General features: G+C 32.2%; 6 protein-coding genes across 8 annotated transcripts; all 6 read left to right on the forward strand.

The window, feature by feature from the left end:
• Positions 1 to 3540: 3540 nt before the first annotated feature.
• On the forward strand, positions 3541 to 90534 carry LOC135140435 (uncharacterized). Of its 3 annotated transcripts, none has more exons than XM_064070978.1 (6): positions 3541 to 3656; positions 45820 to 45958; positions 51912 to 52040; positions 67838 to 68076; positions 85106 to 85328; positions 89941 to 90534. In XM_064070978.1, exons 3-6 carry the CDS (start codon positions 51947 to 51949, stop codon positions 90447 to 90449), a joined length of 1065 nt encoding a protein of 354 aa, XP_063927048.1. In that variant the 5' UTR covers positions 3541 to 3656; positions 45820 to 45958; positions 51912 to 51946; the 3' UTR covers positions 90450 to 90534. The 3 variants fall into 3 exon arrangements, with proteins under 3 accessions (XP_063927048.1, XP_063927057.1, XP_063927064.1); XM_064070987.1 differs by having other exon boundaries at positions 85106 to 85316; XM_064070994.1 differs by having other exon boundaries at positions 67838 to 68037.
• Positions 90535 to 105778: 15244 nt separating this feature from the next.
• LOC135135781 (uncharacterized) lies at positions 105779 to 111268 on the forward strand. Its single transcript, XM_064064904.1, has 14 exons — positions 105779 to 105977; positions 106189 to 106624; positions 107285 to 107500; positions 107576 to 107867; positions 107913 to 108115; positions 108163 to 108236; positions 108288 to 108545; positions 109118 to 109134; positions 109399 to 109817; positions 109886 to 110101; positions 110149 to 110443; positions 110489 to 110691; positions 110743 to 110816; positions 110867 to 111268. The coding sequence occupies exons 2-14, from the start codon at positions 106199 to 106201 to the stop codon at positions 111135 to 111137; spliced, it is 2964 nt and encodes a 987-aa protein (XP_063920974.1). The 5' UTR covers positions 105779 to 105977; positions 106189 to 106198; the 3' UTR covers positions 111138 to 111268.
• A 581-nt stretch (positions 111269 to 111849) lies between these two features.
• Positions 111850 to 113734, forward strand: LOC135134880 (protein peste-like). The gene is made up of 5 exons (XM_064063759.1): positions 111850 to 112301; positions 112378 to 112593; positions 112645 to 112939; positions 112987 to 113189; positions 113241 to 113734. The coding sequence occupies exons 1-5, from the start codon at positions 111900 to 111902 to the stop codon at positions 113583 to 113585; spliced, it is 1461 nt and encodes a 486-aa protein (XP_063919829.1). The 5' UTR covers positions 111850 to 111899; the 3' UTR covers positions 113586 to 113734.
• A 4377-nt stretch (positions 113735 to 118111) lies between these two features.
• LOC135135788 (protein peste-like) lies at positions 118112 to 120018 on the forward strand. The gene is made up of 6 exons (XM_064064908.1): positions 118112 to 118543; positions 118600 to 118815; positions 118863 to 119157; positions 119205 to 119407; positions 119463 to 119536; positions 119591 to 120018. Exons 1-6 carry the CDS (start codon positions 118112 to 118114, stop codon positions 119859 to 119861), a joined length of 1491 nt encoding a protein of 496 aa, XP_063920978.1. The 3' UTR covers positions 119862 to 120018.
• Positions 120019 to 125153: 5135 nt separating this feature from the next.
• On the forward strand, positions 125154 to 128928 carry LOC135135790 (protein peste-like; the record flags this gene model as incomplete). The annotated part of the gene is made up of 5 exons (XM_064064910.1): positions 125154 to 125396; positions 125457 to 125672; positions 125721 to 125914; positions 128147 to 128292; positions 128723 to 128928. Coding segments are annotated over exons 1-5 (1005 nt in total), but the record flags the coding sequence as incomplete, so codon positions are not given.
• Positions 128929 to 130500: 1572 nt separating this feature from the next.
• On the forward strand, positions 130501 to 132820 carry LOC135135793 (protein peste-like). The gene is made up of 7 exons (XM_064064916.1): positions 130501 to 130505; positions 131157 to 131505; positions 131569 to 131784; positions 131833 to 132127; positions 132173 to 132375; positions 132427 to 132500; positions 132550 to 132820. Exons 1-7 carry the CDS (start codon positions 130501 to 130503, stop codon positions 132818 to 132820), a joined length of 1413 nt encoding a protein of 470 aa, XP_063920986.1.
• Positions 132821 to 144179: the final 11359 nt, after the last annotated feature.

Genomic DNA, 144179 nt, shown 5'->3' on the forward strand with positions numbered 1-144179 from the left:
AGAATCTCGAGGACTTCCTGTGGGTCTTGTTTCTGAAGTAATTTGAAAGAATTTCGGTAACCCTCTGTGGATCTTATTTTTGAAGTGATCTGAAAGAATCTCTAGAGCTGCTTGTGTTTTGTTTTTGAAGTAGTCTGATAAAGAATCTGAGGGATTTCTTGTCTTGTCTTTGAAGTAATTTGAAAGAATCTCGGGGATCTTTATGTTTTGTTTTTGAAGTGATTTGAAAGAATCTCGAGCACACTTTATGTGTCTTATTTTTGAAGTAATTTGAAAGAATCTTGGGGACCTCTTGTGTCTGATTTTGAAGTAGTCTGAAGGAATCTAGGGGACCTCTTGTGTCTGATTTTGAAGTAGTTTAAAAGGATCTCGAGGACTTCCTGTGGGTTTTGTTTTTGAAGTAATTTGAAAGAATATCGGTAACCCTGTTTTTGAAGTAGGCTGATAAAGAATCTCAGGGATTTTTTGTCTTGTCGTTGAAGTAATTTGAAAAAATTTTGGGGGTCTTTAGTGATTTGTTTTTGAATTTATTTCAAAAAATCTCGAGCACCCTTGATGGGTCTTATTTTTGAAGTAATTTGAAAGAATCTCGGGAACCTCTTTTGTTTGATTTTGAAGTAGTTTGAAAGAATCTAGGGGACCTCTTGTGTCTGATTTGGAAGTAGTTTTAAAGAATCTTTTGAAGTAATTTGAAAGAATCTCGGAAACCCACTGTGGATCTTATTTTTGAAGTAATCTGAAAAAGTCTCTAGGCCTGCTTTTGTTTTGTTTTTGAAGTAGCCTGATAAAGAATCTGAGGGATTTCTTGTCTTGTCTTTGAAGTACATAATTTGAAAGAATCTCGGGGATCTTTATGTTTTGTTTTTGAAGTGATTTGAAAGAATCTCGAGCACCCTTTATGTGTCTTATTTTTGAAGTAATTTCAAACAATCTCGGGGACCTTTTGTATATGATTTTGAAGTAGTTTGAAAGAATCTCGGGGATTCCCTGTGGATCTTATTTTTGAAGTAATCTGAAAGAGTCTCGGGAGCTACTTGTGTTTTGTTTTTGAAGTAGTCTGATAAAGAATCTCAGGGACTTCTTGTCTTGTCTTTGAAGTAATTTGAAAGAATCTCGGGGATCTTTAAAGTTTTGTTTTTGAAGTGATTTGAAAAAATCACGAGCACTCTTTATGGGTCTTATTTTTGAAGTAATTTGAAAGAATCTCGGGGACCTCTCGAGTCTGATTTTGAAGTAGTTTAAAAGAATCTCGAGGGCTTCCTGTGGGTCTTGTTTTTGAAGTAATTTGAAAGAATCTCGGTAACCCTCTGTGGATCTTATTTTTGAAGTAATCTGAAAGAATCTCTGGGGCTCCTTGTGTTTTGTTTTTGAAGTAGTCTGATAAAGAATCTGGGGGATTTCTTGTCTTGGCTTTGAAGTAATTTGAAAGAATCTCGGGGATCTTTATGTTTTGTTTTTGAAGTGATTTTAAAGAATCTCGAGCACCCTTTGTGGGTCTTATTTTTGAAGTAATTTGAAAGAATCTCGGGAACCTCTTGTGCTTGATTTCGTAGTAGTTTGAAAGAATGTAGGGGACATTTTGTGTCTGATTTTGAAGTAGTTTAAAAGAATCTCGAGGCCTTCCTGTGGGTCTTGTTTTTGAAGTAATTTGAAAGAATCTCGGTAACCCCCTGTGGATCTTATTTTTGAAGTAATTTGAAAGAGTCTCGGGAGCTGCTTGTGTTTTGTTTTTGAAGTAATTTGAAAGAATCTCGGGGATCTTTATGTTTTCTTTGTGAAGTGATTTGAAAGAATCTCGAGCACCATTTATGTGTCTTATTTTTTAAGTAATTTGAAAGAACCTCGGAGACCTCTTGTGTTTGATTTTGAAGTAGTTTGAAAGAATCTCGGGAGCCTCTTGTGTCTGATTTTGGAGTAATTTCAAACAATCTCGGGGACCCCTTGTGGGTTTTATTTTTGAAGTAATTTGAAAGAATCTCAGGTATTAATTTTAAGGTAATTTGGAAGAAACTGGGGGACCACTTGTGTTTTCCTTTTTTTTTGTAGTTTAAAAGAATCTCGGGGACCCGGTGTGTCTCGTTTTTGAAGTAATTTAAACAATCTCAGGTATCCCTTGTGTTTTGTTTTTAAGTACTTAGTTTGAATGAATCTCGGGGCTCTTGTCTTGTTTTTAAGATAATTTGAAAGAATCTCTGTGTCTAAGCGTCCACATTTTTATATATTTATATATACTTCTGCCTTGACCAATCTGTGTCACAAAAATTCAAAATTAACGTGAACATCAAAAACATGAAAAAGTCCACTTTATAAAATATGATTTCAATGAGCCGTGACGTAATCTTGGCGGACCCCTCTCTAATGAATTTAACCATAAGAGGCAACAGATGCCAGTTCCTTGTCAAATTATAATATCCTCACATCTGTCACCTTATCTTACTAACAAAAGATGCCTCAAGATGTATGGTAATTTCCCCTATTTTCATAGGATTAGTTCGGGAGTTACACCACCAGAGATTCGAAGCGGAAGACACTTAGACCGAATTCCGTACTTCATAAAACCGCATCTTTGTCTTCTGTAAATAATAGGGATCTTGTCGTGCGTCTAAGTTCACATTAGTGTGTTTACATCCACCATAGGTTGTGTATTATCTCAAATACGCATTTGTTGGAAGGATCAGTGTTTGGCTGGATCAGAAGCATCTATTAATCATTCTTATAGCGATCGGTGAACTGCGTAAGGTCAAATCTGACAGGTTTCTTCTACGGTTAAAAAACATATCACGTTATTATTCGGATAATTTATTCATTTATTGCTTGTTGTTTTTTAGCGGTAGGGTAACATACCGTATTATTTTCACGCTGGCGTTGCCACGTGTGGTCATAATTACAACACGTCCAATATTTTTTTAGATAATTAGTATCAAGATAATAATAGATATAAAATGTATCGTTTTGTGGGTAATTGTGGTTGTTATTATTCTAGAATTTACTACACGACACTCGTGTGCGATAAAAGTGCGAACGGGCAAAAACTGCGGCAAAAAACGCTTATCGTATAAATGAATTGCTTCTAACTTGCGACTTTTCCGTCAGGAAAAAGCCTCACGTCGAACTTCCACCCCTCCCACCGTTTATTTTTGCATTGGCCACAAAGTAATTGGTCCGAATCAGCCACACCGGCATCAATTATTCAATCATTTTCACAGCATTCCAATCAATAAAACCTTAATCTCCAATTACCCTCAAAGAGACAACAACTCCAACTCTAAAATTTTCATTTCCCTCCCGCCGAAAAATAAGCCGCTAAAAGCTGATCCGATTATTCTGGCTCCCTCTCCACCGTCGCTTTTAAGCAGTGCCAGACATTTGCCCGATTTAAAAAATTCAAATTAATCCATCCGCCCACACGACGTGTGCCGTTTATTTGTAAACAGCTTCCTCTCGCATTTTTTTCTCCTCAATGAAAACAGAATTTCGAGTGGTGGAGCTTGCGCGCTCCAAAACCTCCAGAGAAAGTTGCTGCGAGTCGCGAGTCAGTGTTTGACGCGTCGCGACGCTCGACACGCCGCCTCCGACGCCGGTCACGTGCTTAGTCGAAATCGCGAAAAATGAGCGCCGCGGGAGAGTTCTGTTGCTGAAGTTGTAGGAAAAGAAAGGTGAGTCGATAAAGGGAGAAATCGGAGATTCACACACAAACATTTTATTTTTATTTTAATGGAGTCCATGGACTTTCATGGTCTTTTGATGGTTATCTATGGTAACTGGCGCGTATCGTTTCACGTTATCGATTCTGCTCTATTATGCATACTGATTGACACAATCACTTTTTGTAGGTGATGTCCTAGCGACGCAGGAGCGTGTTTGATCCGGTTTAATTCCGGGAGCCCGGAGTGGTGATTTTAGACCGCGAAAGTTTTGGCTGACTTGTCACTTGTGAAAGCTGCTTGGTTCAGACACGCTAAAAAGTTGACTTTTGTAACTGACGTTTAATTTTGCGAAGTTTGTTTGTCTATGCTGGTTGGTTGCGGTTCACCCTCAGTTTTTATCAAAACTTTGTGTTTGTTGGGGTTATTTCATGGGTTTTCGCGTTTTTCATTATTTTTAAACGTGGACTGGTAGTTTATTTTTCGAGTTCCAAACCGACTGCGGTCAGTCTTTCCTTGTTTTTTAAGCTATTCTCTTGGTTAATGACTTTTTAGTTGCAGAATATGCAAGCGAGTTTAATCTAGGTATAAGTAAGAACGTGCCAAAGTGCCACTTTAACTAATATTAAAAGATGCCAAAACGCCACGTTAAGTTTCAGCTCACATCTTAATACGGACAGTGCACAAAAAATTATTTGAAATAAAATTTGGGTGAAATAATTATTATTGGACTTTATTATTTATATATATATATATTGGTTAGCAGCAGCTCTATTAGTTGTGGCTCAATAGGTATATCTATTTTTAGTTTTACGTCGACAGTTGTTCTAAAAAAGATAATAAAAACTGACACTGATTTAAATATTAGATCATTTACCAAAATTTATTTATTCAGCACCTCCCGAAAATTAACGACGTTGTTGAAAAAATTAATTAAAGGGGTTGGGAAAGCTCTGTTTAAAGATTTTTTGTTAGCTTACTTCAGCTAACATCTGGTATTAATTTAGTCTTATTTAGATATTTTTGGTACTTGAATGATTAGATTTGGACGCTAAATAATTTTAGCAACGACTGGAAAATTTACCAGTGTGAGTGCTACACAAACTGGGCGAATTTTTTAAATTAAAAAGTGGACAAGAGTGAGCACAAGGGAGATGGTTAATGAACATCTACCAGTGAAATCCGTTATAATGGAGATAAAATTCCGTCGTATAGTTTTACTGCTGTGAAATGGAATAACATTTTATCATCTAGAAAACTTTTAAATTTTTAATAGTTTTAGTATCTCTGAAAATAATGGACGTGGGATGTTAAAAGACAGGTTTTATTTAAAAATTAAAGTATGTATGTGTCAACAACGTAAGCTAAGGAAGCATTTTAATCGGATCTATTAGACGACTGGCAATTTTTGTGTTTTCTCGACGTTCCATGGCCCCTAGAGTGCGAAAACTTAGATCTTTGCTTCCATTTGTTCGGATTTTTATTAGACAGATAATCTCCAAAACTGCCGGACCGAATGTTGTCAAATTTTATCTCTATGTTATAAATTTCGTGTAGATGATTCAACCTTAACCAAAATTGATGACGTCATCTCCAAAATTTACATTAGTAAATATTATTTAAATTTTATAAAAATAAGATACTCTTGTACGTGTGGGTTATGAGTCCGTGTTGCCGGCTGCCTGAAATCTTGCAGATGTTTTAAGGTTATCGAAAGCATGGTAAATTGTTAATAAAAACATTTATCCCTTGCCACAAAATTTTTCCTAAATAAATGTTATTTAATTTTGATAAAATAACATGCGTCTATACTTGTGGTTTATGAATCCGTGTTAAGAAAAACCGAACGGTTAAGAATCTCGCAAACGTTTTAACCTCCCAACTAAAATGTGCAAAATATTTTGAGTCTATTCTTGTGGCTTATCAAGGCATTAATTATTTTTTACTTTATAGACGTTTTCTCAAAAAAATTGCAAAATCATATTTTAAATTCTGTTTGAAAATCAATTTTTTTCAAAATCATACAACCTGCTAAATTTCGGTTGACGATTCTGGAAAAATGGTCGTAATTTTTTTAAAGATATGGAGCCGAAAATAACTTCTGGGGACTGAAATGTACAAAAAATACAATCTGCAGTAAATATTATTAACTAATTTTCGAAGGTGGTTGAAAAATGATCAAAAATTAGGAGGTAGTATTGAAAAATTGAGAAAAGTTGCTAAAAAATACACAAGAATTCTGACATGCAAATGTCAACGTGTTAATTCGAAAAATATAAAAGTTCTTTTGTTCCATAGGAAGCTTCTTGAAATATTCGGTTTAAAAAAAAATTTATAGTTCTAAAAATTGTCATATTTCAATCGGAGATTCTGCAAAAATGATAGGAATTTTCTAACAAATAAAGCCTAATATAATTTCTAGAAGCTGAATTCTATAAAAAAAAATTTATTTTATTTATTTATTTTATTTTATTAAATTACGTCCCCCAACAGACACCGAGGCCCAATTACAGGGGAACGGGACATACACGTTACACCCAGAGCCATGGCGGGAATCGAACCCACGACCCAAGGTGTAGCGGGCAAGCATGATGCTAACTAGCCCACCCCGGGTCCTCAATTTCGAAGGTGATCGAAAAATTATCAAAAATTTCAAAAAATGGCTTACTGAAAAATTGAGCGTTTGGAACAGTGGCATTAAAATCTCCAAAAATTCTGGGATATGGATCTTAACGTGCTGATTTGAAAAATATAACGTTTGTAGTGAAATTTTTGAAATATTCGACTGGAAAGTTAAATTTTTAAAAAATTCAAAAATTTCCAACATTTCAATTGACGATTCTGGAAAAATGGGAGCAATTTTCAAAGACATGGAGCCGAAAATTATTTCTGGGGGTTGAAATCTACAAATAGTACAATTTACAATAAATATGTTTAGCTAATTTTGGTTGAAAAATTATCAAAAATTTCATAGGGGGAAGTATTGAAAAGTTGAGTTTTTGGAAAAGTGGCTACAAAAGAAACAACCAAATTCTGAAATGTAAATGTCAACGTGCTAATTCGAAAAATATAAAAGTTCTTTTGTTCTTCAGGAAGCTTTTTTAAATATTCGGCTTAAAAAAATTTTTTTCATAGTACTAAAAATTGCCATATTTCAATTGGCGATTCTGCAAAAATGATAGAACTTTCGATAAAATAAAGCCTAAAATAACATCTAGAAGTTGAATTCTACAAAAAATGTCTTTGGCCAATTTTCGAAAATGGTCAAAAAATTATCTAAAATTTCAAAAATTGGCCTACTGAAAAATTGAACTTTTGGAACAATGACATTAAAATCTCCAAAAATTTCTGGGATATGGATCTCAACGTGCTGATTTGAAAAATATAACGTTTGCATTGAAATTTTTGAAATATTCGACTGGAACGTTAATTTTTTAAAAAATCCCAAAATTTCTAATATTTTAATTGAAGATTCTGGAGAAATGGCAGTAATTTTCAAAGACATGGAGCCGAAAATAACTTTTGGGGGTTGAAATCTACAAATAGTACAATCTATAATAAATATTTTTAGCTAATTTTCGAAGGTGGTTTAAATTTCATAAGGGGCATTACTGAAAAATTGAGTTTTTGGAAAAGTTGCTACAAAAATAAACAACAAATTCTGACATGTAAATGTCCAACGTGCTAATTCGAAAAATATAAAAGTTCCTTTTTTGAAATATTCGGTAAAAAAATTGTTTTGATAGTTCTAAAAATTGCCATACTTCAATTAGCGATTCTGCAAAAATGTTAGGAATTTTCAAAAAAATGAAGCCTAAAATAATTTCTAGAAGTTGAATTCTACAAAAAAATGTCTTTAGCTAATTTTCATAGGCCGAAAAATAGTAAAAAATTTCAAGATTGACTGAGCTTTTGAAAAATGAGCTAAAAATTCAGAAAAAGTTCTGGTTTGAAAAAAAAAAAAATTTAATAATCCTAAAAATTACCATATTTCAAGTGGCGATTCTGCAAAAAATGATAGGAGTTTTCGAAGAACTGAAGCATAAAATAACTTCTAGAAGTTGAATTCTACTTAAAATATGTCTTTGGCAAATTTTCATAGGTGGTGAAAAAATGAAAAAAATGTTCAAGATTGTTTCTGAAAAAAACTGAGCTTTCGAAAAATGGCCAAAAAATTCATAAAAAGTTCTGGGATATGGATCTCATCATGCTGATTTGAAAAATATAGCGGTTTTATCGTTATTTTATCACAATTTTTTAAATATTCCTCCGGAACCTCAAATTTAAAAAAAAACAAAATTTCCAACATTTGAATTGGCGATTTTGAAAAAGTAGTTGAATTTTTGGACGAAATGAACACAAAAATAACTACTGAAGGTTGAAATCTGCAAACAATGCAATCTTCAATAAATATCTTTAGCAAATTTTGGAGGGTTTAAAAAAATTTCATAGGTGGGGAGTATTGAAAAATTGAGTTTTTGGGAAAGTTGGTAAAAAATAAACAAAAAATTCTGACATGTAAATCTCAACGTGCTAATTCCCAAAATATAAAAGTTTTATTGTTCCAGAGAAAACGTTTTTAAATATTCGGTTTGAAAACAAATATTTTAATCATTATAAAAATTGCCATATTACAATTGGCGATTCCTAAAATATGGTAGGAATTTTTGAAGAAAGGAAGCCTAAAATAACTTCTAGAGGTTGAATTGTAGAAAAAAATGTCTTTAGCTAATTTTCATAGGCGATCGAAAAATAATCAAAAAGTTCGAAAGATTGTTTCTGAAATATTCGGCTAACACCTATGATTAAAAAAACCCAAAATGGCCAATATTTATCTTAAAATCGGCGATTTTGGAAAAGTAGTTACATTTTTTGACGAAAATGAAGCCAAAAATAACTTCTGAGTGTTAAAATCTATAAACAATGTGATCTACAATAATTACCTTTAGCTAATTTTCGAGGTTGTTAAAAAGTTATCAAAAATTTCATAGGCGGGAGTACTGAAAAATTGAGGTTGTTGAGATGTAAATCTCAACATGCTGCTTCGAAAAATATAAAAATTTTATTCTTCGAGAAGTTTTTTGAAATATTCGCTTTAAAAAAAAATAATAATCCTAAAAATTACCAAATTTCAATTCGCGTTTCTACAAAAATGGTAGGAATTTTCGAATAAATGAAACCTAAAATAACTTCTAGAACTTGGATTCTACAAAAAAAATGTCTTAGCTAATTTTCGAAGATGTTTGAAAAATGATAAAATATTTCAAAGATTGGTACTGAAAAATTGAGCTTTTGGAAAAATGGCCTAAACATCCACAAAAAGCTCTGGAATATGGATCTCAACGCGCTTATTTCAAAAATATAATGTTTATATCGTCCGGAACCAAAATTTTTGAAATATTCGATAGGAACTTTCGATTTTTTGAAAATCCCAAAATTTCCAAGACTTCAATTGGTGATTCTGGAAAAGTGGTAACATTTTTTCGACGAATAAATATCTGACTAATTTTTGAAGGTGGACGACAAATTTTTGATGGTAAGGGTCAGACAAACTAAGGTTAGGGTTTTACCATCTACATAATAACGTTAAAACATATCTAAAATTTGACAGCTGTTAAATCAACAGCTTCATGAATGATGTTGTATAAAAAAAACATGTTTTTAACATCTTTTGCAATAAGTGACGTCCAATTTTCTTGATAGTTAATTACAAATTTTTGAAACTTTACACTGAAGAAACGGGATTTGTTGGACTGTACTTTAGGGGCGAGGGAAGTTCTGTCCAAATAATTTGGACCAATTTTTTACAAATGGTTCATGACTCACAAGTTTTCTCTAGTGATTACACAAATTGGAATCTCTACTCAAAAAAAAAAAAAAAAAATAGAACGTACAACTGAAACTTACATATTTCAAAATTTGTTCAAATTTCTCAAGACTTTTGGTGTTTTAAAATTCTAATACATAATGCAATTCATTTTGACAATTTTAAAACTGAATTCCGTTAGACTCAGCTTTTATTCCAATCGTTTGAATTTTTCTTCAAAATTGGCGCGGATTTCACGTTAAAAATACACAAATTTCAGCCGAGCTCCGATAAATTCTCTAAGGAGATCAGAAAAACTCGCAGCCTAATAGCCATAACTCTCAAGATGATTACAATCGCGTTAAAACTGTTATTAGAAAATTTAGTGTCTTTATTTAAAGCGGATGTTAACTTAATAAATACCGTCATCGTTAATACATCAACAATTTTCTCCTACGTTACAAAACGCACAAACCTAAAGTTCTACCTCTTTTATTAAGCAAATCCAAACACGAGTTAACGAACTAGAAAAAAACCACTTGTATTTATTTCCTCGCCTACCACTCGAAATCCTCCCAAACTTCGCGTTTGTTTAATGTCGTAATTAAATTTAGATCTTGGGTTTGTTTAACAACGAAACAATCTCCCCGTACATGTCAATGATATTAGCAAGTGTTTATTTAATGAAATTCCCCGTCGGTTTATTAGACAAGTTTAATTAAATCGCAATGAATAAGGATCCTCGTTGAAAATCTCCACCACTACACAATTTACACAATTTTTCTTTCGTAGCAGACGATTTACAACCGCTGTTTATCGACTGGGACACTTGTATTCGTATTCTTAAAAGCTGCGATATTGGACAACTTCGCCATAAAATACAACATATTACACTGATTTTATTTCGCAGATAAATTTCATTCCGGTTTATTATTTCTGGGGGCTAGAATCGATAAAAAATTAATCTCAAGAATAATTTATGGTCATAAACAGGTATCGATGTCCTTCATTCTCCAATAAAACCTCGAACTCGGGGTGCAGAAAAGCCAATTTTTCAATCACGTAGATGTAGGGGAAAGTAATTTATCGTGGGGTAATGAAATTCGTAAGTCGATTACAAGTCCTGATGGAAGGGATTGTGTATGTGCTAGGTCGAAGTTCTTTTGTTGCATTCTGGTCATTCGGTAGCGCAATATTTTCGTGGAATTATTTAAAAAAAAAAGTATTTCAACGTACAAATTTGATTTTAATTCACGGTCATTAGCGGAAATAAGTATGATGAAAATTGGACGAAGATAGATAACAAGTTCTCGTTAGAGGTAGTGCAGGGGAGTTTCATTTCACTTACAATATTGGTAGAAGATACATTATACCGATAATTTTTTATTCGGACATTAAATTTCAATACATACATTTTTATTTTGTGATAAATGACTCCAAGTTGTGGTTATTTTTCGCTAAATTGAACAAATTACTGATTCAGAAGCTGGTGAGTTCGTCTTTCTCAGTTCTTTAATTACATTCTTTTGAACTTCGACACCAATATTTTTTTATTTTCTTTTAACTGGACTCCGTCGACAAGAAAGCTCAACAGCAATAAAGAATCCCTACATTAGTCTACAAAATGGATCGAACCTTGCCATTAGTTTGATGTACATAATTACTTCTTGAAGTCTATTATTAAATAAAATATTACAAGACAGGAAAGATGATGTATGTTTCAATTATGCACGAACCCGCATTCTCGCTTGTAATACGAAATAACGTAACCTAAAATAGTTCATCGATTTATCAGTTAATCGCTTTTTGCCGTAGTGAATCAACAAGTTCTCAAAATTCGAAATAATCAAAGCTACTTTTGTGCTTTTCCAGCGGAAATATTAACCACATTTATTTTTTTAAGTGTGTTACGGTTTGAAGTCATTAGTGTAATTGAAATTGAATGTGAAAAACTTACCATCGCACTTAAAAGTTTGTTTGATGTCACTCCGAGTCCATTTAGATGTCGAAACTACAGCAAACATTTAGTGTGTAATTGTTGTTACCATTATGATGTATTATTAATAAGTGCTCTTTAAAGCTGAGTGACTTTGATCGCTTTACAATAAGTTCTAATAACTTCTAACCTCTAGTGTTGTTTAGACACGTTACTTATTTTTGTATTTCAGTGTAGGTTGCAAGCTTTTAAAATTTTTTAACACGGATGTTTCAACGTCTCATCGTTAAATTTTATTTCCAGTAAGAATAGCTACTGCACTCTACGGCGACCAATTCAATTTCTTCTCAAGCCCCAATTCAACTAATTTAAATATTTTCGTAGTTATTTCGGTCCACAAAACTCCGTTATTTTTAACACTTTGTATGGTTCCTGATCAGCATCCGAATTTTTCCACTTAACTCATTCACCAATTCATGAATAAACTCGGCCTTTCCACCTTTCCATTACATATTCAGGATCGACCCGGCGTTCGAAACATTTCATTTTGATTAATCGAAGCTCATCGAAACGTCGAAGTTATAGCAAAAGGTCCAGTTTCGAGTGCTTCCGCCTCTATAAAACCCTCTCCACTTGTCCCCGTATTTATTAGCTTCCTTTCGATATAGAAACGGCTTTAGTCCGTTTCTTCGTGGGTTAATGACACACACTTCCATTGCAGTTTATCGATTCAGATGCACACAGTTTTACTTTCGAGTTATTTCAGGCTTGCCACAAATTATTTGATTTATTTAGTAGCAATAACTCGGAGCACGCTAGAGGAATACTTTTCAAAAATTCAAGCTTTGATTTCATCGATTGCGACAAAAATGCCGCTGTGTTTCTCAACGAGATCGTGCAATCGGTGTTTTGAAATTGTGCTAGAGGAGACTTTCCGGTTAACATGCAAATATCGTATTTCTGTGCTAATCTGGCGCACTTATCGGGTAATTACGTCATTTTTTGTTATCTATAACATGAAACAACAAACAAAATGTATCTAGGGAGGTGTCCCGAATGTCCTCGGAAAATTTGCTCTCACAAAGAGACCTCCTGAGATTTCCTGTGGTGAAACAATTGAAAGAAAAAAAACGGTAAAAAACAAGGTCGAATCATTAGGGGTAGGCATTTTTAAATATTTCATTCGTTTTGTGAGTTGCAATCAATTTTGTTTCATTTAGTTCGTGGAATTGTCATGCTGTTCGTATTAATACTTTCATTAATAACTTTGCCACATGCGATGTCGATGACACAGGAGCTTTTATAAGTTCAATAGACGCATTTAAAAATCGATTATTAAGTAACGGCGACGAAAATTTATTGTTATTACTGACACGAATTTGTACTATTTGTTTTCGATAGGAATGAGACATTGCGAGCGCAGCGAACTGTTCGGCGTGAGCGTCTTAACACAAAATTCTGATTTTTCGTAATTTAAATTCCTTTTCTTTCGATCAATCAAATTCCGACAAATTGCGTCACTCCTAGCCGCTTGTTTTTGCCAAACGCATACACGGGGTAAATTAAAACTGAAATTGAACAGTGTTTATGTGGAGCTTCAGTTAAAGATCAAGGGTTGTTTACATCGGGAACGACCAATTGTGTAAATATTTTACAGGTTCCTATTTATATACCGTTTGTCTTTACGTCGTGAATTTTTCATGTTTATCATTTATTATTGTTTGCTTTTGATATTTTATCTGAAATAAGCGGTGTGTTCTTTCATAAATTTTCGAGCGGATACGACAAATTTATTTTTAGGGTGTGTTTGTAGGGTTTAACTGGCTAATTGAGAAATTCGTTCAGTGGATAAATTTAACTGTGGAAAATTTGCCGAAGCGATATCTTGAAGGTCAGAGGCTTTGCTGAAGTGAGGAAATAATACCCATATTTATTTTTTTCTATGATAGGTTAGTCTTCTGAGCGTGAGTTTAATGAGTAACGTGAAGATTTCAGAATTTTTGATTTGTGGACACAATAGTCAAAAATTTTCCGAAAATTTCTCGATTTTTACTTCCAGAGCGTAAGCGAAAGACCACTTTTATGTTTTCTCGACGTTTCATGACCCCGATAAAGCCATAAAACCTAAATGCTTTTGCCGTAATGTCTAGTATAATTATGCTGCCTAAATGTGAATTTCTCATCAAAAAGAATGCCAAGGTCTCTAATTTCCAATTTCCGTAATTAATAATTACATATAATAAAATGACATATTTCTTGAATAGTGAGATCCTGAGGTGTTGTCGAAATTAAAAAATAATTCTTTTGGACTTTTTAAACAAGATGGGAAAAATTGTGCTCAAGTTATGTTTCCTTTTTCAAAAATTTCAAATTTTTTTATAAATTTTGAAAACTGTTGTCACGGACCGCTAATGCCTTAATGTACTTAGCGAAGCACTCTTGACGTTAAAAAATTAAAGACTGAATGAAGTTTCACATTTCTCATCCAAAAAAAAATTCTGCATTGTCTTTATCGTCGTCGTAAGCAAATCAGGCACATCTATAAAACTCAGCTTCCACGAATACATTTCATCATAGCAAAAATAAGTTCCCCGCCCACCCACCCCTTCTATGATCGCATCACCTATAACAAAAAAATGTTTTTTCATGAAAAAATAAAAAAAAAGCTCATTATTCAGACAAAAATATTTAATACAGTCATTGATTTATTTGTATTTATTCGAATTTTTTTGTTCGTATGACTTTTGAATGTTTTAGTAAAAACAAAAAACCCATAAATAATAATAATAACATGACATATTTTCTTTAATGTTGAGAGACTGTGTTGTTGTCGAAGGTAAAAAATGACACTTCTGAACTATCCAAACAAGATCAGAGAAAAAAAAAAGGTGCCACAGCTACTTTTCATTTTTAATTTAATTTTTCAAAAATTCGTCAAAATTTTATAAATCTTGAAAACTCTTTGCTTTTACGAACCACAAATCGCATAATGTATTTATCCAAACACTCTGGACATTATAAGATGAAAAACAGCGTTTGAAATTTCATGTGTATTTTCTCAAAAATCGTCAAAATTTTAAGTTGGAAATCAAGTAGGATAAAAAATTTCTATACCGTCTCACTCTTCGTCGTAAGCAATTTATTTCTAAATCAAGCACATCTGTAAAACTCAGCTTCCACAAATATATTTAATCATCATAAAAATAAATTTACCGCCCACCCACCCCTTCTACTTTCGCATCATCTATAACAAAAAACAATTTATTCATAAAAAAAAAAACAAAAACCAAAGCTCATCATTTAGACAAAAAAAAAAAACTAATATAATTTATTTGTATATTCGAATTTTTGTGCTCGTGTGATTTTTGCATGTTTCATTAAAACAAAAAACCTAATAATAATAACATGACATATTTTCTTGAGACACTGAGGTGCTGTCGAAGGTAAAAAATAATACTTCTAAACTTTCCAAACAAGATCAGTGTCACAGTTACGTTTCATTTTTAATTTAATTTTTCAAAAATTCGTCAAAATTTTATAAATCTTGAAAACTCTTTGTTGTTACGAACCGCAAATCGCATAATGTATTTAACCAAGCACTCTGGACATTAAAAGATGAAAAACATTGTCTCAAATTTCATACTTATTTTCACAAAAATCGTCAAAATTTTCAACTAGAAATCAAGTAGGACAAAAAATTTCTATACCGTCTCTCTCTTCGTCGTAAGCAATTTATTTCTAAATCAAGCACATCTATAAACCTCAGCTTCCACAAATATATTTCATCATAATAAAAATAAGTTTCCCGCCCACCCACCCGTTCTATTATTGCATCATTTATAACAAAAAAAACCTTTTCCATGAAAAAATCAAAAACAAAAGGTCACTATTTAGACAAAAAAAAATAATATAATCATTGATTTACTTTTATATTCATATCTTTGTGCTGGTATGACTTTTGTATGTTTTAGCAAAAATAAAAAACCCATAAATATTAATAATAACATGACATATTTTCTTGAATATTGAGACACTGAGGTGTTGTCGAATGTAAAAAATAATCCTTCTGAACTTTCCAAACAAGATCAGTGTGAAAAAATGTGCCACAGTTACGTTTCCTTTTTAATTTAATTTTTCAAAAATTCGTCAAAGTTTTATAAATCTTGAAAACTCTTTGTTGTTACGAACCGCAAATCGCATAATGTATTTAGTCAAACACTCTGGACATTAAAAAATGACACAATCCAATTACTGGACAATTATTAACTTAAATAGTAGCAAAATAAAATAAAATAATCAACACAAAATAAAAATGTAAATATTTAGCTCATATTCGTTCCCAAACTAAATTATTACCATACCCACAATTAGAAGCTATCCTTATAAACTAAATTAACGAACACATTACATATATGAATCTTGCAACAAAAAGAAACAATAAAACATTTGGAAATATTAAGATAAAGTCGGTTTTTCTTCTGGTATGCTTCCTCTATGGTTTTTATTTGTATTTCTAAAAAGTGCCTTTTTTTATTTGCTTAACCACCTTTCTCTGACTGTTATAATTCCTTATATTTTCTTCATTTCTTATCTGCAGCATTTTCATTCTGAGTAACTTTTTATGTTTTGTTTCTGCTTCACATTCTTCTTCTAACCATTCTTTCCTTTATTTTGCTTTTCTTTTACTCACATGTCTTTTTGTCGCTTCTGTTACTATTCGTTCTTTATTGTTCCTTTTGGTATTTATATTTTTTTCTTTTGAAAGATCTTGGTTTTCGAGGTTTCTTTCTATGTTTGCTTCATATTTTATTTTGATTTCCTGTGCTTGCAACTATTCTGTATTATACCTTACTTATTTTTTACTTTCTTTTGATATCTCTTCCTTCTCAGATTCGTCTTCCTCTCTGTCGCTCCTCCTCTTCCTGTTATTTTCTTCGTCCCCCATTTCTCTTAATTATTCCAAGTCCAATTCTGTTCTTTATCTTAACGTAGCGACAGCAAAACTTCGACAGGTCGACCCGTCGGCCCTTGCTTTTTCTCAGCGCGTTCCGATATTTACTGTTTTCCTCTATTTTATTAGAGAATATATCATTTAGCAAAATCAGTTTTATCTTGGTAGGTACTAATCCCGCCCACCCGCCCTCTCTTTTCTTATAGTGTATGTTATTTGCCAATATCAGTCTTATCATGGCAGGTACTAGCCCCGCCCACCCACCCTCTCTTTTCTGAAAGGGTATGTCATTTGCCAAAATCAGTTTTATCTTAGCAGGTACTAGCCCCGCCCACCCGCCCTGTCTTTTCTTTTAATATTTTTTTGAGACTCCCGACACCACCGTACATAACGTACTGAAGAGTTAATCCGCCATTTTCCAGACAGCCGGTGTAATAATGATAAAATAACTCTTATTTTATCATTATTAATAATAAAATAATATTCAGAACATTTTGTTCGACTGTGGTTTAATTAATACTTGTAGTCCTGTTTTCAGAAGACGAACTCATTCAAATCAAACTAACTTCTAGGTCAAATTCTTTCGATGTGTAAACGTAAATAAACACTGGATTTTCAGATTGCTATTACGTAGTGCTGAAGGACAAGGGGTGTTATTTATGCCTCCGGTTTTTACTTTACACCGGTTATCACAAAACGAAAATCGTAAAATCAAATTTTATAATTTTTTAAAGAGCTGGATTTGTCGGATTATACTTATAGCCTTCGACCAATTTTTTATTGATCAAATTAAGAACCTTATTTTTTAGATTTGCTTATACAGGGTCACTCAAAAAAAATGTTTCGCTTTGTGTCTGCAGAAGACAAGCTTCTTTTGATACTTTCAGAGAAATGCACAAAAAAATTCTAGACTCGCTATTTATATTTTGGCTGTAATTATCATAAATTAAGACAAATAAACAACTTTTTTCGTATTTTGGGTCTTGGTTTTTCCGGCAACAAATTACAATTTCTAGAATCCGCTTCTTGTGTAACGTCTAAAGAATTATGATAAAGTCGGTTTTTCATGCACCAGATCATTATATTAGCCAAATCTTGTTGTAAACAAATGCAGTCTCTGATGAAGGTGCTGCTATGATAAATTTTTAAATCATCGGTGAAAAGTTCTTTGTTGGATGCTATGATCTCAGTAATATCATTAATAAAAACTAAAAAAAGAAGTGGGTGAAGATTTGGCCCTTGTGGGACCCCAGAAGTTGGTACATAAGCATCAGATAGGTGCTCCTTATGTTTTACACATTGATTCCGATTAACAAGAAATGACCCAAACAAAGAAAATAATGCGTCAGAGAAGTTTAGCTAACAGAATGGAGTGGTCAATTTGGTTAAATGCCTTTTGCAAAATTATATAGACAACGTCGACCTGACGTCGATTATTGATTACTTCTGAGGTGAATTGACTAAAACATGCTAAATTGGTAACTGTAGATTTTTTTCCATAAATCCATGTTGAGAACTACTTAGATACGAGATTTTTAACAGAGCCATAGATATATTTATTAAGTATTGTTACGTTGATCGGGCGAATAAAATTGGCGTGGATTAAAACTCAACAATTTATTTCTTAATAACTCGAATTATACTACTAACTATTACAGCGATTACTTACAAAATTACTTCGCAACCTAAATGCATTCGCTCACTCGACTGTTGAGTGTATAATCGTTCTCGGCGCTGGCCTCTATTTAAATCCATATTTCGGCGATCAAGCTCTTTCTTGAATTAGGTATTCGCGACTTCTCTAGGCCCGTCGCGACATCCGCTTGCAGGCTTTCCTTTAGTGAATGCCACGTCGCGCGGCCGATGAGCCATAGGCGTCTCACCGGGGCGGCGTATGGGTTCATTTCGTAACAGTATAGATTCGAACACTCTAGTGTATTATTTTGGGAGCCCATGGAGACTTTTTTTGTACATTATTTTTTATTTTATTTGGGAAACTTTGATGTTCTATTTTTGGACAATTCTGACCTGATGTATTGGGACCCCGTTTTTTTTTTTGAAAAATTTAAAACAATCTTGAGGTTCTACATATTCCTGCTTGGAAAGAATTTGAAAGTGCTTTGGGGTCTGAAGTGACTTTTCTTATAATATATTTATCTATTAAGCTTCTCACAGGACATTTAGGTCCATAGTTTTGAGATGCGTCTCCATTCGCTTCGGTTTTTTGCGTTCTTCCTCAAGTCCTGTACTTATTTGTTTTTCTGCTAGGTCTTCCTCTATCGCTTCTTTCCACTTCTTGTTTGGTCTGCCTCTTTTCCTTTTGTCCTCCGGAATTTTCTACGCCACCATCTTAACTCCTCTTTCTTGGGTTATTCTTTCTAGGGGTCCTAACCATTGCAATCTTTTTATTTTTATGAAATTGCTTACAACTGTGTCATTATATAAATCATATTTGTAAAACTGAAATTTTTTTAGGATTGTCAGAATTATTAATAGATACATATTTAAAATAAAAACTAGAAAAAAATGCAAATCAAAATTGAAGAAACGAAAAATTGAAAAATGGAGAAACAGAAACGTCTAAACTTGAAAAAATGAAAAATTAAAAAATCTAGAAGTTGTAGAATCGAAAAATTGAAAACCGAAAAATTGTAAATCGAAAAATCCAAAAATTAAAAATTGAAAAATTTCACATTGAAAAATGAAAAATCAGAACATCAGAACACTAAAAAGCAAAAAATTGAAAAATAAAGAATACGATAAATCTAAAGGAAAAATTTAGCAAATCGAAAAACTGAAGAAATGAAAATCCGAAAAATCTAAAAATTTAAAAATTAAAAACTGCAAATAGAAAAATTGTAAAATCCAAAAATTGAAATATCGAGAAGTTGAAAAATCGAAAAATTGAACAATTTTTAACGAAAACTTGGGAGTTACATATCGTACATTTGAAAAAACCAAAAATATAATCGAAAAATTGCAAAACGAAAAATCAAAAAATTTCACATTGACAAAAAAAATTAGAAAATCGGAACATTGAAAAACCGAAAAATTGATAAATAAAGAAAATAACAAACCGAAACGAACAAAGAAGAAATGAAATATTAACATAATAAAAATTGAAAACTCCTGAAATTTCAGATATCGAAAAATTGCAAAATCAAACCGAAACGAACAAAGAAGAAATGAAATATTAACATAATAAAAATTGAAAACTCCTGAAATTTCAGATATCGAAAAATTGCAAAATCAAAAAGCTGAAATATTCGAAAGTTGGAAAATCGAGAAGCTGAAAAATTTTAAAATGGAAACTCGAGGAACATCGTGTAATTGAAGAAACAGAAAAATTAAAAATTGAAAAGTTGCAAATCGAAAATTAAAGAAACAAAAAATTGAAATTGAAAAAACAAAAAATTATAAAATCCGAACGTAGAAAAATCGAGAAATTGGCAAAGTAAAGAAAATAAAAACCGAACTCAAAAATTGCAAATCGAACATTTAAAGAAATGAAAAATGAAAAAAGAATCGACAAATAAAAAAATTGAAAATTGGAAACTCCATAAATTTAAAAACGAAAGAAAATTGCAAAATCTAAAAACTAAAGAAACAAAAAAAACAATTTTAAAAATTGAAAAATGGCAAATTGAAAAATTTGGAACAAATTTTAAAATCGAAACAATGAAAATTATATAACATATATTTCTTCATTAGTTCTTCTTTCCCATCCTCCTTCTGTTTGTTTCCCTCCAAAGATTCTTCTAAGTATCTTCCTTTCCCAGACTTCCAGTCTTTGTTTAATTTTATTTGTCATAAGGGCTAATTCTGAATCAAACATGTTAAAATTTAAAGCTTGTTAAAAAATAAACAGTAAATCAGATTTACGAATTTAGCTCGTTACTATGGAAATTTGCAATTTAACACCCTTTAAACTTAACAGGTTTGATTCAGAATTGCCCCTATAATCTATGTGTCACACGCTTATATTAGGGTTGGTCTCACTATGGTTTTATATATTCTTAGCTTTGTTTGCTTTGATATTTTTTTACTTTTCATAATTTTTCTTAATCCTCCTGCACAGTTGTTACTTTTAGTAAATTTACTAGCCCCGCCCACCCGCCCTCTCTTTTCTTAGAGGGTATCTTCTTTGCCAAAATCAATTTTATCTTAGCAGCTACTAGCCCCGCCCACCCACCCTGTCTTTTCTTTTAATATTTTTTTGAGACTCCCGACACCACCGTACATGACGTACTCAAGAGTTAATCCGCCATTTTCCAGACAGCCGGTATAATAATGATAAAATAATAGTTATAATATTCAGAACATTTTGTTCGATTTTGGTTTAATTAATTCTTTTAGTCCTGTTTTGACAAGACGAACTCATTCAAATCAAACTAACTTCTACGTGAAACTCTTTCGATGTGTAAACATAAATAAACACTGGATTTTCAAATTGCTATTACGTAGTGCTGAAGGACACGGGGTGTTATTTATGCCTCTGGTTTTTACTTTACAGCGGTTATCCCAAAACGAAAGACGTAAAATCAAATTTTATAATTTTTTTAAATTTGTTATTCCCAAATACGGCAACAAGTAATTTATGACCAAAAACTGTTACCTATTCTTCGTTAGTTTGTGTACTGAAGGAACAGCAAAAATGGTTATTATTGTATCTTGCCAATTTTTTTATAAATAGTTCTTGACACTGTAATCTACATGCTACCAATGGTATTTGTTCTAAAATATCTCTGATTTAAAAGAAAAAATAAAAAATGTCCGTGCCATATAGATTTAGTGAGTACTTGCTAAGATAAATCTGATTTTGGCAGATGTGATACCTTCTAAGAGAGGGTGGGTGGGTGGGGCTAGTAGCTAGTAAGATAAAACTGATTTTGGCAAATGAGATATCTTCTAAGAAAAGAGAGGGTGGGTGGGCGGGCCTAGTAGCTACCCAGAAAAGACTGATTTTGGCAGATGAGATATCTTCTAAGAAAAGAGAGGGTGGGTGGGCGGGGTTAGTACCTAGGAAAATAAGATTTAGAATTTTTGAAAATTACAGAAGTTTCGTCATTTTAGAAAATCATTAGACTTTTGTAAAATTATTGAAGAAACTCTTTTCATGACATATATGTTCGCGGTATATCTACAATTCAAAAATTTTCTCGAAACTAATTTCGTCCAAATACAATAAATTCAATTTAAATATTTACTATCAGAACGTTAGGGGGTCTTTCTGTAGCCTCGCCCACTCGCTATTTATTTTCTTAGAGAATAGGCCCTTTGCCAAAATCAGTTTTATCTGGCCTTTATTTTCACAGACAGTATGTCCATTTGATAACATCAGTTTTGTCTTCGGAGGTACTAGCCCCGCCCACCCGCCCTTTTTTTTTAGAGTCTAGGTAGGTCCTTTGCCAAAATCAGTCTTATCTGGGCAAGTAGATACTGGCCCCACCCACCCGCCCTTTATTTTCTCAGAAAGTATGTCATTTGATAAAATCAGTCTTCTCTTGGCAATTTTTTATTGAACAAATTAAGAACCTTATTTTTTAGATTTGTTTATACAGGGTCACTCAAAAAAAAATGTTTCGCTTTGTGTCTGCAGAAGACACAGCTTCTTTTGATACTTTCAGAGAAATGCACAAAAAATTTCTAGACTTACTATTTATAGTATATAATTATCATAAATTAAAACAAACAACTTTTTTCGTATTTTGGGTCTTGGTTTTTCCGGCAACAAATTACAATTTCTGGAATCCGCTTCTTGTGTAACGTCTAAAGAATTACAATACAAAGGTGTAGAAGACTCACGCTCACGAAAATAAGAAACACTAAATCAACAATAGGGAAAATACAACTTTTGTGTACTGGACCTGTCCAAACCACAAAACGTGACAGAGAATAACTAATTTGTTCAACAATCCAGTCTTCCGAACCACTATGCAAATTATTATAATTAAGTTAGCAGCGTGCCAAGAACTATTGTTTGATAAAACAACAATAACGAAATTTTCCATTTAAATTTAATATGTATTGAAATGACTAAACGTCCACCGAACTGTCTAATTTCAACAAGACAAAAACAAAAGGAAACGTTTATTTACATTTGCCGATGCCAAAGACAAATAATTGGCTGAAATGTTCGTGAATCAATAGACTTACATCTGCTGGTGACCTATTAAATTAGAACCGCATTTGAACATATGAGCCCTCGACACAGACTCGTAAACACTGGGATCCCGGCCTGCAACACACAGTAATTCAATCTATGCACTTTTCTAATGAGAACTACAATACAAATGATCTGTTTGCTAAAGTATAATTATGACAAAGCGCATCCATCGGAAATTTGTTTCGTTTACGCGCAGGAAATAAATTATTCACAAACACCACGTAAATAGAAATACGCATGCATTAATTACCTTAATTTGCAAACAGATCAAACTAGTTCTCTAGCAAAAAAAAACCGCAATCGAAACCTCAAAGATGACCGGAAATTAAACATTTAAACGCCGCTGATAATTCATTAAAAAGTAAATAACAAATTTTGTAACCCGACCTACAATTTTATCGTTTTCTCTGCTTCCCAAGTAGCTACAAGTCTTTTCCATCGAGTTCCAGACTAATTAATTGTTTGTCTCCGTTCTGATAGCGGCAAGTGGCTAAAACCGCCCCCGTTAATCTCGTCACAATTAATTAAAGCACAGACAAGACGAGTCGTTTATTTTTCTAGCTACTTTTTCTCAAACGCAAAAAAAAACACTGTATTTCGTTGCAACGTTATTAAGCATTCGGTGACGTTTTCTTTCCATTTTCGCGAAAAACTAAAGCTAGACAATCCACTTAAGTCTGAGAGACACAGTGGTGGTGCACTCTGTCAGGGGAGTTTACGTCTGTTTAGTTTTTTTTTGGAAAGTTCAATTCGTTCGCGAGGGCTAGAAAGTAAAAGTGTGGAGGATGAACTAAACTAATTTGACTGGCTTCCAAGCAGGGAATATGTGGATAGATGGGTAAAAATATGTGTCCTGACATAAACTTGTGGTGAGGACATTACCATCGTCGTTACATGAAATGGAATCCGACAGTGATTCATCCAGAACGCAGTAATCGAAGTCAGGGATGCAACCACGAAAAAATAAATGATCTCACTGGATGGCTTTCACTGTCAAAAGAAAAGGGCTGAAATTCCCATTAAAGAAAAAACGTCTTCTGGAAAATTATACGACTTTGCCAATAACGATCACGGAATTATAGCTTAGGGGCGTATTTTAGAGTTGATTGGCCTCTTTCAGGAAGTAAAATGACAATATAATCCATGAGATTAGCGACTCGTCATCGATTCATCGGTTAGTTTTGTTTGTTAGCTGAGAGTTTTTACTTCTTGAGCGTAAGCTAATCTTACAATTTTTTGAAAAATCTAGGTAGATTTACATATTTACCTTCGACCAATTTTTTGATATCACAATTTTCCGTTTTTTTATCTTTTTTAATTTTTCAATTTTTCCGTTTCATAATTTGTCGTTTTTGCAACTTTAATTTTTTCAATTTTTCAATTTCTTGACTTTTATTTTTTATTTTTTCGAATTTTTTGTTTCCATTTTCTCGATTTTATATCACAATTTTTTGACTTCTTGATTTTTAGATTTTTCGTTTCATCAATTTTTTGAGTTCTTGATTTTTATTTTTTTATTTTTCCGATTTTTTATTTTAATTTTCTCGATTTTATATCACAATTTTTCGATTTTTCATTTCCTTTTTTTTCAATGTCACTTTCAATTGTTTTTTCTTCAAATTTTCAATCTTTGGTCGTTCAAAACCTGGAATTTCAAATTTTTCAATTTTGCAATTTTTGGATTTCTCAATTTTAGATTTTCCGGTTTGTTTAATTTTCAAACTTTTGATTTTCCAATATTTCGTTTTTCGATTTTGTATTTTTTCGATTTTTAAGTTTCTGCAATAAATTCTTGATTTGCAATTTTTAGATTTTACAAGGTTTTCATTTTATAAGGGTGTGGGGACAAAAAATCTGCACAAATTTTAATTTACCGAAAATCGAGTTAGCTTTGAGAAAAATGACGGTTGACGTTATGACATTTTTTGGCAGTTATTAAAAATTGTTATGCCTAGTTCCTCTTGAAAGTTTCAATATTTTTTGTAATAATGGAAGACTTAAATGAAAATGATCGCCGATCTGTGATTGCCAAATTTTATAGAAAGCATATGCATTTAAAAAAGTCATTCACCGTTAATCACTTCTTCCAAATAGGGATATAAAAAAGGACAACTTATAGCATTTGCAGAAGAGTAGAGAATGGGAATTCGGTAGAAAGACAAGTAGGAAGCGGAAGACCAGCAAGAAAAATGCCCCAGAAGAAGAGAGAAGCCTTAGTCAATCAAAGTCACGGTAAACTTGGTGTTTCACTAAGAAAGCTTGGACGGAAATTTAAAATCGACAAAAAGTATGTTAGCAACATATTAAAGGAGAATAATATTAAACTTGCAACTCGAAAATCCGCTCCCAAATATTCAGAAAAACAAAAGTTGGAACAAAAACGAAAATTAAGGCATCTTTCTGAATCCGCTTTTTTTCCCTCAAATGGTACTGAAATAATCATCGATGACGAATCCTACTTCACTTTTGATGGTAGCGATACTGCTAACAATAAACATTTCTATTGTAAGGAAGGAGAAGAAGTGGATGGGAAAGTGAAATTCAAACGTCACAAAAAATTTCAGTCCAAGTTGTTGGTCTGGTTGGCCATTTCTTCACGTGGACATTCTACTGCGTTTATTTGCCCATCTGGAAATTCTGTTAATGCAGATATTTATGAAAAATAGTGCATTAGGTCTCGACTTGTCCGTTTTATAAGAGAAAAGCATTCAGATGGCAATTTTGTATTTTGTCCAGACATGGCAACAGCTCATTACGCAGCTAACGTTATTGCTGCATATAATTAGTTAAACATTCCTTTTATCCCTAAGGATAAAAATGTTCCGAACGTACCTCAACTACGCCCAATTGAACGTTTTTGGAGAAATCTAAAGAGGAATGTGTACGAAAATGGATGGGAAGCCTCGACACATGCAGAATTAAAGAAGCGTATACTGCTGAAAATACGGCAAACAAAAATATCGGCTTTTACAAATTTAATGCGCCGTATTAAAACAAAAATTCGTAAAGCAAGCAGATATGGTGCAGATTGTGTTCTTTAAAGTTGTTTTTATAAATGTTGTTGATCACATTATTAATACATGCTTTTATAATACAGTTATTCTAGTTTGAAATTTGTGCAGATTTTTTGTCCCCACACCCTTACTTTTTCGTTTTTGCATTTCTGGTTTTTCAATTTTCCACTTTTTTGACTCGAAAAGTTGAAAAACTGAAAAACTCACAAATTGGAAACTGAAAAATCTAAAAAGTGGAAAATGAAAAAAATGCAAATCGAAGAACTGAAGAAAGGAAAAATCGAAACATTTTTTAGGATTGTCAGAATTATTATTATATACATATTTAAAATAAGAACTAGAAAAAAATGTAAATCAAAATTGACGAAACGAAAAATTAAAATATCTAGAAGTTGTAAAATCGAAAAATTGAAAACCGAAACCGATTGAAAAATTTCACATTGAAAAAAGAAAAATCAGAACATCAGAACACCAAAAACCGAAAAATTGGAAAATAAAGAATATAACAAATCTAAAGGAAAAATTTAGCAAATCGAAAAATTGAAAAATCTAAAAATTAAAAAATTAAAAATTGAAAACTCGTGAAATTGGAAATTAAAAGACTGTAAAATCCAAAAATTGAATACCCTGAAGATGAAAAATCGAAAAATTTAACAATTTTTAATGAAAACTTGAGTTACATATCATGCAATTGAAGAAACAAACAATTAATAAATTGAAAAATTGCAAAACGAAAAATCCAAAAATTGAAGAATTTCCCACTGAAAAAAAGAAAATTTAGAAAATCGGAACATTGAAAACTAAGGAAAATAACAAACCGAAACGAAAAATTGCAAATCGAAGAGTTGAAGAAATGAAAAACTGAAATATCCAAAAGTTGGAAAATCGAAAAGTTGAAAAGTTTTGAAATGAAAACTCGAGGGATAACGTAAAATTGAAGAAACAAAAAATGAAAATTTGAACAATCGAAAATTAAAGAAACAGAAAATTGAAAAAATTGAAATTAAAAAAAATAATAATTAAAAAATCCGTAAAGAAAATAAAAATCGAACTCAAAAATTGCAAATCGAACATTTGAAGAAATGAAAAAAGAATGGAAAAATTGAAAATTTAAAAATTGTAAATTCGATAAATTTTAAGAAAAATTGCAAAATCTAAAAACTGAGGAAACAAAAAAACAATTAAAAATTGAAAAATGGCAAATTGAAAAAATGGAAAAAATTTTAAAATCGAAACATTGAAAATTCCAATGATCGGAAAAATAAAGAAAACAAAGAACCAAAACGAAAAATTGCAAAATCTAAAAACTGTAGAGACAAAAAAAAATGAAAAATTGCAAATGGAAAAATTGTAAAATCCAAAAATTGAAATATACAAAAGCAAAAATTAAACATTGAAAACTCGGGAAGTCGCAAATCCAAAAATTGTAATATCCAGAAGTTGAAAAACCGAAAAATTGAACAATTTTAAAATGAAACCTTGAGAGTTACAAATCGTACAATTGAAGAAACAAAAAAAAAGGATAAGTTGAAAAACTGCAAAAGGAACAATCCAAAAATCCAAAAATTGAAAAATCTCACATTGGAAAAAGGAAAAATTAGAAATTTGAAAAATTGTACAACGAAAAATCCAAAGATCCAAAAATTGAAGAATTTCACAAAGAAAAAAATAAAAAAACATTAAGAAACCAAAAAAATTGAAAAATAAAGAAAATAACCAACCGAAACGAAAAACTGCAAATCGAAAAATTGAAGCAATGAAAAATTAAAAAATCTAAAAAGATTGGATAATTAAAAATTGAAAACTCGGGAAATTTCAAATCGAAAAATTGCAAAATCCAAAAGATGAAAAATTGAAAAGTTGCAAATCGAAAATTGAAGAAACAAAAAATTTAAAAACAAAAAATTATGAAACCCGAACATTGAAAAATCGACGAATTGGAAAAATAAAAAAAATAAAACCCGAAACCAAAAATTGTAAATAGAACATTTGAAGAAATGATAAATGGAAGAATCGAAAAATTACAAAATCCAACAACTGAAAAAACAAAAAAAAATAAAAACTGAAAAATTGCAATTTGAAAAATTGCAATTTGAAAAATTGAAAAAATATAAATTTGAAAAAAGAAAACAATTCTAAAATCAAAACACTGAAAATTTTAATAATCGGAAAAATAAAGAAAACAAAAAAGTGACAAATTTAACATTGAAAATTCGGGAAATTGCAAATCCGAAAAGTACTAAATCCAAAAACTGAAATTCACAAAAGTTGAAAAATTGAAAAACTGAAAAATTTTAAAATGAAAAGTGAAAAAATCCAAATATTGAAAAATTTCACGTTGAAAAAAAGAAAAATTGAAAACTAAAGAACATAACAAATCGAAACGAAAAATTGAAGAAATAAAAAATAAAAAATTGAAAACTCGTGACATTTCAATCGAAAAACTGCGGAATCAAAAAACTGACATCCAAAAGTTAGAAAATCGAATTGAAAAATTTTTAAACAAAAACTCGAAAGTTGCAAATAGAAAATTGAACAAACAAAAATTGAAAAAATTGAAATTGAAAAACAAAAAGGTGTAAAATTCGAACATTAAAAAATCGAGAAATTGGTAAAAAAAGACAATAAAAGCCGAACTTAAAAATTTTAAAATAGAACATTTGAAGAAATGAAAAAGGAGAGAATCGAACTGCATGCCTATTATGTTTTTTTTCGCAGAGGATTTCAAAGAATTCGGTTTTGTAGTTCCTGAGTAAATCAATAAAATAAATTTACCCATTCATTAATTTTTTTGAGTCACCCTGTATATGCAAATCCAAAAAAAAATCAATGGAGTGTTAAATCACAAGTAGAGACTCATCATATTTTGTACAGTTTAGATAGGATTTATTCGGCAAACTTTCGAGCTGACGTCATCAATTTTTTGGAGGGGATAAGCAAATATATTTTGACTAAACATTTATTATGCTCTTTATAACCTTAAAACATCTGCAAGATTTCAAAGCATTCGGTTTTGCAGTTCATGATTAAATCAAAAAATGAATTTACGCATTCATTAATTTTTTTGAGTGACCCTGTATATGCAAATCCAAAAAATATGAATGGAGTGATAAATTACAAGTACAGACTCATCATATTTTTACAGTTTAGTTAGGATTTATTCGGCAAACTTTCGAGCTGACGTCATCAATTTTTTGGAGGGGATAAGCAAATATATTTTGACTAAACATTTATTATGCTCTTTATAACCTTAAAACATCTGCAAGATTTCAAAGCATTCGGTTTTGTAGTTTCTGAGTAAATCAGTAAAATAAATTTACGCATTCATTAATTTTTTTGAGTCACCCTGTATATGCAAATCCAAAAAATATGAATGGAGTGATAGATCACAAGTACAGACTCATCATATTTTGTACATTTTAGATATGATTTATTCCACAAACTTTTGAGCTGACGTCATCAAGTTTTTGGAGGGGATAAGCAAATATATTTTGACTAAACATTTATTATGCTCTTTATGACCTTAAAACATCTGCAAGATTTCAGAGCATTCGGTTTTGTAGTTCCTGACTAAATCAATAAAATATATTTACGCATTCATTAATTTTTTTGAGTCACCCTGTATATGCAAATCCAAAAAATATGAATGGAGTGATAAATTACAATTACAGAGTCATCATATTTTTACAGTTTAGATAGGATCTATTCGGCAAACTTTCGAGCTGACGTCATCAATTTTTTGGAGGGGATAAGCAAATATATTTTGACTAAACATTTATTATGCTCTTTATAACCTTAAAACATCTGCAAGATTTCAAAGCATTCGGTTTTGTAGTTTCTGAGTAAATCAGTAAAATAAATTTACGCATTCATTAATTTTTTTGAGTCACCCTGTATATGCAAATCCAAAAAATATGAATGGAGTGATAGATCACAAGTACAGACTCATCATATTTTGTACATTTTAGATATGATTTATTCCACAAACTTTTGAGCTAACGTCATCAAGTTTTTGGAGGGGATAAGCAAATATTTTTTGACCAAAGATTTATGATGCTCTTTATAGCCTTAAAACATCTGCAACATTTCAAAGCATTCTGGTTAGCAGATTAAAAATTAAATTTCAAAATGTTGTTTTATAATTTTGATTTTTTTTTCAAAAATCTGGACGTTTCGGGTGAAAAGTCGATTCGGAGTTGTAAACTACATGTGTAGGACTATGTTATTTTATACAATTGAAAACCCATTTACTATGTACAATTTTGAAGTGACGTCATCGCATTAGTGGTGGGGATGATTAGACAAATTTTGGTTAGCGTTTTACCATCTACATGATATTCTTAATATAAGTACAAAATTTCACAACAATCGGTCGAATACTTTCGGAGATTATCTGTCTAATAAAAATCCGGGACGGCAGACGGACAGACGGACGGACAGACGGACAGACGGACAGACGGACAGACGGACAGACGGACAGACGGACAGACAGACGGAAATGGGAGACCTATTTCTTCGTCTTCTAGGGGTCATGAAAGATCGAGAAAACGTAAAAGTAGAGAGTCGGCCGACGGACTCGATTACAATACTTCCTTTGCTTACGCTCGGGAAGTAATAAAAAACCCAAACGAAAAACTGTAAAAAATACTCGGGAAACTTAAGTAGAAAAATTGCAAAATCTAAAAATTTCAATTTCAATGTAAATGTTGGAAAATTGAAGAGACAAAAATAAATGAAAAATAGAAGAATTAAAAAATTCAAGTCAAAAAAATCTGCAGAAATGTCATTTAAATACTGGTTTTTACTTTACAGAAATTATCAGGAAACAAAAATCACAAAAAAATTTATATCTCAAAAAAAAAACGTATTTTTTTTGCTGATATTTTGCACTTTGGGGACGACGAAATAACCTTCAACCAATTTTTTAGAATTAAATTATTCGATATACATAGTGCGGAGCTAATTATAAAGTAGCTGCGTTCACAAAATGCAAGGAAATGTAAATAATCTCTACAGAAAAATCATAAAACATAAAAAAAAATTAACTCAAGAATTGAAGAAACATCTGTAAACAAAATAACCATCGACATTAAAACGAAAATCCTTCCTTTCATCGTGATTAAACTTCCATTTAATACGCTCCAACATCAATAAAACTCGTCTAAGAACCCATCTATAATTAATATCTCAAATTATCCCCCCTTTATACTCCAAACAGCTCCCAAAGAAACTTCTCAAGATACCCTTGAACCCGATTTATCGCCCCGGAAAACCTCCATCCCAATTCCCGTCTATCAAACCCGCAAAAATTAAATATTTTCATCAAGACGTGCTAATTTTCCAACTCGTCCTACAAACAATTTTTAACGTCCCAAAGAAAAGTGGATCTTGGGCGTAAAAGATGAACATGTTTTAGACGCGGAAGTGATCCAGAACATCGTAAAATGTTGTTTTAGTTTAGAATTACACTTCTGAGAAAATGTGGGAAAGAGGGAGTGTGGGAAACTGCGGCATATTTTCGTCACGAGTTTCAAAAGTAAAAGCGACTTTTGTTCGCAAGCATTAAGTGTGTAAAAAGGTTACTTTATGGCACTGAGTGCACTTAGTTTTTGCTTGGGTTTATAAGAAACAGCCGTGAATTTAATATGTTATGCTGCTTTTGAATGGTCACACTCAAGCTATTTTTTGTTTAGTGAAATTACTATTTTAAATACTACTACTACTATTAGTAGTAGCGTTAATTTGTGAGTGTATTTGCTATCCTAGTTAACATAATTAATTAGGTATTTTTAGCACCGAAAAAAAAAAGTATATATTACGCGCGTCGTGCGAGCAATAAATACCCACTTTTTTCACTCGTTGCATAAAAACTTATCCGTAAGTCATCAACCAAAATAAGCTGCTGTTGAACCTCGTCCGAAATAATTCAGTTTGACGTCGAAAACAACTTCACAATGAAATATTTTAACAATGTTCGACTTTTTCCTTTCTTGATGGTCTAATTAATGTATTTTCCACCTCGCTCCGATTAATCACGTTTTCAACGAGCGCCCACAACACCTATTAATTAAAAATTCACCACCAACATCTGCAATATTTAATTTTATGTTTGCAAGCCGTAACAATAAGATAAACGTTCTACTGCGAACATATTCCAACACGGTCGGTTTCATTTTATTATCCCTTCTTCCCCATTTTCCGATTCTCTCGACCAAAAAGCATAAAATAACGCATCTGGCCGATTTAACTCTTTTTTTCCGAGTCTGCTTCCAGTTGTGCAATTTTGACGCCGATCCGACAAGCTGGAAGATTTTTTTTTGCGATGCAAGGGATTAGTATAATCGACCGAACTATTGCCTACTAAGCAACGTTGGAAATTATTTTGATGGCACCACTGGGTAATATCGTGTGCGAATTTGGTGTTGAGGAAAGACCACTAAATGTTGGCGACTAAATTTAGTAATCCTGACTTGTCGTTGTCCCTGCAAATATTTACTTAGGTAGTTTGCATGTAAACGGGTTTGCGGGGGCAAGATGGATGGGATTTCTTGAAAGATACTGCGTACTTCAGAATCTTAAATACTTACATGACATCAGAATAATTTGATTAAAATCAGTCATGTCAAGCTTAATACTTTTCTTGTGGCTTGTGGCTACAAAACAATAAATTTGTTGAGTAGGCGTGTCAGGTAATTCCATTAAGTAAACATGGAGTATTATTAGTAAACAGAAAAATCTATAAGCGGAATTATATTAAATCGCACCAGAGAATTTTCGACATCAAAACCGCACTACTTTATATAATATATCGTTTGTGAAGTCTGTTTTAGAATGTGGAAGCTGAATACAGTTTCCCATTTATAAGATTTACATATATCATTTAGAAGCGGTTCAACGCAACTTGTGAAATTCGCTAGTTATATAACAAATCGATTTTACCCAAATAGAGGTCATGATCATTTATGATTATTGTCTTGATTGAATTCCAACGTTATACGTAGGCGCAAGGTTATGTTAAAAATACTTTTTTTAAATTAATTGAAATAATCACAGCATTTGTTTATGGAGTGTTCTACTTTACTATGATTTCAACAGAGTTTACAACTGATGGAGTTTCTGTTGTTATTACTATTATACTAAATTTAAAACTTGTTTTGTTAGTAATATTTTGTACGAAATTACCAATCGAAACAGGACAAGTATTTTTGTTTAAGGAATTTAATGCTATAAGGAAAAGAATGCTACGTCTAATCAAATTATAAGTCGTTATTAGCCCAAATAAACTTTTTAGTCCCAGCTAGTTTAACTATGTTGTTTATTTCCAACTTAATAATGTAATGTGTTTATCCGAGGTCGATTGGTTTCAAATAAACGGTTTTAAAGTTACGGTTTAAATGGTGCTTAATGTAATTAGTTCTTTAGTACGTGAGCCCATAATTTAATTCTGTTTAAAAAAAAATGTTTCAAAGTCAGGAAAAATGTTTTTCTGTTGATGAAATATTGTAACTTTTAAACATTCTTACTAGATTCGCATTTTAAATAAGGACAATACTAATTATCTCTACAATTGGCATACAATATAAATTCTTGAATAATTTTTTAATATAGTTTTGGTTCTAAATCTCAAAAAATTCTAATTAAAAAATCATAAGATGTTCAGGTCCCGGTTCAAGATTTTCGAAAAATCCGGGTTGAAAATGTTTTTTTTAATATCTCGAAATCTCGGAAAGCTAGAAGAAAGCTAGAAACATAACGTGTTAAGGACTCTGGACCAAGATTTTCTAAAAATAAAATTCAGTTTGAAATTGATTTCCTTTCAAATATCTAGAAAGCTCAAAAAAGGTCAAATAATTCTCATGAAAATTTTTGAAACCTTGCTTAAAAATTCTAAAAAAATTCTGGTACATAGTTCTCGAGTTGATTCGAAAAATATAAATTGTTTATTAAATGAAAAAAAAAATAACTATTTAGAAAACCCGAAAAACGATCAAAAATCCATACGGCGAAGTGTTAAAAAATCAAATTTTTGGAAATCTCGGAAAACGGTCAAAAAATTCACGGTATTAAAAAAAAATTAGATTTGAAAAGTTGCTTACAAATCGTCAAAAAGTTATGGGATATACATCTAGACAAGCTAATTCGAAAAACATAAATTTATTAATTACCTCTTTTCGAAAAATTCCGTTTGAAAAGTTATCAAGATTTTTGAAAAATCTTCAAAAATGTTTGGGATATAGATTTCGAGGAGCTGATTCGCTGATACAAAGTATCAGTTGTCTCGGACCAAGATTTTTTGGCGTGAAAATGTTTTTTTATTCTTGAAAGTTCGAAAAACGGTCAAAAAATATATACAAAAAATGAGATTTTTGAAAAAATACTTAAAAATCCTGAAAAAATTCTGCAATTTAAATCTCGGTGAGCTGATACGAAAAACAACGTGCTAAGGGTTCCAGACCAAGATTTTAGAAATATTTGGCTTAAAATTCTGATTGAAATTTTGGAAAAGTTGCTTAAAAATTCTCAAAAAATTCTTGTACATAGTCTTCAAGTTGATTCGAAAAATATAAACTGTTTATTAAATGAAAACAAAAATAACTATCGGGAATGCTGGACAAACGATTAAAAATTCATACGGCAAAATGTTAAAAAATGAGATTTTTTGAAAAATTGTTTACAAATCGTTATAAAAAAGACAAGGATATAGATTTCGATGAACTGAATCGAAAAATATAACGTGTGTTAACGGCAACGGATCAAGATTTTCGAAAAATTCGGTTTCAATATGAAATTTTTTAAATATCTGGAAAGCTCAAAAAAGGTTAGAAAATTTTCATTGACATTTTTGAAAAGTTGTCTAAAAATTCTCAAAAAATTATAGGATATGGAATTCGACGTACTGATTAAAAAAACAGGGTCCCCAAAAAATTCGATCAAATTTTTCGACCAATTTGATTTAAATTTTTTTTAATATCTCGAAAGCTTAAACGAAAATCAAAATATTCTTATTCGAGATTTGTGACAAGTTGCCTGAAAGTCCTCAAAAAATGCTAGAATATAAAATTCAACGTCCTGATTAAAAAAATATAATAAATTGTCAATGGTCCCGGATTAATATTTTTGAAAAATTCGGTGTTTTTTTTTTAATATCTGGAAATCTTGGAAAATGGTCAAAAATGGGGGAAAACGGTATTGAAAAATTAGTTAATTTTCTCCAACCAAGGTTTTCGAAAAATGCCGTTTGTAAAATTATCTATATTTTTGAAAATTCTCCTAAAAATCTTCAAAAATATTTTGGACTCGAAAATATAAAGTATCAATTGTCTAGGGCCAAGATTTTTTGGTGTCAAAATGAATTTTTTTAAATCTTGGAAGCTCGAAAAACGGAGAAAACATGTATACAAAAATTGAGATTCTTTTAAAATATACTTAAAAATCCCAAAAAAATTGGGCGACAGAACTCTCGGCGAGCTGATTCGTAAAACAAAACGTGTTAAGAATTAATTAATATCTAGAAAGTTCAAACAGCTCAAACAATTCTCATTGAAATTTTTGAAAAGTTGCTTAAAAATTTTCAAAAAATTCTCAAGTTGATTCGAAAAATATAAATTGTTTATTAAATAAATAAAATTTCAACTATCTGGAAAACTCGAAAAAGATCAAACATTCATACGGCGAAGTTTAAAAAATGAGATTTTTGAGAAGTTGCCTAAAAATCTTCAAAAATGTTTGGGATATAGATTTCGACGAACTGATTCAAAAAATATAAATTATCAAATTGTCTCGGGCCAAAATTTTATTTTGAAATTATTGAAAAGATACTTACTTAAAAATCGTGAAAAAAGTCTGTGATTTAATAAATTTCTGCGAGCTGATACGAAAAACAAAACGTGTTATGGATTCCGGACTAAGATTTTCAGAAAATTCGGTTTGAAAATGATTTGTTTTTAATATCTAGAAAGCTTAAAAAAGCTCAAACAATTCTCATTGAAATTTTTCATAAGATGCTTAAAAATTCTCAAAAAATTCTGGCCCATAGTTCTCGAGTTGATTCGAAAAATATAAATTGTTTACGAAATGAAAAAAAGTGTAACTATTTGGAAAGCTCGAAAAACGATATTTGAAAAGTTATTTAAACACCCTTAAAAAACGAGAATGATTTTTCTGAATTCTCGAAGACTGGGACATGTATAGATCTCGACAAGTTGATTCGGAAAACATAAATTGCTAATAATTTCCCTCAAATTTATCGAAAAACTCGGTTTGAAAATGAAATTATCAAAAAAGGTCAGAAAATTTTCATTGATGTATTTGAAAAGTTGTCTAAAAATTCTCAAAAAATCCTGGGATATAGCACTCGACGTACTGATTGAAAAAAGTGTCAATGTCCCCGGATCAATATTTTCGAAAAATCCGGGTTGAAAATGTTTTTTTAAATACTTCGAAATTTCGGAAAATTGTCAAAAAATGTAAGGCTTCCCACAAATTTTTCCACAAATTCAATTTGAAAAGTTGCCTAACAATCTTCAAAAACGACTGCGACGAAGCGTTTGTAATTCTATTATTGTGGAAAGAGGCGAAAGGTAAATTGGATATCTAGTACTAAAGCGAAAAAAGATTATAAGAATTACCAAACACAAAGGACGACTATTGATATTGTTCAGTCTTACCTAAGAAAAAAAAAGCCCCGCCCACCCACCCTCGATTTTCATTGGGGGTATATCGTTGGCCAAAGTCAGTCTTATTTTAGCTGGTACTATCCCCACCCATCCGCCCTTTCTTTTCTTAGAGGGTATATCATTTGCCAAAATCAGTCTTATCCTAGCAAATACTAGCCCCGCCCACCCGCCCTATATTATCTTAGAGGGTATGTCATTTGCCAAAATCGGTCATATCTTAGGAAATATACTAGAGGTGATTCGAAAAATATAAATTGCTAATTATCCTCGACTAGGATTTTCCGAGAATCCGGTTTGACGATGAAGTATATTAAATATCTGGAAAGCTCGAAAAATAATAAAAAAATTCTGGGACATAGATCTCGACGAACTGATTCGAAAAGCTTAACGTGTCACGGACCAGGATTTTCGAAAATTACGGTTTCAAAATAATATTTTAATACCTCGAGACTCGGAATATGGTCAAAAAATTCATTGAAAATTTGAGGTTTTTAAAAAATGCTTAAAAGTCTTCAAAAAATGTTGGACCATAGATTTCGACGAGCTGATTTGGAAAACAAATTGTTAATAATCTCCGATCAAATTTGTCGTAAAATTCGTTTTGGAAATGAAATTCTCATTACGATTTTTGAAAAACTGTCTAAAATTCTTCAAAACCTTCAAGTTTTGTGAAAAACTCGGCTTTAAATTTAAATTCAAACAAGGCTATTAGTTTTTTGAGAAGTTGCCTAAAAATTTTCAAAAAATTCGGTTTGAAATTGAAATGTCTGAAATATCTCGAAATTTCGAAAACGGAAAAAAATTGTGTACTCCACTCACCTTTTTATTAATGACAATCATAATGTTTTCTGGCATTGACATGGAATATGGATTTTTGAATATTTTTTAATACAGTTTTGGTTCCAATATAACGTATTTGAAGAGTGCTTGCCTTGAGCATGAATTTATTTCCTATTAAGTTATTATATTTGATCCAAGACCACTTTCACGTTGTTATTAAATAATTTGCATACAGTGGGTACTTATATTTTATTCTTAGCTATTCTGATGTTCTACCTTTAAATTTTTAAATGATTTATCTGAGGGCTCGTTGGGTTTTCCATGATCACACCAGAAGCAATCGATGAGATAAGCAAATTTTTAATAAGCTTACATTTTCGTCAACAATAACCGGATTAGTGTTAGTTTGCGAACAGACTTCTGACGTCAAAAAAACTAATTTACAATTTGTTGGTAAATCATGTATGCATATTTTACCCATTAATTTTAATTGAACGTAGAAAATGACATAAAAATACAGAAATTTGTGCTTTAAAGAGTCAGCTAATATAAAATGTGCTTTTTAACACCACAGTCGACAATTTTTTTTCTATAAAAAAAACTTCGCGTGGAGCATGTTTTTAACGTTTATGTTTTCAGGTTTTTTGGACCCATTAACCTTCCACTGTTTCGCAGGTATGTGGCTGAAGAGCGTCTAAAAAAGTGTCCCGTGTATAGAGCAGGATTTCGCGGAATTCGTCAGCGGAATACTTGGTGACAAATCAGTGTTGTGTTAAATTAAACGGTCTAAAAACGATATATTTTCAAACAAATTTGGTTCTGCACTCTAACGAAGCATATAGTTATTGGTGGCTCGAAATAACTGTTATTTGATTTGGGCAAAATTGAAACTATAAATTATAGAATTATAATGTTTCTACACTTCCGGCCATATAATCAAAAAACCAAATCCGAAGCTACGAAAATACTGCACGTTCAAAACGCACGTGTGACCTTGACTTATAAAATCTACAAAAGCCAGTTTTTTGCTAAATGTAAAAATTTGTGCTTCGAATCTACTTTTTATGCTGTTTACGAATCTGTTATTTTACTGACAAGGTTAGTTTTCCCAAAGCATGAAATTTATAGCAGTTGACGTCAAGGAATCACGGAGATAAAAAAAAAACAAGCCACATTCACGTACATAAATTTTCTAAATTAACACTTGAGTACCATACAATTCACGAATTCCGGTTGATTTTTCCTAGCACCAGTGTTACACATAAAAACACTCTGCCATAATTTTAATTATGAAAATAACTTCCCACATTTTACACGAGAAAGCATTTAAAACGGAGAAAACCGCATTACAACCACATTACCCTAATGACAAATATGGGACTCCAGAAAAAAAGTTTTATTATCATGAATGCGTGTACTTTCGTGTTAAATGCTTGAAGTATATCACCAGTGGGACCCATAAAAGAATTTACCGGGTCAGACAGTGTCATTACCACGAAGGTGACATTTTTGCACAGTTCCTACAAAATTGCTCGAGGGATGTGGTCGTAAAGTGTCGAATGCGGAAAAAGGTTAACAAAGTGGCACTTTGAAGAAATTGTAAGTTCGTGTTACAATACTGCGAAGAAAACAGTGCGTACGTGACTTCCCCCAATTAGTTAATTATTAACACCAACACTAACGTTTTCCTCGTCCAACATTCTTCCTAAACACAAGAATTCGGTCACATGAGTGCTGGCAGCGAAGGAGACTTAGGAATGCTGAGTTAGTGGCCTGCAATGCAGTATTGCGTCTGCATTATTTGGTCGAAGAGTTAATATTAAAGTCGGTTAAAATTTTTGCGAACAGGGGGATGATTTACGAGGGAGAACGAGCGCTGCCAACTACCGGTGCGAGAGTGCGACCACGTAAAAATTCCAACAGGATATCAATATTTGAAATGTCAGGAGTCGCAAGTCGGGATTAAAGCAGAGATTTTTCTTGTAGGCAGCTGGCTTTTTTGGATCGGTTTTATTGTGTTTGCTACCTTTATCATGTTATGTATGCCAAAGATGGATAATGGTGGATGTGCCGGATTCTTTCAGGCTGAAATAACGAGGAAAGTAAAGATAAGAAAGCGCCTCCGCTTTTTATTTATTATTTTGCCAATATGTTTGCACACGTCAAAGGAATCAAAAATAATGGCGGATGGAAGGCTGGATTTTAAATAAACAATTTGCTGAAAAATATGTAAACTGACGGGTAAATTGTTTCCTTAAATTAGTTTGTTGATTTATTTACGTTTTTTTTTATTACAAATTGCTGTCGAATGATTGCATTCAATGTTCTTCATGTTTTTCTTATGATTTAACACTAGTAAAGCTGTAAAATTAAGTAAGTCAAGTGAGTTCTCATATGAAGGATTTCGAGGTAATTATTTCATAAAAATTTCTACAACCTTTGAAATCGAATTAATCATGAATAACAAATTGGTTGAAGGTTATTTCGACACAAGTTTCCTAGCCCCTGAAGTGCAGTCCAATAAATCCCGGTTCTTTGCAAAAAAAATTTTTTGCGATTTTTCTCTGATAACCTCTATACATTTTACAATTCTCCAATTTTCCATTTTTTTTTCTTCAGTTGTTCAATTTTCCAAATTTTGAATTTTTTCAGCTTTTTTTTATTTAAAATTTTTCTTTTCGGTTTTTTATTTTCTTAATTTTTTCGATTTCCATTTCTTTTGTTTCTTCAATCTTTGGATTTTTCAATTTTTCGATTCTCTAATTTTTCATTTCTTCAAATTTTCGATTTGCAACTTTTGGTTTCGATTTTTATTTTATTATTTTTACAATTCTTCGATTTTTCAATGTTTCGATTTTATAATTTTTTTAATTTTCTCAATTTTTGGTTTCTTCAATTTTTCGATTTGCAGTTTTTCAGTTTTTCATTTTATTTTGTTTCTTCAATTTTACGATATGCATTTCTTCAAATTTTAAAATTTTTCAGTTTTCCGATTTTCAAAATTTGGTCGTTCCAATTTTTCAATTTTTAGACTTTTCAATTTTTTATTTCTTAAATTTTTTAGTTTTTCAATATTTTAAGTTCTAGTTTTTCCTTTTTTCAATGTGAAATTTCTCAGTTTTTGGATTTTTCAATTTTTTGGTCTCCAATTTTTCGGTTTTTAATTTTTCGATTTGTCAACTTATGGATTTTTAATGTACTTATTTTTTCAATTTTTCAGTATCTAGAGTTTTCGATTTTTCGTTCTTTCAATTTTACAATATCCTCTCTGGAGTTTTCATTTCTAAATTTTTCAGTTTCCCGATTCTCCAACTTTTGTTTCAATTTTTTGGTTTTTCAGTTTTTATTTGTTAATAATTTTTAGTTTCAGTTTTTGTTTTCTTTATTATTTCAATTTTTCCGTTTTTCAATGTTTTAATATTCTGGTTTTTCTTTTTTTATAATGTGAAATTTTTCAATTTTTGGATTGTTCAATTTTTCGATTTTTCAGTGTTTCGATTTCATATATTTTTGTTTTTTAATTTTCTCAATTTTTTATTTCTTCAATTTTTCGATATGCAGTTTTTCAATTTTTCATTTTTTTTGTTTCTTCGAGTTTGTCTCTTAAATTTTTCAGTTTTCCGATTTTCCAAATTTTTGATATTTCAATTTTTTGATTTTGCAAGTTTTCGATTTGCAATTTCACAAATTTTCAATTTTAAATTTTTCTATTTTTAGATTTTTCAATTTTTCCTTTCTTCAGTTTTTCGATTTGCAATTTTCCCTTTTTCGGTTTTTCAGTGGTCGGATTTTCTAAGCTTTTGTGAAATTTTCAATTTTTTGATTTTTAATTTTGAAGTTACAGTTTTTGCCTTTACAATTTTGACCATTCTATAATTTTTCGAATTTACAATTTTTGGATTTTCCGATTTTTCGATTCCTTAATTTTTCCGATTCATTAATTTTCACGATTTTTAGTTTTTTAATGTTTCGATTTTTCATTTCATCAGTTCTTCGATTTGCATATTTTAGATTTTCCACCTTTTCGATTTTATAATTTTCCATTTTTTCAGTTTTTCAATTTTTCAATTTTTTCTGACTTTGTAGTTTTCGATTTTTCCAGTTTTTCGATTTTTTAAGTATTCGAATCAAAAAAATGGAAATATTGCAAAATTTAAAAAACGAAAATAGTAAAATCGAAATACTAAAAACGAAAATAGTAAAATCGAAATATTAAAAACTAGAGAAATCGGAAAATCGTATAATTATGAAATCCCAAAAATTGCAACTTTAAAAAATTGAGAAACCGAAAAGTCAAAAAAGCAAAGTCAAAAATCACAAACTTAAAAAATCGAAAGTTTGGAAAAACAAAAACCTGAAAAATCGAAAAATTGAAGAACTGCAGAACTGAAAAATAGAAACTTTAGGAAGTCGAGAAACGGGAAAATTAAAAAACTGATTAAGTAATTGAGAAATTGGAAAAGTGAAAATTCTGAAACGTCAAAATTTGCAAAATTAAAAAAATTGACGAACTGAAAAATCGAAAAATCTAAAATTTAAAACATAGACAGACAATTTTTTTGATTTTCCTATTTTTCGATTCAATTCGTTTTTATTTTCTTTTATCCAGTTTTTCGATTCCTTAATTTTTCCGACTCATTAATTTTCTCGATTTTTATGGTCCTCGATTTTTAGTTTTTTAATGTTCCGATTTTTCATTTCATCAGTTCTTCGATTTGCAATTTTTAAATTTTCCACCTTTTCGATTTTATAATTTTCCATTTTTTCAGTTTTTCAATTTTTCTATTTTTTCTGGCTTTGTCGTTTTCGATTTTTCCAGTTTTTCGATTTTTTAAGTATTCGAATCAAAAAAATGGAAATATTGCAAAATTTAAAAAACGAAAATAGTAAAATCGAAATACTAAAAACGAAAATAGTAAAATCGAAATATTAAAAACTAGAGAAATCGGAAAATCGTATAATTATGAAATCCCAAAAATTGCAACTTTAAAAAATTGAGAAACCGAAAAGTCAAAAAAGCAAAGTCAAAAATCACAAACTTAAAAAATCGAAAGTTTGGAAAAACAAAAACCTGAAAAATCGAAAAATTGAAGAACTGCAGAACTGAAAAATAGAAACTTTAGGAAGTCGAGAAACGGGAAAATTAAAAAACTGATTAAGTAATTGAGAAATTGGAAAAGTGAAAATTCTGAAACGTCAAAATTTGCAAAATTAAAAAAATTGACGAACTGAAAAATCGAAAAATCTAAAATTTAAAACATAGACAGACAATTTTTTTGATTTTCCTATTTTTCGATTCAATTCGTTTTTATTTTCTTTTATCCAGTTTTTCGATTCCTTAATTTTTCCGACTCATTAATTTTCTCGATTTTTATGGTCCTCGATTTTTAGTTTTTTAATGTTCCGATTTTTCATTTCATCAGTTCTTCGATTTGCAATTTTTAAATTTTCCACCTTTTCGATTTTATAATTTTCCATTTTTTCAGTTTTTCAATTTTTCTATTTTTTCTGGCTTTGTCGTTTTCGATTTTTCCAGTTTTTCGATTTTTTAAGTATTCGAATCAAAAAAATGGAAATATTGCAAAATTTAAAAAACGAAAATAGTAAAATCGAAATACTAAAAACGAAAATAGTAAAATCGAAATATTAAAAACTAGAGAAATCGGAAAATCGTATAATTATGAAATCCCAAAAATTGCAACTTTAAAAAATTGAGAAACCGAAAAGTCAAAAAAGCAAAGTCAAAAATCACAAACTTAAAAAATCGAAAGTTTGGAAAAACAAAAACCTGAAAAATCGAAAAATTGAAGAACTGCAGAACTGAAAAATAGAAACTTTAGGAAGTCGAGAAACGGGAAAATTAAAAAACTGATTAAGTAATTGAGAAATTGGAAAAGTGAAAATTCTGAAACGTCAAAATTTGCAAAATTAAAAAAAATGACGAACTGAAAAATCGAAAAATCTAAAATTTAAAACATAGACAGACATTTTTTGATTTTCCTATTTTTCGATTCAATTCGTTTTTATTTTCTTTTATCCAGTTTTTCGATTCCTTAATTTTTCCGACTCATTAATTTTCTCGATTTTTATGGTCCTCGATTTTTAGTTTTTTAATGTTCCGATTTTTCATTTCATCAGTTCTTCGATTTGCAATTTTTAAATTTTCCACCTTTTCGATTTTATAATTTTCCATTTTTTCAGTTTTTCAATTTTTCTATTTTTTCTGATTTTGTAGTTTTCGATTTTTCCAGTTTTTCGATTTTTTAAGTATTCGAATAAAAAAAATGGAAATATTGCAAAAATTAAAAAACGAAAATAGTAAAATCGAAATATTAAAAACGAAAATAGTAAAATCGCAATATTAAAAATCATAGAAATCGGAAAATCCGATAATTATGAAATCCAAAAATTGCAAAATTGAAAAATTGGAAAATTGAAACAAACATTCAAAAACAAGGGAAATGAAAAAACGAAAAATTGTAACGGAAAATCGAGAAAATGAAAATTAAAAAATCGGGAAAATGAAAAATAAAAATCAAGAACATGAAAAATTGACAAAACGAAAAACTGTGAAATCGAAAACTTAAAAATTGAGAAACTGAAAAATGGAAAATGAAAAACTGTAACATCGAAAAATTGCAAAACAAAAAATTTAAAATATTAAACTTGCAGAAACGAAAAATTATGAAAGCGAAATTGAAAAATTAAAGAAACAACCAAAAATTGGATAACAAAAAGTTGTAAAATCGAAGGAAGAGGAAAAATTAAAAATATTGATATCGATATGCTTCTTTCGAGTTCTTATTTTCAAATTTTTCAGTTTCCTGATTTTCCAAATTTTGGGTATTTCAGTTTTTACATTTTCTAGTTTTCCTTTTTTTTTTTTACTGTGAAATTTTTCAAATTTTGGATTATTCTATTTCTCGATTTTTCCATATTCCGATTTCATATTTTTTTTATCCCCTCCATTTTTCGTTTCTTCAATGTTTTAAAGACTTGCAGTCAATTTTTCTTTTTTTTTCAACTTTATGATACGCATCTCTTCGAGTTTGTCATTTTAAAATTTTTCAGTTTTCCGACATTCCAACATTTGAATGTTTCAATTTTTAGATTTTGCATGTTTTCGTTTTCCAATTACACAGATTTTCAATTTGTAATTTTTCGTTTCCGTTTTATATTTGACTTATTTTTTCAATTTTTTGGTTTCTCAGTAGTCTGATTTTCTAATTTTTTTTATGTGTGAAATTTTTCAGGTTTTGGATTTTTCAATTTTTCGGTTTGCAATTTTTCGATATCTAATATAATTATGATTTTCAAAGTTTTTCACTTTTTTAATTTTACCATTTTAGAATTTTTCTTTTACTCGATTTTTCAATTTTTGGATTTTTTATGTTTCAATTGCTTGATATTTAACTTTTCGATTTTTCTATTTTTCAATGTTACAATTTTTGCCTTTACAATTTTGACTAGACAATTATTTTTCGACTTTCCAATTTTTCGATTGATTGATTTTCTCGGTTTTTTGAAGTTTCTTGAGTTCCACTTTTTCAATTTTGTAACTTTCCATTGTTTCAGTTTTTCGATTTTTCAATTTTTTCCGATTTTTTATTTTTTCCGTTTTTCAATATTTTGATTTTTCAACTATTCGATTCAAAAAATGGAAACCTTGCAAAATGGTAAATTTGAAAAATCAAAAATGAAAAAAGGAAAAAGTATAAAATGAACACTTTGAAAAATTTAAAAATTGGAATTAAAAACTTGAAAATGTTGAAAAATCGAAAGATTAATAACTGAGAATCGTAAAAATTGAAAAAGTGCAAAATCTAAAAAACGAAAATAGTAAAATTGATATATTAAAAACTAGAGAAATCGGAAAATCGGGTAAATGAGAAATCCAAAAATTGAAAAATTAGAAAATCGAGACATTGAAAAATAAAAGATTGGAAATTTGTAAGATTATTAAATTTAATTTACTTTTCGATTTTACAATTTTTTGTTTTAACAAACATTCAAAATTAAAAGAAGCGAAAAAACGAAAAATTGTGATGTAAGTCCGACAAAATGAAAATTAAAAAATTGGACAATGAAAAATTGGAAAATTTGTAAGTCGAAAAATTGAAAAATTTGTAAGTCGAAAAATTGAAAAATTTGTAAGTCGAAAAATCGAATAATTTAAAATATTGTAGTTGCAGAAAAGTTACGAAAGGGAAACTTTGAAAAATGGAAAAAAAATTAAAGAAACAACAAAAATTTATGATAACAAAAAATTGTAAAATCGAAGAAAGAGGAAAAATTAAATATGTTGATAACAAAAAAACCGGTCGAAGGTAAATAAAGCCAGATTTTTAGAAATTTATGAGTTTTGATTCTGCGAATTTTATTTTTTTATGATAAGTGTAAGGTGAAAACTCAACACGGTTTCATACAGTACAAATGCAGGAGTATTTTATTTTATAAAAATAAAAACAAATTTATTATTATAAATTTTGGAGATGACGTCATCAAATTGTTGGTGGGAGTGATTAGCAAATTTTTGGTTCTACTCGACGGAACACCTATTTTTTCGTAATCTAGAGGTCATGAAAGGTGTGGGGCTCGGTTACAATACTTCCTTAGCTTATCCTCGAGAAATAAAAATATGTCAACATTCATTTATTACAAATTGTGATAACATTTTTTTCTAAGCGTTAGCTACGAAAGAATTTGTCTGATCGCCCCCGTCAACAATTCGATGACGTCAACTCAAAGTTTTGAGTGGTAAATAGTATTTAAATTTTTTAAATGACATACACGTGTCATTTTTTGTCATTTTTGATTTTATTGTACGAATATTTCCTTTGTTTCAGATCACACCCTGGGGGTTCCACGGGACCGTGAACCTTCTCGACGACGCAAGCTCGACGGACGGGGCCGCCCGAGGCCCAGCAAACGTCCGTCCCTGGACACGACACCAAGCAGCCATGTGCACGCCGGTATACCGCTCATGTAAATTGTGCACATTACTGTATAATACACTAACTTACTGTTGGCTATTTAGACCGATAAGTATGTACACGTATCTATAGTTTCAATGAGCCCGTGTCGAAATTTGCATAGGAATCCAATATATCAATTTTCGATTTAGTGGTTAAGCACAATGTCAATGCGAACGAGGTTCCGGTTGATTGACGCGTGATTAAAACGTGGATTCGATAGGTTACTACCGAAAAATTTAATATGTTGGTAGTTAAATTATAATTATAAATTAAGCGTTACGCACATAAATTAATTAGTTGTATAATGTTGTTTTAATTTTGAATTTTAATAGGAAAGTAGCTGAGTTTTGTTTTTGTGAGATGGTGCCCTAAGTGATTCATAAATTTATAGTCCATTTATTAGCAATTTATATACTCCGGTTATTTTGCATTTTCCTTTGACCCGATTGATAACAATCGATTACGAGTATCCGATGGAAAATTTCACAAATACCATGCAATTTTTTACTTTATTTTAATATCTTATTTTCTCGAATTAAATGAAAAAACACTCGATCTAAATGTCAAGTTTTTGTCTGTCTACACCAATTATCTGGGTATTTAAATTAAATAACTAATCACCATTTATGGATATTTTAACTTTGTTTAAATCCGGTCCACAAATATTTTTCTGATTTAATAATTATATTTCACTTCACAAGTATGTCATAAAACTTTAAACATGTTGTCGACCCGACAGAAAAAAATTGGTGAAATAGTTTGCGAACTGTTATTTCGTCGCCTGAAAACTTGTTTGATCCACAGACCGGAGTGCATTTAGGCCAATGTCGACTCTAAGCGTTCAGACTTTCTGCGGGAAATGGTTATTATTCAGGTGCTTTTATTTACAAACATAATATCACATCTCATGTATTTCACTCGATTTTGACATGTAACTTTTTTTTTGTTTAACTAAGAATTAATTCTTTAATTGTGTTTTAATACTACCAAAACGTCTTTAATTAGCAATACTAGTGGAATCGTAATTCAATAGATTTTTTTCGGGAAAGTGCACTTACTTTATAATTTTTACATATTTTTAGTCACAATTTTGGTGATTTATTTTTCATTCTTTCTCAATTTTTCGATTTTTCGACTTCTGGATTTTCGACTCCTCGATTTCTCGATCTTTTGTTTTTTCGATTTCTCGATGTCTCAGTTTTTGAATTTTTCGATTTATAGGTTTTTTGATTTTTTACTTTTCTGCTTTCCGATTTTTCGATGTGACGGTTTTTGAATTATCCGATTTTTTAATTTTGCAATTTTTTAAATTTTCGATTTCTCGATTTTTTTTAAATTCCAGAATTTTTATTTTTTTGATTTTTTGTTTTCAATTTTACGATATTTTAATTTTTCAATATTTGAAATTTTCGATTTTTCAGTTCTTCAAAATCTCTTAATTTTTCAAATTTTGACGTTCCTGTTTAGTTCTTCAATTTTTCGATTTTTCAGGTTTTAATTTTTCAATTATTCGATTTTCCAAGTTTGTGATTTTTCGACTTTGCTTTTTGGACTTTTCGGTTTCTGAATTTTTCAATTTTATAATTTCCAAATTTTAGGATATTTCGTTCAATTTTGTGATTTTTCAGTTTTTTGATTCTTCAATTTTTCTTCTGTTTTTCAATTTTCCGATATTTCAGTTTTGGGACTTTTTGGTATGTCGACCTTTCAATTTTTTAAGTTCTGAATTTTTCGATTTCTCGACTTTACTTTTTGGATTTTCAATTTTCGCTTTTTCGATTTTTCAGTTCTTTAATATTTTTAAATTTTTTAAATTTCGACGTTTCTGTTCAGTTTTTCAATTTTTCGAATTTTCAGGTTTTTGATTTGTCAATTATTCGATTTTCTAAGTTTGTAATTTTTCGACTTTGCTTTTTTGACTTTTCGGTTTCTGAATTTTTCAGTTTTAGGATACTTCGTCCAATTTTGTTCAGTGTTCAGTTTTCCGATTCTTCAACTTTTCTTCTATTTTTCAATTTGTGTATTATATATTTTTTATTTTTTTTGTACTTCGAATTTTCGATTTTTTAAATTCTGAATTTTTCGATTTCTCGACTTTTGCTGTTGGATTTTCAATTTTTCATTTTTAAAACTCTAGATTTTTCAATTTTTCGACTGTTTTATACTTAGATATCTCAATTTTTCAACTTTTCGATATTTTAACTTTTAAATTTTAAAAATTTTAAGTTTTTCGATTCTTGAGTTTTCAGTTCTTCTATAGATATTTCAATTTTTCAATTCCATTAAAATTGGAAAGATTGATAAATCAAGAGATTGAACAATCAAAACATCGAAATTTCCGAATAAATCGATATCTCAAAAAAATTGCAAAATCGAAAATTTAAATATTCGGAAAAATATAAAAGCACTGAAAATTCGAGAAATCGAAAAATCTAGAATTTTAAAGTTGAAAAATTGAGAAATCGAAATATCAACAGTCGAAAAATTGAAAAATCTAAAGTTTAAAAAACGGAAAACGGAAAATCCAAAAAAAAAAATAGGAAAATCAAAACATCCAGAAGTCGAAAAAACTGAAAGAACTGAAAAATCGAAACTTTGTGAGGCCGAGAAATGGGAAAATCAAAAATTGAGAAATCGGAAAAGTGAAAATTTAGCAACGTCAAAAATTGACAAATTGAAAAATAGAAATACTGAAATCGAGAAATCGAAAAACTTAAAATTTAAAACATTGAACGATTCAATATTGCAAGATTTAAAAATCAAGAAATCCAAACACCAAAAAATCAAAAAATAAAAACTGGAAAATCTAAAATTTAAAAATCGAAAAACTGAAAAATCGACAAATCGAGAAATCGACCCCCGAGTTTAAAAAAATGAAAAATACAAAAATCGGATAACTGAAAAGTCGAAACATCGAAAAATTCAAAAACTGAGACATCGAAAAATCGAAAAATCAGAGGATCTAGAAATTCAGGAGTCGAAAGCTGAGAAGAAAATTTAAAAATTGAATTAATTAAATTGAGAAATCAAAAAATTGAAACACCGAAAAATTTTAAAAAAGAAAAATTGGAAAATTAATCGAAAATTTGAAAATTAGGAAAATTGAAAAATTGAAATAAAGACGAACTGAAAATTCGAGAAACTGAAACATTTGGAATGTTATAAATTGAAAAATATAAAACATCGAAAACTTGGAAAATCGAAGTATAAAACAGTCGAAAAATTGAAAGATGTAAAATTTAACGAGCAATTGAAAATCCAAAAAGTAAACAATCTAGAAATCATAAAACCCAGGAGTCCAAAAATCGAAACGTCGAAAAATCGAAATACTGAAAATTCCCAAAATTGAAAAAAATATCCAAAAAAATTGAGAAATTGTATCATTGAAACATCGGAAAATTGAGAAATCAAAAGTTGAAAAAGCCCAAAATTGAAATATTGAAAAATTGAAACATCTAAAGTGGAAAAATCGAGAAATCGAAAAGTCGAAAAATGTCAATGGCGTATTTATAAACTATATACTACTTTTTAACATTTAAATAACATTTATTCAACAAAATTGTAAGATGGAGAGCATGAACGGATACATTTTGACTAACGATTTAACATGCTTCCAATAACTATAAATTGGAAAATGTTGATTTTTTCCAAAAATCTTGACATCTAAGGTAAAAACTCAACACAGATTCATAAACCGTAAACAGAGGATATAAATTTTAAATTACATCTACTATCGTAAAATTTGGAGAATACGTCATTTCATTGTTGGTGCCTAATTTTGGTGAGCGTTTTACCATTTGATACTTAAATTTAAAATGCAAATTTTGACCAAAACAGCTCTAACAAAAGTCGGCTTATAGATACATCGCTTAGAGACGCTATTGGCCTGAGTGCGCGTCGTCTGTAGATCAAGTAAGTTCTCAGGCGACGATTTGTGATAACCTCTATATATTAAAACGAATATGTACCTATAATTAGGTAATACCAGCGGTAGTGTACGATGCTAAATGTTATTCTGTAAATGTATTTTGACCTCCTATATATTTTTAGAATCTTGTAGAACTTGTTCTTATGAATTCATTTCAATTCATTAATGACTCATTTAGTTGGGCGTTTGTTGTTATTTGCATGGATTTTAAAATTAGGATTTAAAAATAGACCGTTAAAATTTATGCCAAGTTTACAATAAGTGCTGTTATCAGTTTGGGCCGGAGATAAGGTGAGGGATTAAGGCAATCCGGTCTAGTAGTTTCGAAGATGATCTACCTAATAAAAATTTTCGTACTCTAGGAGGCATGAAAAGTCTAGAAAGATGAAAGTAGCAAGTCACCCGATGAACTCGATTGCAAAACTTCATTCGCTTGCGTTTGAGAAGGAAAAATTACAAGTATTAATAGTCACTCGGTATTTAGATCCAAATTTGGATGGTTCCGAAAACCAGATGAAAAATTTATGACATACTCCTACCACAATATAAAAAAAATCTAAGAGTTTTTATATGACTGGGAATGGATTACTGCCTGTTACAAAAAAGAAACCATTAAACAAACAAGTTATAAATAAAAAAGTTTATTTACAAAACACAATTAAAATAAAACCATTATTTATACAAAGTCTTTGAACTATAGCCAAAGTTTGTATAAATTTGTAAAAAAATAATTATGTGACTACATTTTCTTGTGATTGTTTTAATAAATATTACGTAAAATTTCTCGTCACTTGAGGACATTAATTTATAAAACAAATCTAAAAATAGTTTACATTTAAAACATAAGTCGGTTTCAGTTTTCTGGGTTATTTAAAAATAATCCAGAAAATACAACAAAGTAAAATGAAGCAGTATTTTTGTACACTAATAAAATTTTACAATCAAAGTTAAGAAGTCTACGCTTCAAACTCGTAAATCTGTCGATTGGGCTTTAGAGATCGGCAAGTGGTGAACAGGGGCGTATTTGCTTTAGTTTGTAATTCAGTTGGCTGAGGCTAAAGCTTGTTTACAGTGGTAGAACATTATTTTGTAGTTGTATGAATATTATAAACCCCACAAAAAATAGCAATAATTTGAACTCAACACATCATTCCCCATAGAATAAAACCAATTTCGTTAGCAATCGTTTTTTTTTTGCATTTTTTTCCATAATAAGGTGAAAGTTGCAGCTGAGTTTGGGTACAAATAGATTATTTCGCTCCCTGGAATTGAATTTGCACACTTAAAAAAACTAGAGTTACGACTTTAGAGTGAATCTCTGGCAGACAATTATTCTCCTCAATACAACCCTGAGAATCCTGCGATTAGATTTGTCGCCACCACTACAGATTGACGGCAATCTTAACCAAAGCGGTTCTTCGAACAAGTTACAAATTATTATTAGTATACAAAAATAGACGTCGAGTAGAACGTAAGTAGATACTATTTTAGGAGAATTCAAATTACCCTCCAGTTTACTTCCGCCCCTCGCAAACAATTTGCGCTCGTAATCGTCTTGCGGTTAAGTTCAAAGTTATACTGCACCATTTGTGTACCCAAAACTATATTAGTTCACGTTCGTGTAACGTTTAAACACTTTTCCGGCCACATCCTCCAAAAATCCTATCCACTATCATCACACACCTCCCGCAATTTCCATAACCCCCTCATAAATCACTCCCGTCCTCCACAGCATCCTCAACCCGAGTTCGTGGAACGTGCTATCGATATTTCACGATTTCGTACGTTTTTACAAGCCTCGATCTACAGCCCCATCACTCACACAAATTAGTGCTTAGCGGTGCGGTTTTTGCAAGTGTACTTGTTTTAGCCCCTTTCGCTCGCTCTAATGAACCTGGCAAGGACGTGACGCTGACACCCTCGATTATCCCGATCCTTACGACTCAATCCTGCGAACGCCTCGCTTTGATTGAATACGTACAAGAGATTGGAGGTTCTGATCGCTTAATTATAATGTTTGTATGATGGGTTGCAGAGTGGGACGTGGGCCACGGTGGCATCTCACAGAACATGGAGGTGGAGGTACGGGAGGAGGCCTCTCCCGGGGGAAGAGCCGACTCCACCAGGCTGCTGGTCAACAACACGCCTGCTTATCCTGTGGCAGGTAATATAAAATAAATATCCTGTATGCATTATAATAACCTCAATTTATTTTACTTTCGCTACACTGTATTTACCTTCTACGCAATAAATTTTTCTTTTATCACAGCCAGAACTCGTCAAACAAAATATAAATTCAATCCTATGTCTATTTTGCTTTATTGCTTCTGCCAATAATTTATGGAGGCCTCCGTTGTATTATTCGTATCGGCGGACTGGTCAAACATTGTTCGTTTTAGCAAATTATGTTACGTTGTGATGGGGTAGTGTGAGCACGAACGCGGAAAGTAGAGAAAAATTTATGTAATTACTTTCATGTTGTGTAAGCTGTGGGCTGGGGTTTAATGTTAAATGTTTGCTGCAGTAAACACGATGAAAAAAATGTGCTGTCTCAATTTGGCTTACTCTCGTAATGTAGCAGAAAATGGCTCCAATTTACTAAACGAAACATGGAAACTGTTTCTATTTGAATGTTTAAATGTTTAAATATATATATCGGGTGTCTCAGTGTCTGGAAAAAGGCAGATTAACTCTCCGCCACGCTTTTAACATTCAACTGATGAGTTGAGGAAAAAGAGTAAAAAAAATCCTTCTCATATTTGGTGAAATATTTCATTCTTCGATTTCCAAATTCATTTATCATTCGTCTACGATAATTAAAAAAATGTCTTCCAACCTATCATCCACAGTATTAGCTATCTTTTACAGGCACAATTATTTGTTTTCAATTTTTTTAATAGATTTCGAGCACAAAGAAACATTTTATAAACAAACACTGCAGAACGTCTCTTCACAAAAGAAATTGTGAAAAAACAAATTCAATCAGTGTAACTCAAACATCAATACGAGAAACTTTATCTACTAATACAGCCAAAAATGAAAAGGAAACATTCAAGTTCGATTTATGCCATGCTATGCGTCAGATATGTAGCAAATTTATTAGTTGGTACTTTATATGCAAACTTTGTGTCAGATTCTTATTTAATTTAAGACTGTTTAAAATTATGTTAGATTCCTTGATTGCTGCATCAAATTTTGACATGATTTCTTTAATCTCACAAGAAAATTTAAAAATATATATCAATAAAGCACAAGGTTTATTACTCAAGCAGTCTCAAAAAAACTAGCCTGATGATAGAAACAAAATATTAATGTGTAAATAATGTAATTTTTCTTGCATATTTTGAGCAATTTTCTGCATATAATTCCGAACTGTAACTATCACAATAACTAGTAATAACTTTTAGTTAATATTTCTCTTGTCCATGACCACGTTTAATTACCATTTCATATGTTGTTTTTGTGATAATTTGATACGACGTATCAAAAATTGTCAAAGTTTTCAAAACCCTAGGTATAAAATGTTCGCAGTTAATTTTAGGTCACCTGTTGTTTTTATTTTGGGATAAATTTAAAGGAATCTGGTGTTTCTTTGTTGCTTGATGAATTTGAAAAAATCTTTTGACCTTTCAGTGTTCTATTTTTGGAGTTTTAACTCCTTTCTTTTCGTATTAAAGAACACGTATACGACGCGCGCCGGAATAGGATGTCGAGTTCGAGCTACGAGCGCGAACTCGGTGTTGGTGTTGGTGTCGGTGTCGGTGTTGAGGAGACCGAGATCAGTCTGAACTGAGTCTCAACATCGGCATGTAACGCGGCGCAATAGAAAGAGAGAGAGAAAAATATAAACCATCAAACAATATGTACATGAAACGCCTCAGAGAGAGTGGTGCTGATTCCGCCTCTTAGGACCCCCATGATGCTCAAAGAGAACACAACTGACACCCATTGCTAGAATTCAAAGAGTATCTAAATCACAACGACCCTCAGGACGCAGAAGTGGGCGGGGTTAGTACTTATCAAGATGAAACTGATTTTGACAGATGACCCACTTTTCTAAGAAAATAAAGGGTGGGTGGGCGGGGCTAGTCCTGATCAAGATGAGACTGATTTTGGCAAATGACATATCCTCTAAGAAAATAAGGGTGGGAAAAAAACAAATCTTATAAAATCGAATTCGAAATTCCTGTTGGCATTTTTTTTTAGATTTTAGTTTGATAATTTTTTTCAAAATTTCGCAGTTTTTATTTCCCATCTTTTGATTTTTCAAGTTTTAACTTTAATTTTTTATTTTTAATTTTCGAACTTCTCAAGTTAAAATTTTTCCTTTTCACGATTTGCCATTTTTCGATTTTTTGCTAAAAGAACAAATTTATTCGAATAATCTGAGTTGAAACGGGAAATCCCACAAAGTTCTGGGAAAGTCAAGATGGCATTCTATTTTGCAAAAAGAAAAAAAAAATGACTTCGAAGGAGGAAGTTTATAAGAAGTTAAAAAAAGGTCCTAGGGTGCTTCTGCTACGAAATTTTGGAGGGATTATGAATTAAAATAGTTGTTGAATGATCCAAATGAGAAGCGGTTTTATAAGAATGTTTTCATTTAAGAAAAAAAAAAAAACGTTGAAAAGAGAACAGAAGTTAATAAGAAGTTTAAAGAGATTCTAGAATTCTTCTAGTACGAAATTTTGGTGAGATAATAAATTAAATGAGTTTTTGAAGAATTAAGAAGAGAAATGATTCTAGAAAAATTGTTTGGGAATGAGAAAAAAACTAGACGTTGAAGTGAGAATTTAATAAGTATTTATATATTCTTCAGCACATTGCTATCCTTGAAGAACAAAATGCTGGTTTGCCTGAATTTAATATGATAGGAGAAAATTCTATGTGGAACCAGAAGCAATAGAAAAATAGAAGTCGAAAACAAAAATACCTAGCACTATTTATTAAAATGTGTTCGTTTGACTGTTCCAACGACTAAATTAGGTACAACAATTGGTGCCGTTTTTACACGATTTATTACTCATTTAAGAACTGATATTTATTACACTCATTGTAGTCATCAAAGCCCACTAATAACTATATTAAATGATAGGGATAAAGATACCGAAGGCGATAACACTATGATTGAACAGTAATTTGTATTTTAAATCGAATAAGTTATAAATACTGATCTACTCCCCCACCCTCTCTTTTCTTAGAGGGTTTGTCATTTGCCAAAATCAGTTTTTATCTTAGCAAGTGCTAGTCCTGCCCACCCACCCTCTCTTCTCTTAAAGGTATCCCATTTGCCAAGACGATCAGTCAAACAGAAAATTATCGTCCTACTTATTTCCATTTTAAACAACTTTGCCAAAGTTTTTGCAATCGTGATATTTAATGTCCTATATCATCAAATTAAAAATCATATAGTAGCTAATGAACATGGTTTTGTTCAAAGCCGTTCAACTGTGACAAATTTAATGATATCACACTCTTGACAATTTAGATCACAGCCTACCGCTGCAGAAACTTAGTGTGTTTGGTTTTTCAGACAGTTTCTGTTTCGCAGTTAAAAACTATCTAGAGTTAACTTTGTGGAATATAACGGTTTCTGGTCGTTTAAATTTTCAGGCACTTCTGGTGTGCCTCAAGGTTCCGTCCTTGGACCACTATTGTTTAATAGTTTTGTTAATGACATGCTATCTTTCGTAGATCATATTAAAGCAGTTACCTCTGATAACATTAAAATGCTGGAATGTATTATTAGAAACTGTGTAAAAGTCCAAAATGAAACAACATTGAAAATGCTCTTCTTTGCCTTCGTCAGAAGTAAATTAGAGTATGCAAATTTTATTTGGTACCCAAATTATAAAATACATACACAAGAAATAGAAAATCTCCAACGTCGGTTTTTTAAATACATATCTCTACTTCAAAATTCACGGTAGTTACCCACAAAGAGGTGTTCCACAAGACATTCTGTTAAAAAAAAATTCTGCTGTTTCTGTTGCAGGTTGTATAATTACGGCTTACATTCGCTTATTTGTAAAACTCATAAATAATAAAATAAACGATTCGGAGTTACTAAGTTTAATCAGTTTCAATTGTCCTAAGTCTAATCTTCAAAAATACGAAGATCCATAAGAATTCGTCTTTGTATAGGATTGCCAAAACAGTCAAAATATGGCCTGAACTTAACAATTAATAGGAGTTGTATATTTTGTTATCTATATATTAGTTAGGATTTAAATAGAGTTAAGTAAGTATTTGTAGAAATTATAGTCAATTATTCAAGTTAATCTGTGCAGTATTTTGTATTCTTTAATTAGGGTAGACCCTGTTGAAAACAATAAACATTTATTTTCTTAAAGGGTATTTCATTTGCAAAAATCAGTTTCATCTTGGCAAGTATTATCCCCGCCCACCCACCCTCTCTGTGTTTTCTTCACGGAGGTAGAAGAGACCGGAGGGAGCGTACCGTATGCTAGCAATGTAACCATTCTGGCATCGTTCAAGACCCGGTCAGACACCGGTTATGATCTTATTTGAACAAGCCGCCAATATTTGCCAGCCCGACGCAAACGCGCACCTACACTCAACAGCTGACAGGGTTTGGATTTCCAGTGGCGTACTATCACGTAACACGTGCTGTTTATATGCAGTTGTTCGTTCTTGAGTTTGAATTTAGTTGTGCTGTTTTAGTTTTGGACGCGTTAGTGGTGTTTTTAATTTGAATAGACTTTGATAATAAATGAAGATCATAATAACTTTTAGAGACTTATATATAAGGTAGTCAACATAAAATATGTTGCCCCGCCACTGGTTATGACTGCTAAACATTTAGAGGGTGGAGTTTAGCACAGCGCGCATTTCAAGTAGGGTCATAAACGGTGCCTGAGTCTGTGCCACAAAATTCATGACACCTTCCCTCCGGTCTCTTCTACCTCCGTGGTTTTCTTAGAAAGTATCTCAGTAGCCAAACTCAGTCTTACCTTAGCAGCTACTAGATTCACTCACCCGCTTTCTCTTTTTTTGGAGGGTATGTCATTTGCCAAAATCGGTCTTATTTTAGCAGCTGCTAGCCCCCCAACCCACACTCTTTTCTTAGGGGGTATGTCATTTGCCAGAATCAGTTTTATCTTAGCAGGTATTAGCCCCGCCCACCCGCCCTCTCTTTTCTTGCAGGATATCTCATTTGCCAAAATCAGTCTTATCTGGGCAGATACTAACCCCGCCCACTCACCCTGTCTCTCTTTTCTTAGAGGGTTTGTCATTTCCCAAAATCGGCTTTATCTTAGCAACTACTGACGACTAACTTTTACAAAAAATGATCAAAATTTGGAAACATTACGAGCTTACTTATATACACAAGGCAGGAATTTGAATATCTTCTCTGGTGTTTAGTTGGTTATGTTTTAATGGATTTTTCTTTTGTTGGTATTGTTACTTCCCGAGCGTAAGCAAAGGAAGTATTGTAATCGAGTCCGTCGGCCGACTCTCTACTTTTACGTTTTCTCGACCTTTCATGACCCCTAGAAGACGAAGAAATAGGTCTCCCATTTCCGTCTGTCTGTCTGCCGTCCCGGATTTTTATTAGACAGATAATCTCCGAAAGTACTGGACCGATTGTTGTGAAATTTTGTAGTTATATTAGGAATATCATGTAGATGGTTAAACGCTAACCAAAATTTGTTTAATCATCCCCACCACTAATGTGATGACGTCACTTCAAAATTGTACATAGTAAATGGGTTTTAAATTGTATAAAATAATATAGTCCTAAACATGTAGTTTACGACTCCGAATTGAGTTTTTACCCGAAACGTCCAGATTTTTGGAAAAAAAAATCAAAATTATAAAACAACATTTTGCAATTTAATTTTGAATCTGCTAATCCGAATGTTTTGAAATGTTGCAGATGTTTTAAGGATATAAAGAGCAACATAAATCTTTACTCAAAATATATTTGGTTATCCCCTCCAAAAACTTGATGACGTCAGCTCAAAAGTTTGCCAAATAAATCCTATGTAAAATGTACAAAATATGATGAGTCTGTGCTTGTGATATATCACTCCATTCATATATTTTGGATTTGCATATACAGGATGACTCAAAAAAATTAATGAATGCGTAAATTTATTTTATTGATTTACTCAGGAACTACAAAACCGAATGCTTTGAAATCTTGAAGGTGTTTTAAAGTTATCATAAGCATGGTAAGTTTTTGATCAAAATGTATTTGCTCATCCCCCCTAGAAAATTTATGACGTCACCACAAAATTTTGCCGAATAAATCCTATCTAAAATGTACAAAATATGGTGAGTCTCTTCTTGTCATTTATCATGCAATTTTTTTCGATATCCATATACAGGGTGACTCAAAAAAATTAATAAATGCGTGAATTTATTTTATTGAGTTAATCAGGAACTACAAAACCGAATGCTTTGAAATCTTGCAGATGTTTTAAGGTTATAAAGAGCATAATAAATGTTTAGTCAAAATATTTTTGCTTATCCCCTCCAAAAAATTGATGACGTCAGCTCGAAAGTTTGCCGAATAAATGCTATCTAAACTGTACAAAATATAATGAGTCTGTACTTGTAATTTATCAGTCCATTCATATTTTTTGGATTTGCATATACAGGGTGACTCAAAAAAATTAATGAATGCGTAAATTTATTTTATTGATTTACTCAGGAACTACAAAACCGAATGCTTTGAAATCTTGAAGGTGTTTTAAAGTTATCATAAGCATGGTAAGTTTTTGATCAAAATGTATTTGCTCATCCCCCCTAAAAAATTTATGACGTCACCACAAAATTTTGCTAAATAAATCCTATCTAAAATGTACAAAATATGATGAGTCTTTTCTTGTGATTTATCATTCCATTAATATTTTTTGAATTTGCATATACCGGGTGACTCAAAAAAAATAATGAAATCTACTGCGAAAAAAAACATAATAGACATGCATTCTGTCTAAACTCTTTAGACCAATTTTTTCTTTTATAAAATTACGCGTTTTTCGTAATCTACATCATAAAGAATTTTTTTATTATTTTTTGGCGACTCCCGAAACCCCCGTACATAACGAACTGAAGAGTTAATCCGCCATTTTCCAGACACGCAGACTTTTTAATTTTTTAATTGTGTGTGAAGGCTTATCTTATTTTGTAAAATTGAAATAATATTTAATAATGTAAATTTTGAAGGTGAAGGACCCGATATTCCTAATACACATATAAACTTTGACAACAATCGCTCCAATAAAATTCAGAGAGACGGCAGACAGACAGACAGAATAAATTTGACGATATTACAACACTCGAAACCTCATATACCTGAACGAACATTTGTCGAACATAAATTTTGTCCTCGTGTTTTTGACAGTCCGCCATTGAAGTCCTCTTCAGCCACAACTGGGCGACCAACAATATCCATTTATCAAAGGCCTAGGTACAGTAATGGCATTATAATAAATCAATACCCACAGGAAGCATTTTCGTAAAATATTAGCGATGCGTCTCTTTGAGTTCCTTAATGGGTACGATCAAGTTTCCTACCAATCAGTTATGCCAATAATTCCAAGAAAACTTCTAATGTTGTTGGCAAACAAGAAGAAACAGCGACTGGCTCATTATCTCTATATCCTAAACGTTGTTATAAAGTTCGAAACAATAATGTTATTGAAATGCGACATGTATTGAGAAATCCCTCGAGCGTGAATTGGGTGCACAAGGATTAGATCATTATTGAATCTGGAACATATGTACGATTAAATCTGTGTTTGATTGCTGTCTGCAGTAACGAAGACAACTCTTGGCACACTGCAGAATTAATCGTGTGAACAGAAAAATGGAGTTTCCTTTATAAACGACTGCCAGAAAACAGTTACACCGAATTTAGTTTGCTGGGGTCGTTTTTGTAGGATCAGAACGAACAATTAAAAATCGAATAAATGCTTTGGTTTGTTCCAGCTCATGAAACTTGTTTTGCTCGGTCATTTATAACCCAATTATATAATGTTATTGAAATAGAAAAATTATTGAAACAATGTTTATTATTATTATTCTATTTCACGTTGTTTAAAAATCTGAATCCTTCTCGCCATACAATACAAGCCCCAAGCCACAATAATTTACAGCACAATGGGTGGAGTAACCCCATAAATTACCAGGACGTTTCCCGGAAACGCACTATCTGCTCCTGCTAGTCAAAAACAAAGATAAAAGCTCGTCACAGCGTACCGCGGCAACGAAATGGCAAAAGCTCGCTCAGCATACAGCTCTGCTGTAAGTCACTGAGCTTATTAAATTCGACGTCACTCATTAAACCCTGCACAAATTCATTATTCATTAAAAATGATTGGCAGCTGCGCTAATACGCATTCAAAAGCTGCAAATAATTCGAAAGCTGCGGAATGAAGGCAGTTCTAATTTCGCACGAGATTGTGTTTATAGTACGAGGAACAAAAAGGACAATGGTGTCTGATTTATTCTTACTCGCGTAGTTTTAAATCAAAGGAGAGAAGAAGAAGATTGGTGTGGGAGAGAATTGTTCCGCATTTTATGACAGAGCCTCAAGAGACATTGTCGTTCTTTTGCGCCGGGATTCTAACTAGATTACGCTTTTTTACTGGAACGCTAAACAGGAACGTTGTCGAAAGAGATAAGGTGTGTTGACATAATTGGGATTAGTGGGGGTTTCGGGAGAGGGAGCTGTTTGGGTTGCGGTATTTTAATAAAGAGTACAATCTGTTTCGTCGTTTTTTGTTTGAAGTGTAAAAAGCAAAAATTAAGTAATGTGTTTTGAAGTTTTTGCAGATTTGTTGCTTTTTGTAATTAAACAGAAATATTATTTTTAAAATAAACGATATACAGGGTTTCTATAAATTATTATAGGGTCGAAGTAGGTCATGAAAACGTGCCGTCTCTCAGTTTTGAACTTTACTAAATGCCCAAGGACGCATGATACAAACCACACGTATCTGTATAACTGGTTGCTTAGATGCTTTATATCTTATTAAAAAATAAAACTAACGCTAGACGAGAGACAAGTTTGAATTGGGCGCCATTTGTTGCCTTAAACGCAACCAGCAATTCTTCTTTAAATCTACCTGACGCGCTGGGATAGACGACTACCGGACGTGGGTCATAAAAACATCGTAAGCCGATAATGAAGAATAATGATAATTTATGACAGGCGGCCCACAACATACCTTCAGCACAGAATAATCATTTCTCGTATTCTTTTGAGATATTAATTTTAATATTCCAGATAATTATTATATTATTCAAACACAGCAAACAAGGCTTATGAAGCCCGTCTACTACTTTATTCGCCTAAATGTATTATTAATACCGTTTTCTTGTTATTTCGATAAAGGAACAAATTAAAAGCACAGTTCTATTTTTAAACGTTCTGTATTTTTGCCCGGTAAAAATGATAAATGCTAAGTTATATAATAAATGCTGAGTTAAAAAATAAATTCTCAGTAAAAATAATATATGCCTGGTGAAATAATAGCTGCTTAGTTAAATTAATAACTAAATTCGGTTAAATAAGGAATGCTTAGTAAGAACCCTACGTGCTAAGTATAAAAATTGGTCGAAGGTTATTTCGACAGAACTTCCCTCGCCCGTCAAGTGCAGCACAACAAATAATACTCCCGCAGAAGGCGCAAATTGAAAAATGAAATATACTTAAAATAGACAACAAATCTGAAAAATCGAAAAATCAAAAACTTAAAAATCGAAAAATCAAAACACCCAAAAATCGAAACATTAAAAAACCAAAATATTAAAATATCTGAAAATTGAAAATCCAGACATTGAAAAGTTCTCAATATTCAAATCCTGAAAAAATGAGTATTGAAAACTTGAAAAATTGCGAAATCCAAGCATCAAAAAATAGTAAAATCGAAAAATGTAAAATTTAAAAAATCCAAAAATTGAGAAATAAAAGAAAAGAAAAATCAAAAATTTAAAAATTCCAAAAATTGAAAAATTAAAATATCGAAAAATTGAAGAATTTTGAAATCGAAACACCAAAAAAATAAAAAAAAAACAAAAATCTAAAATTCAAAAATCAAAAAATTGAACACTCGAAAAGCCAAAAAGTCGAAAAATCGAAACATCGGAATGTTCACAAACTGAAACATCGAGAAATCAAAACATCAACAGTAGAGGAGTCAAAAAATCAAAAAATTAAGAAATCAAATTAGACCAAAATTGAAAAATCGAAAAGTTACTAATTGAAAAATTGAAACATTTTAAATGAAAAAAAAATCGGTAAACCGAAAAATTGAAAAATCTAAAAATCGAGAAATTGAACAATCTAAAAATTAAACAATTTAAAAATCGAAGAATTGGAAAACCAAAAAATTTAAATTGAGAACTTGAAAAATCGAATAATCGACAAATCAAAACATCAAGGAAAACAAAAAAATTAACGGAAAATCTAAAATTTAAAAATTGAAAAATGAAAATACCTATCGAAAAATTGAAAAACCGAGAAATCGAACTTCAAAAAATGGGAAAATTGAAGAACCGAAACATTGCAAAATCCCAGAACTGAAAAACTGAAAAATTGAAAAATGGAAGGAAAATTGAAAAATCGAAAAAAAGAAAAAAATTCAAAACTGAAATCTTGAAAAACTGAAAAATGGAAAGAAAATTGAAGAATCGGAAAAGTGAAAAAATCCAAAATTGAAACATTGAAAAATTCAGAAATCGAAAAATTGAAAAATCACAATTGAAGAAAGAATTAAAAAATCGAGAAATAGAGAAATGGGAAAATTAAATAATCAGTTAATCAAAAAATTGAAAAATCGAAAAATTTAGAAACGTCAAAAATTGAAAACTGAAAAATAAAAAAAATTAAAAATCGTAAAACTAAAACATCGGAAAATTGAGAAATCGAAAAAGAAAGAATCGAGAAATCGAAGAATCGATAAATTGAAAAATCCCAACAGTAATATGTCGAAAAATTGAGAAATCGAAATCGAACAAAACTGAAGTATCGTAAAGTTAATAAATTGAAAAACTGAACATTTTTGAAAAAAAAAAAAATCGTATCAAAAACTAAAAATTCAAAAAATCGAGAAATTGAACAATCAAAAAATCAAAACATTGAAATCCCAGTAAGTTGATAAATATGAAAATTTAAAAAACAAAAAATTAAAAATTATTAAAAATCCAAGAATTGAACAACAAAAAAAATCTAAGCCTGTAAACTCAGAAAATCGAATGATCGAGAACTCAAAACATTAAAGAAAACAAAAAATCTAAAATTTAAAAATTCGACAAATTGAAAAATCATGGAACTGAAAAATCGAAAAGTCGAGATATCTCACTAATCTAAAAAGCTAAAACTTTAAAAACTGAAAAATTAAAATATCGAAAAATTTAAAAACGAAAGAAACGAAATATTGCAAAATTCCAAAGCTGAAATATTGAAAAACCTAAAAATGGAAGGAAAATTAAAGAATCGAAACAGTGAAAAAATCCCAAACTGAAACATTGAAAAATTGAGAAATGGAGAAATGGGACAATCAAAAAAATCGGTCTAAAGAATTTAGACAGTACTTCCATGGCTATCGGAAACGTGACGACTGCATGCCTATTATGTTTTTTTTTTTCACATTAGATTTCAAAGCATTCGGTTTTGTAGTTCCTGATTAAATGAATAAAATAAATTTGCGTATTCATTAAATTTTTTGAGTCATCCTGTATATCCGAATCCAAAAAATATGAATGGAATGATACATTACAAGAAGAGACTCATCATATTTTGTACATTTTAGATAGGATTTATTCAGCAAAATTTTAAGGTGACGTCATGAATTTTTTAGAGGGGATAAGTTGATATATTGTGATTAAAACGATCCTGCTCTCCTAACAAAAAAATATTGTTCGTCTATGAAACAAGCTCGTCTTAGACAAAGTATTCGTAAAAAAATATGTCTAAAAAAAATGTATGTATGCTGGTCCCGATTGCGATTATGGTTTAAATATTTTTTAGATAATCCTGACATAGATGTAGAAACATTTGTGACAGCCAAAGACGTTTTTTTTGAGAAAATTATCTTTGAATTTAGATCAAATTGAAATAGACACTAGGCAACAGGCACATTTGGGCAAAAGAAAGAGAAATTAGGGTTACGGCTTCAAATTTTGGACGTATTTACAAACTTAGACCGACTACAACAACAGCTCAAACTGTGGAGTCTCTGTTGTACAGTACATTTAGAGGTAATAGTCATACATACTATGGACAACAAAGTGAGGAAAAAGCTGTTTTGAAATAAATAAAAATATAAAAACTGAACGGTGTGGCTTCTTTATTTCAAAACAATTTCCTTACTTGGCTGCTAGTCCAGACAGGGTTCTAGAGGATAGGAGTGCATTAGTCGAAATTAAATGCCCTTCAAATTCGCAAGATCTGTCTCCCGAAGAAGCGGTTAGAAAAAAAATAATCCAATTTTGTACATTGACAGACAGAGAATTGAAACTAAAAAAAAATCATGATTACTACTTTCAAGTCCAGGGACAAATGCTTGTTACGGGTATTTCACAAGTTTATTTTGTTGTGTGGACGCCCAAAGGAATAAATATAGAAAAAATTTATAACGACGAAGAAATATGTAAAAAGATGGCAGATAAACTTGGCAGATTTTACTTTGGCGCATTATTGCCCGAAATAATTGATTCAAGAAGAAAGAGGTACCTGCCTTTGCGAGAGATTTTTTTTAAATAAATAAAAATTGTTTCTATTTTTTTCTATACTTTAATAATTTATTAGGAGTACATTTTTCATAACCAAGACTTGCATATTTTTATTATAAATATATTTTGAAAATGATCTCTCGGCAAATGAAAACATATACGAGCACTTTTTTCCAGTAAACAATGAAGGGAGAAGTTACTGGGCGTAGGGCTTTTTTAAAACACCTCCTTTCTGGGATAAGTAGTAGATAGACTTAGCTACTTATACGTGTTAAACAAGAGCTGTATTTTATATATTTTTTATTATTACTATAAATATGTTTATTAGTTTTATAAATTAACAAAGCAAAATATATATTAACAATATTACAATGAATTTTTAGTAATTATGGGTATTGAATTCAGGATCCTGAGTGCAGTAAAAATATTATAGTTCCCCAGTTTTAATTCGGTTTTATGATAGTACCTCATTGCGTAAAAGTTAATTTCCTTAACAATAGATTACTACGGCCGGTCCTGGCGGATTGTTATAAAACTGAGTTCCTTGCCATAAATTAGAAAAATCAGCCGAGAACGCTAACAATCAGCTTATGGTAGAGCACGTGATAAGGGTTTTACCTGGAAAGTCGCTACCGTAAATTTTAGTGGCGCTCCTATCGGCAAAGTACTGAACTAACGGCTCAAAATCTGTCGAATTGATACCCATTTTTTTCAATAATTGTTAGTTTTTGCTAAAAACTCTGCTAACCAATAGATCATTAATTTTCCTCTGATATTCCTGTTAAAATTATTCGACGTATTTTGCATTAATTTGTGGTATATTTTGATTTTAATAAACACATTATTATTTAAACAAATTGTATCACTAGCAAACATTTAATGACTCTGCGACCTGTAAAAAGTGATGTTTTATCCATGTGCAAATTTTCAAGCGATTCTATGATGGTTATGACTCAAAAAACTTGAAAAGAAAACATACAATGGTGCTTTTTTTACAATATTTCTCAGCCATATTTTTTTAATTGATTGAACTGGTCTCTGCGCTCTCATACCTCATCTAGCGAGTCCCCTTAATTTATTACAATAAAAAGAAACAAATTTAAACATTAACATCACTGCAACGTAACTGTGTTTACTGGGATTGGTCTCAATTATAGAAACAATTTTTCAACAAAGTTCATAAACATACGAGGGTAGCGCCAAATATTCCCGGCCTGGCATAGATCCAGGTACAGTAGGAGGACAAAATCTTAGAAATATGTCAGTTCAAGTCTCATTAGGTCTGAAACATACAAAAATGCAGCTTACGCCAAATAGTTTTTTGGTAACACACATTTGTTCATCACGATGTCAGAAGTCACGAAAATTGAGTATAAAATTACTCACTCCAGGAGGTATTTCCTCTCAAAACATTAAAGATCGGATGGACGAGGTGTATGGCCAAAAATCACCGACATATTCTGTGATGAAGGAGTGGTCAAAACGGTTTCGAATGGGTTAGAAATCTTTGGAAGATGATCTAGAACAGGAAGGCCCATGGAAGTGTTAACGGATAACAATATTGCTCTTGTTGAGGATCTCGTATTATATGATCGACGCTTGAAGGTGAAAGAAATAGCACAAAAGTCGAGGCTCTCAGATACAACCGTTCGCCGAATCGTCCATGATCATTTAGGCATGAATAAAATTAATGCAATGTGAGTTCCTAAATATCTCCCAGCAATTCAGCGCCAGCGTCGTGTTGAATCTGCTCAGTCTTTTTTGGAGCTCTGTGGAGAAAATCCTGTGGACGCACCGAAGACAAATGTCACAGGGCATGAAACTATGGTTCTGTACTAAGAGCCTCTGTACAAAAGAGAGTCGATGGAATGGAGATGAAAAGGAGAAGCACCACCAAGAAAGTTCAGAGTCTGTCAGTCGACAAAAAAGGTGATGCCTACCATCTTTTGGGATTCTGAAGACATTCTTCTTACAGATTTTAAAGAACGCAACACCACAGTTAATGCGACATATTACGTAGCACTTGTGCGTAAATTACGCCAAAATATTCGAGACTCCAGGCGTGGAAAATTCACTAGAAAGATGGTGTGCTGCACAACAATGCATCCGTGCACTCTGCTGCAATTACGCAAGTTCGTGATTGAACTTTTCAACAAATCTATCACCCTACTTATAGCCAAGATATGACCTCCAGTGACTATTACCTGTTTAAAAAATTGAAAAAAACCTTCGAGGATGCCATTTTGGAGACGACGAAGAGGTGAAGTCTGCAGTTTCGGCACATTTTGGGACCAAGCAGAAAGAATATTTTTTTAAATGTATTGAATTGTTGCTGAAACGATCTAATAAGTGCATTGATGTCAGGGAGGACTACATTGAAAAATAAAATTTAATTGTAAGTCTACGCCGTTTCTTTCATAGCCAGGCCGGGAATTTCTGGCGCTACCCTCGTACGTCAGCGTATAAGTAATATATTTTTGTCTAGAATAATAATGTCGATAATAATCTGCATAATTTATTAACTTCTTTTGAATAACAAATCCAGTTAAATACTATAAACAATACCACACAAATAAATTCACTTTGACGCCACTGGTATTTTTTTACTTAGATTATCCGGATAAACTCCTTTCTAAACATATATAAATTCCAATTTATTTATCTCGTTTAATTTGACTTGTGAAAACTCAAAAGCACAGCGTTTTCCTTCCGACAAGCTCTTTTCCCTCAAACATAAACAAATGCGAGCTGTATATATACGCGTCCACCCCCTTGAATGTCTACTTAGTTTAAAAGAAAATAGCTCTTCTTGCAGAAGCTGTTTTCATTTAAGCTTTTAGCGTAATGTAGCGGTAAACGAAACCGTTTATCCTCTGCCATCCGGTGTAAACGTAGAAGAAAGTGCCACCTCCACATCCATTATGCTAAGAGATACCCAAATTAATTATTTAATCCATCCTTCAACGACAGCCATAATATTTTACCGGCAAAAGTGTGCAGTCGCGTGCCCGAATAATTTAAAACTTTTACAACTAAAATGCCATAACGATCGTGAATTTTTCAGTTGCTTATTATTTCTAAAAATTCCTCGCTCGTTCCTTTGATAATAATTAATGTTTTGTTTGAGTGGGACCACGTCAAACAGGGAAAGATCGATCGCGAATGCTTGCGCCGTTAATAATGAACGCTCCTGTGTAAAATTGAGTTTTATTTTTCTTAATAATGATTAAACAGAAGTTAATTATTTTTTTCCAGACGGACCAGTGGTGATAGTCCGTGTCGAAGAGGTGCTGCTCGTGGTCCTGGTGCTCATGATATGGGTAGCTGCCATTGCCTTGTTCTTCAACCGATGGGGGAAAATCCGCATGTTGGAGCCGTACCAACCCAAATTTCACCATCAACCCCATCGACCGTCTTGTCCTCTGGCCCCACTTAGCCCCCCCGGAGCTACTCAAGTGAGCAACACCATTCCCAGAGCGCAGAAACCGACAACTGTACGTTCTAGTCATGCGTAGATTGAAATTAGAGAGCACATTCGCACCACGTTTTGTTTAGAATAGATGGATAAAATGGAATCGGTGGAGCGTTTGACGTTGTAGGTGGCTTAGAGAAAATTGACAGGTTAATCGACGTACGACCTAACACGGTGTTGCCGGCTCGTTCAGCCGTGTAAAAGGAGACGTTACAAACTGACTGATTTTATTTATATCGAGGTTTCCAACGGGACAAGTTATCACAATGTTTTCAGTAGGAGTAGCGTGGGAGACGACTAATAGGTACGCAAAAAAATTGATCTACATCACATCCATCATTTTAAAAATCCGGGGAATGATTATGAGCTTTGATGTATGTAACCACAACTACATACATTTCCAGTACACTGCAGTGTAATTACTCGTCTCACTCAATTTAACAATTATCGTGGTCCAGAACAGTAAACAGCTGGAAAGAGGATTTCTACGTTATTTGAAAGGAACACGGAATGTTTAATCACTAGAAGGATCAATTAATTGGTTACGTCGACGTCAGTTGGAGCGGACGTTCTGTATACAGAAGTTACGTGTTTATTCATGATAAATGTGCGATTTCATTACATTTAAAAAAAAAATTGTCGAAGGTTATTTCGACAGGACTTCCCTATAAATGCGTTTTAACAACCTATAAATTTTGTTGGGTTTGTCTACGACATCCAATTTTTTTTTAATGACACTATATATTTTCGTGAATTGTTGTCGAGCTTGTTTATTTAAGTATAATACTTTAATTACCCATACTACGCCACTATTTACGATTCGAACGCATTATCTATGTTACGAAAACACACTTGTTAATATTTAATAATTATCCCTATTATTATGTCTTGAACTATTGTCGAATGATTTAGTATTAAAAAAATCATAGTAAAAAGTGTAAACACTTTAGTTACAACTATTGGTAAACAAGAATTTTTAACGTAATCATTTCTTTTCTAGTGATACTTTTCAAAATAAACATGTTTACGAAATTTATATATTCATAGAGATACATAAAACGACGGTTAAATAATTTATAAAAGCGTCACTTTTTGAGTAAATATTTTTGATATCTATCAAATTGTAAACAACCCGCTGGTAGTAAATGAAAAATTTCGACCGATGTACGAAAAAAAAAGGGGAAACAAATGTGTTAAATAGCTTCAAACTTACCAACTTCTTTCAGTGCTTCCGTTTCCGTTTGCTCTTTCAAGATTTTTTTTTATTACTTTACTGCATACTCGACTGGTTCTAGTGGTATTAAATTTTAATTCTACTCTATTCTGACTATTTAGCCGCTATATTATAGTTCAAGCATGCAAGGTCGAAAAATATTAAATTATTTGTCTGACATTTAATTTTAATTTCCACGTACACGATAAAGCTGAACTACAATGACTTTTTTAGTACTTTAGTCTGCATAAATACATATTACATTAGTCCTTTACATTTATGTCCCGTCAAGAAAAGTTTGTAATCCGGTTTCATCCTCAAGTATATCATAAGTTTTATAAAGTATTTACGTGTAAATACAGACGGAGTGCATAATGATGAAATTTTAATTATTGTTATTTTAAGTAATAAACAAACTTCAAACACATTCTGACAAAAGTTGATTTTTTTATTGCATTTAGACGCTCATAAAAAAACATGTAAAAATTTGACAACCACAACGTTTATGAGCTATTACTGATGTTGACGAAAAAATCTTTTTACTACAAAATTGACGACTTGTTTTTTTTTTATAAAAACATTTAGGGGCCACCTCTTCAATCCACTCTTACAAATTAAAATATTAAAACACTTAACTAAATTACCAAAATCTTGTCCCTTAATAGCCTAAACTAACCACTTTACTCGCCTGTCATTCTCTAAACCACTCGCTCTAATTAAGCAAACCGTATCCACCGATTTAATTAAAAACGCACGCTAGAAATATAGAACAGTACGTTTTCTCCACCACTGGCACAACCGTATATTTTAACAACCCCGTCATGATTATCCTACATTACCACACATCCGGTAAAAAACAGCATCCACTGCGGACATTTTAATCTTCGCAGATGCATAAGCCACTGCGGCTCCATTTACAATAATTGCAACCACCACTAGCTAAATTAAAGAAAAGCTCATTTTTTACTCTCTTTAAAACAAAAAAATTAACACTAACTTTATTAAAAGATGCACTAAATTTGAAGGGTTCAGTTTGGTCGATTTATCATTTGCCCTTTCATGTTTTTGCGGTTAGCTGAGTGGAAGACCCGTTCATGATTTCAACTTGCGCTATAAATTAATCGTGCAGAATATATGGTTTTAACTTCCAATTGGTTTATTCAGCAGTTTATTCAACAATGCAGCGCGGAACTCTAGTATCCACTATTATTAATTGGTATCTAATTATTTTCACAATTACGCCATTGTTACGACTTCTTCTCTAAAAAGTGATGACGTTATCTGGAAAACTTGTTAAGCTAACGTTGCATAAAATATGAAGTGCGACGTGTTCTTTTACCCCTTTTAGTTCTACTTGTACTGGTCCTTGAAAAATAAAATCTAACTGAGTTAGTGTTAAATGGCAAAATAAGCGCAACGTCTAGTTTTACATAATCAGTTTTATTTTTTATAATTTGCATAATAAATTAGATATTTTTCAAAATTTTCACCAGAAAAATTACCGCTTGAACCTCATCTTGTCAGAACAGGTTCTGGAGGCAATGGACAATCCGATAAAGCTTCTTGGAAGGCTTAGATCCTCAAATGAGCTTTAAGAAACACTTTCTTTACGTGGTAAATAAAACCATTGACATCTTCATATTGATTTCGGATGATTTGAGCTGCTAAACTTCAGGCGTGAGCCAAACATGTTACATCAATTAAGTTGGGATACAATATTTCCAGATATTTGCCACATTTGGCGATGTATACAGCGCTGTTCGTTATAATATATGTACCTGTATTATTATATTTGAATTAATGTTATAATTTCAGAAATTGGGTCACAGACAACATTTAAGTTCGCCTTATAATATTACGTCGTTGATTCCTTAGAAATATTATTTTGTAGTTTCTTTTCAAAAATAAGCGCAATATACAGTTTTTTCAATGGCATATTTGTCTCAAAAAATGTACTGCATAATTCATAGTAATTTTTTTTCTTATGGTCTTACTATGAAATGAAGAAAATACAGTTTGCCTGGTATCTTTAGTAAAATTCGTTTTGTGCATGTCAGTATTTTCATGTTTTCATTTCATTTATTTATTTATTTTACAGAAATTGATATATTATTATGCGTATTTATGAAAATAATTTCACAACTAGTTTTCCCATTTGAATTGCGCAACAGTAATAATAATTTATACTTACAATTTTTGGACAGGCTTTACAGAAAAATTTGCCTTTTTCTATTTGAAAAACTTCTTTGTTTTTCGTTCATTCTCTTAACTTATCCTTTAAAGACGATTTGACTTTGGGCATTTTTAAAAATGGCACAAAATACTAGATGATAAACAATTTTTTCCTAACGGGGTTATTGCTTGCTTATAATTCTTTAGGGAAAAATTACACATAGCCCCGCCCACCCACCCGTTCTCTCATTTTTTTTCTTTAGAAGTAAGAAATAAATATTATAGCAAATAAGAAGTATAATAAAAAAATTACGATTCACGTTTTTTTCAACAGCTTACATTCCATTAGTTGTCATTCTCATTTTACAAAAGAACATATAATTCACCACGCCCACCCACCCCGCCTCCATTTCAGTTATTGGTTTTGTCTAGCCCGAATGAAAAGTGGATCTGAATTGAAGAGACATAAAATCGCTAAAATGAGAACAGAGTGTATGAGCGTTGCTAGTATCAGCCAAGATAAGATTGATTTGGGTAAATGACGTACCTTCTAAGAAAATAAAGGGAGGGTGGGAGGGGCTAGTACTTGCTAAGATAAGGCTAGTCGTGACAAACGACATACCTTCTAGGAAAATAGAGGGTGGGTGGGCGGGGCTAGTATTTGTTAAGATAAGATTGTTCTTGTTAAGTGACTGAACAATATTAAGAGTAATCACTGGAATGGAGAGAGGTTGGGTGGGCGCGGCTATTGCTTGCTTATAAGAGATTCTGGAGGATAAAGATAAACTTAACCCCGCCCACCCGTTCTGTCATTTTTTTCTTCAGATATAAGAAATAAATATTGTAGCAAATAACTTGTATAACAAAAGAATTACAATTAAAGCTTTTTTTAACAGCCTACGGTAAAAGAACATATAATTGACCCCGCCCGCCCACCCCGCCTCTATTTCAGTGATTCATTTTGTATAGTCCGAATGAAAGGTTGATCTCAATTGAAGAGAGATAAAATCGTTAGAATGAGAACAGAGTGTGTGGGCGGAGCTAGTATCTGTTAAGATAAGATTGATTTTGGTAAATGCCATACCCTTTAAGAAAATAGAGGGTAGGTGGGTGGAGCTAGTACTTGTTAAGATAAGATTGATTTTCCTAACAGACTAAACAATATTAAGAGTAATCACTGGAATGAAGAGAGGGTGGGTGGGCGGGGCTAAAATTTGCTAAGGCATGACTGAACAGTATTAAGAGTAGTCACTGCAACGAAGAAGGGGTGGGTGGGTGGGGCAATCGTTTGCTCATAAAACTAGAAAATAAAAGCTAAATCTAGCCCCGGCTACCTCCTTTCTTCATTTCACTGTCTTATTTATTTAGTGTAAAATGGAAATTGAAAAATTTGTATTCTCAAAATTTTCTGGGAAAATTAAGTGAGCCTTTCCTGATTTAATCAATAAAAAAAATTGATTCATTCATTAACCCGTTTAAGCAAATCTAAAAAATATTAATTCAGTGATAAATCACAAGTAAAAACTCATTATATGTATTTTACACATTTTAGGTAGAATTTATTGAGCAAAATTTTAAGATGACGTCATTAGTTTTTTGGGGGGGAATAAACATATATATTTTGATTAACAATTCACCATGCTTACACTAACTTTAAAACGTCTGCAAGATTTCAAAGTACTCAGTGTTGCAATTCTTGATTTATTCAATAAAATAAATTGACTGATTCATGCTTTTTTGAGTCAACCTGTATAAGCAAATCCAAAAAATATTGTGGAATGATAATCATATTCATCACAATATGGACATTTTACAACAAAGCGTAAGACACAACAAAACAACAGCCCGAAAACACAAGAAGTGATAAAAACATAGAATCTGGGGAAAAAGAAGTGGCTGACAGATACAGGGAAAAACTAGAGACAATAATAGTAGGAAAAGATGAAGAGGGGGACAAGATAAGTGTAGAACAAATGTGGTCTGAATTCAAAAAAGTCATCCTAAATACAGCAGGAGAAGTGTGTGGAACAGAAACGAAGAAAAGTATAATTAAGATAGGGAGCAGAGAGAGATTCTAAAAATGAGTGTTATACGAGCAAAAGAATTAGAATGGATCAATTTTGGTAGAAAAATGAAAGATGAGAGCAGAAACAACCAAAACCTATTTTACAAGATAATGAAAAACCCAAGGAAAGGAAGAGAGAATGATATAAAGCAAATGAGAGATAAGAATGGGATAATAAATCAAAGATGAAGACAAGAAGATGGAGAGATGGAGAGAGTATTAACATAGAAAATGATGAAATGGCATGTGTGGGTTACAAGAACACGAGGTTGTAGATCTAAATGAGAGAGCAGAAGAAGAGAAAATTGAGACTGAAGAGGTGATGGAAGCGATCAGAGCAATAAAAAATGGGAAATCGGCAGGACATGACAAAATTACACCAGCAATGATCAAAAGTATGTTAGCAAAAACAACGGAAAAGTTGACAAAATTGTACAACAAAGCGTTTCAAGAAGGCGAGTCACCGGATGATTCGCAATTTAGAGTAATAGTACCGATACACAAAAAGGGGGACAGCAGCAGATGCGAAAACTACAGGGGAATAACCTCGATAAGCATAGTGGTCAAAGTTTACGAGCAAATAACAAAACTTGGAGATATGGAAAGAACAACTAATGAAACGAGGAATGAAGATAAATATTGACAATGGTGATAGGAACTGACAAAAAAGCATAAACATAGAAATAAATGGAGAGAAGGTCGAGCAAGTAAAAGAGATTAAGTATTTGGGCAGAATGATACAAAATTAAGGAGACGGGAAGAGATTGTATTTCGCGCTAACAAAATCGTTCATAGGAAGAAAGAAAGTAAGCAGGAAACCAAAGATGACGGTATTTAAGACAATATACCGACCTACATTAATATATGGAAGCGAAAACTGAATGCTAAATGATGCGTTGAGGAGCAGAATGCAGGCAACAGAAATGAAATATTTAAGAAGAGTGAAAGGAAAAACACGAAGAGACAAGATATCAAACGAAATAATAAGAAAGGAACTCGAAATAGACTCGGTATTACAAGTAATTGAAGATCAGTGGCTGAAATGGTTTGGACACTTGATAAGAATGCGCGAAACAACGACCAACGAAAAGAGTATGGGAAGCAAGAATTATAAGTAACAGAAAACGAGGTAGACCAAAACTTACATGGAATGAGGAAGTGGAAAAAAATATTGAGGAAAATGAACCTAGAATGGGACAGGGCGAAATCCATAGCGAAAAACAAAAGAGAATGGAATAAAGTGGTATATGGAGCTCAAGAAGAAGTATGAATTTATATCTAAAAATGTAGTTTACTCAAATTGTATATTGATTTTACCTTACAGCTACGGAAAGAAATGTTGTTTTATAATTATGATTTTTTTTCCAAAAATCTGGAAGTTTCGCGTAAAAACTCAACACGGAATCATCAAAAATACATGTGTAGGACTACGTTATTTTATACAATTGAAAACCCATTTATTATAAATTTAGAAGTAACGTGATCACATTATTGGTGGGGATGATTAGACAAATTTTGGTCGGCCCAGTACTTTCTGAGATTATCTGTCTAATAAAATTCCGGGGACAGTCGGCAGACGGAAACAGGAGACCTCTCTCTTCGTACTCTAGGGGTCATGAAAGGTCGAGAAAACGTAAAAGTACAGAGTCGGCCGACGGACTCGATACAGTACTTCATTCGCTGACGCTCGGGAAATAAAACAAAAGAGTAAAACAGGTCGGAAAAATGCAAAAAAGGCACTCGTGATCCTTTTGTAGGACAATATTAAAAAGAAAAGAAAATAAAATTAATACATAAAATAATACTATATTAATCAACTCTAGATCTTTAGCATTTTGACGTTTTTTGAGATGTTGACCATTTATACGAGTATATATTTTGCCTTTTTTTTTCTTAACATACATAGCCATCTTTTCACAACAAGAAACTTAAAACATGGTTAAAATGGTACATTTATGCAAGGAAATATGGATTTTGCAATTCTGGGGCGGAGCTTAATTGCAAAATCAATATTTCCTTATACAAATTTTCCATTTGAAACATGTTTTAAGTTTCCTGTTGTGAAAAGAAGTCTACACATACTAAAACAAAAAAGGCAAAATATAAGGCCCGCCCACCCACCCTGTCTCAATTCTGATGATTTTTTTATTCGCCGTGAATCAAGGGGGCGGAGTTTCACTGCCAAATACTTATTTCTTTACAAGAAATTAAAAGCATGTTTTTGAGTATCGTGTTCTTCAAAGAATACTATGTATATTAAGAAAAAAGCCAAATATAAACCCCGCCCACCCACCCCATCCCAATTGTGATGATTATTTTTATTCGTCGTGAGCCAAACTGCAAAATACTTATTTTTTCAAAGAAATGAAAAACATGTGTTTGAGTATCGTGTTGTTCAAACAATACTATGTATATTAAGAAAAAATACAAAATATAAACCCCCCCATACACCCCATCTCAACTGTGCTGATTTTTTAATTCTTAGAAACTTAAAACAAGTTTAAAATGGTAAATTTTTGTAAGAAAATATGGATTTTACAATGAAGCTCCGCCCCTACGTCTGCCAACGAATGAAAACTTCATTAAATCATTAGTATTTAGATCAGGGCAGGTATGGGTGGGGCTTAATCTTTGGTTTTAATTTTTTCTTAATATATGTACAATTATTGTACATAGTATTATTTCAATAACATGATAGGTAGGTACTCAAAAACAAGTCTTACATGGTAATTTTTTGTAACGAAATAATAAGAATTTTGCGATTAAATTCCGCTCTTTTGGCTCTCGACGATAAAAAAAAAATCATTACAATTGAGGCCGGGTGGGTGGGCGGGGCTTATATTTTGCCTTTTTTCTCTGTATACGTCTTCTTTTTAGAACAAGAAACTTAAAACATGTTTAAAATGGTAAATTCTTGTAGACAAATATGGATCTTGCAATTAAGCCCCGCCCCTCGATCTGACAACGAATGAAAAATTCATCACAATTGAGAATTGAGATCGGGGCGGGTATGGGTGGGGCCTAATCTTTGGTTTTATTTTTTTCTTAATATACATAGTATTCTTTGAACAACACGATACTCAAAACCACGTTTTTAATTTCCCGAAAAGAAATAAGCATTTTGCATTTAAGCTCCGCCCTTTTGACACATGACGAATAAAAAAAATCATCACAATTGAGAACGGGCGGGTGGGCGGGCTTACATTTTTCCTTGTTTTATTAATATATGTGCAGACTTATTTCGACAACAACAAACTTAAAACATATCTAAAATGGTAAATTTTTATATCGTAGTATACGTAGAATGCACTGGATTTGTTTTCTTTGTGAATGTCATATAAAAGCATTTCTCAATATTTAAAGCTAGTTTAACACTGCTGCAGTAATTTACTAATGTATCAAAGTTAGTTTGAAAGATTTTCACATCATTGACGTTATTAACTGAAGAGTATAACTTTATATCGTCTGCATATGCCGGTACTTTACAATCAAGAAGCTCTAAAAGATCAGTATCCCTTAAGGGACTCTGGAAGTAGAAATAAAATCTTGGACCCATTATACGAAACATGATTTTTTTATATTATTTAAATACGATTGCAATAACTTGAGAAACCTGGCCACAAATCCAAAACAACTTAGTGTATTTAATAACGTACAATGATTTATTGCGTCAAAAGCGCTACAGAAATCAGTATAAATAACATCGACTTGATTGTTTTTTCTGTCTAATTCTTGCAAGTAAACTGTGTAATTACTGCTAAATTGGTAATTGTTGACCAGTCTGGCAGAAATCCATGTTAGTGAATGGAGAGATGACTTTTCATATTATAATAGATATTTCGACATAGCCTATATTTTTTTTAAGTGGCAATCACTTTTTTAAAGATAGGAACAATTTTCGCTATCTTCCATTTATCTGGAAATGTTGCTGACTTAATAGCTAGGTTAATGATAAATGCAGTAAGTTAAATAAATAAATATAATATAATAATAATAAATATGCGCATATACAGGGTGAGTATTATAATAACGGGCCCCTGAGCGAATTTCAATGCAACACAAAATACACAGACTCTTTTTATATTTTACTTTTCTAAAATGTACTAACATAGTTACCTACTAGTTAATTTTGACTTTCGCAATAATTCCATTCGTCAATTTTGAGCTCCGATAAGTTTTTAGTCTTCCCGATAAGATGAGGGTTAAATACACGAACGATGAAAAGGTTGATATGATCTTGATTTTTGTTGCATGGAAAATTGGTCAGGGTCCTGTTATTATAATACTCACCCTCTATATACCCTAGAATTCGTCCTTTGCTAATTATCATTTTCCTGCCAGATTAAACGTCTGCTGTTACAAAATCAAAGCTCAAACTGTAGAACAATACGCTTCCACACCACCGCTTGGTTTTTAACGATGTTGTCAGGATTATTCCGCCCTGTCACCCAGCAAATGGAAACATCGTCCAGCATGGACGTTTTAATCGCGCTCTTGCATAACGGTGCACGCTTTTCATTTACAATAATTGCAACCCGTATCAACTAAGTACCCTTATCGTCGATTCCATTAACCAAACCCAATTTTTGCTTTTATCTCATGGATATTTATCGACGAAATGCCACATAAACCCGCAAAGCCAAGCTTCGCCGATTTCGTCGTTAATCGGAGGATTTTATTCCCCGCCGTCACATTGTGATGATTGAGCGAAAACGGCGGATTCCAAAGAAAAAATGCAACTGCATTTTATGACTCTTCTTTTCTATCTGTTCAGACTTCAGCTTGAAAAGAATTTCATTTTTAGGGTCGTCACCTCGCTGTCGTCTATATTCAATAACACCGCCGCTAGAGAGGATTTTACAAGAATCTTCCTAAAATATATTTTGTGTTTATGACGAGGAGATAAACTAGGGGAGAGGGAGGGGTGCTGTTGCCGGCTCTCTGCCTAAAACATAGGCGCGATTTTAAAGGAAGTCCATAAGGTGTTCTCCATAAAGAATATTTTAATGACTTTGAGGGGGATGTTTTTCATTTGGGGAGGAATATATCATTTTTTCGAGCGGGATGTAAATTTAATGCAAATGTTACGTTGAGAGACGCGTTCGGATAAGTTGTTTCAAACGTCAAAGGATTGGATTAAATTTTATTAAGGGGCTCTTAACAGGTTGCGGGTTCGTTTCTGCAAATAAATAAAGAAGTGATGGATTTTTAACGGCTTAATAAAGATAAAAAAATCAGGTTTGTATGCCGAAACAGAAGGATTTGTGTTTGCTATTCAAGACCAAGTAATCAATACCAAGAATTACAAAAAATACATCATCAAAGATCCGAACATAAAAAACGACTGCTGTCGCCTCTGCAAAGCAAAACCTGAAACGATCCAGCACATAATCTCTTCTTGCAGCATCCTAGCACAAACTGACTACAAAGCTAGACACGACAACGTCGCCAAAATCATCCACAAAGAATTAGCAACACTTATGAACTTAATCGAAGATACGACACCGTATTACACTTACATTCCATCTCCGTTCCTTGAAAATAACAAATACAAATTATACTGGGATCGCACAATACTTACAGACTTAAACATTACAGCTAACAGACCAGACATCATACTTATCAAGAAACACACGAACGAAGCCATTCTCATTGACATTGCTGTTCCCAACACAAACAACATTATTCAAACATACCACACCAAGATTTCAAAATATCTACAGTTATCGATAGAAATGAAATCCATGTTGAATCTTAAAAAAATTTCAATTGTACCTCTAGTTATCTCTAATGTAGGTGTAGTTCCAAATAGCTTAGTTGAGAATTTAAAGTCTTTGCATTTGAATGATTCAATAATTGTCAAAATTCAAAAAGCTGTTTTGTTAGGAACATGTCATATTGTTCGTAAGTTTCTTGAACAGTCTGATCATGTTAGTCAGATTAGGTTAGCACCAGTAGGTCAGAGTAGTGTAGGTCAATTTTCAAGTGATGCGCGGATAAATGGTCGGTAGTTACGCTAGACTTTTGGGGATGGGGTGAGATTAGAGAATAATAGCAGACTAATTTGTATGCTGTAATTCTAGAATCTCGAAAGTTGTTCTGTTAATCTAATCAATGCATATCATTACTTGGTCTTAGTACCCGTAATGATAGAAGTCTTGCCTGAATGCCGGTCATTTCCGGGTCAGTGGTGGGTCTTAATAATAATAACTCGATTCTATGCATAGTGCACAGACCTACATTACCAACAATAATAATAATTAATCACACTGAACATACTTGTATCTACTAAACATGTGTTCTAAAATTTCAAAAATTCCAATGAAATTTAACCTTGAGTCTTAATGAATCTTAAGAATTGAATAGTTGCATTAAAGCAATTGCGTAAAACTACTCGCTTAATTTTGTTTTAATTAAGAATCTGGTACTAACGACATACCAGTTGGGTCTGCGTTTATTTGTAACAGCCCAGCAAGATTTTGGCATAAAATTCCTTCTACTATAAAATTCATTCCTGCATCTTTCGAGCTCGTTTTCATTTTTATGGTCCCATAATGTATGTTTTACTTCCGTTGATGGATAACTTTGGTGCAGTTCAGGCAGTAAATGAAGTCGCTTAAGTTGTGTAACGCGGTATAAACCATTAAACTTTTGTTGTTTTTGCTTTTGCTTATTTGACTGCAGGAACACTCTGAACAACGTTTGTGTCGTTTTAGACTCCTCTGGAGTTCTACACTGGTAGAATACAAAAATGTCGGTTTCCCTTTTCGTCTGTCTGCCATCTGTTAGGCGCAGATTAATAAAATATTGAAACTGAATTTAATATGGAAATGCATTTGTCACGTAGACGTTTACGGTCATTAAGGATAATTTTTGAAAATCAAATAAACGAACAAAGAACTTGACTGAAACTGTGTGGCCTATAAATAGATGACAACAAATAAAGCGCGTGTAATATTTTAAATAGTTCAATTAGAAGGTCACAAAGCTATATTTAACAATGTGAATTATTGAAATCGAAGGACCGACCACTTTCAAATTAGGTTGTACGCTCACAATAAATCAGTGGGTATTGGTGAAAATTATTCCAGAATTGGAAAAATGATTTTATATCAACACGTAATTTTTCTTCTAAAAAGGTTATCGCTGTTTAGAAAAAAATCATTGAAATTATTCTGGGGAATTAGATCGTTCATACGTAGTAAAAAGCACAAATGATTAACATTTTGGCTAATGAAAACTACAACAAGAGAATAAATATTCTAATATTGTTAATCTGGAAAAAAATCAAAATTGTATATCAACATTTTGCAATTTCGCTTTGAAATGGCAAAATCGAATGCTTTGAACTCTTGTAAAAATTTTCAGATTATCGTAATCATGGAAAATCGTTAACCAAAATTTATTCGTTTATCCCCTCTCAAAAAATGATGAAGTCGTCTCAAAATTTTGCCTAATAAATCCTCTCTGAAATATGCAAAATATCATGATTCTATGCTTATGGCTTATCAATGTGTTCATAGTTTTTAAAATTATTTACACAGGGTGACTAAAAAAAATAATTAAATAATTAGTTTTATTAATTAAATCAATAATTACTCACTCTATTTTCCCGAAACACTGCACCTATCCAAAATGACTTACGTGCAAATTTTACATTTACATCAATATTACATGCACATCTTTATTTTTAACTTTAAAGAGTTTTTATAAAAATAAAACAAAAATCGTATTTTCTAATCTTGCAGTTTTTCGAAAAATCTGGATTTATTTATTTTCGACCAATTTTTTGGTATCACAATTTTTCGTTTTTCATTTTCTTTTATTGTCCAATTTTTCCATTTTTTAAAGTTTGGGTTTCATAATTTTTCGATTTTTCGTTTCTTCAATTTTTCGATTTTCATTTTCTCAATTTTTCAGGTTCTTGATTTCCAGTTTTTAGATTTTTCAGTTTTCATTTTATACTTTTTCGTTTTTTCATTTTTGGTTCTTCAATTATCAATTTTGCAATTTTTTCATTTTTTTAATTCGAAAAGTTGAAAAATCTAAAAATTAAAGATCGAAAAACTGAAAAATCGGAAAACATTCACAAAGCGAAAAACTAGAAGGAAGAAAAAAAGAATCGAATCGAAAAATTGGAAAACCCAAAAAAAGTAAAAACGAAAAGTTATACAATCGTCAAAATTGTAAAACTGAAAAACTGTAATAACTTATTTAAAGTGAGAACTAGAAAAACTGCATATCAAAAATTGAAGAAACGAAAAATTGAAAAATCTGAAAGTTGAAATATTAAAAATTCCAAATCAAAAAAAAATACAAAAATTTAAAAATTTTACATTGAAAAAAGGAAAATCATAAAATCAGAACACTCGAAAAATTGAAAAGTTGAAAAATTAAAAATTGAAACATCCAAAAGTTCGAAAAACTGAAAAATTTATAAATGAAAATTCGAAGAGTTGATAATCGAAAAATTGAAGCAAAAAACTGAACTAAAATCATAAAATCGAAACATTAAAAAGTCGAATAGTTGAGAAATTAAAAAACTATACAATTATTATTATCATAAGATATTTAAAACGAGAACTAGAAAAATTTCATATCAAAAATTAAAGAAACGAAAAATTGAAAAATCGAAAAATTGAAAATCGAAAAATTGCAAATCAAAAAATTCAAAAATTTAAAAATTTCACATTGAAAACGAGAAAAATTATAACACCAGTACATTGAAAAACCGAACAATTTCAAAAAGAAAAAATTGAAAACATGAAATATCAAAAAATCGAAAAATTGAAAAATTTAATTTGAAAACTCGTGAAACTGTAAATGGGAAGATTCCAAAATCTAAAAGTTTAAATATCCAAAAATTGGAAACTTGAAAAACTCAAAAATCTAAAATTGAAGAAACGAAAAATTAAGAAATTTGAAAGTTGAAAAAACGAAAAACTGAAAACCAAAAAAAAAACCAAATCAAAAAATTGAAAAATTTCAAAATTCCACATTGAAACAAGAAAAATTATAACATCAGAATATTGAAAAACCGAAAAATTAAAGAAATTAAGAAAAAATTGAAAACATGAAAAATCTGAAAATTGAAAAATCGATAAATTGAAAAATCGAAACATTGAAAAATTGCAAATCAAAAAAATCTAAAAATTAAAAAATTTTACATTGAAAAAATCAGAATATTGAAAATCCAAAAATCGAAAAATTGAAAAATTAAAAATTGAAAACTCCTGAAACTGTAAATGGAAATATTCCGAAATCTAAAAATTGAAACATCCAAAAGTTGTAAAATCGAAAAACTGAAAAATTTTAAAATGAAAACTCGAAGAATTGAAAATCGAAAAATTGAAGAACCAAAAAATTGAAAATTCAAAAATTAAAAGTGAAAACAAAAAAATTATAAAATCATAACATTGAAAAATCGGAAAATTTTAAAAATAAAGAAAATAAAAAACTGAAACAAAAAATTGCAAATCGAAAACTTGAAAAATTAAAAATGAAAACTCCTTAAACTGTAAATGGAAAAATTCCAAATTCTAAAAGATAAAACAATCAAAAATTGGAAAATCGAAAAACTGAAAAATCTAAAATTGAAAAAACGCAAAATTCAAAAAATCCAAAATTTTAGAATTTTACCATGAAAAAAGAAAATTTTTAAAATCAGAATACTGAAAAACCGAAAAATCGACAATTTGTAAATTCGAAAAATTAAAGAACAAAAAATTTAAAACATTAAAAAACAAAAAATGATAAAATCGAAACATTAAAAAGTCGAATGGTCCAAAAAAAATTAAATTATTATTATTATTATTAAGTACCTACATATTTAAAATGAAAACTAGGAACATTGCAAATAAAGAAATCCAAAAATTTAAACATTTTACACCTAAAACAAGAAAAATTATAAAAGCCGAACATCGAAAAATCGGAAAATTTTAAAAATAAAAAAAAATAAAAAAAACGAAACAACAAATTGCAAATCAAATAACCGAAAATATGACAAATAGAAAAATAGAAAAATTAAAAATTGAAAACTCGTGCAACTGTAAATGGGAAGATTCTAAACGATGGAAAATCGAATAAAAACTCGAAGAGTTGAAAATCAAAAACTTGATGAACCAAAAAATTAAACAAAAAATAATTGTCAAAACCAAAAATTACAAAAACGAAACATTAAAAAGTTCAATACTCGAAAAAATAAAAAAATTAACAACCAAAACGAAAATTTGTAAATCGAAAAATTAAAAAATTAAAATTTGAAAACTCGAGAATCTCAATCTCAAATCAAAAAAATCAAAAATTGAAAATCAAAAGTTGGAAAATTGAAACACTGAAAAATTTATACTTGAAAACTAAAAATTCGAAGTTACATATCGCAAAATTGAAGAAACAAAAAAAATTAACAATGGAAAAATTCAAGTCAAGATAACTGCGGGAGAGTCATTTATTTATGTATTCCACCAATTTTTCATTAAATTAACTTCACATAATTTCGAAACCGCTTCCACAACTAGCACAAAATTTATTTTCCACTGATACAATTTTGTGAAAACACTCAATAGTAATAAAATTTTAATGTTTATGTTACACTTGATACTCTAAAGAAATCCTTTTAATATTGTTTACTTTGGCACATTTTTCTTTCCACCGGCTTGTTTAAATCGGAGCCTGAATTAACAAAATACAATTTACTCCTGTACTTATTGCTTCCAGAACTTTCGAAGTTCGCCTGAAACTTTACTATTGTATTATCGATCCAGTTTTGGAAGCTCAACTTTCATGATCGGTAGTTCTAAAGCTGAGCGAGTTAATAAGATTTCTGCATAACATTAGACGTAAAATTAAGTGTAATTAAATATCGGAAACGTTCTTACTGGAACTTTCGAAATTTTTTACTCCAGAATTTTTTTTTAAATATCAAAACTCCATTACAAGTTTTCCTAGAAAGACACAAGTTTGATAGTTCTCCGGTCCGTAATTCGTTACTTCACGCTCATTTAGCCTTCGTAGGTCATGTTATTAGTTATTACTCAATAACCCATCAAGTTTTTGTCTGCTATTTAGAAATGAGTGAATGTTGCAATACAGACATTCAACTTTATCTACGAATGAACTTTGATATACTGACTATCAAAATGTGTAAAAACTCTTTCTTTTAATTTAATTTTTTAATCTATTACTAGCACTAATCGTTCAAGTTATCAACGAATAATATTATGTTATTAACGTAATTACTTGCCTTGTACTCATGTAAGCACAAGAATTTCCTAAATCTCATTTAATCTTATTAGTTTACAATGTCAGAACATCATTGACGCACGACTGGCTATTACAGTTAAAAAATTTATGCGGCATTTACGATTCACCGGAAATTATCAATTCCCAGTCTAAAACTAAAAAAAAGTCGCCAACTAATTAAGAAAAAAAAAAAATGCCGGCCGAAAAAATTTTAATAATATCCACACGTGAGGACAACTTGCTGTCAAGACCACAGCTCTTACACAATCATAACAACGCTCGTCGTCCTTTTTCCATTTTTTTGTGTCTGTCGCATTCGTGTTTAATTTATTCCTTTAATTGTGCGATATTCATTTGCAGCAAAGAATGTCCTTTTCAAAATACAACGTCAACGCCATGACTGACCCCTTGTCAGCCCTTCCATCGCCCATTATACGACGGCCTAGGCAGAATTCCGTGTTTGTCGGAAGCTCAACGATGGCCATTTTAAACCCACCCCCACGCCGTGTCAAATCCGCCATCGACATCCAGCATATGGTCCTGAACGAACACAGTCCCACGTCACTTACAGGTAATAGAAAAGGTACATATCGCACTGGCACGATCATACTGCACAATTTTTTTGTTTTGTTTTTTTTTTGTCAATCGGGGTGAGCTAGATGGACTTTGACACTGAAATCGTTGGTTGGTTGATGAGTAAATGGAAAAGCAATTAGTCCAAAGAATTCAGAAATGGAATCAAATAAAAGGAGAAGAGACATTTTATTGGATGCTAGATGGTGTTGTTGTTGTCAAGTTACAAGTTAATTAAGTATTTAGAGAATTGATATGAGGTTTTGTGTAAAATTTTCCGGTGTGATGGCTTTCGAAATATGGGGAAAGGCGGAATAAGAGATATATGGACATATTTTTGGTAATACAATTGTACTTGTTGAAATTTTGGCTGCTATTGCATACCTAGTGATCATGTAACATTGAAAAAGGTTGCGTTTCTTACTTAATTAACTCAATTAAAACGATTTTTTTCGTCTTCTGACATTAACGAAAACATTGGAGTGGATTGTTGGGTGCAGTGATCCCACGACCTAGAAGTTTCACCAGGGTCTCGTACAAAAAAACCTCTCGATTCGTCTAATTTTTTTTATTCTCCGTTATCATATGTTATTAATATTTTTTACTTCCCGGGCGTAACTACTGGACCGATTGTTGTCAAATTTTGCATGTATATTAGGTAGATGCTAAAACGCCAACCAGAAATTGAATAATCATCCCCACCAAAAATTTGATGACGTCATCTCCAGGATTTACAATAGTAAATTAATTTTATTTTTATATAATAAGATAGTCTTGAACTTGTGGTGTATGAATCCGTGTTAATTTTTCACCCTACATATCCAGATTTTTGGAAAAAACATATCAAAATTGTATAACTTTTGCGATTTCACTTTGAAATCTTGCAAACGTTTTAAGCTTATTGTAAGCATGATTAATCAAAATTTATTTCTTTATCTATTCCCAAAAAATTTCTGACGTCATGTTTTGACGCTTAAAAGTTATTTTAAAAAAATTAAATTCGCAAAATCGAATCTTATAATTTTTCGAAAAACCTGGATTTATTTATTTACGTTCAACCAATTTTTTAATATCACAATTTCTTGTTTTTTCTTTTCCTTCTATATTACAATTTTTGATGCCACAATTTTTTGTTTTTTCATTTTCTTTCATTTTTCAATATTTGGGTTTCATCATTTTTCATTTTTGGAACATGAATTTTTCGATTTTTCGTTTCCTCAGTTTTTCAATTTTGTAATATTGTATTTTTATTTATGTATTATTACCTTGTCCTGTTGTCGGGCCTTTATCCCGTTAGGCTGCATTGAAAATAAATAAATGGATAAATAAATAAATAAATAAATAAATACAGTTCTTGATTTTGATTTATTATTTTTTCGATTAATTAATTTTCATTTTTCTCGATTTTTCATAACAATTGTTCGTTTCTTCATTTCCTTTATGTTTTTGATGTTTCGATTTTATCATTTTTCGTTTCTTCAATTCTTCGATTTGCAATTTTTCAATTTTGCAATTTTTCGATGTGATAATTTTTAATTTTTCGATCTTTCAAATTTTCGCCTCCTCAATTTTTCAAGTTGCTGAATTTTATTTTTCATTTTGCCAATTTTTTAATTTTCATTTTCCCGATTTTATATCACAATTTTTGTTTTTTCAATTTCCTTTATTTTTTTAATGTTTCCTTCGATTTTATAATTTTTGGTTCAATTCTTAAAATTTTTTAATCTTTGATTTTTCAATTCCTCGATTTTCCAGTTTTTAAATTTTTTAATTTAGCGATTTTTGGATTTCTCAATGATCCGATTTTCCGATTTCTTTAATTGTCAACATTTCTGTTCTACAATATTTTATTTTTTGGATTTTGCAGTTTTTCTTTCACAATTATTAATTTTTCAATTTTTCGTTTCGTCAGATTTTCGATTTGAGATATTTCAATTTAAAAATTACATTTTTCGATGTTATTTATCTTCTTATATTGTTCAATATTTTAATTTCTGAATTTTTAATTTTTCGTTTCCTCAGTTTTTCATGTTTTTGATTGATTTTTCATTTTCCCGATTGTTTAGTTTTCATTTTTTCGATTTTTCATTTCCCTTATTTTTTAAATGTTTCTTTCGATTTTATAATTTTTCGTTTCTTCAGTTTTTCGATCTACAATTTTTCAATTTTGCAATTTTTTGATATTACAATTTTTTATTTTTTGGGTTTTTCAGTTTCTCAGTTTTTAATTTTCCGAACTTTCAAAATTTCGTTTCCTCAATTTTTCAAGTTTTTAATTTTTACTTTTCATTTTTCCCGTTCTTTAATTTTCAGTTTCTCGATTTAATATCACAATTTTGCGTTTTTCTATTTCCTTTATTTTTTCAGTGTTTATTACGAGTTTATAATTTTTACTTTATTCAATTCTTCAAATTTTCAATCTTTGATTTTTCTATTCCTCGATTTTCCAATTTTTAAATTATTCAATTTTGCAATTTTTGGATTTCTAAGTTATCCGATTTTCCGATTCTTTAATTTTAAATATTTCAATTCTACAATATTTTGTTTTTTGGAATTTTCATTTTCCCGATTTTTTAATTTTCATTTTCTCGATTTTACATAACAATTTTTCGTTTTTTCATTTCCCTTATTTTTTTAATGTTCCTTTCGATTTTATAATTTTTCGTTTCTTCAATTTTTCGATCTGCAATTTTTTAATTTTACAATTTTTCGATTTTACAATTTTTTATTTTTTGGTTTTGCAGTTTCTCAATTTTTAATTTTTCCATTTTCCAATTTTTTGTTTCCTCAATTCTTCAAGTTCTTGATTTTTATTTTTCATTTTTCCGATTTTTTAATTTTCGTTTCCTCGATTTTATATCACAATTTTTCGTTTTTTCGTTATACAATAAAATAAAATATCAAAGCTTTTTCGATTTTATAATTTTTAATTTATTCAATTCTTCAAACTTTCAATCTTCGCTTTTTCAGTTCCTCGATGGTCCAATTTTTAAATTTTTCAATTTTGCAATTTTTGAATTTCTGAATTATCTACAATTTTCGTTTTTGTAGATTCAATTTTTCACTTGCTCGACTTTCAGATTTTTAATTTTTTTGTTTCTTGAATATTTCGATTTTTTTTTTATTTTTTAATGTTTCTTTCGATTTTATAATTTTTTGTTATTTCAATTTTTCGATCTGCAATTTTTTAATTTCGCAATTTTTCGAATTTTTCGAGTTTAATCTTTAATCTTTTAATTTTTTTATTTTTCGTTTCTCCAATTTTTCATGTTCTTGATTCCAGTTTTTAGATTTTTCAAAGATTTCATTTTATACTTTTTCGTTTTTTCATTTTTGATTTTTCAATTTTACAATTTTGGCTTTTTTTTATTCGAAAAATTGGAAAATCGGAATATTGAAAAACTAAAAATCAAAAAATGAAGAAACGAAAAATTGAAAAATCGAAAGACTGAAATATCTAAAATTGAAATAAGAAAAAATCTAAAAATTGAAAATTCGAAACATTGAAAACCGAAAATTCGCAAATCGAAAAACTGAAAAAATCTAAAAACTGAAACATCTAAAAGTTCGAATGTCGAAAAACTGACATTTAATAATGAAAACTCGAAGATATGCATATTATAAAATTGAATGAAAAATTACAAATCCAAAAACTGAAGAAACGAAAAATTAAAAAACCAAAAAACTTATAAACTTGGAACATTGAAAAATCGAAAAATTTGAAAGACAAAGAAAAAGAAAAACGAAAAAGTGCAAACCAAAATTTTGAAAAAATGAATAATGAAAGAATCTATAAATTGAAAAATTTTAAAAAAATCTTTTTTTTTCACTCGAAAAATTTAAATCGAATAATTGCAAAATTCAAAAATTGAAGAAACAAGAAAAATATCACAATTTATTGTTTCTTCATTTCCTCATTTTTTCAATGTATTTTTCGATTTTATAATTTTTAGTTTATTAATTTTTCAAAATTTTTTCAATTCCTTGGTTTTTCCGATTTCTTTAATTTCCAATATTTTGTTTTTTCGATTTTGCAATTTTCCGATTTTTGAGTTTCTTAATTTTTAATCTTTAGGTTTTTCAATTTTTTGCGTATTCAATTTTTAATGTTCTTAAGACCCAATTTTTAGATTTTTCGAAGTTTTCATTTTATCTTTTTTCGTTTTTTTCCTTTTGGATACAATTTTGCAATTTTTCCATTTTCTTGATTCGAAAAGTCGAAAAATCGGTAAATTAAAAAAATCGGGAAAAATGGAAAAATCATAAAGCTGAAAGACACAAATTACAAAACCAAAAAAGTGGAAAATCGAAAAATCGCAATTCGAAGAACTGAAGAAACGAAAAATTGAAACATTGAAAAACTAAAAATCCAGAAATTTAAAAATTGCAAAAAATTAATGAATCCAAAAACTGGATAGAAAAAAACTGAAAAATTTAAAAATTAAAATTTGCATGTCGTAAAATCGAAGAAACAAAAAAACAATCAAAAATTGAAAAACCGCAAATCGAAAACCCGAAAAAATTTGTGTTTTTTTCAAAAAAGCGGGATTTGTTAGGGTGCCAATTTTTTTGACATATGTTTATCAACAATACCATCTAACCCCGCCACTTCGCCTTTTCAGGTTCTGTCATCCCCATCCTCAACCGCGACCGCCGCCCCTCGATCACCATCGAGCGCCCCCGCCACCGGCCGTCCATCACCGTCGTCGACCGCCCGCCCCCTTCGCAGCGCTACCGCCGTTCCTCCTGCTTCGTGGAGCGCCCCTCCCGCCCCCATCGCAACTTCATCAGCTTCGACCACCCCTTCAACGAGCGCAAGATGTCGGTGGCGGTCGAGACCCCCTCGTGCAGCTACCACCAGCCCACCATCAGCTTCGAGGCCCACGTGGAGCCCTCCTCCATCGAGGTTCTGCCCCCCAAGCTGCCCAAAGTCTCGCGCAGCTTCGAGCAGCCCCCCCGGGAACGCTCGAAGCCCGAACGCATGGCCAACAGCCTCGAGATCGGGTCAGTCAGCTTCGACAGGCGGTGCAGCATACCGGAGGAGGACCGATCGTCGCCGGTCTTCATTTGCATGGACGAGTCCAAGATCACGGCGCCCCTCCTGGAGGGGCTGAGGAGCTCGGATGTGTGAAGAATGAAGATGTAGCGCCAGATAGAGAGTTCATGTATTTTTGTATCGATGATATAGCTTTAACTCTGTTGGTGCTTCAGAGATTATATTTTCTATATGTATAATGTGGAGGGGAAGGGGTGGGGGCTGCACAAAGGGGCGTCGAGGGGGCTTGCAAGTTGGGTGGTGTTTTCTGGGAGAGGAATTCGTAACAGGAAAATTCAGTTAACATTTTTGGCTTCACATTTTCGCATGTCCTTGAACGGCTCATTTTCGGACGATTGTTTTTGTTGAGGTTTTTTTACTCGTTTTTTATGAACGGTTCGAAAAACTTGCTTTATTCCAGTTGCCTGCGATTTTTATTCAAATCGTTTGTTATGGTACAGAGTGATATTGTCAAAGTTTTCTTTTTATATGAACAGCTGCAGTTAAAGTTTTCACTACGTCAATGGTTTAAAAAAATTAGTGCCGTGGGAGGCTATGAATAAAAATGATAAGCCGATGTGCGCAAATTTCGTGGTCAAACGAGAATTGTGCGTCACGTTTTCAGCGATGGACATTCGTCTTTTTATTCAAACGGAAATAGTTACTTTAAATTAATGTCAAGCTATGCCTTTTAATGTCAAACTTTGCTAATTGACGTCCACGTCCAAGTTGAAAAAACTGGTCAAAGACGTCACCACATTTTTATTAAATATTTAGATGCTAATTTTAATAAATCCCATTTTAACGGAAATCGCATCGACGCTCATAGAAATGTTTTCTTCTTATTATGAATTCTAATTTTATTTTAATGGATCAGGATGGTGCATAAAACGTCAAAATTCTTTGATTTTAAATTGTCCCAGTGGGTCATTTGCTCTGACCTAAATAATTAAAAAAAAATCTGTTTAGTTTTTATTCATGGTCGATGTTTTCGCTATTATATAGACTAATATGACACTAATTATTAACCTGTAGAGGTCATTACCTTTATTAGTCTACAACTGATTCCATTAATGAACCACCTTGAATTATAAATGGGTTATAATAAAGTAAACAAATAATACACTAATGAAGAAAATTTATGTGTAGTAACACACAAAATCATAATCAAAAGCAAAAAATCTGAGACTTCGGTTTTATACCCGAGATAAAAGTCAGTTTGACTGTGTATCATTTTTCGGGACACAAAAGCTTATTGTAGGGGAGGTCGTCCCAAACTGACCCACTTGCAAGCCCAAGCCTACTCGATGCGCCTCACAAAATTGCTCAAACGGAACGTGAAACGTTTACAAAGGCAGCCTTTCTACCAAACCATTCGATCAATTATAAACAGTGGAAGCTTTAATAGTGTACAACGTATGCCAATATAATTCATAACAACTATATCCTTAATAAAAAAGTGTAACATAACTTTTATTAGAATATTTATCCTGTTATCCTATAAAAAATATAATATCATAACGTTAACGTTTTCATTATAAATATTATGATAAGCGGAGGTTGGGAGATTAAGCAAATAAATTTTGGCACAATTCCATCCGACTCGTACAACAATAACACAATATTAATGTGGATGTTAGGGTGTGTATCTTGTATATTGTATATTGTGATATATTTATACTTTGCTTATAGGACCGAAGTCGCTTTGTCCCATGAACTCTAGCTACGTCACGGTCAATTAACGCATATATTAAAACTCGTTTTTAATTTGATAGTAGTTAATCACTATGGAACATATCGCAAGTACACAGGGTCGACGTAAGATTTCGTAACGTTTCTTACCTAAGTTATGAAGGTTGTTCAAAATTTTATCATCCGACTTTATATCACAAAGAAATCGTAAAAAGTTTCAGCAATCTGCATGTCGGCGACCTTTCGTATGTGAGATGGGACAAAGCGGCCATTTTAACAAAAGCAGTAGAAATGAAATATTGATCGTATAATCAAAATTTCATAAAGCTCTACTTATTCTGGGACCTAAGTGTAGATTGTATTTTTAGATAGAGTTCGATTTCGATATAATGTGTAAATATTGTCGATGCCTAAAAGGTAAATGAACCAGTGGCGGGATGGGATTTAAATTTTAAGGTATCTTAAAGCAACGACAACTTGTAACTAAGCGATTTTATAACGTTTTAGACCAAAATGATAGGATCTAGGATGACATTTCAATTAAACGAAAAACGTATTTCAGCTATTCATTGTATTCTAATAAACATTATATTAATGTAATGAATTGTTATAATCTAGTTACGACTGTCTGAATAAATACTGATACTTACACACTTTATTTATTTACAAACCTTTAAAGCAAATGGTCATAATAAAAAAAAATATCGCGCGTCTGCATCGTAAACATTTTTATGTAAATCTAATGAGCTATTTGTTGGAAATTTACGCAATCAAACAATTTGCTAAAATAATAAAAACAAAGTTAAACTGAGATACCACATTCAGAATCAAGTAAAATTTCCTAGTCAGAGGTCCAGTGTCCAGTGAACTTGTTACACGTAAATTTTATTTTTTAGAGACATATAACAATCAGCAATTTGCAGGAACAGACATTTCTAAAAAATAATATGTTCGTGGATTTAAATCAACTTAATCGCTAGAAGTTTAGGGAACATGCTGTATGACACAGGTTTACTATGACGTCAGTGACACAATTACTTTCATGTCATAGTTACAGTAAGTACATGATTACTACTTTATTACGGTTATTAACAAATTTCTGGTTCATAATTCAAACAATTTTTTATTTTAATTTTTTTTAATGTTTGTTCTAATATTTCTATCTTCTCCTTTTCTATTTTTCAAGTAGTATGTAGTTAAAATCAAACGACACGTTTGACATAGAGGTCATGTAGATATGTCTAACAACTAATCTCAACTTAAAAAAAATTATCAGCAGTTTTAAAAGCAGAACAAAAGCTAAAAATTTTTTTTTTAATATCCACATCGTAATTGTGTAAAATGGAAATAATATCTATATTGTTCCATTGCAATAACAGACTTTTTCTACCTGTCCAAATTTTGATAGTTGTTTCTAAAGTTCTAAAACTAAGAAAAAGTAAATAAATAATAATAATAAAATATAAAAAATTGGGTCATTGATACGAGAATAAAATATAAACGCATCTGCATAAGTAAATATTATAAACGTCCTTGACTTGCTGTTGACGTTCAAGTTCCCGTTGCAGTTGCTTTTCCCACTGACGATGACGTTGCTTTTAGAGCTGAAATTTGTCATTTATAAACTCCGTTGCCAAGTTGCCGTTGATAGTAACTTTGATGTTCAACTTTTGCCACATTTAAAGAGGTCGTAAGTAAGTTGATTACTGCAAAAATTAACCATTTTAGATATGTTTTAAGTTTCTTGTTGTCGAAATAAGTCTACACATATTAAGAAAAAAAGGCAAAATATAAGCCCGCCCACCCACCCTATCTCAATTGTGATGATTTTTTTTTATTCATCGTGAAAAAAGGGGGGCAGCTTAACTGCAAAATACTTATTTCTTTAAAAGAAATTAAAGACATTTTTCTGAGTATCGTGTTAATCAAACAATACCATGGGTATATTAAAAAAACAAGGCAAAATATAAACCCCGCCCACCCACCCCTTCTCAATTGTGATGATTTTTTAAGCCAAAGATTAAGTCCCGGTAATGAATGAACGACAGAAAGGCTACTTAATTTTTATTACAATAATTTCCAACACGTTCCACAGATATTAGTGATTATAAACAATCTTTAAACTCGCATTTTTTAATAAAAAAATTGGACTTAATATTTTAGCTTCTTCTCGACATCAACAAATATTTTTTTAAATTACATCTGGACGTGCTCGCTGCGCTCGCATTTTAAACTTTTTTTTAACTTTAGTCTCACGGAAATGATTAAAAGTTTTCTTAATTTAGCTCCTCAGAGACACCAATAAATATATTTTTTAAATTACACCTGAATGTGCTCGCTGCGCTCGCATTTTAAAGTTGCTTTTTTTCGATTTTAGTCACAGAAGTGGTTACGAAAGAATCTCCGCCAAGCTGTCTAGACTTTATTGTGATTTCTAAACATATTATGTCTCTCCCACTTTAGTACTCAAAACATTTTCAAGATTCACTTTTTTTTTAGACAATAAATTCTCTCATTAATGAGTTAGCTTCCTAGGGACCCTGACGAATAATTCTGATCAACACATAAATGTGGTCGCTGCGCTCGCATTTTGAATGTTCTTTTTTGAATTAATTTAATGGCATAAAAACATTTAAATGGGATTTACAAACCTGCTGTTGACATTGAAATTCACGTTGCAGTTACTATTCCCGCTGACGTTCATTTTAGAGCTAAAAATTGTCATTTACAAACTCCGATGTCAAGTTGCCGTCGATAGTAACTTTGATGTTCACCTTTTGCCGTATCTAAAGGGGTTGTAGAAGAAAAGTGGAGGATTTAAGTTAATTACTATAAAAATTTACTGTTTTAGGCATGTATTAAATTTCTTGTTGTCGAAATAAGTCTACACATATTAAGAAAAAAAGGCAAAATCCTTATTTCTCTACGAGAAATTAAAAACACGTCTTTGAGTATCGTGTTGTTCAACGAATACTATGTATATTAAGAAAAAAATAAAACCAAAGATTAGGCCCCACCCATACCTGCCTGAAGTTTTCATTCGTTGCCAGAATCTAGGGGCGGAGCCTAATTGCAAAATCCACATTTACCAATCTAAACATATTTTAAGTTTCTAAGAATAAAAAAATCATCACAACTGAGAAGGGGCGGGTGGGTGGGGTTTATGTTTTCCCTAGTTTTATGTTTCTATGTTATTAATAATTGAAAAGAAATAAGTATTTTGCAGTTACGCTCCGCCCTCTTGGTTCGCGACAAACAAAAAAAAAACATCACAATTGAGATAGGGCGGGTGGGCAGGCTTACATTTTGCCTTTTTGTTTTGATATGTGTAGACTTCTTTTCACAACATGAAACTGAAAACATGTTTAAAAAAGGAAATATTGATTATGCAATTAGACTCCGCCCCATAATTGCAAAATCCATATTTCATAGCAATAATGTATCATTTTTACCACGTTTTAAGTTTGTTGTTGTGAAAAGATGGCCATGTATATTAAGGAATAAAAAAGCAAAATACAAGCCCCGCCCACCCGCCCTATCTCAATTCTGACGATTTTTACTTCCCGAACGTAAACTAAGTAAGTATAGTAATCGAGTCCATTGGACGAGTGGCGACTTTTATATTTTCTAGACGTTTCATGACTCCTACATTACGAACAAAATAGTCTCCCGTTTCCATCTGTCTGTCTGTCTGTATCCACTTTAATTACATACGTAATCTCCGAAACTGCTGGACCGATTGTTGTCAAATTTTGTATGTATATTAGAAATATCATGTAGATGGTTAAATGCTTACCAAAATTTGGCTAATGATCCCCACCAACAATTTGATGATGTCCTTTCAATTAATGGTACTTTAAAATGAACTAAATGTTTCACAAAAACATACTCATATATTTGTAGTGTACAAATTCGCTATCAATTTTTTCTCTAAACGTTCAAATTTTCGCAAAAGAATATGCAAGGTATAATAACGTTTTATTCCCAATAAGGAGAGACAGCGACCCTGCAGTAATGCGATTCTCTTCTTTTACGTTTTCTCGACCTTTCAGGGGCCCTAGATTACGAAGAAATAGGTTTCTCTTTTCCGTCGGTCTGTCTGACTGTCCGTCGGTCTGTCTGACTGTCTGTCTGTCTGTCCGTCTGTCTGTCTGCCGTCACGGAGTTTTATTAGACAGATAATCTCCGAAAGTACTGGGTCGATTGTTTTAAAAATTTGTATATATTAGGTATATCGTGTAGAAGGTAAAACGCTAGCCAAAATTTCTATAATCATCCCCACCAATAATGTGATGACGTCACTTCAAAATTGTACATAGTAAATGGGTTTTAAAATGTAGAAGATAACATACTCCTACACATGTAGTTTATGACTCCGTGTGACCCGAAATGTCCAGATTTTTGGAAAAAAAAATCAAAATTATAAAACAACATTTTTCAGTTTAATTCTGAATCTGCAAAACTTAATACTTTGAAATCTTGTAGACGTTTTGAAGTTATTGTAAGCATGGTAACTTTTTAATCAAAATGTATCTGTTTATCAACCCCAAAAAATTGATTACGGTATCTCAAAACTTTGCTGAATAAATTCTATCTAAAATGTGCAAAATATGATCAGTCTATACTTGTAATTAATCACTGCATTCATATTCTTTAGATCTGCTTATAAAAGGTGAGTCAAAAAAATTAATAAATGAGTCAATTTATTTTATTGAATAAATAATCAACGTGACATTCTTCCGATGTATAAACATAAACACTTTGGAGTTGATTTTTCTAATGAGGATAATCTAAGGACGTACAGTCATGGAGTCCATCGGGCAACTCGGTACTTTAATATTTTCTCGATATTTCATAACCCCTAGGCAAGGCCGTAGTTAGGGGGAGGCTAGGGGATGCTGAGCCTCCCCTAGATCTAGACAAGTTACATTTAACCAAATGTGAATTACAACATCGAAAATCAAAATACAATGTAGTGTTTTATTCAAAAAGTCTGGACCGTCGGCATTGTGATCCGGTTATTGCAATTCGTAGAAAGCATCTTTTAGTTTAGTTTCTGTTTCACTCTCACGTTTACAGGTTGATAAGTGGTATCGCTATTTGTCTTAAATTACGAATACCATTAATGATTTTCAGTTCAGTCTTCAGTCGCACCTCTGTTACTACATACGACAGACGTGATTAAATTGTTTCTTTATTATACTATTCAAGAATAACAATAATACAATACTTTTATTATTAGTATTACATCAACACAAAATTTTGTAATAGAAAAACTCACTTGTAACAAACGGTTGGCACGTTTCTTTACCTTTACTCATACATTAGATACATATTTTTATTTTAGCTAATAATGGTTGACATAAAACACAATAAAATTCGCAAAATCAAATCTTTTAATTTTTCGAAAGAGCTTTTTTTTATCTTAAAAAAATTATCAGAAGTTCTAAAAGCCTAAATCTTATAATTTTTCCAAATATCCACATCGTTATTATGTAAAATGTAAATAATATCCATATTGTTTCACTGCAATAAACCAATAAAGGACTCTTATCGGTCTGTTCAAATTTTGACGGTTGTTTCTAAGTTTTAAAGTTCCGTTACTAAGAAAAAGTAAATAAATGATAAAAAATAATAAAAAATAAGAACGTAAAACATGCCCGCCAGTGTGGCAATGTAAACAAAACCACAAAATCTGATGCATACCATAAATTCGTCCCAACCGCACCTTTTAGGACCTGATTTTATAGTCAAAATACAAAAAATAAAGTCATTGATGCCAGAATAAAGATATCAACGCATCTACATAAGTAAATATTATTTTAAATGTGCTTCAGGTAGCGACGAGACAAACAAAGCAAGAGATATCGTTGAATCATGAATGGGTACCTGATTTTTGTCGATTATTCGATATCTGTTCAAAAACACATACTTGCTATTGTTCAGGACAGTATCCACATGTGTTGATGTTGTGCGGACGAATATCCAAGAACGAGTAATTAAGACAATTTGGGACCCCGTGTTTCGAGTTCTAAAAATGTCTACATGGTAGGTAATGAGTGTTAATGACAAATTGTCAATAGAAAGACGGTGTACTGTGATTTTCTTTGTGAACCCCTAAACTGAAAAAAAAAATTCAAGACAATTGGAATCATGTTGCAACGTCGCATCGTAATTTCAAAAATAAACGATATCCAGGGTGTTCCATTAAAAAAAAACTAAGTCTGAAGCTTTAAAAAGACAACACTCTGTATAGTAAAAAATATAATAATTAATGTGATATTAGTGACTCACCCTGTTTAAAAAGCTTTATGGGTGAGCAAATCATAATTATTGTTTTAATATATTTGTGTGATTACCGAAGGTTGAAATGATTATTAAAAGAACAATAAGTAGTAACTTGGTTCATTAGCAAGTAAGTACTTTAGTGGCAATAAATGTGTATATACATGTAAGTCGCTTCAAATAAGATGTCAGTTATTTAAACCACCAAAATTTAAAGTAGTAGATCATCTAGAACTTTAACTTAAACACACAATAAATGAATTTTTACCACTTTTGGTAAAAAACTGGTGGTTGTGTCATCTTTTTCTAATTATGTAATTCAATCATTTATTCTATTGTCGCACATAATAATTAATGTTAATCATTTATTCGTTTGCATGCTTCAGAACACGTTTTTCGTGTAACAATTACATTATTGACGCACTTTTCCACTTTTAAACAGAAAACGTAGCACGGAAATTTTACTTAATAAAAGAAGGAAGAATTTCTTGGTTTAAATTTTTATTAATGAAAACGCAAACCTGCTTGTATCAATGTCTTGTTTGTCTCACAACTCGAAGCAATCGCAACAAGTTATTTTATAATTTAGAGTAATCGTGTTTAAAAAACCTTGTTGTATGAATTAAATTATTAAAATCCCAGCACAAGGGAAGAATATATTAACAATCACGTACTTCCTTTGAATCTAAAGCTGGTAATTACAAAAATGGGAATTAAGCCCAGACATCGATCGTCATTCTAATAAGAGAGTCCAAGCACAACTTTCTTGTAACTGGTTTCTGAACGATTAATGTTTTTAAATTTATTCAAATATATTTCGTATAATATTACAGATTATATAAGTAATACAAAAGGAACACGACCAAGCCAAATCTTACGGCGTCACGTCTAAGTCTTAATAACAAATAGGTGCAACTGGTGTAATTAAATAAGTCTATACAAAAAATTGAAAAAAATAGTTGTCTCGTCGATCTTGTTCTTGATTGAGAAGGTTGTTCCACGCTTAAAAAATGTGGCTGGGCTATAATGGTTGTTGTCTATAGAGTGTCCTGTGGGTTTTCTGCATTAGTCCGAGTACAGACACAGGTCTTCTTAAACGTTCGTGGGTGTTTTTAAGTTAAGTGATATGTTATATTATGTATGATCTTCATCAACAAATTTGCTACAGTCTAAACAACAGGTGAGTTTTGAAAGCTTTAATCACAGGTGTGATGTTATTATCTACTCCACTGTGTGCACTAAACTCTGATAAAAAATTATTAGAAAAAAAACTGCATTGCGCAAATTTTTCTTAATTGAAAAAAAACACCAATGTGAGGACATTTGAAAGTGGATTGCTGTTACACAGTAACCGTCTAAATAAAAACGATCAATTTTTACAGACCAATAGTTATTTGTGTGACTGCAAGTGGACGGAGTGGGACGATCTATCGCGACTGGGCGCGAGACATTCTGACGCAGGAAAAATATGCCCTAAAACGATTAACTGAATCAAATTAAGAAATTAAGAGACAAAGGTATTTCTTCTTACAAATATTTGTTACAAGATGGAAATATTTATTGCTTATATTTACATAAATTAAATAGAACCGTTTTAGTTTTATTCGTAATTTGTTGTAAAACTGCTGAGATTTTTTTTTGAGTGTTTATGAGAAAAACTAGCTACGTGATATTTTCACCCTGTATATACGAGTAGTGTTATAATAACATTGCGAGATATTATTTCAATCTAATAATGCACAGTTTTGTATCATAAATAATTAATAATTCAGAGTCGTATGGTTTTTTGAGTAGGGGCATACATTAAAATCATTTTTGAATCTACTAATAAGAGTGTTTGTTTTTGACGCATAGTACAGCCTTGAATTTGTGAAATCGCAAGTGCCGTTGCTATGGTAATTGCGATGACAGTTGTTACGATTCGCGATTTGATTCGTCCCCGCGACTGGTGTCATCGCATCTTCCATGGACTTGCGATATAGTGAATCCAACTTGAAATTGGCCCGTCAGTTTATTTTTGAAATTCATATGCGACGTTATACGTTAAATTGGAAAATCAAATTATAATTTTTCTAAAAATTTGGATTTACTTGTCTTCGACCAATTTTTTGATATCACAATTTTCCGCTTATTCGTTTTCTTTATTTTGTTCCATTTTTGCATTTTTTAATGTTTTGGTTTTTATAATTTTTTGTTTTTTCAAATTTTCAATTTTTCGACTTCTAAATTTTTTCAATTTTTGATTTCTTTATTTTTTTGATTTGCAATTTTTCAATTTTGGAATTTTTCGATATTACAAATTTTCATTTTTCGACTTTACAGTTTCTCAAATTTTAATTTTTCGATTTATTAATTTTTCGTTTCCTCAATTTTTCAAATTCTTGATTTACTTTTTTTAGATTTTTCGAAGTTTGGTTTTTCATTTTTGATTTTTCAATTTTACAATTTTGCAATTTTTCCATTTTTTGATTTGAAAACTTGAAAAATCAAATAAATGAAAAATCGAAAAATTAAAATCGAAAACCAAAGTGGAAAAAACCAGAAATTGCAAAATAGAAAAAGTGGAATATCGAAAAATTTCAAATCAAAGAACTCAAGAAACAAAAAACTGAAACATTAAAAAATTGGCACACTGAAAGATCAAAAAATTGAACAGTTAAATATCGAGAAATTCAAAAACTAAAAATCGAAAAATTGAAGAGGTAATATTTTTTTTAATTATAACTAAACTAGTATTACATATTTAAAATAAAAACTAAAAAATTGCAAATTGACAATTGAAGAAACGAAAAATTAAAAAATGTAAAATTTGAAAAACCGAAAATTTGAAAAACGAATTTTTATTTTCACGATTTTTTAATTTTCATTTTCTCGACTTTTTATCAGTATTTTTCAGTTTTTCCTTTCATTTATTTTCAATGTTTCTTTCCAATTTATAATTTTTCGTTTTTCAATCTTCCATTTTTCGATTCCTCGATTTTCCAATTTTTAAATGTTTCTAATTTGCAATTTTTGGAATTTACAATCTTGGGTATTCTTTAATTTTCAATATTTCGATTTTACAATATGTCGTTTTTTTAATATTGCACTTTTCGATATTTAAGTTTCTCAGTTTGTAATCTTTCGATTTTCTAATTTTTCGTTTCTTCAGTTTTTCAAATTCTTGATTTCCCTTTTTGAGATTTTTCAAAGATTTCATTTTTAGTTCATAGTTTTTGGGTTTTTTATTTCTGATTTTTAAATTTTACAATATTGCTAGTTTTTCATTTTTTGATTCGAAAAGCTAAAAAATCAAAAAAATGAAAAATCGGAAAAATAGAAAATCGAAAAATTTCCAATCAAAGAAAGAACTCAACAAAAAATTGCAAATTAACAATTGAAGAAACGAAAAATTAAAAAATGTAAAAGATGAAAAATTGAAATCCGAAAAAGTACAAATCCAAAAACTTAGAAATTTCACATTGAAAAGAAAAAGAAAATTATAAAATCAGAACACTAAAAAATAAAAAATTTTAAAAAATAAAGACGAAAAATTGAAGAAATGAAAAACTGAAACATCGAAAAATTGAAGAATTAAAAACTGAAAACTCGTTAAATCGCAAAAAATGGAAAAAATCCAAAAGTTGTTAAATCGAAAAACTGAAAAATTTTAAAATGAAAACTCGAAGAGTTAAATATTGTACAACTGAAGAAACAAAAAAAAAAAGAAAAATTGAAGAAACGAGTTATTGAAAAAACGAAAAATTGAAAAAATTGAACCTAAAATAACAAAAAATTATAAAATCGGAAAATTGAAAAATGGAAAAATTGTAAAAATAAAGAAAATAAAAAGTGGAAACGAAGAAATGAAAATCGAAAATTTGAAGAAATGAAAAATTGAAAAACTGAAAATTAAAGAATCCGAAAATCAAATTAAAAATGCTGCGAGAGTCTTTTTTACTTTTTTCTATTTAAAATAATTAATTGACAACTTTTTTTCAAAAGCCTAATTTTTCAATATATATAATTTGGACCTTTTTTGGACCATAATCAAAAATTGCCTATAAAGAGTTCTTTTAGATTTTCAGCTCGAGAAGTTACTTTCGGCCTCATTTCTTCAAAAATTCCTACAATTTCTTCAAAAACACCGAATGAATAAAAATTTCGCATTTTACACCAATTACATTATTTCTATAAGTCGATATTTTTTGTCAATTTTTAGATAACTTGTTCAAAAGCTCATTTTTTCAATATTCCCCCTTCCAAAAATTTGGACACTTTTTCCATCGCATTAAAAAATAGCCTAGACTTTTTTTTATAAATTTCGACCTCCAGAAGTCACGTTTGGCCCAATTCCTTAAAAAATACACACTTGTTCGAAACCTGCAAAAGAATTAGCGTAATTTTTACGATTTTTGAGAAAAATTGACTTCAAAACCAAATATTTCTAAAGTTTTACTCCTGGACCATTAACACACTATTTTTGTTTTATTGTTTTGAGATTGTATCGACAAGAATTACTGTAATTCATACGTTAGAACAATAAAAGCAATGACAAGTTACAAGTAACATTAATGACAAGTGAGAACTGTCATAATGAGGCATAACTTCAGCGAGGCGAGATTTTTTAAATCCATGGCCACCTACGCCCTTAGAATTTTTTCTAAAAGCCCTGTATATAAGGTATTTTTCAAGTGGAACACCTCTATTTTCTTAGAGAGTATGTCATCTGTCAGTATATGATCTGCCAAAATCAGTAGTATCTTAACAAGTACTAACCCCACCCACCCGCCCTCTTCTTATTCTAACGACAAGTTTTATTCCGGTACAGTGTAAGTTTCACTTTTCATTCAGAGCAGATAAAATTAATCATTAAAAAAGAAGTGGGTGGGTGGGCGGGGTTAATTATTTTTTTCTTCTGTAAAATGGAATTGGGAATTAATAGAATCTATACAAAAAAAAAGTAAAAAAGTTCTAATCGTAACTTTTTTTGTTGTACTATTTGCTATAAGATTTATTTCTTATTTCAGAAGAAAAACAATGAGATCGTGTAGGTGGGCGGGGCTAATTTTAATTTTTTCCTAGAAAGCCTTTTATAGACAAACAATAAAAAAATGAATTCACAATAAAAACTTTGATATATCCCAGATTTTTTGTGAATTTTTTTTGACAACTTTTTCAAAAGCTCAGTTTTTTATGAAAATTTTACCTTTTTGTGGAATACATTAAAAAATTATTAAAGTTTTTTTTTTCTTTTAGATTTCGACCGCGAGAAGTTCCTTTCGGCCTCACTTCTTCAAAAATTTCTAATTACCCTAATTCAATTGGAGTTCTTAAACAAATAGAGTGAATTAGGGTAATTTAGGATTTTTGAAAAAAAAGATTTTCAAACCAAATATTTCTAAAATTTAGCTTCTGGACTATTAACACGCTATATTTTTCGAATAAATACATCGAAGTTTATGTTCCGGGAGATTTTAGCCCCATTTCTTCAAAAATACACACCATTTGTTCGGAACCACCAAATGAATTAGCGTAATTTTTACGATTTTTGAGAAAAAATGACTTCGAAACCAAATATTTCTATTTCAATTGGACCATTCACACACTATTTTTGTTTTATTATTTTGAGATTGTATCGACAAGAATTACTGTAATTCATACTTGAAAAACGTTAGAACAATAAAACCGATGGCTTTAACTCACAGGTTACAAATGACATTAACGAGTGAGAACTGTCATAACGAGGCATAATTTCAGCGAGGCGGGATTTTTGAAATCCATGGCCACCTACGCCCTTAGAATCATTTCTAAAAGCCCTGTATATAAGATGTTTTTCCTCTATTTTCTTAGACAGTATGTCATTTGTCAGTCAATCTGCCAAAATCAGTAGTATCTTAGTAAGTAGTAGTACAGGGTTAGTATAAAGAAAGTCCCGGAACGGTCGAATAACTTTGTTATTTAAAAAGGTTTTTTTCTGAAATTTGCCTTGGATATATAGTTAAACATGGTGACTTGATTACAGCATTATTCCTTATTTTATTGCACTTGGTTTGATAACCAGGGCCGCCCACTTTTTTTTTAATGGAACGCCCAGAATTTTCTGAAGCAGAACAGAAAACTACTTTCAGAAATTATCAACATCTTTATTGCTACTGATACAAAAATAGAACAAAAATCACAAAAAAGCACCTAATATTATAAAATCATACATAATTCATTGAGGCATTTTGTTGATCGATTACATCACTGCCAAATTGTAAACGCAGAACACTTTCGACATTTATTGTAGTTCCATTCGTAATTTATTATTTATTAGTATTTTCAAAAAATTAGGCGTCCTTGTAAGCGATAAAAAAAGCAAAAATGTTGTAATGAAATCACCATGTTTAACTATATGTATATGCACACAAAATTTCCAAAAAAACGTTTCCAATAACAAAGTTATTCAATTGTGCCGGGACTTTATACTAACCCTGTATAAAAAAATATTATTCTAACACTGACTAGAACATTTTTATAAAATTTTGAAAAAATTAAAAAATAAAGTTGTTTATTGTACATATTTTAGTACCAGACGAAAATCTATATACTATAAAAATCGCAAGCGGTTTTGTTGTAAAACCTGTAGGGTTTAATAATGCATCTATTAATATTTTGGTTATAATAAAATATACTCGTACTCAAAAATCCTGAAACGTCTAAGGCGATAACATTATAGAAATTTTTAAGTGGGCAGTCACTGAAAAACGGATTAAAATTTTGGCCAAAGAAAGGGAATTCTCATACCAATCTCTTCACGAAAATGGAGTAATTAATTAAACTGGAATTGGCAATTCTAGCCTTCGAGACCAACGTCAAACGACACAAATATTAACTAATTATTCGCACACATTCGCTATTCAATAAAACTGAAGTTCAAGAAAATTTAAATTTTGCAAACACATTGCACTAAGTAGTTCGCAAATGACGTCTTCCAAAACAACCAACAATTACAACAAAAACATGATAAATAAATCACGTAATGACTAATGACTATTTAATTAAGTACAACTATTTACAATCAAGAGAAGCGTTGTATTTAAAAGAGAGTGACAATATTGTTTAACTGAGCATTTTAGAACAAGTGATTAAATTTTTCAGGGTGAGTATATAACGATTTGTGAAAAGTAAAATTATAAAGACTAAATTACTATTATTTAGGACTAGCAGTTACTAAATCTTTTTGCAAGAAAGACCCGAAAGAAAATTTGGTTCTACGATAAAAAACAAAAGTGCATTTCGTGTTTATGTGACCGGCATGCAAGGCAACTTTGATAGTCACAGAATTAACACTACTAAAAACACATTACGAAAAAGTTATCAGTATCCCGATACACTTTTTAGTTCATCAACACCAACAAAAATCTTACTCCGAGTATAAAATCTCTATCAAAATCCACTTTCTTTTCATAATAAGTTAAGTAAGCCATCAAATGTTATTAGTTTGCTCGATCGCCCACGCAACAACCCCTTATCGACATACATTCTAATTTCCAACCCCCATGTTACAGGCTGCCACGTACCTTAAACAAACCCCAGTGCAGTGACCGATATCTTACAACCCTAATTTAATTAGTAGTTTGTTAAAACTAGCAAGCATTGCATCAGTTCACCCTCAACCACCCGGTAAGTAACTGCATAAAAATTCCGTTCGTGATTTCGCGTAAAACGAATCGAATTAAGCTGAGGTCAAATGAAGCTTCACCTTAACTTAATGACAATAAGCGGTCGCTTGTATCAATTAAATTCCTTCTTAACTGAAGAACAGTCATTGTAGTTCATTCATCCAAACATGCTACATAAACAGCGACTCCTAACTAAAACTCTTCATTTCTAGACACTTCAAAATGAAATCGAGAAGGTGCCTTCCTGTGATTCTGTGTTGGTGTACAGTTTTTGTGCTCTTAGTGGCTGTAGGGTTTGTTCTTGTTTTTGTGTGGCCAGTGCTTTTCAAACATATATTGGACAGTAACATGGTTCTAACGAAAACTTCGCATACTTTCGAACTGTGGAAGAAGTTCCCGCATTCGTTTCCCATCGATTTTTATTTTTTCAATTGGACTAATCCTGAAGATGTGTACAACGAAACGGTTAAACTCAAATTTAACCAAATGGGACCTTATAAGTTTTTGGAAACGAAAGAAAAGAGTGATATTGTATGGAATGATAACGGGACGGTTAGTTTTAAACATTTGAAGCATTGGTACTACGATGATAAGAGCTCGAATCACGATATTAGAGAAGAAGTTACCACGATTAATCCAGTGGCTGTCGTAAGTGTTTTTGCGTAATTTAGGAATTAAAAACATAGTTAAGGTTTTATCTGCTAGAACAAAAATAAAAATAAGTGATAGACGTAACACGTGGAATAAACTGCGATATGAAATGGTTCAGTGCATATTCATTATCTTAATAATAACAACGTTGTTTAGAGAAAATAATTGTTTACGTCAGAAGTGATAACGAACACTTTAAAATCGAGCTGCTTTTCATTCATACACTTGATTTTTTCATGACGCTTTCTTGACAAAATTTTCTCGCCAAAATGTGAACCAGAATCCCCATCATATACTACTAATTATGCTTGTCTTTTTTTCGTTTCTTCTTTAAGTACAAGTATACTTTGTGTGACTAGTTCGACTGTTCTTGCACCCGTTTTACAAGCGGATACAATTTAATAAACAATGTCAGGCACAGTTTCAAAGTGACTGTTGATCTTTCCTAAACCAATAACAAAGTAGTAGACCGACAAAGTAAACTTCGATGTTATAATCGCATTTGCATAATTTAATACCTTAACTAGTGGTAATTAAGGTGTTTACTGGGAACCACTTGATGATTCGTCAAATATTCAAATTAATAACATCAAACTATATTTTATAATAATTTTTATAATCATAGCGTACTATCGTAAAAAAAATTTCCCCTTCCAGTCAGCAGTGTATACTTCCAGAGCGTGGAGCTATTTCGTCCGAAAAGGCCTGTCCTTGTCTCTCTCCAGCATAACTCCCACTATCCATCTCACTCGAAGAGTAGGCCAGATGCTATTCGAAGGTTACAAAGATCCAATGATCACTGTGGCCAAAACGCTACCGTTTCTAGCAGGAACCTCTCTCCCACCATGGGACAGATTTGGGTGGTTCTACACGGTAGGATATAAATCATTACATTTCCTTGAAAAACAAATAAAAAAAACATGAATACATTTAAAAATTCTTGTGCAGAGAAACGGCTCCTCCGACTACGAGGGCGTTTTCAACATGGGCACTGGTATTAATTCGGTCTTTGGCAAACTGTACACCTGGAACTACTGGACACAGACTCCCTTCTTCGAAGGAAATTGCGCTAAAGTCAACGGTTCAGCAGGAGAATTTTTCGGCCCTCCGAATAAAGAGTCAATCAGCTTTTTTTCGCCCGATTTGTGTCGAACGATGACTCTGAGATACTCCGGCCAGACTGTTATAAATAACATTCTAGGAAACAGATACGTCGTTGACGAACTTATGCTCGATAATGGTACAATCGCCCGTTGTTTTGACACCTGATGAGTGAAAATTTCAGGAACTCTGTATCCTGAAAATTCGTGTTTCTGCAACGGTGAGTGCGTCCCGTCTGGCTTGGTCAACGTTTCCAGCTGCCGTTTTGGCTCTCCATCGTTCGCGTCTTTGCCTCATTTCTACAAAGCAGATCCGTACTATCTGGAACCAATCGAAGGACTGCAACCGGACAAAGACAAGCACGATTTCTATATGGTGTTAGAGCCTGTAAGTTGATCTCGTTTGGGTTTTTCAAGCTAAGTTGAGTTTTTCAGACGACGGGTATTCCTTTAGAGGTCAGTGCTAAATTGCAAATAAATCTTCTAATGCAACCGGTTTCGGGAATCGCGTATGGTATTGACGTCAGTGCGTTTATCGTTTCTTAAGATCTTGTTTTCAGGATGTACGAGAATGTTCCTAAAGTCTTTATACCGATGCTATGGTTTGAACAGAGTGTGACTATACCGAACCATGAAGCCTTTATTTTGAAGCTGTTGTTGAATTTGCCAATCATTTGCACTTCTGTAGGAGTGTTAATGATCTTCTTCGGGTTTATTGTGATGGGGTGCCTTATTTATAAAGTGTGCACTATGAACATTTGTGGAAGGAAGAAAAAGAAGTTTTTGTATTCGACTGAGCAGAGCATTCCTCTAAAATCGTAATAATTACGATTTCGAAGATTATTTTTGTAGCTGTTGTTATTTATATTTCTAGAATGTAATTGTTATTTTAATATAAAATATTTGTGGTACGTTTGTTTGTTTGTGAGGGCTAGACGTTAAAAAGAAAGTGATTTTGTAAATTTTTTCCCTGATTTTTGAAACTCACATATAGAACATACAATAATAAAAAGAATTCCCAAGCTGTTTTTTGTGTTGAGTTAATAAAGTTAGAATTTCAACCATAAGGAACACCAAACATTTGTTGCTGTAGATGAGTTAGTCTGTGGGCGATTTTGCAATGTCGTTAGACTCCTCTAATCATATCCCATATGCGTTCGATGGGATTTAAATCCGGTGATCTATGGGGTCAGAGTAAAACAAAATTGTTACACATGGAAGAATCATTGAAGAATATGTATCAAGGCAAACGCATAGTAGTGGCGACCGGTTTTTATAAACAACACCTAACCTGTACGGGTGCGTATTCGTGAATTAAAACTCTCCATTTCACTTTTTTCTTACTACGTGGACAAGTAAGCAATTTTCTTTATGACTATTTATAAAGTAGATTATGTTCGGTAAGTAGTACGTTTGCGCGTACATTTACAAATAAAGAGACGTAATTCGTAATTAATCAAAAAACAAAAACAGAAAACTGTTCACTTATTTTTCAGTTCGACATTAAGTTAACCATGATCCATAAAAAAAAAAGTATTTGGATCTTGACATTGCTCTTCAGAAAAGAAAAAAGTGTTAATTAAATTCTGCAATTAAAACCAGTTTTTATAATTCCACTGGGAGAAGGGATTTTCTTCAAAACTACCTGTTTCGGCCATAAAACTCTTTCAGTAATCAAAATGAACTCGAACAGCGTACTGTTCCAAAAGAGATTTCTGTTTTGCGTTAGTTTACTATTTAGTATTTGTGGACTTGCTTTTATTTGTCTATGGCCTGCACTTTTCAACTTTTTATTAACACTACGAGAACTCAATCTGATTTACAAATATTGGAAGGTCATTCCAGTGGCTCTGAAAACGGAATTTCATTTCTTCAATTGGACAAATCCGGAAGATTTTTACAACTTGTCGGTGAAACCTAGGTTCGAAGAAACGGGACCTTACAGATTTTGGCAGAATGAAGAGAAGACCGATATTATTTGGAACGACAATGGAACAATTACGTTCAAACAAAGAAAATCTTGGTATGCTGACAACGAGAAAAATGGCGACTTGAAAGATAAAATCAACACCATGAACCCAGTTCCTCTAGTAATAAATTTTTCTACTTTTTCTTGTATTTCTGTCTATAAAACCACCTTAATTCTATTTCTTAACAGGCCGCATCATACATCTTGCGAAACTGGAATTACTTCGTCAAAAAAGGTCTTTTTGTTACCCTGTACCCTCTCTTTCGCAACTTGAAAATGACAAAAACTGCTAAGGAACTCCTTTTTGATGGGTATCCAGAACCGTTAATCAAAGTAGTAAGAGCTGTTCCCCTTTTTGAAAAATATAACATTCCCGCTTGGGACCGATTTGGTTGGCTCTATAATGTACAACACAATTCCAAGTTAACCACCATTCATAATAACCATTTTAGAGAAATGGATCGTCCGAGTTCGATGGCACTTTCAACATGGGTACCGGTATTAACTCAACCTTTGGCGAAATTAACACTTGGGATGGGAAGAAACGAACTCCGTTTTTTGATGGGTCGTGTGCTTCAGTCTATGGTTCCGCAGGCCAAGTTTTCCCGAGAAATTTGCAAAAAGACGTCATTAAACTCTTTTCGTCAGACTTACGCAGAAGCGTTAACATGACGTTTGAACGGGAAGAAATAGTATCGGGTATACTGGGTTACAAATACATGGTAGATGACAGAGCTTTGGACAATGGTAAGTGACACTATTTTGGTATTTTTTATTCAGAGCGACCCGTAGGCACGATTTACCCACAAAACCGATGTTTTTGCAACGGGGAATGTTTGCCGTCTGGCATGGTTAACCTTTCAAACACAAGACATGGTTTCCCAATATTTATATCACTGCCCCATTTTTACAGAGCTGATCCTTATTACGGCAACTTGATTGAAGGTATGAAACCTGATCCAAGTAAACACCATTTTTCCATCACGATTGAACCAGTAAGTAGTAAACTCAATTTAAGAGTGTAGCAAAATTTGAACTGTTTGTAGACTACTGGTATACCATTAAAGGTCGACGGCAAAATCCAAGCTAATTTTTTGGTGCAACCAGTTCCTGGCGTTGTGTAAGTAAAAAACAAGGCTCATTCTCTAATATAACTGTCGTTGCTTTAAGGATGTTTGAAAGCGCTCCAAAATTCATGCTTCCAGTCATCTGGACATCTCAGACCTATGAAATTGAAGGCATCCATGCATTTATCATGCGACTGTTAGTTAATTTTTCTGTGATATGTGTGACTCTAGGTTTAAGCATGGTCGTGCTCAGTATAGGCATGTTCGCACTTATTGTGTATAAAACACATATCGAGAGACTACATCAAAAGAAACTGATGGGGTTTCTCAAAGAGCAAAACGTTCCTTTAAAATCAGATTTTCAACACACTTAGTCTAATTTGATAATTAATGTGATCTTATATATAATTCAAATTCAATTGTGACAGAATAAGAGTGATATAGCCTATTTTACAAACTTATGCGTGTGATAATTAGCTAAAAACGTGTTGTTAGTATATAAATAAACAACAAATAGAGAACTAGTGAGTTTTACTGAAGCATATAAATCTTAGACGAAATTCACAAAACTTAAGTGCTAAATACGTCATTATAGGCTAACCAGCAGAACATAAATAATCATATCAGACTAGTAGGTACGAACTTTTTTTATGGTTCCTACGTCAATTACGACAAAACTGGTTTATTTCGGCTGCCGCTTTCCACGAGTGACCATCAAAAAAAATTAACCCAGCGAATAACGTAACATCAATTTACTGTTTACGAATGCCAAGTAAACAAAACGTTTGATAAATAATTCCTATCCCAATAGTGCGTTGTGCTTTACTTAAATGCAAAAGTAATTTTTATTGGCGAAAATTTTGACGAAAAAAAATTCGTACAAAACAAAAGCTTCATAAAAATGCAGTGCACACTTTCTCAAAGTTCTTCCGTATTGGGAAATCGTGGCCCCTCCCACTATGCAGCTTTTGCTCTTGACATTGATATTCTTCTTTTAAAAACAAAGTATGTGATCTACGCGCGTTTAGAAACCTGTTTTAATTTCATGGCTGTAACAACGTTAGTTTCCAAACCTAAGAGAAGGGATTTTCTTTAAAACGGTCTATCTTAATTCGAAAAATCTTTCAGTATTCATAATGAAATCGGGCAGTGTACTCTTACAAAACAAATTTCTGTTTTGCGTCAGTTTGTTATTCAGTATTTGCGGACTTGCTTTTACTTGTCTTTGGTCCGTAATTTTCGACAGTTTGTTAACATTACGGGAAGGCAGTCTCCTTTATAAATACTGGAAAGACATTCCGGTGGAACTGAAAACGGACTTTTATTTTTTCAACTGGACAAACCCGGAAGACTTTTACAATTTGTCGGCGAAACCGCGGTTCGAGGAAATAGGACCTTACACATTTTGGCAGAGCGAAAAGAAGGTTAACATTAGTTGGAACGACAATGGGACCGTCACGTTCAGAGTAGAGAAATACTGGCGTTATGAAAGCGGAAACTTGAACGACACGATAGTCACCATGAACCCGGTCCCCGTAGTAATAATTTTTTTTTTAATTTTTGATTATTCATTCAAATTTTTTCAAAATTTTTATAAACCCAATTTGTTAACAGGGTGCATCGTATATCCTGCGAAACTGGAACTACTTCATCAAAAAAGGCATATTTATCGCCTTGCACCCTATATTCCGGAACCTGCAAATAACAAAAACCGTTGGCGAACTCCTTTTCGAGGGATACCCGGAACCGTTGATCAAAATAGCCAGGGCTATTCCTCTTTTCGCAAAACATAATTTTCCCAACTGGGACCGCTTCGGCTGGGTTTACAGTGTATTTAATAAGAAAATCTAGCTGAACCATCACTCATCGTTACAATTTTAGAGGAACGGATCATCCGAATTCGAGGGAACCTTTACCATGGGCACCGGAGTTAACTCAACATTTGGGCAAATCGATTCCTGGAGCGGATACCAACGAACTCCATTTTTCAATTCGCCGTGTAACGAAGTCTACGGGTCTGCAGGCCAGTTTTTTGAGAGAAATTTGAAAAAGGACTCGGTTAAAGTATTTTCGACAGATTTACGAAGAAGTGTTAATTTGACGTTCGACCGGGAGGAAATTGTGGCTGGTGTCGTGGGTTACAGATACATAGTGGACGACAGACTTTTGGATAATGGTAAATAAGACTGTTACTTGGTTCGTTTTATTCAGTGCGATTCGTAGGTACGATTTATCCAGAAAACCGGTGTTTTTGTAACGGGGATTGTTTGCCTTCTGGAATGCTTAACCTTTCGAACACAAGACATGGTTACCCGCTATTTTTATCGTTACCACATTTTTATAGAGCTGACCCTTATTATGCCAATTTGATTGATGGCGTGAAGCCTGATTCAAATATAGATGAGTTTTCCGTTACGATTGAACCAGTAAGTATAGGGTTGGTTTATGCTAGATAACCCGATCCTTGTTTTTTATAGATTACTGGAATACCTGTGAAGGCAGATGCCAAAATCCAAGCCAGTTTTTTCGTACAACCAATTCCGGGCGTACTGATGTTTGAGACCGCACCAAAATTCATGCTTCCGGTCATATGGACAAGACAAACGTTCGAAATTGAAGGCTTATATGCAGTTATGTTGTGGATATTAGTTAATTTTTCAGTGATATGTATAAGTATAGGTATAAGTATGGTCATGCTCAGTCTAGGCACGTTCTCATTTATTACATATAAAAGACATCTCGCATACTTGAGACAACAGAAACGCTTAGAATTCCTCAAAGAACAAAATATACCTTTAAAAACAGAGTTTATACAGAGATAGCTATGTCAACTCCGTACAGTATTTAAATGTTGATAATAAATTATGTGATGTTGTGTTTTTAGAGGTGTGTGAAAAAACGAGCGAACTAGTATTTTTCGCAAAGTATAGTACCTGTTATGTATGACGATTAATTGATAACAGTTGTGAATTTTTCGATAAAATAAACGAGAGCTTTTTTAGACAAATGTTTTTTATATACGGTTTATTATTGTCTGTAATGGTCGGATTTCAAGCACGTCATTGTCCAAATAATACCCAAGGGCTTTACGAATTGTTGGGATAGTAACGTCAACAGAAAACGCAATGCTGGAAACCAACTATTACTTAGTGTATTGCTGGTTGTAGAGATCCGGCAACAGCGCTAATTTATGTTATTGAAGCCACGGTCTCTGGAAAGAGGCAAAATTTAATCTGCTTGTAAAAATTATTCGTCAGCTACCAGTTACAAAACTGGTATTTTATTTTGTTAATACTTAACAAACACTACACTGTAAGACATAAAATTTTGCATGTAGCACGGGTAAAAAATACGCTTGACACATACAAAGTATTTACTGTATAATAGAGTGAGAGATTGGGATTTCTTGCGAGTTGACATGTGTTTTCAACCAGTCAAATTACGATTCTGTGATTGCCCACTCGCCCTCTGTCATTTGCCAAAGTCAGTTTTATCTCAGCAAGTTCTAGCCCCGCCCACCCACCCCAATTTTCTCACAGGATATGTCATTTGCGAAAATCAGTTTTATCTAAGCAAGGACTAACCCCGCCCGCCCGCCCCTATTTTCTCATAGGATACATATGTCATTTGCCAAAATAAGACTCATGATACAAGACTTATGTTAGCAAGTACTAGCCCCGCCCACGCGCCCTTTATTTTTTCAGAGGGTAGTCCTTGCTAGTACTTGCTAAGATAAGTCTTATTTTGGCAAATGAGATACCCTTTGAGAAAACAGGGGCGGGTGGGCGGGGCTAGTACTTACTCAGATAAGACTGATTTTGCTTCTATTAATCTTTTAAAAACTTGTGAAATTTAAAGCTGTTAAATTGCAAATTTTCATAGTAACGACTTAAATTCCTAATTCTATCCGAAATGTGCAAAATATCAGAATTTTTACTTGTGAGTTATCATTGCATTCATTGCATACAGTGCGCCAATCCCAGCTGATATACAGGGTTTCTATAAATGATTATAAGGTCACAGTAGGTCATGTAAACGTGCCGCTCTCAGATTTAACTGTACCGAGATCCATACTAAGTGCCTAAGGACGCATGACAAAAATCACACATGGACCACACACATGTGTATAACTGGTTGCCTAAACGCTTCTTATGTTTTTAAAAAATAAAATTGATTCATTACGATAAAAAGAAACAAATGCGGCCAAACATCACAGTAAATGTTGAAAATGTTCATCACTCTGTTCAAGGCACATGTTCACTTTCTTTTTAATTTCAACAATGTTCTGTAACATCTTTTCGCCAATACTTTGGACCCGTTGTTCAATTGTTCAATTCTGCTCAAGTCGTCTCAAATCATCAACAATTTCCTCAGATGAAGTCTTCCACGAGATTTCTCTTTGTTGATATTGCCAGTTCGAACAAATCTGTTGATTACATCCCTAATGTGAACCTTTAACGATGTTTCTTAAATTATTAAATCACGATATTTTGCCAGATATTCTTGCTTACGAGTGGTTACAGAATACACTTACTCTTCCCATTGCGATAACAAGACATAACGATGAAAGTGTCTTATTCAACAGAATTTTCACAGTCTTCGCTTCCTAGCACAAAATCAGAATTTTCGTACGCAACCACCGAGAGTTCTGAGAATGACTGTTTTGTTGTTTTGAGCTTGGATCAACGAGAATTACTGTAATTCGTACTTGAAAAACATTAAAACAATAAAAACGACGACTTCAAATGACAGGTTACATAAAGATGCATAATCACAGCCATAATTTCAGCGAAGCGGGATTTTTGAAATCCATGGCCATCTACGCCCTTAGAATTATTTATAAAAGCCCTGTACGTGTCCTTGCAAAAATGTTGATGACGTCATTACAAAATTCTTTAAAGTAAAAACTCAACTCAAAAATTCTGGATATGTTTCACTGTACTTTAAGTGCGAGAGAAGTTCTGGCGAAACAGCTTTCGACCAATTTTTTTTTTAATATACATAGTATTCTTTAAACAACACGATACTCAAAAACATGTTTTTTATTTCTCGTAGAGAAACAAAACTTTTACAATTAAGCTCCGCCCCTCGGCTTACGACGCATAAAAAATCATTAGAATTGAGATAGGGCGGGTGGGCGGGGCTTATATTTTGACTTTTTTCTTAATACCCATGGCCATCTTTTCACAACAAAAAACTTAGAACATGGTTAAAATGGTAAATTTTTGAAAGGAAATATGTATTTTGCAATTGTGGGGCGGAGCCTAACTGCAAAATCGATATTTCCTTATACAAATTTTCCATTTTAAACATGTCTTAAGTTTCATGTTGTGAAAAGATGTCTACAAGTATTAAAACAAAAAAGCAAAATGTAAGCCCGCCCACCCGCCCTAGCTCAATTGTGATGATTTTTTTTATTCGCCGTTAACCAAGAGGGCGGAACTTAACTGCAAAATATTTATTTCTTTATAAAAAATTAAAAACAAGTTTTTGAGTATCGTGTTCAAAGAATACTATCTATATTAAGGAAAAAAAGCAAAATATAAACCCTGCCTACCCACCCCATCTCAATTGTGATGACTTTTTTTATTCTTAGAAGCTTAAAACACGTTCAAAATGGCAAATTTTCGTAAGGAAATATGGATTTTGTTCCGCCGCTCTTAGGTCTGCCAACGAATGAAAATTTCATTACTAGTTAGATCAGGGCAGATATGGGTGGGGCTTAATCATTGGCTTTAATTTTTTTCTTAATCTATGTACATAATATTCTTTGAATAACACGATACTCAAAAACAAGTCATACATGGTAATTTCTTGTAGAGAAATAATAAAGAGTTTGCAATTAAATTCCGCTCCTTTAACTCTCGCAGTTAAAAAAAAAATCATCACAATTGAGATAGGGCGGGGCTTATATTTTCCCTTGTATCTTAATATACGTAGTCGTCTTTTCAGAACAAAAAACTTAAAACATGTTTAAAATGGTAATTTCTTGTAGACAAATATGGATCTTGCAATTAAGCCCCCCTCGATCTGACAACGAATAAAAAAAATCATCACAATTGAGATAGGGTGGGTGGGCGGGGCTACATTTTGCTTTTTTTTTTTTCTTAATGTGGAGACTTATTTCGACAACAAGAAACTTAAAACATGTCTAAAATGGTAAATTTTGGTAGTAATCAACTTAAATCCTCCACTTTTTTTCTACAACCCCTTTAAATATGGCAGAAGTTGAATATCAAAGTTACTATCAACAGCAGGTTGATAACGGAGTTTGAATTTTCAGCTCTAAAAGCAACGTCAGCAGGAACAGCAAGTGGAACGGGAACTTCAAGTTTATAAATCCTACTTAAGTCAGTTTTCTGACACTCATCTCCAGTGCTTCTTTAAAGATGAATCTTCTAGGAGACATTTCAAATAATTTTCAGGAGAATACAGAGGTATAATGAAAATAGACGGAGACATTTTTGTAGCCAAAAACATCAACTCGAAGCCAGGAGTTCACTTTCGTATGATAAACGAAATTAATTACAAAAATTCTCGACTAATGTAAAACTTATTTTTCGTAGCGCTTGAGATTAGATTCATTTTGAAATTTCAAATTTCACGCGGATAGTACACTTTTCTTTGCGTAGATTTAGTGACTTTTCTATGACTCAGTCTCTCACCGTACGTAGTATAATTATTAAACTGTAAACAGCAGAGTATTAATAAACATGTCAAATGAATGACGTATAAAGAATTTACATAATGTGGTATTAAAAAATACATACCACTATCGAAATTATGAAACTTATTAAAATGCGCTTATGTTTAATTTTAATTATCTATAAATCATTATCGCGATTGATAGACTTGTTAACTTGAAACGAAACTTGTAACACGTGTGACTCGTTAAACTGAACATTTAGTAGGTACTTAACAAAGTAAATATCTTAGCATCCACAAAGTAACGGGTAAAACATTTTGTCCAAGTGATAGCTTATGGTTTACATCCACGTGAATTTCACTACTGACTCAACTAAAAACCCAGACACGTAAATTAGTACGCGTGTGTAATTAGCATTACTGTCTTTCCACTACTCCTTTCACAAATAAAAACTGCGTAGGCGCATTGACACCCATAAAAAAAGATTAAAAAAACCGTAAGCCGCCTGCAAAAAAATTGTTTCATCTTCACAATGCCATCCATGACCCATCCAACTTCGGGTTCTTGACACTGGGACTCTCCACAGAATAAAATAACATGATTCACGCCACTGTAGTGAAAACCAGTTTCAATTTCGTTGCTCGGACGTTAGCTTCCAAACGGGAGAAGGGATTCTCCAAAACAATATATCCCAAATCGAAAATGCCATCAGTATCCAAAATGAAAGCGAAGAGTGTACTCTTCCAAAACAAATTTCTATTTTGTGCTAGTTTACTACTCAGTTTTTGCGGACTTGCATTTATTTGTCTTTGGTCTGTAATTTTCGACTGTTTATTAACGTTGCGGGAAGGCAGTCTTATTCACAAATTTTGGAAAGTCATTCCAGTGGCTTTGGAAACAGAATTCCATTTGTACAACTGGACAAACCCTGAAGACTTTTATAATCTATCGGTGAAACCGAGATTCGAAGAAACGGGACCTTACAGATATTGGCAGAATGAAAGGAAGTCGGATATTATTTGGAACGACAATGGGACAGTCACTTTCAAGCAAATGAAGTATTGGCACTATGATAACGACGAGAATAATGGCAACCTGAGTAATAAAATCGTCACCATCAACCCGGTCCCTCTAGTAATATAATTTTCAAAACGCTACTAACGATTAATTTAATTTAATTTTCTCAACAGGCAGCATCATTCATTCTAAGAAACTGGAACTACTTTTTCAAGAAAGGTCTTTTCGTCACACTACACCCTTTCTTCCACAACCTGCAACTAACACAAACCGCTGGTGAACTTCTTTTCGATGGATACCCGGAACCGTTGATCAAACTAGCAAAAACAGTCCCCTTTTTTGCTCAATGTAATTTTCCGAACTGGGACCGATTTGGCTGGGCCTACAACGTAATAAAAAACTCTAACTTAACCATCATTCATAACATTTCTTCTAGAGAAACGGATCGACCGAATTCGAAGGAACGTACAACATGGGCACTGGTATTAACTCAACCTTTGGAGAAATCAACACCTGGGAAGGGAAAAAACGGACTCCGTTTTTTGATGGGGCATGTGCAGAAGTGTATGGATCTGCGGGCCAGTTTTTCCCGAGAAACTTGAAAAAGGACGTGGTTAAATTATTTTCGTCGGATTTACGGAGAAGTGTTAACTTAACGTTTGACCGGGAGGAAACTATAGCGGGTATCTTGGGCTACAGATACATAGCGGATGACCGAGTTTTGGATAATGGTAAACGAGATTGCATCTGGGTCCCTTTTACTCATTGTGATTCCTAGGCACGATTTATCCACAAAACCGATGTTTTTGTAACGGCGAATGTCTACCGTCTGGAATGGTTAATCTTTCAAACACAAGACACGGTTTCCCGATGTTTGTATCGTTGCCCCATTTTTATAGAGCTGATCCTTATTACGGCAACTTGATTGAGGGTATGAAGCCTGATCCAGACAAACATCAATTTTCTATCACAATTGAACCAGTGAGTACAAACTTAAGCCGACTTATTTTTGAAAAATCTAACTAATTTTTTTTAGATGACTGGAATACCACTAAAGGTAGATGTCAAAATCCAAGCTAATTTGTATGTTCAACCAGTTCCTGGCGTGTTGTAAGTAACAAGAAAACGCTCATTCTCTAGTTTAACGTTTTTTTTTTTTTTAAGAATGTTTGAAAGTGCCCCAAGATTCATGCTTCCGGTCATTTGGACATCGCAAACGTACGAAATTGGAGGCTTCCATGCATTTTTAGTCTTTTTATTAGTAAATCTTTCTGTGATATGTGTGTCTGTTGGTGTCTGCATGGTTGTGTTCAGTATTGGCGCATTCGCATTTGTTGTGTACAAAAGACAAACAAAATATTTGCGACAAGAGAAACATATCGAATTTCTCAAAGAACAAAATATTCCTTTAAAAATGAACTTTGAAAAAATGTAACGTGTGTCAGTGTTTTAGAAGTTAAGAAATATGTGATCATGAATGTGCTTCTGATGCGTGTGTGAGAGAGAAAAAGAGTGAAATAGCGAGTTTCACAGAATGTAGCTGTGGTGATTCTTAACGTTAATTTTTGTACAAAATAAACAAAACTAATAAATTAATGTGTTTTTTTAAGGTGAACATTTTATATATTTTTTTCACAGCAAACATGGGAGTTACGTAATGAATTAAAGATGCGTCTTTATTTTCTGCGTGTCTAACGAAAAACAAACTACCTAATACAATTTAGTTATTATGAATACATTATATTTATATTTCTGTTACCAAGGTCGATAAGATTGCTTACTGCTACTTCTTTGAATGATATACAGGCAATTTCTATGAAATAACATACTAAAAATAGTCTAAATATATTACATATGCATGAAGTCCTCCATTTTTTATTTTAACGCACACGATAAAAATAAAAGTTAAAAAATTGGTCGAAGGTTATTTCGACAGATCTTCCCTCGCTCCAGAAGGATAAATAACACCCCCTCAACCCTGATATGATGAGTCTATACTTGTGGTTTATCATTCCATTCACATTTTTTGGATTTGCTCATACAGGTTGACTCAAAAAACGCATGAATCAGTCAATTTATTTTATTGAATAAATCAAGAATTGCAAAACTGGAATACTTTGAAGTCTTGCAAACGTTTTAAAGTTAGTGTAAGCATGGTAAATTGTTAATCAAATTATATCTGTTTATTCCCCCCAAAAATCGATGACGTTATCTCAAAATTTTGCCCAATAAATTCTACCCAAAATGCGCAAAATATAATGAGTTTTTACTTGTGATTTATCATTGTATTTATATTTTTTAGATTTGCATAAACGGGTGGCTTAATTAAAAATTAATGAATGAGTCAATTTTTTACTGATTAAATCACGAACGTTTTAGCCCCGCCCACCCACCCTTTATTTCTTAGAGGATATGTCATTTACCAAAATCAATCGTATCTTAACAAGTACTAGCCCCGCCCACCCGCCCGCCCGCTAGTTTCTTAGAGGGTCTGTTATTTACCAAAATTAATCTTATCTTAACAGATACAAATAAGAATGGAATTTTTTGGAGGAGATAAGGAAATATAGCTGTACCTAAGAGCAAAAAGTAAGTAAGTCCATTTTAATCGATATTAAGATAATTGGTGATTTTGAACATTTTGAATTTGTCTGCTTTAATGAGAACAAAAAAATTACAAAAACACTCTTTTTTCAAAAATCTTGAAACTAAAACTAGATATTTTACGTGCATAAAATACGCAAGTCCAACTAATAAAAATAATTAAAACCTTGAATGAAACAGTTACCTTTGAATTTTTCTATTTTCACGACTGTCATCATTTGTCACAAGTTGTCACATTTGGTTAATTATAACTTGTCTAAGTCTACGGGAAACAAAAATTTCTCTAGGGGAGAGTGAGCATCCCCTGGCCTCCCCGTAGTTACGGCCCTGTCTAAAGGTGAGAAAATATTAAAGTAGCAAGTTGCCCTATGTACTCCGTTACTATACTTTCTTAGTTTACGCTCAATAAGCAAAACAACTTGACAGTAATAACATATGTTTATACATCGGAAGAATGTCACGTAGAAATTAATTTGATTTGAATGAGTTTGTCGCCTCAAACCAGAGGATTACCAAAGCCAAATTTGAAAATCTATTAACTATGTTGAAATGGGTGCCCGAAGAGTATCGAGATTATTTTCAAAACTTACGCCACTCAAACCAGGCAAGAAGAAGAAATTTAGTGTTTTTCTTGTTTTGCCATTTTTTTTAGTTGTAACAGAAATGTAATTATAGATATAATTTAATTTTGGATTATGATAATAACATAAATAATATTGGACTTACGTTGTTTTGATTTTAAAATAGTATTAAAGCCAATATAAATTATCTAAAAACATTTATCAATTTGTCGTAATGCAAATTAAAAAAAGAAATGTGTGAATGATTAAATAAAAACAAAAGAATATTAAAAGTTTAAAATCATTTTATCTCACTTTATTTGTAAAAAAAAATTGTTTAATGGTTTGTTTCTGGGAAACTATGATTTTGGACTTAACTTACTTTTTGCTTTCAGGTACAGAAATTTCGAATAAAAATTTATTATGCTTATCATAACTTTAAAATATCTGTAGGATTTCAAAACATTTGGTTTTGCAGATTCGAAATTAAATTGTAAAATCTTGTTTTACAATTTTGATTTTTTTCCAAAAATCTGGACGTTTCGGGAAAACTCAACACGGAGTCATAAACTACATGTGTACAAACAACTATGTTAAATAGGTCCGGTCGTTTCGGAGATTATCTGTCTAATAAAAATCCAGGACGGCAGACAGACAGACGGACATACGGACAGACGGACATACGGACAGACGGAAATGGGAGTCCTACTTCTTCGTCCTCTAGGAGTCATGAAAGGTCGACAGAACATAAAAGTAGAAAGTCGGCCCACAGACTTGATTACAATATTTCCTTTGCTTACGCTCGGGAAATAAAAAAGATGTATTCTTACCTAATGAAGCCATCAAAAATAAAACGGTTTTTTTGAACCGAAAACAAAGTCAACGAATTAATAACTTCATGTTTTGTTTAATCCTCCCACGTTAAAATTGGCGTACCATTCAGATTATGCAAAGTTGTTTGTTGTTTACTATAAAAAGATAATTGTGAACAGTTATGAAGTGTGATTTCCCGGTTTTATTAATGAGATATAATGTACCGCAACAGAAATCGTTAAAATTGTTTTCGCAAAATAACTTTTCTCGATTAATTTAAATTCTAAACTAATAAGAGTAATAAGTCAGCTAAAAAGTTGAAATAATATTCAAATATTTACACTAAATACCAAAGAGTCCACATAAACCTAATTAAGTGTCCTGCTTTTTTCGCAATATCTGTTTCCAAATTTTGGAATGGACGGGAATTTTTCAGCAAGATTACTATTTGAAATTTGAATTTTAATGCTAAGTTTTCCCAAAACCCATTACGCGTGAAACCACTAAGAGATTGGGCTCTATTTCGTAGGTTCTGGAATTACCAACACATATGTCTTTATACCAAATTAATTTGTAATTAACTCAGCCGTTTTCTCTTTCTAAAAAACACAAATTATTAAATTTGATCAGGTTGTACTTCCCTAACCTCTAAGTGATGTAACCTTAAACATGGCCACGAATTACTCAAGTTCAAAGCCAACTACTAATACTTTTACAGCAAGCCGCTGAAATGATACAGTCGCCCAAGATACTGAGACATCATTATAAATTTTATTTTTTCAACCAGATATACAGCTGGTTTCAAAAAAAACGGGACAAGATGAGCAAATCAGGTTCTCATAGATCAATGAAAAGCAATGGAATATGACGTTCATGTCACTGTCATTTGTCCCGTTTTTTTGAAACCAGCTGTACGTTGATAAAAGATGAACAGATCAATTAGTTCAAAGCCATTTTATAATTAATCATTGATAAGAAATGAACATTGTACTTAGACATGTTAAGAAAATCAAATAACTAATGTTTATTGTTTATGCGAACAAACTATTAAACATTAATTTAAAAAGTCAACGAGTGTGAATACATTATATCCTCGTAGATAATTAGGTAAAAGATTCGTAGTACGGACCACATACACTCATTTAAAAATTTTATGGTACCTATTATAGGTCAATGTTATACCAAAAGAGAACAAGTTCAGATGAATTCGATTAACGGAATGTAGTTATAATTAAATTTAAAGTGCAGACACAATGTCATTTAGATAACTAAATAGGCTATTAAAGATCACCTACACAGAAGCGATCTTCGGTAGAATCCACTCGACCAAAATTACTACGACGTGAAATTTAAATATCTCATACAATCGTGGACAAACTTGTCTGTATAACTACGTCAACAAAAGGTTGTTAATATTTCACCTGTTGTTTTACATATTTATATCTGCCACCTTATGTAACAAATAACTTTTAAATATGAATAAAACCACAACAAAAACATTTTTACTTCCAAAACTACGATAAAATTCTAATGTAATATCTTCCAGGTAGTGACAATTCACGGAATACGACGATCTAAGTTTCCCGTTACCCAACCGATTATGTACTTGGAATTCTTGGAAACCGACGGTATAATTAGGTGATCAGAAATGAGTGAGTTTGTTGGCCATCCTAATAATGTTTTCCATAATTTCCGGTTGTCTGATTGTTGACATTTGTAATTTGCATAATGTATCCAAAACATAACCTAAATTTATCACATTGTGATGTTGTACCAACACAAACGCAAGAAAAGTTCACATTTTTGTAAAAGGTACCGCCCACAGACTTAGTCATTTCTGATCACGCAGTAGGAAAATGCTGCTCAGTTTGTGCGTTGATCTCCTTCAAAATATTAAATCTGATTTGAATTGTAATGTTGTGCTTAGAGGTATTTCTTAAAAAGTTAAATTTGCATCATCGACAAGTTTAAACTTGAATTTATTAAAGAAAATAAAAAAATAATAAATTAAACAAAATATTATCAGATACTTGGACTTTGAAATCTGATTAAACAGGGAAGAAGTTTCTGTGTTCAAATTATGAAAGTGGACTAGATATCTTTATTGTCAATTTGAAGGATTGAGGTCTATTGAACCACATTCATGGATATATTGTCGACCCACCTCTCCACATTTTTTTTTTGTTTTTGTTGCACATCACTAAAGTGGTTAAAAAAGCTTGGTTCTGCTTCTGTGATACTAATTTTAGCATTTTTGATGAATAAGGGAGTAGAATGCAAGTGAAACTTTAAATACGACCAATTAAAAATAGAACTAAACAACTTCTTTACTTGCATTTTTCATTTTTTCTTTTTAAAACTTACACTAAAATGGTTCTTAAGCAAATACATATATGATCTTTATTTTCATATATTTTAATATTCCACAAAATAGGAAACTTGTAAACAAGGCTAAAGCCGGATTTTTCAATTTCCTTGCCCCTGAAGGCAGCCTACTAATCATAGTTCATCCTTCGATTAAAACCAGTTTCAATTTTATGCCTACCACCATCTAATCAAGCATTTCAGTAGCAGTAGCCAAAATGAAACCAACCAGTGTATTCTTACAAAATAAATTTTTGTTTAGTGCAAGTTTATTTTTTAGTATTTGTGGACTTTCTTTGATATGCCTGCGACCCCTCCTTTTTGATAAATTATTAACGTTCAACAACATTATCATTTATAACTACTGGCAATCATTTCCAATGCAAATGAAAACTGAGTTTCATTTATTCAACTGGACCAACCCTGAAGACTTTTACAATTTGTCAGTAAAACCCAGATTTGTAGAAACTGGACCTTACAGATTTTTGAACACCGAGAAAAAGGTCAATATTACTTGGAACGATAATGGCACCATCACTTTTAAAAACGTAAAATCCTGGTACTACGACAACGATGGGAACAATGGCGATTTAAGGGACAAAATTGTCACTGTGGACCCTATTCCTCTCGTAATGTATCACATCATCCTTCTAGTTTTTAGTAAGACGATTTATGTTTTTCGTTACCAGGCCGCCTCTTTCATTCTACGAAACTGGAACTACTTCGTCAAAAAAGGCCTTTTCTTCACTCTGAAGCCATTTTTTCGCAAATTGTACATAACACGAACCGCTGGTGAGCTCCTTTTCGACGGATACCCAGAACCCTTGATCAAACTGTCTAGAGCTGTTCCCCTTTTTAACGACTTTAATTTTCCCAACTGGGACCGCTTCGGCTGGCTTTACAATGTAATAAGACATTTCCAACTACATCGTTTTTCATCAGAAGTATTTTAGAGAAACGGTTCAGCCGATTATGAAGGACTTTTCAATATGGGTACAGGTGATGGCACAACGTTTGGCGAAATGTTATCTTGGAATGGCCAGAAGGACACTCCTGGTAACTCCTGCCCTCGAATTTATGGATCAGCGGGTCAGTTTTTTCCCAAATATCTGAAAAAAGACGTCATTCAGTTTTTTTCGCCGGATTTGCAAAGAAGATCAATTTGACGTTTGATCGGGAAGAAACTGTGGCGGGTATGTTGGGATATAGATACAGTTGACAAATCTGCTGCTTGCATGGTATTTTTAAATTTAACGCCAATTTTCACGCAAAAAAAATATATAAAAACGTGTCCACGAGATTAGTTGCTGACAAATTTGTTGTTTTGCTACATAATATTTGTCATCCTATTTAGAGGCTTACATGTATATGCAAATTATGCTGGAATCAGTTTAGGATAACGCTTCCACGTAAATTTTACAACATAATTCGGTGTTTTATTTATTTGCGATAAGAAAAAAATAAACAAAATTTCCTTAAAATGCATCCCACTGCATAAAACTATTTAATCACGAACATACATCCACTTACTCGCTGCGCACATCTTTCTCTGATTAAAGTAAGTCTCTAATGGATTTTGGATACATATTTATAATTTTTAATTGATAACACAAAATTGTTCTATACAAGGTCAAAATATTAGCATTTTTACATAATACTCGCCCAGTCATTGACACTACAACCATTTAGTAATTGCATTATAATTAATAACATACAATAAAATAAGTGGATGCTGTTACTCTTTAAATGGGTCTCTTTGTTTAACCATTACTTCAGTGATAAAGGTAAAACTGAATTTGCGTAGCAGTTGGTCATGTTTAGCTATATACTGTTTACAACGACGTTCTGACTAAACATCTAAAAATCGTCCAATTTATTTCGCCAGAACTTCCCTCGCCGCTGAAGCACAATAGAATACAATGTAACATATCCAGCTTTTTCAAAAAATTTCGAAATTTGATTTTGCGAATTTTATTTTTTATGCGAACCCCTATAAGTCAAAATAAAATATGTATGTAATGTTAAAGTAAATGTAAAGACGCGTGCCATGCGTACGTTTCAAATGAGTTTTTCGTTTTACAAAATTTTGTGTAAACGTCATCAACATTTTTGAAAGGACACGTGTATCAGTTTGGATAGATGCACTGTAATACTAATAATAACAGTACTGTTCTCCCAAATTTTCGGGAAAATGGAGTGAGCCGTTCCTGCATAAGAAATTCTAAAAAATATGAATGAAATGACAAATCACAATCGCCATAGGGGTATGTTATTTTATAACTTTTAACATTTACTACTGTAAAAGTTGGAGATGACGTCATATATATCATCGTTGGTGGGGATGTTGAGACAAATTGTGATTAGCGTTCTTACCATCTACACATGAATGTTACTAATACACATACAAAATTTGATAATAATTGGTGCGGTAGTTTAGGATATTATCTGTCTAAAAAAATCGACCAAACGTGGACAGCAGACGAAAGAAGGCAGACAGACAGAAACGAGAGACCTACGTTTTCGTACTCTATGAGTCATGAAACGTCGAGAAAACATGGAAGTAGACAGTTTCCCGAAGAACTTGTTTGTAAAACGTCCTTAGCTTACGGTCGTACTTAGGTGACAGAAAACAATATGTCCATTGCTGTGGATATGATTCTGATGTCATTACTGTTTTATCGGGAGTACCACAAGGTTCTGTACTTGGTCCGCTTCTTTTTTTATTGTTCATCAATGATATCTCGAATGAATTAGATGTTGAATTTTCTTTATATGCAGATGACATCAAGATATACAATAGAGTAAGTTCAACTGATGACTGCATTAAGTTACAACATAATTTGAATAGGATTGTGGTATGGTGCAATTTGAACAGGCTTTTGTTAAATCAAGATAAATGTTGTGTAATGTCATTTTCTTTAAAGCGATATAATATTCACTTTGAATATGTCCTTAATGGGGTAGTCTTAGCCAGGCCTCAGACCGTTTTGGATCTTGGGGTTGTTTTTGATAGTAGGCTCACATTTGCTTATCATATTAACAAAGTTGTGGCAGACTGCATGAAAACTTTGGGTTTCATCATAAGGAACTCTAGAGATTTTCAACACTGTGACACTATCATTCGACTTTTTAATTCATTAATTGGCAGCAAACTTTACTATGCTTGCATTATTTGGTGTCCTCACCATAACATTCATTTAATGCATCTGGAACGTGTCATACGAAGGTTTCTTCAATATTTGTTTTACCGAGAGAATGGTTTTTACCCACCTATTGGTTTTCCTCAATCTGAGCTTTTAAATCGCTTCACTTTCTCCAGTTTTATGGAAACTTGTAAAAAATTCTTTGTGTTGTTCCTAGTTAAAATGATAAATAACAGTGTTGACTGTCCTTTAATGCTAGCCAGATTATCATTTAATGCACGTCCTCGAAGTCTAGTATCTCGCCACTCTGAAATTTTCTACATAGCCTGCCCGAGAACTGATATCGCCAAATTCTCTCCTATGTCCACTATGTGTAGGATCGGTAATAGAACACATAATAAGATTGATCTTTTTTCAACATCACTGCGGGCTCTTAAATTCTTTAATTATTCTCAAATTTAGTAGGCTTTCACATTACTGCGTAAGTTAATTTACTATCTGAATTAACTGATCTTCCATGATTATTGATTGATTACACGTATATTTTGACCTACCTAATCTGAAAATCTGCATTGGGATTTGGAGTAGCTTTAAACTTTTCCTTTTTGGGATTCACAGTAATTTGTAGCTGCTGATTAGTTATTCTACTTCTTGTCATTTGCTTTCGGTTATTTGTTGGTCTGTAATTGGGTAAATAACCTGTTGACCGACTATATATATAATAATAATAATAATAATAATAATAAGACAGAACCATCGACAACGGTAAATGGGATTGTGTCCTGGTTTTTGTAATTGACGGCTGTTTGTAGGGACGATTTATCCACAAATTGAATGTTATTGTAAGGGGAAATGTGTGCCTTCTGGTGCTGCTAATTTTTCAGATACCAAATATGGTATTCCTGTGTTTATATCCATGCCCCATTTTCTCAAAGCCGATCCTTATTATCTCAGCTTGATTGATGGTTTGAAACCTGATGCTAACATACATCAGTCTGCTATGACAGTCGAACCAGTAAGTACATATTTTGTCAAAAATTGTGTTGAAATGTGTGTTCTAGACATCTGAAATACCGTTGAAGCTAAATATTCAAACACAAATTAATTTGTTAGTACAACCGATTTCTGGGGTATCGTAAGTACAAAATCGTGTAAGTCATCAATCTAACTTGATGTTTGTTTGAGGATGTTTGAAAATGCTCCAAAATTCATGCTTCCAGTCTTTTCCATGTTACAAACTTATGAAATGGAAGGTTTCGTTGCGTTTTTACTGTGGGTATTGGTCAACTCTTCTTCGATGTTTCTGACTATAGGTGCAAGTATGATCGTGTTTAGTCTTGTGGCAGTGGGTTTTGTTATGTACAGAAGACATTTCAAACAACCGCAACCACAGAAACATGTGGAACTTCTCAAGGAACAAAGTATTCCCTTAAAAAATGGTTTAGATTGAATGCGACAGTTGCCACATTACCTTGACTGTACCGCTCTACCTTGTTCTATGTATAAATAAACCAAACTGGTTTGGCAGAGTCGTTTTTCTAACAACATATTCCTGAAAGAGATGAAAACATGTAATGTATATTGTTTGAAATAAAAGGGACGGAATGCTGTCAACAAACGTCGGTTTTTCACTTATTTAAGTATTTTCATTGTATCCCCCCACCTTCCAAAAATCAGGTAATAATCACACAGCTGACAAATCTGTTGCTTATGTTCGGTTTACATCGTATTTTCTAATTTGACGCTACTGTTCAGGCAAAAATATATATATATAAAAAAGTGTAAACGAGATAAGTTGCTGACAAATTTGTTTTTTCCTGCATAATATTTGTTATGCTATTTAGAGGCTTATTTTTATATGCAAATTATTGCAGTTAAAAAAAATAAACAAAATTTCCTTAAAATGCGTCCCACTGCATTAAAATGTTTTAACATTAACATAAATCGACTTACTCGCTGCGCACATCTTTTCCTAATTAAGGTAAGCTCCTAATGGTTGGCATTTTGGATACATACATATTCATAATTTTTAATAAATCACAAAATAGTTGTATACAAGGTCAAAATATTAGCATTTTTACATAATACTCGCCCAGTCATTGACACTACAACCATTTAGTAGTAGCATAATAATTAATAACATACAATAAAATTAGTGGATGCTGTCACTGTAAATGGGTCTTTTTATTTAACCTTTACTTCAGTGATAAATGTAAAACTGAATTTCATGTTTACAACAACGTTCTGACTGAGTATCTAAAAATGGTCCAAATTATTTCGCCAGAACTTCCCTCGCCGCTGAGGCACAGTAGAATACAATCTAACATATCCAGCTTTTTCAAAAAATTACAAAATTTGATTTTGCGAATTTTATTTTTTATGCGAACCGCTATAAGTCAAAATAAAATATGTATGTAATGTTAAAGTAAACGTAAAGACGCGTGCCATGCGTACGTTTCAAATGAGTTCTTCGTTTTACAAAATTTTGTGTATACGTCATCAACATTTTTGAAAGGACACGTGTATCAGTTTGGATAGATGCACTGTAATACTAATAATTACAGTACTGTTTTTCCAAATTTTCGGGAAAATGGAGTGAGCCGTTCCTGCATAAGGAATTCTAAAAAATATGAATGAAATGACAAATCACAATCGCCATAGGAGTATGTCATTTTATAACTTTTAACATTTACTACTGTAAAAGTTGGAAATGACCTCATATATATCATCGTTGGTGAGGATGATCAGACAAATTGTGATTAGCGTTCTTACCATTTACACACAATGTACCTAATACACATACAAAATTTGACAATAATAATTGGTGCGGTAGTTTAGAATATTATCTGTCTAAAAAAATCGACCAAACGTGGACAGCAGACGACAGACGGCAGACTGACAGACAGAAACGAAAGGCTACGTTTTCGCACTCTAGGAGTCATGAAACGTCGAGAAAACATGGAAGTAGACAGTTTCCCGAAGAACTTGTTTGTAAAACGTCTTTAGCTTATGGTGTTTGGATCTTGACATAGCTCCCGAAAACTGACAAAACGGTTAATTAAATTCCACAATTAAAACCTGTTTAATTTTGTCGTTCTGGTTAGAATTTAATATATGCACTCTTCAAGAACGAATTTTTTTCAAAACTAACTGCTTTGGTCAAGAAACTACGTCAGTATTCAAAATGAAATCGAACAGTGTACTGTTTCGAAACAGATTTGTGTTTTGTGTTTGTTTACTGTTTAGTATTTGTGGACTTGCCCTTATTTGTATATGGCCTATACTTTTCGACTGTTTCCTAACACTACGAGAACTCACTCTGCTATACAAATTTTGGAAGGTCATTCCAGTGGCTCTGAAAACAGAATTTCATTTCTTCAACTGGACCAATCCGGAAGATTTTTACAACTTGTCGGTGAAACCTAGGTTCGAAGAAACGGGACCTTACAGATTTTGGCAGACCGAAGAGAAGACCGATATTATTTGGAATGATAATGGAACAATTACGTACAAACAAAGAAAATATTGGCACACTGACAACGAGAAAAATGGCGGCTTGAAAGATAAAATCATAAGCATGAACCCAATTCCTCTAGTAATATTTTTTTCTAAATACCTAAAAAACGACTTGGTGCATCTTAATTCTATTTCTTAACAGGCCGCATCATACATCCTGCGAAACTGGAATTATTTCGTCAAAAAAGGTCTTTTTATCACTCTGTACCCTCTCTTTCGCAATTTGAAAATGACAACGAGTGCTGAGGAACTTCTTTTTGATGGATATCCAGAACCGTTAATCAAAGTAGCAAGAGCTATTCCGTTTTTTGCAAAATATAACTTTCCCGACTGGGACCGATTTGGTTGGTTCTATAAGGTAACAACCAAACTCCAAGTTAACCACCATTTATAATAACCATTTCAGAGAAATGGTTCGTCCGAATTTGACGGCACTTTCAACATGGGTACGGGTGTTAACTCCACCCTCGGCGAAATTAAAACTTGGGAAGGGATGAAACAAACTCCGTTTTTTGATGGGTCGTGTGCTACAGTCGATGGTTCTGCAGGCCAATATTTCCCAAGAAATTTGCAAAAAGACGTCATTAAAATATTTTCGTCAGATTTACGAAGAAGTGTTAACATGACGTTTGAAGAGGAAGAAATTGTATGGGGTATGCTGGGTTACAAATATATGATGGATGACAGAGCTTTGGACAATGGTAAGTGAAAATATTTTGGTATTTTTTATTCAGAGTGACTCGTAGGCACGATTTACCCAGAAAATCGATGTTTTTGCAACGGGGAATGTTTGCCGTCTGGCATGGTAAACCTTTCAAACACAAGACATGGAATTCCACTGTTTATATCATTGCCCCATTTTTACAGAGCTGATCCTTATTACGGCAACTTGATTGACGGTATGAAACCTGATCCAAGTAAACACCAGTTTTCCATCACGATTGAACCAGTAAGTAGTAATCTCAATTTAAGAGTGTAACAAAATTTGGACTGTTTGTAGACGACCGGTATACCACTAAAGGTCGACGCCAAAATCCAAGGTAATTTATTAGTGCAACCAGTTCCTGGCGTTGTGTAAGTAAAAGACAAGGCTCATTCTCTAATTTAACTGTTATTGTTTAAGGATGTTTGAGAGCGCTCCAAAATTCATGCTTCCAGTCATATGGGCATCTCAAACCTACGAAATTGAAGGCATCCATGCATTTCTCACGTGGCTGTTAGTTAACTTTTCTGTGATATGTGTGACTCTAGGTTTAAGCATGATCATGCTCAGTATTTGCACGTTTTCACTTATTGTGTATAAAAGACATATCAAGTACCTACATCAACAGAAACAGATGAGGTTTATCAACGAACAAAACGTTCCTTTAAAGTCAGTTTTTCAACAGACGTAGTCGAAACAGTATTCGATATGTTGATAATAATTATGAGATTTTATGTATAATTCAAGTGCAGTTGTGATAGAGTGAGAGTGATCTAGCTTGTGATAACTTTATACATACAACCATTTGTGAAAATTTTCAGTCTCTTCAGTTTCTGTTTTGTGCAAGTTTATTCTTTACTATATGTGGACTTGCTTCAATATGCCTGTGATCCCTCTTTTTTGATAATTTATTGACATTCAGGAACATTATCATTAATAAATACTGGAAATCAGTTCCAATGAAAATGTACACTGAGTTTCATTTATTCAACTGGACCAACCCTGAAGACTTTTACAATTTGTCAGTAAAACCCAGATTTGTAAAAACCGGACCTTACAGGTTTTTGAACACAGAGGAAAAGATCAATATTACATGAACAACAATGGGCCATCACTTTTAAAAACGTATAATCCTGGTACTACGACAACGATGGGAACAATGGTGATTTAAGGGACAAAACTGTCACTGCGGACCCTATTCAGAGGAAGTGTAATGTATCATCCTTCTGGTTTTTAGTAAGACGATTTATATTTTTCGTTACCAGGCCGTCTCTTTCATTCTACGAAACTGGAACTACTACGTCAAAAAAGGCCTTTTCTTCACTCGGAAGCCCTTCTTTCGCAATTTGTACATGACACGAACCGCTGGTGAGCTCCTTTTCGACGAATACCCAGAACCGTTGATCAAAATGTCTAGAGGTATTCCCCTTTTTAACGACTTTAATTTCCCCAACTGGGACCGCTTCGGCTGGCTTTACAATGTACCAAGACATTTCCAACTACATCATTTTGCATTAGAACTATTTTAGAGAAACGATTCGGCCGATTATGAAGGACTTTTTAATATGGGTACAGGAGACAGCTCAACGTTTGGCGAAATTTTATCTTGGAATGGTCAGAAGGACACTCCTGGTAACTCCTGTCCTCGAATTTATGGATCAGCGGGTCAGTTTTTTCCCAAATATTTGAAAAAAGAAGTAATTCATTTTTTTCGCCGGATTTACAAAGAAGTATCAATTTGACGTTTGATCGGGAAGAAACTGTGCTGGGTATGTTAGATTATAGATACATTGTGGAAGACAGAACCATAGACAACGGTAAATGGGATTGTGGACTGGTTTTTGTAATTGACAGCATTTTATAGGAACGATTTACCCTCAAAATGAATGTTATTGTAAGGAGAAATGTGTGCCTTTTGGTGCTGCTAATTTTTCAGATACCAAATATGGTATTCCGGTGTTTATATCCATGCCCCATTTTCTCAAAGCCGATCCTTATTATCTCAACTTAATTGATGGTTTGAAACCTGATGCTAATATACATCAGTCTGTTATGACAGTCGAACCAGTAAGTACATATTTTGTCAAAAATTGTGTTGAAAAGTTTTTTATAGACATCTGGAATACCGTTGAAGCTAAATATTCAAACACAAATTAATTTGTTTTATACAACCGATTTCTGGTGTATCGTAAGTACAAAATCGTGTAAGTTATCAATCTAACTTGATGTTTGTTTAAGGATGTTTGAAAATGCCCCAAAATTCATGTTTCCAGTCTTTTCCATGTTACAAACTTATGAGATGGAAGGTTTCGTTGCGTTTTTACTGTGGGTATTGGTCAACTTTTCTTCGATGTTTCTGACTATAGGTGCAAGTATGATCGTGTTTAGTCTTGTGGCAGTGGGGTTTGTTATGTACAGAAGACATTTCAAACAACCGCAATCACAGAAACATGTGGAACTCCACAAGGAACAAAGTATTCCCTTAAAAAATGGTTTAGATTGAATGTGAGAGTTGCCACATTTCCTTGACTGTTGTTACCTTTTAAATGGTCTAAAATTTATTGCCGTACCGCTCTACCTTGTTCTATGTATAAATAAACCAAACTGGTTTGGCTGAGTCGTTTTTCTAACAACATATTCCTGAAAGAGATGAAAACATGTAATGTATATTGTTTGAAATAAAAGGGACGGAATGCTGTCAACAAACGTCGGTTTTTCACTTATTTTAGTATTTTCATTTTATTTTCACCCCACCCCCCATTCCTCCATCAAAAATCAGATAATAATTATACAGTTGCGTATGTTCTCTTTACATCGTATTTTTAAATTAGACGCCACTTTTCACGCAAAAAAAAAGGTGTCACCGATATAAGTTGCTGACAAATTTGTTTTTTTGCTACATAATATTTATCATACTATTTAGAGGCTTACATTTATATGCAAATTATGCTGGAATCTATTTAGGATAACGCTTCAACGTAAATTTTACAACATAATTCGGTGTTTTATTTATTTGCGATTAAAAAAAAGTAAACAAAATTTCCTTAAAATGCATCCCACTGCATTAAAATATTTAAACACGAACATACATCCACTTACTCGCTGCGCACATCTTTCTCTGATTAAAGTAAGTCTCTAATGGATTTTGGATACATATTTATAATTTTTAATAGATAACACAAAATAGTTCTATACAAGGTCAAAATATTAGCATTTTTACATAATACTCGCCCAGTCATTGACACTACAACCATTTAGAAGTAGCATAATAATTAATAACATACAATAAAATAAGTGGATGCTGTTACTCTTTAAATGGGTCTCTTTATTTAACCATTACTTCAGTGATAAAGGTAAAACTGAATTTGCGTATCAGTTGGTCATGTTTAGCTATATCCTGTTGACAACGACGTTCTGCCTAAACATCTAAAAATCGTCCAATTTATTTCGCAGAACTTCCCTCGCCGCTGAAGCACAATAGAATACAATCTAACATATCCAGCTTTTTCAAAAATTTCGAAATTTGATTTTGCGAATTTTATTTTTTATGCGAATCCCTATAAGTCAAAATAAAATATGTATGTAATGTTAAAGTAAATGTAAAGACGCGTGCCATGCGTACGTTTCAAATGAGTTTTTCGTTTTACAAAATTTTGTGTAAACGTCATCAACATTTTTGAAAGGACACGTGTATCAGTTTGGATAGATGCACTGTAATACTAATAATAACAGAACTGTTTTCCCAAATTTTCGGGAAAATGGAGTGAGCCGTTCCTGCATAAGAAATTCTAAAAAATATGAATGCATTGACAAATCACAATCGCCATAGGGGTATGTTATTTTATAACTTTTAACATTTACTACTGTGATAAAAGTTGGAGATGACGTCATATATATCATCGTTGGTGGGGATGATGAGACAAATTGTGATTAGCGTTCTTACCATCTACACATGAATGTTACTAACACACATACAAAATTTGATAATAATTGGTGCGGTAGTTTAGGATATTATCTGTCTAAAAAAATCGAGCAAACGTGGACCGCAGACGAAAGAAGGCAGAGAGACAGACAGAAACGAGAGACCTACGTTTTCGTACTCTAGGAGTCATGAAACGTCGAGAAAACATGGAAGTAGACAGTTTCCCGAAGAACTTGTTTGTAAAACGTCTTTAGCTTATGGTGTTTGGATCTTGACATAGCTCCCGAAAACTGACAAAACGGTTAATTAAATTCCACAATTAAAACCTGTTTAATTTTGTCGTTCTGGTTAGAATTTAATATATGCACTCTTCAAGAACGAATTTTTTTCAAAACTAACTGCTTTGGTCAAGAAACTACGTCAGTATTCAAAATGAAATCGAACAGTGTACTGTTTCGAAACAGATTTGTGTTTTGTGTTTGTTTACTGTTTAGTATTTGTGGACTTGCCCTTATTTGTATATGGCCTATACTTTTCGACTGTTTCCTAACACTACGAGAACTCACTCTGCTATACAAATTTTGGAAGGTCATTCCAGTGGCTCTGAAAACAGAATTTCATTTCTTCAACTGGACCAATCCGGAAGATTTTTACAACTTGTCGGTGAAACCTAGGTTCGAAGAAACGGGACCTTACAGATTTTGGCAGACCGAAGAGAAGACCGATATTATTTGGAATGATAATGGAACAATTACGTACAAACAAAGAAAATATTGGCACACTGACAACGAGAAAAATGGCGGCTTGAAAGATAAAATCATAAGCATGAACCCAATTCCTCTAGTAATATTTTTTTCTAAATACCTAAAAAACGACTTGGTGCATCTTAATTCTATTTCTTAACAGGCCGCATCATACATCCTGCGAAACTGGAATTATTTCGTCAAAAAAGGTCTTTTTATCACTCTGTACCCTCTCTTTCGCAATTTGAAAATGACAACGAGTGCTGAGGAACTTCTTTTTGATGGATATCCAGAACCGTTAATCAAAGTAGCAAGAGCTATTCCGTTTTTTGCAAAATATAACTTTCCCGACTGGGACCGATTTGGTTGGTTCTATAAGGTAACAACCAAACTCCAAGTTAACCACCATTTATAATAACCATTTCAGAGAAATGGTTCGTCCGAATTTGACGGCACTTTCAACATGGGTACGGGTGTTAACTCCACCCTCGGCGAAATTAAAACTTGGGAAGGGATGAAACAAACTCCGTTTTTTGATGGGTCGTGTGCCACAGTCGATGGTTCTGCAGGCCAATATTTCCCAAGAAATTTGCAAAAAGACGTCATTAAAATATTTTCGTCAGATTTACGAAGAAGTGTTAACATGACGTTTCAACAGGAAGAAATTGTATGGGGTATGCTGGGTTACAAATATATGATGGATGACAGAGCTTTGGACAATGGTAAGTGAAAATATTTTGGTATTTTTTATTCAGAGTGACTCGTAGGCACGATTTACCCAGAAAATCGATGTTTTTGCAACGGGGATTGTTTGCCGTCTGGCATGGTAAACCTTTCAAACACAAGACATGGAATTCCACTGTTTATATCATTGCCCCATTTTTACAGAGCTGATCCTTATTACGGCAACTTGATTGAAGGTATGAAACCTGATCCAAGTAAGCACCATTTTTCCATCACGATTGAACCAGTAAGTAGTAATCTCAATTTAAGCGTGTAACAAAATTTGGACTGTTTGTAGACGACTGGTATACCACTAAAGGTCGACGCCAAAATCCAAGCTAATTTATTGGTGCAACCAGTTCCTGGCGTTGTGTAAGTAAAAAACAAGGCTCATTCTCTAATTTAACTGTTGTTGTTTAAGGATGTTTGAAAGCGCTCCAAAATTCATGCTTCCAGTCATATGGGCATCTCAAACCTACGAAATTGAAGGCATCCATGCATTTCTCACGTGGCTGTTGGTTAACATTTCTGTGATATGTGTGACTCTAGGTTTAATATTTGCACGTTTTCACTTATTGTGTATAGAAGACATATCAAGTACCTACATCAACAGAAACAGATGAGGTTTATCAACGAACAAAACGTTCCTTTAAAATCAGTTTTTCAACAGACGTAGTCGAAACAGTATTCGATATGTTGATAATAATTAGGTGATTTTATGTATAATTCAAGTGCAGTTGTGATAGCATGAGAGAGATGTAGCTTGTGATAACTTTATACATACAACCATTTGTGAAAAATTTCAGTCTCTCCAGTTTCTGTTTTGTGCAAGTTTATTCTTTACTATTTGTGGACATGCTTCAATATGCCTGTGATCCCTCTTTTTTTATTTTTTGACATTCAGGAACATTATCCTTAATAAATGCTGGAAATGAGTTCCAATGAAAATGAAAACTGAGTTTCATTTATTCAACTGGACCAACCCTGAAGATTTTTACAATTTGTCAGTAAAACCCAGATTTGTAGAAACCGGACCTTACATGTTTTTGAACACAGAGAAAAAGATCAATATTACATGGAACGACAATGGCCATCACTTGTAAAAACGTAAAATCCTGGTACTACGACGACGATGGGAACAATGGCGATTTAAGGGACAAAACTGCCACTGTGGACCCTATTCAGAGGAAGCGTAATGTATCGTCCTTCTAGTTATATTTTTCGTTACCAGGCCGCCTCTTTCATTCTACGAAACTGGAACTACTTCGTCAAAAAAGGCCTTTTCTTCACTCTGAAGCCATTTTTTCGCAATTTGTACATGACACAAACCGCTGGAGAGCTCCTTTTCGACGGATACCCAGAACCGTTGATCAAACTATCTAGAGCTGTTCCCCTGTTTAACAACTTTAATTTCCCCAACTGGGACCGCTTCGGCTGGCTTTACAATGGAATAAGACATTTCCAACTACATCATTTTTCATCAGAACCATTTTAGAGAAATGGTTCGGCCGATTACGAAGGACTTTTCAATATGGGTACAGGTGATGGTTCAACGTTTGGCGAAATTTTATCTTGGAACGGCCAGAAGGACACTCCTGGTAACTGAAATACCGTTGTTCTAACAAAATATTTCAAAAAGGAGTGCAATATTGCCAACAAACGTCGATTTTTCTCTTTGGAACTATTGACTAGTCGGCTAGTGGTTATTTGAATTTCATAGAGTTTTTTTACTAACAACCGGTTATTTTAAACATGCACTTAAAGAATGATTTTCGCATGGAAAAATCGAAAACAAAACGTACAAATTAAATCCCAAAAATAAATCTTTATTTCCAGTTCGCCACCAATAAACCACATGCATACAATTGACAACTCTGCTATTTATCGACTTGGTCGAATTTAACTCACACAAAAAGTTTTATAAAAAGTGCCAATGATATAATGTTGTTGACAAATTAGTTTTTTGTCGCATTATATCTGGCAGGCTAATTAGAGTCTGAGAATTTATATGCAAATTATGTTGGAATCAATTTAGAATAGCGCTTCCACATGAGTTTTACTACATAATTCGGTGTTGTATTTATCTACGGTTAAATAAAAAAAATAAACAAAATTAAATGCTCCATTATAACGTATATTAACATACACCCACTTGCTCGCTGCGCACATCTGTCTTTAATTAATTTTTGCTTTTGCTATTACTAAGTAACAACATTTTTATTTCTGTACAAGGTCAAAATATTAGTATTTTTGCATAATATTCGCAGAGTCATCAGTGCATCAGTGATAAAGGTAAACTGACATTGCTTATCAAACGCAGTCGTGTTTAGCTGTATATTGATTTCACAACGATGTTTCTGACTCAACATCTAAAAGTGTAGAAAAAAACAATTAACATTTTTTATTGACCCGAAACTAAAATACCAAATGTCAAAGGTATGTCACGCAGTCATTTTATCGGCGGCTTATTGTTTATTTTTTTGATCATTTTTCAAAAACATCAATATCAATTAGAGTAAACGACCTCAAAGACTGCATAATCTGAATTAATCAAACTAATTATGTGAAATTTCTTGGTAAGCACAAATTGAAAACAAAGTCAAGGTGGAAAATACCGTCAATTTCTAAACAGCACACAACTCGCACACAAATCAAACTGCACTTATTATCAGTCAATGTTGACTGAATAAGGTCAAGTTTGATTAATTTGCATAACGTGCAGATATGTTAAATGTCCATCATGATAGTGACGAGAATGTTCACTAATTCCGCAAAATGAAACAACGTAAGCAACAAATGGTTTCAAAACAACCGTCAGTAAAATGTGTGTAATAATGGTTGTTTATTAAATCATAACTTGTCCTGGTAGACATAATCAAGATGTCACGGTCGTACAGCAAAAAAGTCGTCCAAGTAGCTCGAAACGGAACAAAGGTTTTTTAAGAGTAAAATTCCTCATTTCCCTACAATCTAACATTATGAGAAATAATTCTTGGCGGATTTTTATAAATCAATACCGGATGAAATTTACATATAACATTTTTTCCATCGTAATTTGTTTGCGTGAAACAATATTTGATACACCAAACAAGTTCTCGCCTTATAATTATATTTTAATATGTTTGTGTTTATAAATTAATGTATCTTTCAAAGTATCAATTTCTAATTTGTATTCGGAAAAGATCACATAAATCATAACACTATATTTGAAAATGAAACTGCTGGAACTGAACAATGAAAATAATATGTTTTCATAACGCTGGATTCAAGGTAAATTTATATAAACATTTTTATTTCTTCCGCATAGAGAGTATTTCAACTCACGAAAAGATCAAAGTATCATCGGACTGTATCTTCATTTTTATTAGTGTTTGCAAATAATATAATCGTTTGTTCTGACTTTTTACTTCCCGAGCGTAAGCGGACTTCGTCGGCTGATTCTCAACTTTTCCGTCTATCTGTCTGTCCGTCTATCTGTCTGTCCGTCTGTCTGCCGTTGTGTATTTATACATATTGATAAACAATTTCCCACTTTTTGAGAAATTGCTATAAAAATACAAAAATCACCAACTCTAACTTTTTCTTGTGTCCAATTACCTCCTCATGAGATAACTAGAGCTTTTCGAAATAACACTAATTGCTCTGAATTATGTTCCTTTATTTCACTATATCGTAAGTACATTAACTTGTTCTAATGAGCACTTCTGGAAACTAGTCACCTCTCATGACTCTTTACTCTCGAAGTTCTCACCTTTACATTAACTTGCTCTACTGAGCACTTCTGTAGAACTAGTCACCTCTCATGACTCTTTACTCTCGAAGTACTCACTTTTACATTAACTTGCTCCACTGAGCACTTCTGCAAACTAGTCACCTCTCATGACTTTTTTCTCTCGAAGTACTAACTTTTCTTAAACTAACTTAGAATTATAAAGACTCGCATTCTCCCTCTCAATCATACAAAGTCCCAATCATATTCAAAATATTCATTCGACAGTTGATCCTACAACCAATCTCATTTAAACTAAATCGTAACCGATATTGTCAAATCCGTTGTAGAACCGTCGTTTCCCAATTCGCTCTGGTCATAATTATGCACTAATTGTAGAAAAGTTCGTTTTAATGATTTCATCGCTTTCAACGGTTTTAACGAACTCTTCCAGAAATATCCTAATCAAAAATATTATAACAATATTAGGAATATCATGTAGATGGTAAAACGCTAACCAAAATTTGTCTAATCATCCTCACCAATAATGTGATGACGTCACTCCAAAATTTTTCGGATAAATCATATCTAAAATGTGCAAAATATGATGAGTCTATACTTGTGATTTATTTTTAATATACAATTAATGTTTTTTAAATTTGCTCACACAGGGCGTCTCAGCAAAATTAATGACTGAGTTGTTAAAAAATAAATATCCAATCAGATTTAGGAATTTAACTCGTTAATATGGAAATATGCAACTTAACCTTTCAAATTTAACAAGTTTTTACAAGTTTAATAGGGACAAAATCAATCTTATCTTAAGAAGTGCTAGCCCCGCCCACCCGCCCTCTATTTTCTCCGAGAGTATGGCGTTTGTCAAAATCAGTCTTATCTGAGCAAGTACTAGCCCCGCCCACCCACCCCTATTTTCTCAGAGGATATGTCATTTGCCAAAATAAGACTTATCTTAGTACTACCCTCTGAGAAAATAAAAATATATAAAATAAAGTATTTGTTAAGATAAAACTGATTTTGCCCCTATTAATCTTTGAAAATTGTAATTGAATGAAATTTAACACTGTTAAATTGCAAATTTCCGTAGCAACGAGTTACATTCCTAAGTCTACCCGAAATGTGCAAATATCATGAGTTTTTACTTGCATTCATTTTTTTTTTATTTGCTTATACAGGTGGGTTAAAAAAATTAATGAATGTGTCAATTTATTTTATTGATGTTGATCCTCCGCTAGATCTAAACAAGCTATAATTAAGCAAATGTGAATTACAATATCAAAAATCAAAATAAACTGTAGTGCTTTATTCAATAAGCGGAAGTCAGAGCAATAAAAAAGTCTGGACCGTCGGCATTGTGATGTCTTCAGTCGCACCTCTGTTATTACACACGGCAGACGTGATTAAATTCTTTCGTTATTTTATTGATTATAAATCACTAATCAAGAGTAATAATAATAATATAACTTTATTAGTAGTAGTATCTTCGACCATTTTTTTTAGAACTACATATAAAATTTATCACCGAAATACACTCACCGGCAAAAAAAGCGAATCACCCAAAGTTTGTATTGAAAATGGCTTCTTTTTTAAACGTTTGGCTACAGTCAATATCAGTTTTGAAAAAATCACACAAAATATACTAATACTAGGTTTTTGGTTCTTTTTTGTACATGATATGAACCTCAAATCTGAAGATGATAAGTTTTTCCAACAATGAGATTTGCAGTTGTGACGTTTAGAGGGCATTAACAGACTGTTTGTCATTGTAATTTGATGAAAACTGTGTTTTTGTCAATTAACATGAGTATTGTGGCCATTAATGCAGCACGAGCAATTGCTCTTATTCAGGATGGTCGAAGTTAACGGTACGTTGCCAATACGTTAGGGGTATCACAAGTGAGCATTCACAGAACTGTACGACGGTTTAATGAGACTGGATCATACAGCCGAAGACCTGATTCGGGTCGTCCAAAGAAAACATCGGCTCGGGATGACTGTTTTTTAACGCTGACCGTGTTCCGTAATAGGGATACGACCGCAGTTGAGGCCAGAAATCAACTTGAAGAAACACGAGGAGTTAGTGTAAGTGAAAGAACTGTAAGAAAAAGGTTAACTGCAGCTGAATTGAGGGCCCGTAGACCTGCAAGTGGCCCAGAACTTCTCCCACGCCATAGAATAGCCCGACTTGCATTTGCTCGAGAACACGTTAACTCGGATCTTGCCCAATGGGGCCAAGTACTCTTTACAGATGAGTCGCGTTTTTGTCTACGTTCTCCTGACGGCCGTCAAAGAGTATGGCGAAGAAGAGGCGAAAGGTAGGCTCAGTGCAATATTGTTTCCAGACTAAGTTTTCATGGAGGTTCTGTGATGGTCTGGGCAGGAATTTCTGCCGAGGCTCGCACGGAACTTGTAGTGGTGGATAGAGGCACAATGAATGCTGATCGATATGTAGCAAATATTCTTCAAGAGCATGTCGTACCTTTTGCTCCTTTTATTGGCGATAATTTTATTCTAATGCATGATAATGCTAGACCACATATCGCTAAAGTTGTACAAACCTACCTCGACGAATTCGGGATTTCACGTATGGAATGACCAGCACGCAGTCCCGACCTGAATCCAATTGAGCATGTGTGGAACATGTTAGGTAGACGTATCAGAGCACGTGTGCCGGCCATACAACACATAAGAGATCTTGCAAATGCGCTAGTTGAAGAATTTGACCAATTAGCCCAGGCTGAGATTAGACACCTCATAGAAGGTATGGGAAGACGTATGGCAACCGTAATGCAAGCTAGAGGCGGCAACAGTCGTTAATAATGATATGTTAAGTAGTCTTTTGTTGGTTTAATGTAATGGATTTTCTGGTATTTTTTAATAAACTCGTAATTGTTGCAACTTCAGCGAAGGTCCCGTTACCTTCTCATCTCCTTTG

The sequence above is a fragment of the Zophobas morio genome, unplaced genomic scaffold (genome assembly GCF_036711695.1).
Source record: "Zophobas morio isolate AGI-343-1 ecotype UQ-CSIRO unplaced genomic scaffold, CSIRO_AGI_Zmor_V1 ptg000004l, whole genome shotgun sequence".
NCBI classification, from domain to species: Eukaryota; Metazoa; Arthropoda; class Insecta; order Coleoptera; family Tenebrionidae; genus Zophobas; species Zophobas morio.

What these genes read in the sequence shown, in the direction of transcription:
- LOC135140435 (XM_064070978.1), top strand. Translation starts at nt 51,947, where the DNA reads ATGGAGGTGGAGGTACGGGAGGAGGCCTCTCCCGGGGGAAGAGCCGAC. An exon ending in GAGCGCAGAAACCGACAACT is followed by an intron (nt 68,077 to 85,105) that starts GTACGTTCTAGT and finishes ATTCATTTGCAG; the next exon opens with CAAAGAATGTCCTTTTCAAA. An exon ending in ACTTACAGGTAATAGAAAAG is followed by an intron (nt 85,329 to 89,940) that starts GTACATATCGCA and finishes TCGCCTTTTCAG; the next exon opens with GTTCTGTCATCCCCATCCTC.
- LOC135135781 (XM_064064904.1), top strand. Translation starts at nt 106,199, where the DNA reads ATGAAATCGAGAAGGTGCCTTCCTGTGATTCTGTGTTGGTGTACAGTT. An exon ending in TCTATATGGTGTTAGAGCCT is followed by an intron (nt 108,116 to 108,162) that starts GTAAGTTGATCT and finishes TGAGTTTTTCAG; the next exon opens with ACGACGGGTATTCCTTTAGA. An exon ending in CCATGAACCCAGTTCCTCTA is followed by an intron (nt 109,818 to 109,885) that starts GTAATAAATTTT and finishes ATTTCTTAACAG; the next exon opens with GCCGCATCATACATCTTGCG.
- LOC135134880 (XM_064063759.1), top strand. Translation starts at nt 111,900, where the DNA reads ATGAAATCGGGCAGTGTACTCTTACAAAACAAATTTCTGTTTTGCGTC. An exon ending in CCATGAACCCGGTCCCCGTA is followed by an intron (nt 112,302 to 112,377) that starts GTAATAATTTTT and finishes ATTTGTTAACAG; the next exon opens with GGTGCATCGTATATCCTGCG. An exon ending in GCTTCGGCTGGGTTTACAGT is followed by an intron (nt 112,594 to 112,644) that starts GTATTTAATAAG and finishes TTACAATTTTAG; the next exon opens with AGGAACGGATCATCCGAATT.
- LOC135135788 (XM_064064908.1), top strand. Translation starts at nt 118,112, where the DNA reads ATGCCATCAGTATCCAAAATGAAAGCGAAGAGTGTACTCTTCCAAAAC. An exon ending in TGACCGAGTTTTGGATAATG is followed by an intron (nt 119,158 to 119,204) that starts GTAAACGAGATT and finishes TGTGATTCCTAG; the next exon opens with GCACGATTTATCCACAAAAC. An exon ending in CAACCAGTTCCTGGCGTGTT is followed by an intron (nt 119,537 to 119,590) that starts GTAAGTAACAAG and finishes TTTTTTTTTAAG; the next exon opens with AATGTTTGAAAGTGCCCCAA.
- LOC135135793 (XM_064064916.1), top strand. An exon ending in GATTTGGTTGGTTCTATAAG is followed by an intron (nt 131,785 to 131,832) that starts GTAACAACCAAA and finishes TAACCATTTCAG; the next exon opens with AGAAATGGTTCGTCCGAATT. An exon ending in CAACCAGTTCCTGGCGTTGT is followed by an intron (nt 132,501 to 132,549) that starts GTAAGTAAAAGA and finishes TTATTGTTTAAG; the next exon opens with GATGTTTGAGAGCGCTCCAA.